General features: G+C 37.1%; 3 protein-coding genes across 11 annotated transcripts; 2 read left to right on the top strand and 1 right to left on the bottom strand.

The window, feature by feature from the left end:
• Nucleotides 1–60,093: 60,093 nt before the first annotated feature.
• LOC306876110 (heterogeneous nuclear ribonucleoprotein A1-like) lies at nucleotides 60,094–66,092 on the top strand. Of its 9 annotated transcripts, none has more exons than XM_079427046.1 (11): nucleotides 60,094–60,153; nucleotides 61,185–61,307; nucleotides 62,111–62,257; nucleotides 62,760–62,970; nucleotides 63,384–63,473; nucleotides 63,636–63,713; nucleotides 63,818–63,868; nucleotides 64,179–64,310; nucleotides 65,239–65,307; nucleotides 65,389–65,459; nucleotides 65,544–66,092. In XM_079427046.1, exons 1-10 carry the CDS (start codon nucleotides 60,148–60,150, stop codon nucleotides 65,439–65,441), a joined length of 960 nt encoding a protein of 319 aa, XP_079283172.1. In that variant the 5' UTR covers nucleotides 60,094–60,147; the 3' UTR covers nucleotides 65,442–65,459; nucleotides 65,544–66,092. The 9 variants fall into 9 exon arrangements, with proteins under 9 accessions (XP_079283172.1, XP_079283170.1, XP_079283169.1 ...); XM_079427044.1 differs by having other exon boundaries at nucleotides 65,161–65,307; XM_079427043.1 differs by having other exon boundaries at nucleotides 60,101–60,153; nucleotides 64,176–64,310; nucleotides 65,161–65,307.
• A 2,167-nt stretch (nucleotides 66,093–68,259) lies between these two features.
• On the bottom strand, nucleotides 68,260–88,587 carry LOC306876109 (nuclear factor erythroid 2-related factor 2-like). The gene is made up of 5 exons (XM_079427037.1): nucleotides 88,423–88,587; nucleotides 76,614–76,874; nucleotides 74,390–74,485; nucleotides 74,128–74,274; nucleotides 68,260–71,334 (listed from the first exon to the last, which is right to left on the bottom strand). Exons 1-5 carry the CDS (start codon nucleotides 88,462–88,464, stop codon nucleotides 70,111–70,113), a joined length of 1,770 nt encoding a protein of 589 aa, XP_079283163.1. The 5' UTR covers nucleotides 88,465–88,587; the 3' UTR covers nucleotides 68,260–70,110.
• Nucleotides 88,588–94,499: 5,912 nt separating this feature from the next.
• LOC306875797 (alkyldihydroxyacetonephosphate synthase, peroxisomal-like) lies at nucleotides 94,500–134,682 on the top strand. The gene is made up of 20 exons (XM_079426540.1): nucleotides 94,500–94,712; nucleotides 100,609–100,698; nucleotides 102,461–102,551; nucleotides 102,637–102,757; nucleotides 103,721–103,795; nucleotides 105,035–105,106; nucleotides 106,149–106,228; nucleotides 108,433–108,513; nucleotides 110,525–110,650; nucleotides 110,809–110,917; nucleotides 114,735–114,862; nucleotides 117,931–117,982; nucleotides 123,118–123,194; nucleotides 123,409–123,521; nucleotides 124,007–124,076; nucleotides 126,523–126,584; nucleotides 127,123–127,212; nucleotides 128,735–128,834; nucleotides 129,603–129,660; nucleotides 134,034–134,682. Exons 1-20 carry the CDS (start codon nucleotides 94,552–94,554, stop codon nucleotides 134,153–134,155), a joined length of 1,878 nt encoding a protein of 625 aa, XP_079282666.1. The 5' UTR covers nucleotides 94,500–94,551; the 3' UTR covers nucleotides 134,156–134,682.
• Nucleotides 134,683–144,179: the final 9,497 nt, after the last annotated feature.

The following is a 144,179-nucleotide window of genomic DNA, read 5'->3' as shown; positions in this document are numbered from 1 at the left end:
TGTGCATTTAGTAGTTGAGATAAATCAGGCAGGCTATTTATGAATCTGTTTTTGGTGGCTGGAACAATAGTTCTGCCCGGACGTTAACGCGGAGCCATATAATTAATATCAGTAATACGCAGCATGCACGATACAAGGAAATGATCAGTAACATCATCACTTTGAGGTACGATATCTATATCAGTAAGATAAATTCCATGCGATATAATTAAATCTAGCGTATGATTAAAACGATGAGTGGGCCCGGTGACATTTTGCTTGACTCCAAAAGAGTTTATTAGGTCAGTAAACGCAAGTCCTAACGCATCATTTATATTATCAACGTGAATGTTAAAATCTCCGACAATTAGCACTTTATCAACATTAACCAATAGATCTGAGAGGAAATCTGCAAATTCTTTTAGGAAATCTGTATATGGCCCTGGTGGTCTATACACAGTAGCCAGAGCAAGAGATAGGAGAGATTTCTTTTGCATATCTAACGGTGTAACATTAAGCAGAAGTATTTAAAATTAGTTAAACCTCCTGTATCCTGTTTTCTGAGTAACATTGAGAATATCACTATATATTGTTGCAACACCGCCGCCACGACTAGTCTGACGGGGCTCATGTTTATAACAGTAGCTTGGTGGAGTAGACTTTTTTAGACCAACCACACACATACATATGTACATACACATTTATAAATATATATATATATATATATATATATATATATATATATATATATATATATATATATATATATAATTTCATTTCCATTTAGTTTGTTGAAGTATTAAAATAACTCAAATTAAATAAAACTAAAAGTTAATAAAAACCTATAGAGACATAATAAATTCAGACATAATTTAACTAAAATTAAAATAGATAACAAATACAAATCAAACGACAGTACTTTATCAGTAATCCTAAAAAATAGCACTGCCAAACACACATGCTAAAAATCAACAACTTACTTACACTTAGTAAGAAATGGTTATAAAAAAAACTGAAATAGAAGTGAAACAAGTAGGAAAGAGGAGAAATAAAAAGCGATACTTATGGGCTAGTTGCATATCTCCGCCATCTTGGATTTCCGGTCTAGCCAGTGTGTGCATAGATACTTCCGGTTGTGCTAAACGCCAGTGCAGAGAACCGAAGAAATACAATTACTTTCTATATATGTTTACTGGATTTATAATAACAGTTCACATGCAAATAAGATCTACACTGCTATTATCACTATACTATAAATGTTAACTGCGCCAGTGCATTTGAAACTTACGGATATTTGCGTCCGGTGAATGAATAAAATATACTAAAGTTAATCCCTACTGTTCACAAAGCTAAAGTTGAACTCATGGTGTGTACACACAGTTACACGTTTTTCCCTCACCAATTATGTACAAATTACTTGTTTCTCGAAAATATTTGTATTACATTGATTTTTTTTTTTTTTTTTTATATATTTACCTTGTAAGACTCGGGCTGCCATTGATCTTCATAAATATCCATTTCTCAATTGTGCACATACAGCAGTTCACTTTGCATCAAACATTTTTTTTTATGAAAAAAGGGCTGTAAAAGGATGCAACTAATACATGAGTATGAATGAATGAATGAATTATGCATTTATATAGCGCTTTATTGTGTATTGCTGTACACCCAATTTAAAGATTTGTTTTATCTGATAATTAATGCAAAAGAGATTGTAAAAATACATGTGCTTTCACAAAACAGATAAATATTAATAAAACACACAGGTAATGCAAACACCGATCTATTAATTAATGCCAACCTACCATATTATGTTAAATTGTACAGTTAGAGTTATAAATTGTTATCAAAAAGTTAATATAAATACATGCAGATATCTCTGAGCGTCTGGATTGACATTTGCAAACCTTATGATCTTATAATTAGCAGTCAGAACAAAATCAACTCTCCGAAAATGTACAGTATTGCACGTTTGAATGATTTGTGTTTGAATGAAGAGATCCCTGTAGACTGATAAGTGCTGATGTTGAGCCTCATCAACAGAAGAAATAAGAAATCTCCGCGTTTTATCTTGATGAATTTCCACACAGAGGTAATGTAGCGAGGATGTTTTCTCTTGTCTTTGATATACCACTATCCGCTTTTTGATCTGAAAAACATTAATTATTTATATCTAGCCAAGTTTCGCATGAAGTTTCCCCTTACGGTAAATGTGAACGTCGCAAGACCGGAAGTAAGTATGCACACACTCGCGTCGCCGCCATCTTGTGCACCGAGCCCATATCATTTGCTGGTGTCCCTGCCTGGTGGAGTCGCGCGGTAGAGTGGAAGGTTTTTACACTCTTCGGTCTTCACGCGACGGCTGCCTCGACCGCTGCGCCGTCTAACAAAATACTAACGTTAAAGGATTAGTTCACTTTTAAAAAAACTTTTGCTGATAATTTACTCACCTCCATGTCATCCAAGATCCATGTCTTCAAAGGGCTTTAAACGATACCAGACGATGAATAGACCCTTTTTGAGTCGACGTCACGATTACGTCACAGCACAAGCTGGAGGCAAAACAGAGGGAGAACTGGAGGCGGCCCATTCAAACCAGCGCAGATTCAGCAACATAAGGAGCTTTAAATATAGTCTTGTTGTGATGTTGGGTGCCAGAATCGACATAGTACAGGCTCTGATTTGAAATTTTATCGCTTACCTGCTGCCACTGCCAGACAAAAACGGACGACTGTGATTAAAACGCGATAAAACCAGAGGACTGGAGAGAAACGACCGTCAAAATGCTCGCGTTTGCAACGCACACTTCTTGTCAGAAAAGGTTCGATAAAGTATTGTCTTTTGTTGTTATGAGTGCGTCTATAGATTTATGATGCATCTCACGATTATGTTGTGTATGAAATAATATGTGCATGTGTGTAAAACAACAAACTTATAAGCTTAATCATTTGTAATTGTATTGTTATGAGTAATTGTGGCTTGGAATAATAATGTTTCTGTAAAAATAGTTGCCTGCTGAAATTGAAAATACATCTTCATGACTAGATAGACACTGTGAGTCTGTCTTAACTACACAGGTTAGATGTGAGTCAGTCAACCGGAGGGAATCCTGTCAGATCGTCAATGCTTCGAGGAAAAGCGTGCGCGGGTCGGCCGATCTGGTTTCGTCCATTAAAGTTAACCTTTTCAAATAACAATCGCGGTCCTGGACAGTGCGTGACCTTACATATGTGGGTGAAATCGGATTTTCTCCAGTTATTGTTAAAGAACAAGCTAACAAACTTCATAGCTAGCGTTAGTGAAGCGGTCAGTGGAATCTTTCTGCCTCCAGCTAAGCTCCGCCCACAGAAAAACGTCACAATGTTTACTAACAGAAAAAGGGTCTATAAAGGTGTTATCTAGCGAAACGATCGGTCATTTCAAAAATAAATAAAAAAGTTTAAGTTTTATAAGCACAAATGCTCGCCTTGCTCTGTTCTGTGATGCGCGTTCGTGACGTCACGTAATACGCAATTACGTGGAAAAGGTCACGGTTGAGGTAGGCGGAAGTACCGAGTCAGTAGGCTTTTTAATATTAAAACACCCAGGATACGCACACGAAATGGGCATTTTAAACGATAAACTGACACAAAGACATTTGAATATGTGTATATGGTCCTCCTTCCGCACATTTGTAAACACTGACTCGGTACTTCCGCCTAAGTCAACCGTGACCTTTTCAACGTCATTGCGTATTACGTGACGTCATGAACGCGCATCACAGAACAGAGCAAGGCGAGCATTTGTGGTTATAAAACTTAAACGTTTTTATTTATTTTTGAAATGACCGATCGTTTCGCTAGACAAGACCCTTATTCATCGTCTGGTATCGTTTAAAGCCCTTTGAAGCTGCACTGAAACTGTCATTTGGACCTTGAACCGTTTGGGTCCCAATGAAGTCCATTATATGGAGAAATGTTTTCATCAAAAACCTTAATTTCATTTCGACTGAAGAAAGAAAGACATGGACATCTTGGATGACATGGGGGTGAGTAAATTATCAGCAAAAAAAAGTTTTTTTAAAAGTGAACTAATCCTTTAATTGAATTCAGCTGGACACACTTTCCTTATTTTTTCCCACAACAAATGGCCAAGTAAGCGCAGACACTGACAAGACACGCTATACAGGACGTGGCCAAGCGCGATATCAGCACGTCTCCACACAGTCACATCAAAATAAAACTTAAAATGGCCTGAAAACATGATCTGCGAGGTTTGTTTGTGTATTTGTTTAGTGAGCTTGGTGAAATTAAAGGTGAATCTTCATGTCTGTGACCAGTGTTTAACAAGCTTTGGAGAATGATATAAAGTTGAATGAATAAGTTGAATATCAGTTTCTAAATTAAATGTTTAAATTGTTACTGCCTTGAGTTATTATTTTGAAATTAATGTAAAAATGCTTAAAAACACTAACCTGATGTTATTTATAGTTGGTTTTCATAAATATAACATTAATTTCATAATTGCATATAGGTAAAAATACAAAATAGCATTGTATTTGGTTTCTTTTTTTATATTAAATAATGTAAGTAATGTTTATTTATTTAACCTGAATTATGTAACAATATTAATTGTAACTGAGACATGAATTAACATTTGATAAATAAACAACGAGGACAACATTTCAGAATACCAACTGCAAGCTAGTGCACTTGATCGGAGCAGTGTAGGCTACTTCAAATCTTAAAATATATATTTTTTTAAAGTTGCACTTGCTATAACATAATATCATTGAAATAAAGGTATATTTCAGTGTACTTAAATACATTTTCATGAATATGTATCCTAATGTCTGTTGGCATTGGCCAGCATGATTGAACGTGTTGAATCAACAATAGTCTGTGTCTATTACAACACTGTGTCTATTGGCACAGTGTGAATTTAGTATATTCTTTCTGAAATAATAGGTTCCCCTTTTTTAAAGTAGTCTAAAGTGTACTTTTTTCACAAGGGAATGCAATTCCAGAATGCACTGTTACATTTTTAGTCCAAAATTGTGAATGGAATCAAGAGAAATGTAGATAACTGTTTATTTAAGATGATACCATCTGAATGTGTAGTAATATATGATTCAAGCTAGAGAGAGATTCACAGGCCTCAGACGGCAAACATGACATCTTTATAAGTGAAGTAATTTAATTGCGACACCATAAATCACACTGTTGCTCTTTTTTGTTTTAGTCCTTAGTAATACTGCAATCCAATTAAACTAATTGCAAGTTCTGTGTTTTTATTTTATTCTGTAATTGGACATTAGAACCTTGGAACATATATCTTGGAGTGTAATTATTCATTTGAAACACCTCTTAATATGCTAATGTCTTAAATTAAACCGCTGTCGCCGTGGCAGTAACTGGAACAATAAAGAATATTGATTTAGAGAGATTCTTGTCCAATCTATATTATGTATCCTGGTGTGGGTATAGTGATCATTGAATAGGAAGGGGGGGGCAGTAGACCAAGGCCAAGAGAAGGAACCACAGCCTAAAAGTAGTGTGCCAGTATGGTACTGTGATGATATTGAATACCATATACATATGCCAAGGTTTGCTCATCAGTTTGACAAAATATGCTGCAAATACTCACAGCACAAACAAATACAGAAACGCGCACAAATACTCACAATGCAACCAAATACAGAAAAACAATGCAAATACTTACAACGCAAACCAATACAGAAACACACTACAAATACTCACAGTGCAACCCAATACAAAAATGCACTGCAAATACTCGCAATGCAACCAAATACAGAAACACACTGCAAATTCTCACAATGCAACCAAATACAAAAACATGCTGCAAAAACTCATAATACAACTAAATATAGAAACACGCTTAAATAACGTAACCAAATACAGAGACACATTGTACATGTTCAACACAACAAAATACAGAAGCACACTGCAAATACTTACAACAAATCAAATACACAGATGCGCTGCAAATACTCACAATGCAACAAAATACAGAAACACACTGCTAATACTTAGACCACAACCAAATACAGAAATTATTATTATTTTAATCTTTATTTTACTGGGAAAAGAAGCACATTGAGATTAAAAATCTCTTTTACAAGAGCGTCCTGGCCTAGATTGACAGTAACACAGCTCGCTTGGGTTTAACAGATAACATCTATCCATACACACACATATAAGTTAAATCAAATTTCAACTAAAAAAAGGATATCAATACATAAGTCAAAACATCTACAGCCCAATGTTTCCATTTCCTAATTTTTTTAAATCCCTTTAAACATGTCTACACTGTAAAAAAAAAAAGAAAAAGAAAAAAGAAAAGTTGAGCCAACTTAAACTTTTAAGGCAACCAGCTTCAGCAGACTTTTGAGTTTTCGCGACTTCTTGTTTTAAGTTTATACAAAAAAAGTTGAGAATCTCCTACAAAATAAGTTGAGGGAACTCAAAAATCTGCTGAAGCTGTGTAGCATTTGGACCAATCAGACACACATTTTGCATGTGATTTAACAAATCAATTAGATATTAGATTAACAAATGGTCACAGACCCCCCCACCCAATACACATACTGGGTGCTTACTGGGTGCTGGTATGTCTGTCAATGACTCTAGGCCCCTGGTTCAATGGCAACCCATCTGATAACACTTGTTTTATTGCTCAAAGGAATGCGGGAACTCACTTCTTTTCCCCTTAGGAAAGAGACATGGACTCTTCTCTAATTAATTCATAGAAAAACCTTTCTTTGAGTGAACACACATATCTTCAGGCCATTGTGTATATTATTACTGTTCTTGTATATGCTTTTGTGTATTGTATCCTGTTTTATGCATGATTATGATAGAACACTAATATTACCTCATGTATATCATGTTTGATCTCTATCAATTAATCTTCGGATGATCTAATTGAGAGTGTATATTATATGTCGATACCTATGCAACATAAAAGTGTTCTAAGAATCTTTAATAGTTTGTATATCAACGTCCAATACGATTCATATGCAAATTACCATGCATGGAGACAAAGAGTTGTAAACTTTCCCTCCAAAAGTTCAAGTCACCATAGGCCCTTTGACTCCCAGAGGTGTGACCTCTATAGCATATAAAGCTCTCAAGTAAGTGACGCCCTGGCAGTCTGCGGTTTTGTTAGATCCTAAGAGGATGTGAGCTAGAACTTTTTCTGGACCCTCTAAGTTTTTGTAACAGGCCTTGCGGCCTTGACTTTCCATTCAACAAAGGACCTCAGCATATCTCTTTCTTAGCTCTTTTCCACTCTCTACCTGGAAAGAACATTTCTACCTCAGAACATCTTTGGAATTCATCACTCTTCAACCCGGAAGAATGTGACCAGGAATCCAAAACCTTGAAACCATTAACACCTTCATCTGAGACTGCATTCCGGACACTCGTTACAACCAAATGCATTGCAAGTATTGTACATTTAACTAAACAAAACAGAGGTTATTAGTACAAGTTATAGACCCCGTTATAAACCCTTACTACATGCTCTAATGTATTAATACTTAAGGTGTTTTCTGTGGCCAAGAAAATATCCTTTCTTAGAGTTGAGATGAACTTGCACTGAATGTTCGCTGGACGGACAGATCAGTTGATAGCAATTTAATTTTGCTAGTTATTACTGTCAGCCGATAAAAATAACTGTAATTAATCATAATTAATTGTAATTATTTATTTACAATTCCCTTTTGAGCTATATAAATTGCTACAGCTGGTTGATTTCAAATGTTAAGTTATTCCAGGTAAAGGCAGCAGCTAATTTAAATGCCTTTTCCCCCAATTCAGTACAGACCACTGGAACAGACAATAAGAAAAAATCCTGGCACCGAAGGCTATAGCTACGAACAGTTTTTTTACAAATGTAAGTATGAAGATATGAGGGAAGTAAACCCTGGATAGATTTATAAATAAAAACATGCCAGTGTTTTAACCTACGGATGAACAAAGCAAACCATCCAACCCAAGCAAACAACACACAATGATGAGTGAGGGTTTTAAGATTTGTTATAAACCTCAGTGCACCATGATAAAGAGTGTTTAAAGCAGGGGTGCCAAAACTCGGTCCTGGAGGGCCTGTTTAGAGCCAGCTTCCCCCAACACACCTGCTGGGAAGTTTAGTAAGAGCTTGAATAGCTGATTCAGGTGTGTCTAATTGGGGTTGAAGCTAAACTTTGCAGGACACCGGCCCTCCAGGACCAAGTTTGTGCACCCCTGGTCTAAAGCATGTAAACTCTGAGAAGATGCATGCATATATATATATATATGATCCCCATAGTCCAGTACAGACATAAAAGTGCAGCAACAAGCTTCTTTTTTGCATCAAAGGAAGGCAGGATTTAATTCTAAATCCTGTTCAATCTTCTCACCAGTTGCTGAATATGAAGGCCAAAGGAGAGAGCGTCATCAATTAAAATTCTGAGATCCCTATACTGAGACACAAACTCAATCTCCAAACTTTGAGAAGTAGTAATAGAAAGAAGATTATAAGGGATTGATATTGATTTAGAAAATAACATAAATTTTGTTTTCTCAGCATTTAAAACTAGTTTTAGATTAAATAAGTTACGCTGAACAATATTAAAAGCAAACTGTAACTGAGAAAGAGCCAGATTGAGTGTGGATGCTGAACTATATATAAACTGTATCATCAGTGTAATAGTGAAAAATTGTATTATTAACATTTTGATTTATATTATTGTAATATATATATATATATATATATATATATATATACTGTATATATATAGTAGATAGGAGAGGTCCTAGGATTGACCCCTGTGGCACACCTTTTGTTACATTATGTGAACAAGAAATAAAACCATCTGCTTGTACACATTGAGTTCTGTTTGAAAGATTTCAAAGTTATTAAACCAACCAATAGCTTGATCAGATAATCCGATACTGACGAGGCATTGTATCAGCAAGGTATGATAAATAGTATCAAATGCTTTGGATAGATCAATGAATAAGGCTGCACAAATGTTTCTTGTTGTCAACAGGTTCAATACAGTCATTTAATACTTTTAAGGCTGCTGTAGTTGTGCGTTTTGTAAAACTAGATTGACATAGTTCAGACAGTATATTATCAATAGAAAGAAAGCCCTTCAATTGATTGTTGACAAATGTTTTGAGGACTTTGTCCAGGACAGACAGCTTGGAAATGGGCCGGTAATTATTTGGGTGTGTAGGATCGCCACCTTTAAACAGGGGAAGAACAAATGCTGAGTTCCGTATGTGGAATTTCATTTAAAACAAGAGAAAGGTTAAAAAATATGAGTCAGAGGTGGGGCATTAAAATCAGCTGCTAGCTTTAAAAAATAAGGGTTGAATTTGTCAGGACCGGCCGATTTTGAAACATCTATAGATTTAAGCCCTTTACAAACCGAAAAATTTAATGACTGACTAGTCACAAAATTCTCTGACTGAACAGCTGAAGAGTTTGCATAAGCAACATTAATTTAATCAAACAAAAAGCCAGAAGCTATAAAGTGTTCATAGAAACAATTAAGCATTTTTACTTTAACAATAATTACATAGGAACCCTATACATTTATTTTCAGTTAATGATTTAACAGTTTTCCAAAATTTTGATGAATTGTTTAAATTGTTTGATGTTTGTATAAGGAAACTATTATTACATAGGAAACCCTTGTTCTGATAAATGTATTATTTCACGTTTGGTTATAATGCTTGGTTTGGTTTTTGGAATTTCTGTGTTTCTAACTGTTGCGATGACACAGTGGTCACTGATGTCATTCGTAAATATGGACACAGTTGAATACTTGTGCAGAACTAAATAAACTAAATCAATTACAGATGATTTTTCTGGATATTTTAAATTTGGTCTAGTGGGACTATCAACCATCTGAAAAAGATTTAATGCATTACATTAATTTTTAAATTCATCAGATGGTGAATGCAACCAATTCCAATTTAATTCACCAAGAAATACTAATTCTTTAGCATCAATATCTGAAACAATCTGGAATAAAGAAGGAAGAGCACTACTATCAGCAGATGGTGTATTATTTTAAATTCTAATGAGCACTTTTAGTGATTGTTAAATTATCTCGAAGAGCCATAATACTGGACAAATGGACCGGGTCTACGGAAATTCGCTGCAAAACACACAAAACGCAACCAAATACAGCAATGCACTGTAAATTCTCAACAAAACAAAAAACAGAAACGCACTGCAAATAATCACAATGCTACCAATTACAAAAATGCACTACAAATAAGCATAATGCTGCCAATTACAGAAATGCACCGCAAATACTCACAACAAAACCAAATACAGAAATGCACTGTAAATACTAAACAAAACTAAATACAGAAACGCACTGCAAATACTCACAATGCAACCAAATACAGAAATGCACTGTAAATACTCAAGAAAACCAAATACAGAAATGCACTGTAAATACTCACAACACAACCAAATACAGAAATGCACTGTAAATACTCAAAAAAAAACAAATACAGCAATGTGCTGCAAATACTCACAATGCAACCAAATACAGAAATGTGCTGCAAATATTCCGTCTTTCGGATGAGATGTTAAGCCGAGGTCCTGACTCTCTGTGGTCATTAAAAATTCCATGGCACTTCTCGTAAAGAGTGACCGGTGTCCTGGTCAAATTCCCTCTACTGGCCCTTGTCTATCATGGCCTCCTAATAATCCCCATCCACTTGATTGACTCTATGACTCTCTCTCCTCTCCACCTGTAGCTGGTGTGTGGTGAGCGCACTGGCGCCGTTGTACTGTGGCTGCCATCGCATCATCCAAGTGGATGCTGCACACTGGTGGTGGTAGAGGAGAGACCCCCCCACATGATTGTAAAGTGCTTTGGGTGTACAGCAATACACAATAAAGCACTATATAAATGCATCATCATTCATTCATTCATTCATTCACAAAGCAACCAAATACATAAATGTGCCGCAAATACTCACAATGCAACCAAATACAGAAATGCGCTGCAAATACTCACAATGCAACCAAATATAGAAACGCACTGTAAATACTCAACAAAACATACAGAAATGCGCTGCAAATACTCACAATGCAACCAAATGCAGAAACACACAGCACACACTCTCTGTATTTAAATCTGTAAATCTAGATTAAAAACCAATCTCTTTAACCTGGCCTACACATAACACATTTCTATTATTCAAATCTGTTAAAGGATTGTTAGGTTGCATTAATTAGGTCAACCGGAACCGGGAACACTTCCCATAACACACAATGTACTTGTTACATCGTAAGAAGAATGACATCTATGCTAATATTAGTCTGTTTCTTTCTTATTCCGAGGTCACCATAGCCACCAGATCCAGTCTGTATCCAGATCAGATGGTCACTTCAGTCACCCGGATCCTGTCTATATCCAGCCCAGATGGTGGATCAGCACCTAGAGACGACCTCTACAGCCCTAAATGTCAGCAGAGATCAGGACAACTAGATGAGCCCCAGAGACAGATCCCCAGTGAAGATCTTGTCTCCTAGACGGCCATCGGGACAAGACCTCAGTAACCAGATGAGTCTCCAACAACAAACTGCTGGTTCGTCAGGACAGAGGAGAACTGGCCCCCTGACTGAGCCTGGTTTCTCCCAAGGTTTTTTCTCCATTCTGTCACCGATGGAGTTTTGGTTCCTTGTCGCTGTCACCTCTGGCTTGCTTAGTTGGGGATACTTATAATTTCCAGCGATATCATCGACTTAATTGCACAAATACTATTAGAACTGAACTGTGCTGGATGATGACATCTTTGAATTCAGTGATGAACTTTAACTGAAGATTAAGTGTTTACTATTGTCTTTTGCATTACCAACACACTATTTTCCTATTTGATACAGTAAAGCTGCTTTGACACAATCTGTATTATTAAAAGCGCTATACAAATAAAGGTGACTTGACTTGACTTGACTATTTGGTTGCATTGTGGGTATTTGCAGCACGTGTGTTGTCAAACTCATGATATTTTCTTAATTTGAAGGTGTTTTTCCTATTTATGTTTGTTTCTCTCAGTTGCAGCACATTGAGCTCTCTCGGCCACCGTAAAACTGCCTCTCAATGCATCCCAGAATATATCCAAACCCCATCCCTGCACCGATCATTATAACTCTCTCCTGGAACCGGGCTGGAGAGTTGCCATGGTAACATCTATCCAATTAAGTGAGGTCAGCAGCCATTGTCTGTCTTTCCAGAGAGAGAAAGAGAGAGAGAGAGATGAGGAGAGAGAGACAGGAGTGTAACAAATACAAAGCTAGGTGATTTCTTTGTGAATTTCCCACTGTGCAAATACTTGCATGTTTTTTATGTTTGCGAAGGCTGGGTTTTGTGAAAATCTTCCGTAAGCTACTCAACCTTACAAGTCCTGAACCTCACATTAGCATTGCTACAGAGACGCCAGACAGATTAGCTATTGATTAGGACAACAAAGTAAAAGAGAAAAGGAGAGAGAGAGAGAAAGGCTGGCGCCAAAGAGAATGAAATGTTCCAGCACTGCGACTTACTGCTGGGGATCTCAACAGCATACAATCCCCACAGGAGCCAATTTACACACACACACACGACACACACACAGTGTCTGCAACAGTCAATAATGGAAATTGGATGCCCCTCTACATCGCCATGGCGACACCCCCACCTCCTCATTAAAGCACCTTGAAAGTTTTAGGCCAATCCATGATCCTGATAGATTTCCAATGGAGTCGAGTTCCTCACGTAGCCAAGGTGAAATTTTAGACAGGTTACCCGTGTTTCAGAATTAATGTCACAACAGAATAAAACACAGGTCGGTTACTGCATTCAGAAATAATAAAGGATTACAAATGTCAAACACCTGAACCAGCTGATTTATATCTGATTGTTGGAGTGTTACTTCATTGGGAAAATTTTTATTAATATTTTAAATTAGTTGTTATGTGTCTATTTTGAAATACCTATTTTAATTATATTGAAAAAAAACAGTTTCAATATAAATGGAATTTTATTTCAGTTTACCATAAATTTGTGTCAGTTCATTCAGCAGTATACTTTAACTAGATTCCAAAGTAATTATAATTATGAAATTACATATAAAGATGTATTTAAGTCTAAATTAAATGGATCAAATAAATAAATAAATAAGTGTAGTTAATTGCATTTAAAATAAAATTAAACTATATAACATTTTCACTTATTTGCAAGCAACGTGCGATTATGCCTGGAAACATTACATTAAGTTCTCACTGAAGTATATTATTTCCATAATAAGTCCTGTGTTGGAAAGCATGCTAAAGTCTACTTTTTCACAAGGGAAGGAAATCCCAGAATGCACTGTATGGTGAAAGGAGTAAAGAGAAATGTGGATAACTGTTTAAGATGATACTGGTTGAATGTGTAGTTATGTGGGTTAATTAATTAGAAAATGAGAAATGCTGTCTTGCATGGCAACTAGCTGAAAAAAAAAAAAAAAAAAAACTATTGATATTTTATTTTATTGCAGTTAACCTTTATATATGATTTTCATTTTAGGTTTAGTTATAATTAACTGTAATAACTACGGCTGCAACTAAACTCTGCAGGATGACAAAATTGGGCACCTCTGCTTTAGTATTATAATGTACAGCACAAAACCCCACTTGTGAACCCCACCAAAGACGTTATGCACAAAGTTTCCCGGGTCCATTCAGACCTGTCAGGGTTAAGGACATATTCTCATTGTTCTCACTTTTTGTTCTGTCTGCAGTGAGAAAGAACCTCTGTTCCCATGGGGCATCACTGTCCCAAATACATAAGAATACACTCTTTCAGAATGATTTTAAAGACAAGAAATCAAGGTTGAGAATGGGAAAAAATGCTTCCAGAGCCAAGAATGCTGAAAAAGTGGGTGGTCACTCTTGCACTTTATTCCATTTGGTGCCGCTAGCGGCGCAGAAAAACCCTACACCTTTAATAACATAATGAAGAAAACTACAGAAATACTGATACAGGATACAGCACTGGCACACTCAGATGTGGGGCCGAAATCATCTGCGACAGGCAGTGTGAGAACTGATGCCATCAAATACAAGCATTACTGCTAAATTATGGCTCCATCATCAGTGGAGCAGTGACAGCTTCATAAACTTTGATTTAATCAGATGGGGGAAATTGAAGCATTATATGAGATAATGTACGGCTGAGTGGTGATATATCTGCAGAACTGGCCACCCACGACTCCTATCAGAATTCATTACGTCCTCTCACTGGACACCGCACCAGTATTTAACACCTAAACCTGAACTTCATCCAAGAAACCCTAAAAGAAGCAGAATAAAAAGAGAGTGATCAACAAGAAAAAATGAGAGAAAGACAAAGTGTGTGCGTGTGTGTGTGTGTGTGTGCATTAATTAATTCAGGCTGAGACCAGTCTGTGCAAATTGGAGCGTGATGGAGACACTGGCCCCTGTGCTGCAGGGGTCAATGTCATCCCTTTGTTTTTGTCTTCTAATGCAATCAATGAAGTTCTTCCACTATCTATTGAAAGTCAAAGTGGACGTATCTGCCGAGTGGCTGAGGGCTCTGTCAGATAGGAGAATCAAGCCCATATTTCTTACAGTCATGTTGTGCCCGCGCTCAGTCTCGTCTGTGTGCGCTCGCTCCTAATATACAAAAGGATCTATTGAAATATGCATGAGGGCCATGATGGCAGCTCTAAAAATACTCTCAGATGGGGAATACATCGACAGCCCTGTCATTGAGCTCTCCTTGAGATACAGCATCACACCCGATCCAGCGAGACTGATCTTTCTCCCTTACTTCCAGCACTCCCTCTGTCAGAAACACTCTGTCGTACATGAATACGCACAAGCACACACTACTCACACATGAACACACAGTGGCTCTGGTCCAAACGCTGCGGAACTGCCTCACTGTCTGCTGTCCATGTAGGCAGCGGTCTTCTAAGAAACCTTATAAAATCACTTGAAAGACACTTCATGGGCAGCAACTTACACAAACACCTAAGTAGGTAGAGTGAGACTTAAGTACATATTTATATAACATTTTATAAGCACTTTTATTGTCTTTGAAATATGATTAAAGTGTACTGTTGAATGTACTGACAAGAATTTATGGTAAACAAATATATTTCAATGTCAACTCAAACTCAACCTTTTGCAATGCAATTATGTCATGTTGTAATTATTGTATCTATGAAATAAGTGCATGTAAATACCACCAAAATGTTATAATTAGCAGTGAGAAAATTCATTGAGCCCCGACTTCAAAGAATCATGGAAGCTAATTGCTATTTAACACAATAATTTATCATTTACTTGGCATGCATCATGTTCTGTTGATGAAGGATTATAATAGTGCTTTCCAATAGTGCTTGTGACAGATTAATACAAGCAAATTACATTTCCTATCATTGTCTGTAGCTGTGCCAAAAATATGATAAAATACAATGCATCAATTACAGTATACACTTAATGCACCCCTTTTGCTTTTCATTTTATTTTATTAGTGCAATCTTCCTGTCTGTGTTGGGAAGTTAACAAGAGAGAAAGAATTATTAAATTGCCTTACTGTTATTCCAACCAATATCACATCGCAATTATGAATTTCCTAAATTGTAAGAAAGAACTCCCAAGGAGAAATTTCTCAGAAATTGTGGTAATCAAGGCATGGTGGTTTAGATTTTGGCCACAATTATGAATATTACAAGGAATCGTAATTGGAACAGCCTTCAGCAGCATCTCACTGCTGTTTGAGTCACTCACTCTCATAGATACACACTCCATTTCTCTGTCAGATGCACTCTGTTAAAGGCTAGCGGCGCTGCGAGCTCCCCTACAGTGCGGGGTGGGTTTCGGCTCCGGTAACACCTCTGTAATTGGGCTGATTTTTCCGGATCCGGTGTGAAATATGCCTGTGTGAGTTTAATAAGTTCCAGAGTGTGTGTCTGTATGCAGCTATTCCCCCGGTGCACCTGAGAGTTCACCAACATTTATCACCTCCATATCCAGCAACACTCAGCTTAAAGCAGACTAATGCCTTCCTGCTCCTGTGGCCCCTCAGCTGCCCGCACATCCAGGCCAACAAATAGGCCTCTAATAGTTATCTATGGAGCCCCAAATATGCCTCTAATAGTTATCTATGGACCCCCTCGCACCCAATGAAAAGTCACATTCATTTCGTTGCTCAATCCAGTTCAGGGTAAGTGGATCAATTGAGGCAGACTACAAATTCAGCAGGTTTACACAAACTATACCAGCTGTAAAGTTGAGCTTGAGTGATTATCCGGGATCTATTCGCTCTTGCTTTGCCTGACGTCACTCTGAACTCATTACAGCACACGTACTGGAAAATACAACCTTGGCACAAGACTATGCACACTAATGGCCCTCAGATTGATTTTTAATTAGTAAAACTTTTAGATCAGGGCCAATCGCATTGGCCTTTTCTTGCATAACTAATCTGCAGGAGAGTGGGTATTCGTAGGAAGTGAAGAGAGGCTAAAAGTTTAAGATTGAATTCATGCTCAAAAGACAACATGACAATTTTTTTTTACCTTCAGGCCGAATCTGGACTTGATCCAAAGAGGAAAGGAGAAAATTAATGTTCCTCTGGACCAGATAATATGTATTCATTTAAAGGACAGGAGATCCGAGAGATGCTTCAATATTGTTGTTACATGGTTTGTACATTAAAAGACCCTGGAAATGTCATATTGACTGGTAGTATCCTTCTTGACAAAATAAATCAAGTAAAGAGAGTTGCAAAGAACTTTGTGTTTTGTTGAGTTGTAAAGGCAGCAGTATTCACTCCATCTTCACTTCATCTCAAACTAGTTAGTTTCTCTATACAGGGGCATGTGTGATATTTGAGAGGTACAGTTTGTTTCTTGGGAGGCTCAGAGTCTCTTTGTGGGGATCAGGTTATCAATAAAGGAAGGAGACTTGGTAACACTCATTTATTACAGTAATGAAGTAACAAATCCAATTATTCTTACAAGACTCTCAGAGACGCTTCACACTACAAAGCTGGAGCAATATGCTGCTACTATGGGATACTCAGTAGTGTGCTACAATAAACTGCCCAATTTGCCAGATTTAGCTGAAAACATGATACATGATATATATGATAATTTGTTACAGCCAAATGTAGTAGTTTTTTCTCAAATTATATTTAGAGTTTGTTTCAAACCTTACATTTTTATTTAATATTAATCAAAATATTTTCTTCCAAGGAGAAACATTCATACAGAGTAAAAAAAAAAATTATTATAAAGACCATACCAATACCAATATGTAATCAATATACATATACACAAGCCAAATTGTTAATTAATTTAGGTCAGTATATTATAATGTGTGTGTGTGTGTGTGTGTGTGTGTGTGTGTGTGTGTGTGTGTGTGTGTGTGTGTGTGTGTGTGAGACAAATCAGGACATAAATTTGTATAATGTCACAGGTATGACATAGGTATTACAAGGTGAAGGTGACTTTTCAGGACATTGACCCATGTCCCCACTTTTCAAAATGCTTATAAATCATACAGAGTGAGGGTTTTTTGGGGAAAGTAGAAATGTCTCCTGTGAGGGCTAAGTTTAGGTGTAGGGGTTAGTGTGGGGCAATAGCACATACAGTTTGTACTGTATAAAAACCATTACGCCTATGAGATGTCCCCACTTTTCACAAAAACAAACGTGTGTGTGTGTCTGTGTGTATATATATACTTTTTAAACTTTATTTCACCATAAACAAAAGCTGCATTGGCTGTAATGTGAAAAGTTGAAAAGTAGAACTTTCACTTGTTTTGATAGTAAATGTTTAGTTTAGTTTGCTGACAATGAATATGTAACTTTAAAAAAACATGTTTCTTTTTATGTCTTTTTTCAAATTAACACTCTAAATCTGGTTGCTGGACAAAGTATTTGGATCACATACAAAATTAGCAGTGACCACGAGCAGCTACTGAAAGTTGATGCTATACTAACTTTAGTTTTTTAGCAGTGTGACAGCAGCTGGTTTCCAAATGGCCTTAACAAACTACTTTGTTCTAGCTCTGTACACTGACCAAACACTGCATAATAATGTCATGTTATTTGCTAACCTAATGTGAGCTGCGACAGTAATCAAATGCACTATAAACAACAGTCTATTCATTCTAGTGAATGATTAAATTATAAATCATTTTTATTAGATATTTACAGTTAGGTCTGTATATTTAAAATATATTGTCTTTAGTTCCTTTATGCTAGTAGTTTAGCTAACTATTCTTAGTACCACTAGAACTACTTTACCAAAAGACTTTAGCATTACTGTACAAGTATAGTTTGGCAAGCTATAGTCTAAAAGTGGCTTAACCAAGCATTTCTTATACTATCCATGCACCTTTCATCATTGTATCATTGTGTGAGGAGCTATTACATTTTGCTTATTGGATTTAAATATTTGGATTTAACATTTTGTGTATATCTTGCATTAAGACATTTAATGTAGACAAATATTTACCTTATATGCAAATTAGTGATGCCCCTGGGCAGCATCAACGCATGGCAAATGAGATGAGCCTGTGCAAATGGCAGACATTAACCAAATTCAGAATGGTTTACTTCCACTGACAGTGTGTGCTTTATTACCAGTACATACATGCAATTATGTGTAATTAGATCAATCGCTAATCTTAATCTGTTACATAATAATATATGTAGGCTACTCACTGACTACTTTTTGTAAAAGTAGGCCTAAAAACATTGAGAATATCTGAATGGGACCTGAGAACTTCTCTTTTCCTGTACAAATAAATAAAATTGAAAAAGAAACTATGCTAAATGTGTTTGCTCCTAATTTTACTAATGTGACCTTACATAATAAAACACAAGATGCATTTGTTACTTCTAATGCTACTATGTTTGCTTGTTCAGTGCCTTTTACTTGATTTAGATATTTAACAAGCGAATAAAGAATTCTTCAAAATAAATTTTCATGATTAGCATCTTATTACCTTTAAACCTTATTGATTTTTTTTTTGTATTTTAATATCTCAGTATTGAACACAAGTCTTAGATTTAATGTTTAGCCTATATTAAATATTGCCTCATATGCACTGTAAGAATACTTTTCAAAGTTGTAGATTGTTGCAGTACGTTGTACAAGAAAATACTATTTCAGTGTAGATTTCACATTTAATTCAAGGTCTTATTTGCAATTTCTTCGTAATTATTACTTCGAAATATACTATCAATATCTGAGTGAAAATTGTTTTAAAGTAAGTCCTAAATCAATTATTTTTCAGTGTACTCCAAACAATAATTCTTTTTAACCTCTGTGTTTGGTGAAGGATGTGGCAGAGTCACTGATAAATCATGTTTTCTTGTGTTTTCAGCACTGTCCAAGCTTTCCAGGTGCTTTGTGGAGGCAGGTGGAGAGTGGATGGGTGCTTTTCTTCGATACAATTTTAAATCATGAGATCCAACCTCCTAATAAAAAATGTGATTCTTTCAAATAAATGGTCAAAGAAATCTGCATTTATTGCTACATCCAAAGCAACAGTACATTCCTATACATCTGTACATGTAATATATTACATACGTAGGCTACACAAGGATTAGAACCATGTTTAACACTAAGGGCCAGTTTTACTGAACAGAGCAAATTAGCATGAGAGCGCAATCCCAAAACAGCGCCGATGGGCATGGAATTTTCTGCAGGTGATTTACTAGCAATGCGCAAATTAAAGAACACAGACGCAACATCTCATTTAGGCTACTTATCGACCAACCAATATTCCCAGCACAGCGCAAATTAGCATAGTTGCAAATAAACAATAAAAAATAAACAAGCCCAAGTACTTTGAAAAGAACCGGAGGTGAAAAAATGAAGGGCTGCAACAGTTTTGATAGACCAAACTGGCCCTAAATATTAAACAGCGGGAAAAGAGCAAATAGATGGTGCCTGAACCATAAACACTGTAAAAACGATTCAGTAAAAATGTACAGTAAAAACCTGGCAGCTATGGTTGCCCGGATTTTACCGTAAAAGTATATGGTAGCAAAATTTTAGGTTTTACGGATTTAAAAAAACATAATTTCATTAACTGATATAATGTTAATACCAATCTATTGAAGTACTGAAATCTGTTTTGTACCTTTGTAATACACAAATAACCACAAAAAGCAGGTGGAGAGGAAAATGTCACATGACGAACCAAAGCCCATCACAAGCAGCTTTTAAATATAGAAAGTGTCATGGTATAAAAAAACATGAAACATGAAATAATGCAAGAAATATAAATTTTTCACCATAGTAAGGGAACTTACCGTTAACTAATTAATAGGCTTTTGCTGTAGCATTTTTAGCCTTTTACTTTTAAAATCACAGACATTTTTTACAGTATAGAGACCAGAATGTATCAAAAATCCAGTTAGCAGAAGAATGAGGTATACGTCGTCATAAGAAATAGGACAAATATCAGTCATAAGATCTGGCAGCGCCCCTAGAGTCACACTCACACAACCTATTAGAATCATGTGTGCTTGTGATTCAAGAACAGAAAGAGTGTCTCAGATCCGCTGTAAAGAGAAAGAGGTCAGTTCAGAGCAGGACAGTACAAGGTCCCTCACCCGTGACTCTTGACAGAGCAGAAGAACAGAGCTCAGATTAATCCCATTGGGCGATAAGGTGCTGAGACCCTGTTTCAATGAGGTAATGATCAGGAGTAATAAATGTGCCCTCTGATTCCTCTTCAGTGTCTCCTCACAAAGGCCAGAGCAGTTTTAATTTAAAGGGAGTGGGAGGACGTAGGGACAGACAGAGCCGATAGAGATAGATTCTGAAGTGTCACAATGAATGTACTGGGAGAGAGCGGAGCTATTCTATCCATCACATCTGAATACATTCTATTAACTCCCACGAAACGTACAGTAGCAGGTTTCTCGTCTTTGCACAGGTCTTCATTGCCTCCCTCACTCGCTCCACTGCTCTCTTATTTCAATAAAAATGCAAATACGGACAGTCGGGAGAAGAAGAGAAACGATCAATGGCAAAGAAACATTTTATAGCCCCACTGTCAGACTAATGACCGCTGGGCAATTTTCTTCAGAAAAACAGTGAAAGACATTATCATATAATCTCCTGAGATTATGAATTTTTAAATCTAATGATGTCCATGAGGTGGAATTTACACTAAATGAGACATTTGGAGAGTTCATAAGCTTATAATATTTTGAGTTGAAAATAAAGTATCTTATACAGATTTTTTTTCTTCTAAATATTATAGGCTACAAAATTCTACCAAACAACCTTTTACAAGCATTGCTGTGATGGTTAAAGGTACAGTGATGGATTCAGATGGTAACGATTTTCTATTCATCTAAGAATCCTTAAAAAAAAAAAAAAAGATCTTTCCACAAAAAATACTAAGCAGTACAACTGTGCCAAGAATTAATGAGTATTAAAATAAAAAAGTAAATTGCATATATCATATATTGTTTAAATAAATCGATAACCAGAGCTGTGGTCCATACAAATTGTAGTCCATTACTTATTACAGATAACATGATGAAAACTGTAGTCAGTACGTAGGTTATAATTTTAGGTCATGTATTCTGAATACTTTTTAGATTACTTTTAGACTACTTTTTATCTAACTTGTTTTAAAACTACCATTTAACATAGTGTATGTTAATGTATCCTATTTTTTGATATCATCATCATAAAATGCATTAAACATTTCATTAAACCAGAGTTTCCCAAACTGGGGATGCAAGAACTGCACAGGGTTTGAGGGTTAATAAAAGACTAATAATAAACTGAGAGGTGCTTTTTTCACCAAAACACAGAAACATGGTTTGCAAATTTATATAAATGACATTTATATCTCAATTCTATATAGTGAATAAAGTCAAAGCAAAATGGTATAACACACAGCATGATTTTTAGAAATGAGAATTTAAAAGAAAAAAAAAAAGAATTAGGGAATCAATACATTATTAATGAATTACTGCCATTGTGTGAATAATATGCAGTTGTGTAATCCATAAAACGTTACTGTAATCTGATTATGAGCATTACAAAATGTAATATACTCTAATTATCTAGATTACATGTAATCAGTTACTACCCAGCACTAACAATAACAGATGATATTTTGCCTTTTATGCAATAGTAGATTCTAAGACATTGGATATCTCACGGTGTGGTGGATCTCTACGCAGTAAAATCCTTAATGTTGGAACACCTGGGCTGAGGTCATGTGACTCTGTTGCCAGGGCAATGAGAACAATGAAAGTTCACCCTTGGCCCATTTGTTATAATGCGTTGATTCTCATCCATAGTGCGGTCAGGGTCCCCTGAGTGTCGTTAGTGGGCTGTGAGCCATTGACCTCTGATGACTACTGGAAAACCTTAGTCTTAAGCAGAGTAATCAAGGTAGAGCCATTGATTGATTCTGTTCCCCAAGTGGGCATCTGGCCAAGCAACCACTGATTATTCAACTCATCAAATCTTTATTAGTACACAAAGCACAGTCACTTCGCCAATCTTTAATTATTCAGCACAGAGTGTTTATTCGTTTTTGTAACTATGACCATGTGGTGTGATCATTAAAACAGTGCAATTTGCTTAATGGTGAAGACAGAAGTATTTCCCAGCCACTCTGACAGTACAACAGAATTTCACCACCCATCTAGGTTCATCAACAATAATCCCATCAAGTTCATCCAAAAATCTTGGGGTAATCATTGATGACCAGCTGACCTTCATTGCAAAGACGACAATATCATGCAGCAACATGAGGAAGTTAAGGCCCTTCCTTACTGAGCATGCTGTAAAATTACTCTCCTTGTCATTACTAGCCCTGCTGAAAAAAAACAGTAGAAACCATCACAGAAATTCTTATGGTTTCCACTACAAATACCTTTACAAACATTACAAACCATCAACCATTAAAACCATTAAAAAATTGTTTGTGTGTTTTGGGATATACTCCATTAGGATTTAGTTGTTTTAACAATCTCTCCACAGAAGCTGACTAATTACAGTAGAGTCCAATAGGCACCATCACAGTTTCCATTAAAACCAATACAATTACCTATATAACCAGTAAAACCATTACAAATTCTGTGATGGTGTCTATTGTTTTTTTTTTGTTTGTTTTTTCAGCAGGCAGACTTAAAATGTGCAGTCAAACCTCTACAAATGATCCAGAGCGCAGCAGCACAGCTGGTCTTCAATGAGCCCAAGAGAGCACACATCACTATATCTCTCTGCATTGGCTATTGTCATTGGCTGATACTTCTACGGTCTCTTATGAGTCAACATTCCTTCCAGTGATGCTATGGTGAGTAAGCAACACTCATGGTACCATCACAGAGAGGCACAAAACCACTTTCCAGAACATTCTCATTCACTGTTCCTTGCTGGAGGAATGATCTTCCTAATTCTATTCAAACAGCCGAATCCCTGACAATATTCAAGAAACAATAAAATCATCTCTTCTGTGAGCACTTAACTACATCCTGCTGACTCTTCTGTTGCATTGGGCTGGTTTCAGACACATTTTCATTTCAATTTGATTGTATTCTATGTAGTTCATCTTATGCCATCACAAACATGAAAGTAACATTGACATTTTACCTAATTTTCTGAGCAAGTTTGGACTGTTTCTTTCACATTCACATGAATTGTATGGCTTTTATTGCAACCAAACCTAAACCCCCTCCTATAAGTAGTTAGGGGCAGAACCAGAGTTTGTTTAGTTTTCATCTGCTCTCCGGTCCGTTACTCTTTGAGCATCTTAAATTTGTCACCAACAGCTGTTCCACAAGTTTGCTGTATTATTTTATGCAAATTGTAAACCACACTGGAGTCCACATGAACCGTACTTCAAGGAGAGCTTTCCATTGGCATCCCCTCTTATCTTAATGGCAGTTTCTAGGCTGGCACAGGGTGTCCAGAATTATGTGGAGCTATCTATGCTCATGGGCACTCTAATCACCAGGTATCCCATGAGACTAATCACTCTGAAGTCACTGAAAATTGATATACTGATATGCTAACAATGCTGATTAGCTGGTGGACCAGATATCACTAGCATCTATCATGAGCTGTGATGTGAGCCTGGTTTCTCCCATGTTTTTTTTTCTCCATTCTGTCACAGAGGGACTTTTGGTTCCTTGCCACTGTCGCCTCTGGCTTGCTCAGTTGGGGACACTTAATTTCTAGCGATTATCGTCACTTTGATTTCACGGATACTATTTAAACTAAACTGAGCTAGACAATGACATCTCTGAATTCAATAATGAAATGCCTTTAACTGAAAATTGAGTGTTTAATCTTATTATTATACATTACCGACATTCTATCCTCCAATCTGATACTGTTAAGTGCTGTTAAGATCACTAAATCTGTTTTGATAAAAGCGCTATATAAATAAAGGTGACTTGACTTGACATGTGCAATGCAGCAGAAAAGTCTATTTAAAGCCTTTCAAAACCCAGAAACTAGAAAAACATTTACCTCAGGTCCTGCATCTGAAGGGGCACTGTCCTGCAGCGTTTAGCTCGAACCGCAATTAAACACACATGAACCAAGGTACTCAAGGTCCTCAGGATTAACTAGAAGCTTTCAGGCCAGAATGTTGGACAAGCTAGAGCTAAGCTATGCAGAACGTTGACCCTTCAGGGACAGCCTACTATAATATGACAAAATAATTGCGATTTATATGCTGATATATGTTGTTAATATACATGGCTATCAAAAGATGCTTTTTGCCTCCACTGTGGTGCAATTACATCATTTACAAGCAGGGGTTTACTGGGCCAAGCCAAACCTTGAGGTTAAAGGGGACATCAGATGCAAAATTCACTTTTACATGGTGTTTGAACATAAATGTTTGTTGGCAGTGAGTGTACACAACCACCCTATAATGATAAATTTATCCCCATAAAAAATAAGATCTTTCTCAGATCAAGCTGTTCACTAGGGCTGTGAATCTTTGGGTAGACAGCGAATTTATTCGATTCACGATTCATAGGTTTTTTAATTTTTGCAAATTCAGAACGATTCGATTCGAGATTATTCACAATTAAATTAAATTAGATTCAATTAACGATACGATTCTGCATTCTTTAACTGCATTCACAGGATTATTTAAAATGTAAATGCTTCCCCTAAATTATTTACATGCTTAGTCAGGGTGCAAATTACACAGCAACACTTTTGTCCATTGTTAGATGTTAGTTTAATGATGCTATGGCATGAAATGGCATATGTAGAAATGTATATAACTTGAAAACACGCCAGATGTCTGTTTGCTAATGAATGCAACTATCGTGCATCTGATTAACAGATAAACCTTACTCTCTTATTTCAAGGTTGTTGTTATTTTAACAGTTTCTTTCGTACATTCGGTTTAATGACATTGTTAAAGTCGTCATTCAATGGAACTGTGTGATACTTTAGACACATTGTTTTTGCTCCTTCCATGCATTAAATGCGCAGCCTTCGACTACTCAGGTAATGTCGACCGTATGACCGAGAGCCACTAAAAAATTAGAGAAAAGTAAAACTACTTTAAGCCCGGCTCACACTGTGCGATTTTGGCCACGATTTGTTCGACTGAGACAAATTTAGAAAATCCTAAAATCCTAAAAGATTTCTATAATCCTAGGTTAAAATCGGTTGTCTAGATCGCTGGTTTGACATGTTCATCGACAGCCGATTAATGGCCGTTGCGATCAATTTTTTCCTCCGATTAAATTCTGGCAGTGTCAGAAGATTTCAGACACTTTCCTGCAGTGTGACATCATCTACGACGACCGTCAAACCAAGAACCAATAGGAGCACTGAACTTGATGACGCAATTAGCGCGACAACTTCAAACCATTCATTATTTGTAAAAACAATATATGTACAAAGTAAAGTTTACTTAAAATTTATTTATTAAGGGGCAGGATGTTTAAACTCGAATAACAAAATTACCTCAAGTTCGCTCTGTAGAACTGGAAGTCCATAAAGTCCTCTTTTGCCCAGCCATGACTTGCTCCTCACACGTCGTCTTTTTCGTTTTGTTTTTTTTTAACATCAAGGCATGTAATTAATAAAACTAATGCTACACGTTGCTGTTGTTTGCTAGCTACCATTATAGCGAGAGAACGCGGGTCACGTATTGATGACGTAAAACTCCGGACAAGTCTTCTTGAGTACGTCCGTTTTTATCGCGTCTTGACTGTCGTACAGTCTGACATTAAGACAACTGAGATCCTACAGTCTGACATGGGGATCATGTTCGTACAGTGTGACAAGCAACAATCGCAAGACACTTTTAAAAATCGCACAGTGTGAGCCCGGCTTTACTTTAGCTTTACTGGCCATGAGTAGCCTACTAAGGAGAGCTCACACTCTTGCACACATTGGCTGCTCAAAAAATGTGTCAGTGAGAGGAGCGGAGCGCGAGCGCAATCCTGTGAGAGGAGGTAAATAGTGGAGCACGTGAAGGAGAGATGCGAGGGCACAAACAACACTGTTCAAGGTCCATTCATTTGTGCCTGTAGTAATTTAATGTGTATATATTTTGAAAGCATTGAATCGCTATAGAAATCGCAATTCATTCGATTCTTAGCATTTTAAAAAGATTACTTTCCGAAATCAATGATTCACGATTCAAAAATCCAGATTCTTGACGTAGCTTTGCCAAGGCCGCTCCCACAATTTTTGAGTGACACGGCCGTTTTAGTGCAGACCTGCCCAGAGTGAGCTGTAAACAATCTGCCATTGTTTCAACGTTGGAGCAGGTGGAGCAAGAATGTCTCCTAAGCGACTGAGGTGTTTTGTTGTAGGATGTAATAATGAATATAGCAGTCATCATTTACTACCTACATCTGAGCCGCTTGAAGACGCAGTGGATTACGTTGAAGGGAATGCGTCCCCCGATCTACCCTAAATGTGTCTATGCTCGTGCAAATCATTCGTGATTCAGCTTCACCTACAGACGAAGTGAGTATAAGTTTTTTATAAATCTTTGCACACCGCCTTGTCTAATTATGTGCTAGTTAGCAAGCTCTGCGATGAATGCGGCTAAAGTTTACAGTCTCAGAGAATGGCTCATCAACCCATGGAAGAGAGGAGCAGCGTGAGCAGAGCTCATTAGCATTTAAAGGGACATCCACCGAAACAGGTCAAGTTTTTGACCAGATAAAAAGGGTGTTGTTTTACACTACCTAATTTTAACCAAAGTATGTTACAGGCTTTTCACGAAGACCCTAAAGAATCATATCAACTTTGGGAAAATGGGCATCTGATGTCTCCTTTAACGCTTGGGGCAAACGTCTTTGACCCAAAAGACCTTCTGAACTTAGTTAAGTTCAGAAAATGCTTTCACACCAACCAAATGCGCCAATCTGTGATGAAAAGCAGACTGAAGTCCATATAAAATGCTCTTGTGTGAAAGTGGCCTGAAAACAACAAGTGAGTCGATCCAAACAGGTTCTTTCAAAGCCTTCACCGATTTATTTGCGAGACAGTATATATGATTACTCCACAGCGCAGCTGTCTGCATCTGTGCGTGAAATCAATCTGGCTGCTTGCCTTATTTGATGATGAAATAACCTCTTCCCCTTTACTTGATTGCATGTGGTTATTGGAAGTTGAAAATATAGCACAAGTAATTACAAACCTCATCCATAATACACTTAAACCGCATCGCTGCTAGCCGAGAGCTGAGTCTATCGTGGAGCTTCTCGGATCTCTGAGCGGTGATGATGAGTGATTGTGTGTTTTAACCCTGTGAATTTCTTAGGGAGCTGCGCTACGGCTGCTCTTATTGAAAGCATAACGGGTAGACGAGTAATTAAAGCCCTGCAAACAGCGGCGAGGATGAGCCCCACAGCACGAATGAGGCCACAGCATGAAAAATTGCCCCTCCACTATTTCAATTAATCAGTTGTATTTGGCGTAATGCTGTTTGACGTTGGCAGGGGAAACGTCCTCCGGGAGGGTCTGTCCTCCGACCGGCCATGCTCCTTTATTTTCTCATCGGATTGGACGCGCATGTGCGCAAATGCATGCCAATGACCATGTGTGTGTGTGTGATATTAAGCATATGTAAGCGGCAGAACCGACAATCTCTTTTGCTTTATCAAGGCTCTCTCGTTCAGCCGAGGTGGAGTTGATTATGAAGGCCACACAGCACAGCACCAGGACCTGATTAACCTTCTAGTGACTCTCCGGCGTTCGACGGTGGACACTAACACCCCCTCACCCCCTTTCCCGTCTCCCTGTGATAAATTAAACAATGGAGGAATCCAATGGCCCAGCAATTACCAAACACCTTGGACACACTCACATTTTTCAGCTCTGTCAAGGGCTTGTCTTGTGCAGTGGGTTTTCGCCTGATCTCTGGCGGCTCTTCGCTCTTCCTAACTTTGTTTTTTCTGATGTAGATTAGATCTGCCACCCCATTACAGATTCATTTTCCTAATTTTTCATGTCTGCACCGCGCCCCATCTGTGGCTGGCTGATAATTGTGAGGACCAGCCCTGGTGATTAGCATCAGCAGAATTAATTACAGCCGCCATTAAGGCTGCAGGTTGCACTCAGTGATCAAGAGAAATTAACTTCCTCCCAAGCCTCTAAATCATCTCACCTTTGGCCCCTTTGACAGAGGCACGCCCCCCTCTCACCTCCTAAACACAACACGAAACACACACAAACATACACACAGGACCTCACACTTGGCGCATCCGTGGCTAGCACGTCAGCTAAATGTTACACACGCGAGCACGCACGCAACCGGAGCTCATTAGAGGTGTCCTCGTGTGTATTAGCTCCAGTACGGTGCGTTCGGGGTGAGTCGAGCGAGGGTTTGAGTTTCGGCTCCTCTACAAGTTGGGAGCAGGGCCCTGTTGTCATGCACACAGAGGGCATGGGAGATGATGATGGCTGTATTGATGAGCTAGCCACACCAGCACTTAGAATATTAATGATGAAATACATATAGGTTGAGTGAAGTTATGAGGCATTTTGCATTTTGTGTGTGCAATTCTTGGATTTGTGTTTTGAAAAAAAGAGGCAAAGTTTTGAAAATGTAAGCAGTTGAAAAAACTGTAAACGTAATGCATTATAATACTTCCTAAAAAAGTAACTAATTATGTTTGGTTGCTTTTTATGGAAAGTAATGTGTTATGTTAAGTAATGTGTAAAATAAAAAAGTTCTATATTTTTGGCAAATGTAAAAAGCCCTTACAAAAGTCAAATGAATAAGCCTCATGCTGAAGGAAATGTAAATTCACGTCTGTACAGTAGAGGTGCAGTTCAAACTAATCTTTCACCTGTGCTGCTATTCTGGATTGCATGAAGAATAGGACACAGTCAAAGAAAGTTCACACTTCAGCAAAAAATAAATAAATAACATCTTGAATACATAAAGGATTTTTGTGTTAACATTAACATTTAATTATTGCAGGTTTGCGTCATATCGAGTTTGCATTTTATAGTTTTTATTAATTTCGAGGAATACTGAATCTGTTTTTTTGCAAGTGAGATGAGTCTAGAACTGCAGTAATATGATGTTCACACAGCGCACACAAAGCCTCTGCACTTACTCCTTATTTCTATCAACATGGCAACATGAGAGCTGTCGCAATTCATGAGAAAACAAAGTAACTGGCAATACTAATTTGAAAAAAAGATATTTCCTTTTAAATTAAAAAGTAATGCATTACTTTACTAGTTACTTGAAAAAAGATTTCAGAAAAAGATCTGATTACTTAACTCACATTACTTGTTACTTAACACGTTTCCATTAACACTGCATATTACTACTACTCTATGTACTAATGCACTTTACCCCTTAATGGTAAGGAAGGTACATGGGTGTTCCTTGGGTACTGCCCCAGTGACAAGCTGTTGTAGCCCTAAATGTACAATTTTGTATGTTTTTTGACAGTAGTTCGCCTGCTGGGAATAAGAAAAAGAAAAACCTTCTTAACCAGCCAAAGTTAATCCGTCAACAATTGAAAACACATCTTTTTCTCTACATTTTGGCCCTCCATCCACATTGAGACTGTTTTTGTCCTGCATAAAACTGAGCTTTTTGAAGATGCTCTCCCAAGAGCACATTATATATGTTATATGTGTTTGTACAATCTTTGTTACATTCCTGTAAAGATGAAAGACAGAAAATCGCAGCTGCTGTCCTGTGGCAAAACATGATGGCAGATGAGTTTTAGACCATACAATGAGTGCAACCTTGACACACCAGTAAGTGGTGAGATGTTTTGCTAATAAAATGATCGTGCCAAAAGAATATATACATACTACATAGAACATAATTTTTTAATAACTTAAGTATTCAACACTTAATTTAATTTTTATTTGTCTTTTAATCTATTAAAAAGCACATTTACAGTGGCATTCATTCAAAAATTGTATTAATGAAGCAACAGCATGAAAGACTGTTGCAGAATGTGTAAGTTACAGTGTGTGCATGAAAGAGTGATGTATTTGTAAGTGATGTTAATGGCGCGGCCCTTGGGTCCTGCTGAGAGCTCTATGGAGCCGGTGTGGAGTAAGATAAGCAAATTGCGGGCTGGATCACACTGACTTGTCAAGGTTAAGCAGAGAGACACAACAGCAGGCTGCAGCTCTGATTACTGAATTACACACACAGACTCCCTACCTCTCATTCTCTCGCTTTCTTCTCACACACACTGACAGAGAATTGTTCGGCAAAGCAATCCACAGGAGCCTAATCTTCACTGGTGGGTGTTATCATTAAAATGAATGTGATTTAGTTGTTCAGGATGTGACTGGGTGCTGAGCGCCTCTGAAATCTCTGCCAGTATATTGAGAAAGAAGTACAATAAAACACACATGTGTGATTAGTGTCAGCAAAGGACTTTATAAAGCTGCATCACACATACCCTTGATAACATTTCATAATACACACACAGACACACAGTAGAGAATTAAACCGGTGCCAGTATTACACTGTAAGAACAGGGTGGACGAAATAATAGAAATACATAAAACTAGGGCAGTCAACAGACTCAAATAATTTATAGAATTTGCTAAAATTGGCCTCCTAATACACAGTATGTAATATATAATAGTTTTCAATCTATGGTACATTTCGTTGTAATGTATTCACTTCGCCTTTATAATGAAAGAAAACGTCTCAGGTTACGTACGTAACCGTGGTTCCCTGAAGGGAACGAGACGCTGCGTTGACGACGCTACGGGAACGCCTTCAGCGTGATCGCGCTCTGAACTAGAGTGTAATCTGTCCAATGAAAGGGCGAGATGTCATAGGTGGGACTTTAGGGACATAACCCGCCCGAGGGTAGAGGAACACTTTGGCCAGACCGGGCGCAAAGTTGAGAAATGACGGGGCCACTGAAAGGGCCTGTAAATCCCCAACTCTCTTAAGAGAAGAAATCGCCAAGAGAAAGGTATTCTTTAAGGTGAGAAGGCGATCAGAGATCTCTTCAATGGGCTCAAATGGAGGCTTACAGAGAGCTTCTAAAACCACAGCCAGGTCCCAGGTAGGGACACGGGGTCGTACTGGAGGCCTCAGCCTCAGCGCACCGCGGAGGAAACGTGTAACCAGGGGGTGCTTACCCACTGTCTGTCCCCCGAGAGGGGCGTGGTAGGCCGAAAAAGCCGCCACGTAAACCTTCAAGGTGGAGTGGGTTACCCCTGCGGAGAAACGGGCCTGCAGGAACTCCAGCACTGTACCAATCGGGCAGTTAACTGGGTCAAAGTGGCGGTCTCCGCACCAGGAAGTGAAAAATTTCCACTTCAAGGCATGCAGTTTCCTCGTAGAGGGAGCTCTGGACTGGAGGATGGTCTCAGCAACCTCGGTTGAGAGACCAGAAGTTACGAGTTGCGCCCCCTCAGAGGCCACACCCACAGCTTCCACAACTCCGGGCGGAGGTGAAAGATAGTGCCCCCCGCCTGTGAGAGGAGATCTCTCCTGACGGGAATCTCCCACGGGGAGCCGTCGAAGAGAGAAATCGGGCCCGAGAACCATACTCGGCCCGGCCAGAACGGTGCTACTAGCAGTAGGCTGACCTCGTCCTGGCGCTCTCTCGCCAGAACTCCCGGGAGCAGAGCGATCGGGGGAAAAGCGTACAGACGAAGCCTCGGCCAAGCCTGTACCATAGCGTCCAGTCCCAGAGGAGCTGGAGGAACTAGAGAGAACCAGAGAGGACATTGCGCTGTATCCTGCGTCGCAAAAAGGTCCACCTGAGCCTGGCCAAACACTCTCCATATCTGCTTCACCACCTCGGGGTGAAGCATCCATTCCCCGGGCCTCGGCCCCTGCCTCGACAGGATGTCTGCTCCCACATTGAGATACCCAGGGATATAGATGGCTCTGAGCGAGCGAAATTTGCCCTGGGACCACACAAGGATCTGGTGCGCCAGCTTGTATAAGGGGCGCGAACGCAGACCTCCCTGGTGGTTGATGTAAGAGACCACCGCTGTGCTGTCGGTGCGCACCAACACATGGTGATCTCTCAGGTCTGGGAGAAAGTGCTTGAGTGCATGAAACACGGCTAACATTTCCAAACAGTTGATATGCCACGTTAGATGGCGACCGCTCCACAGACCGCGGGCAGGGTGGCCACTCATGACCGCTCCCCAACCGGTGAGGGATGCGTCTGTCGCTAGCATTACGCGGCAACAAGGAGCTCCCAACACCGGGCCCTGAGACAAGAACCAAGCGTGGCTCCACATGTCTAAGGCACGTAGGCATCGCCGCGTGACCTTGATCATGCGAAGCGGGTTTCCCCTCGGGGAGAACCCCTTAGTCTTGAGCCACCACTGTAGGGGTCTCATGTACAGCAGGCCAAAAGGTATCACGGTTGGACGCAGCTGCCATGAGCCCCAGCAGTCTCTGAAACTGCTTCACAGTGAGTGACTGGCCCTGTTTCACTCTCTTGACTGAGGTGAGGATCGACTCGATCCGAGCAGGAGATATACGTGCCTGCATCGTGGTCGAATCCCACACCACCCCAAGATAAGAGGTTCTCTGAACTGAAGAAAGCCCACTTTTCTTGGCGTTCAGCCTCAATCCCAGCGCTTTCATGTGCGCGAGAACGACATCTCGATGCCGAACCGCCAGTTGCTCCGATTGAGCTAGGATCAACCAATCGTCGATATAACTGAGTATGCGGATGCCCTGGAGTCGCAAAGGAGCCAGAGCAGCATCCACACACTTCGTGAAAGTGCGGGGTGAGAGTGCCAGGCCGAAAGGAAGGACCCGATATTGGTAAGCTTTGCCCCTAAAAGCAAACCTCAGGAACTTCCTGTGAGTGGGAAGGATGGAGACATGGAAGTATGCGTCTTTTAGATCTATCGTGACAAACCAGTCCTCGGACTTGATCTGAGACGCGACCTGTTTGAGTGTAAGCATCCTGAACTTCAGTCACCTGACTGAACGGTTCAACTGACGCAGATCTAAAATGGGACGGAGCCCTCCATCCTTCTTTGGAACAATGAAGTACCGGCTGTAGAACCCGGACTCTCTTTCGTGAGGAGGGACCACCTCGATGGCCTCCTTCCTCAAGAGAGTGTCTACTTCCTGTTCCATGATCAGAGTCTGCTCGGGGCCCACGCATGTGGGAACCACCCCGTTGAAAGGCGGCGGCGGCGGAGTGCCGAACTGAATACGACAGCCTTTCTCTACAGTACGCAGGACCCACTGAGATACATCTGGCAGTAGTAGTTTCCACGCTGCCAGATGGTCTACTAAGGGAACCAGTCTCTCGAGACTGGCCTCTGATGTACTCAGAGCTGCTGGCATGAGGAGCTCTCGAGACCCCCGCAGGGGAGGCGAGCTTCTCAGCTCTGCTACACTTCGGGGCAGAAGAAACTGAGAACACTGCTCGCCAGGGCTTCTTGGCCGAGGACCTCTTTGACTTAAGTATGGTCCGCAGATCCAGCTTAGCCTTAGCCGCCCCCCGACCCAGAGTGTTTGCCACCCCGACCCCGCCTCAGTGGGGCGCGGGTAGCCACGCTCTGTTTCTGTGCCTCCATGTACGAGGAGCTGGCACGCGACGAGGGCTGCTCCCGCCCAGCAGCCCTCCGAGCTAGAGACCGGCGAGGGAGAAACCGCTAAAACACCGCCGCTTGTTTACGGGCCTCCTGGTAGCTGTCGACAACAGAATTTACGGTGTCGCCGAACAGGCCAAAAAGTGCAAGCGGGGCGTCCATAAGGAGGACCCTGTCCTTATCTTGTAAGTTGGACAGAGTCAACCAAAAATGTCTCTCCGCCGCCACCAGTGCTGCCATAGACCTGCCGATGGTACGGGCTGTCTCTTTGGTGGCGCGGAGAGACAGATCAGCGGTTTTACGGAGCTCAGTAATATCTTCAGGCCTGAGCTCCTCTCCCTCATCTAGCTCTTTGAGCAGGTCAGCTTGGTACGCCTGTAGCACCGCAATAGTGTGCAGACACGCACCAGCCTGACCCGCAGCCGCGTACCCCTTGCCCACCAGCGCTGAAGTTGTACGCAGCAGCTTCGTAGGCAAGGACGGAGCCTTTAGAGACAACGCCGCTCGAGGGGACAGATAGCTCGCCAGCATCTGGTCCACTCGGGGCATCCCTCTATAGCCGTGCTCACTCAACCCCGCCACATTACCATAATTACCAGAGAGGTAATTGGTAATGAAGAGACGTGCCGAGGTAAGAGGTAAGAGGTAATGAAGAGACGTGCCAAGAGAGGATTATACCACGACCTCGACACCTCGGTGTGGAGATCGGGAAAAAACGGCAGGCTCCGAAGTGGAGGTGATGGCCTGACACGAAGAAATCTCTCGTCTAATTTACTTCTCTGCGGTTCAACCGAGATCTCGGCGGGCCAACTGATATTTAATTTGGCTGCCGCGCGAGTTATCACCTCTACTAGCTCCTCATACTGGGGCCACTGAGGGTGCCACTCGGAGAAAGAGGGACCAGCACCGCGGGGAATGCCAACGAAGGCTCCCTCACGAAAGAGAGCCTTCTGGGAGCGAAGTGCACGCAACGATAGAAGCTCGCAATGCGGGCAGTCGCTCCCTCGAGAGCCGACTCAGCGTGACTCGCTCCCAAGCAGACCACACACAGATCGTGAGTATCCCCCGCAGTAATGTAACACCTGCAAGGGGGAACACACGGTCTGAAATGCGATCTGCTGTCGCCCAAGTGCTTTACTTTCTGAGCACTTTTCGCCATAATAAAGTGGAGCTTATAATGTGTTCTTTTTGAGACACACAACACTAAATAAGACTCACAACAGGCAAGGACAATACACACAGACAGAGAGGTGATTGCTGAATGACAAAAAGCAAACGCCGGCTCCGCCGCACGTGCTTTTATGCTTCCCGGTCGGTGACGTCACCCGTCTATGACGTCTCGCCCTTTCATTGGACAGATTACACTCCAATTCAGGCGTTCGCCGCAGCTCGAGTTCCTGGAAGGGAACTAAACATGCCCACAACAGTCTGATGCCTTTCCCATTATTGGTGTTTCATACATACAATAATTTTCATAGTTTAGCTCTGAATATAAATTCAAACTGCAAATGGCTTTACTTTTGGCAAAAGCCCCATCGGTCATCCCCATTTGATTTATAAATTTGCTGATAAGAACAATTTTTCCATTGTTTACTTTTAGGTAGATTCATGTATTATGTATAATAATATAATTAAATTAATTGTTTACTATATACAGTTCATTTTGTCTGTTGTCTTTCTTGCTATTATAAATAGAGAAGTAAATAAATAAAAACCCTAACAAAGAGTATGCTATTCTTTGTCTTTGAAACAGGTGTTGTGTTTGTCAAATCTGTTCAGAAATGCCTGGCCATTTGAATATAGTAAACTGATTGTCATGTTCAAGAAACCAGTTTGAGATGATTTGAGCTTTGTGACATGCTGCGTTATCCTGCTGGAAGTAGCCATCACAAGATAGGTACACTGTGGTCATAAAGGAATGGACATGTCAGCAACGATACTCAGGTAGCCTGTGGTGTTTAAATGATGTCCAATTGGTCCTAAGAGGCCCAAAGTGTGCAGAATAAATACCCTCATTACACCACCAGCAGCAGCCTGAACCATTGATACCAGGCAGGATAGATCCATGCTTTCGATGTTTGCTCCAAATTCTGAATGTTGCAGCAGAAACTGAGACTCATGAGAGCAGGCAACCTTTTTCCAATCTTCTATTGTCCAGTTTTTGCGAGCTTGTGCCTCAGTTTCCTGTTCTTAGCTGGCATGAGTGGCACCCGGTGTGCTCTTCTACTGCTGTAGCTAATCTATTTCAAAGTTTGATGTGTCATGCATTCAGATATGCTCTTCTGCATACCTTGATTATAATGAGTGGTTATTTGAGTTACTGTTGCCTTTCTATCAGCTCAAACCAGTCTGGTCATTCTCCTCTGACCATCTTCAAGGCATTTTAGCCCACAGAACTGCAGCTCACTGGATACTTTTCTCTATTTTGGAGCATTTTCTGTAAATCCTTGAGATGGTTGTGAGTGAAAAGCCCAGTAGATCAGCAGTTTCTGAAATACTCAGTCCAGCCCAACTGGCACTAACAACCAAGTCACTTAAACCAATTTTCTTTCCCATTCTGATGCTTTGAACAGCAGATTGTCTTGAATATGTTTATGTGCCTAAATGCTTTGAGTTGCTGCCATGTGATTGGTTGATTAGTTATGTACATTAACAAGCCATTGAAGAGTTGTATCTAATAAAGTGGTCAGAGTGTATAGATTCATATGTGCCATGTTGCACTGTTTATTTTTCACCTTTACAGCTTAAATCCCATCAAGACACTGTGAATCAGTTTGACTGAATTATTAAAAAAGAACCATTTCAAAATAATAATCTACTCATGGATTGGGCATTACTATCACAGAAGCAATAGTCACGTTTACATTTATCCATTTAGCATATACTTTCATCCAAAGTGACTTAAAGAGATAAAAAAGAAGAACAAAAGCAATTCAAGGAGCCAACAATATTCATAATATAAAATGCCAGGTTTATTAGATAGCTAGATTAGTATCAAGCTAGAAACTACGCTTTTATTTATTCAGCAGATAGTAAGGGGGCATAATTGTCATGAGGCAATTATGTATGCACCTCATTCTGTAAAGCAGACTCATATTCCCTAGCCGTTCTGACCATGCGAGGCAATCATCAAACCTAACGACTCTCATGAGACGGCTGCCAATAGGGTATGGATTCCCAACCAACTGAAACAGTTACCAACCCATTATTGGTGATTGTATTTTTCCAATCAATTCTGTAAAAAAGCAACTACATATATTTCAGTTTATGGGACCTTTCACTAAGAAATATGAATTACTTGAAAATTCATAAAAATCAGGTTAGACCAACGGAATCCCCCAATGTTGTCCCATCTAGTCAAACATTTAGTATCAAACTGACTAATATTGTTGAAATGTTAAGGGTTTGTGAGTTCCCAGTATACACTGCAGGCTGAATATACTGTAATAGGATTATTATATTGCTGTTTGCTGACTTTGTTGTTCTTGTTGTTGTTGTTTTGTCATTATTGTTCATTATTTGTGTTGTGATGTTAAGAGGTCATCTTTTACAGTTGTTAATTGTCATTCTTCTTCATGCTTGTGTGATGAGGTCTATGGTCTCCATAAACTACATCCCAAAAATCTTTGCTTTGTAAGGTGATTGTTCATAGTTTTCTTCACATATCCTATAGAACTATCTATATAACTATATAAACTACCAAAATTATGCATACATTTATTGTGTTAACTGAAAATTTGCTAAACAAGAAATCTGTAGTTGCCTTGATGAATTTATTGGCTGAATGAGAAATTTTGCATTAAGTAAGCAAACTCAATCAAATTGACAAAGTTATTTAAGGATAAAACACCTTCAAACTATTGACTAAAAATACAGATCCTTTATTTGCATATATGGTTCCATTAAAAACCTTTAGTACCCATTAAACTTCTCCAAGGTTCTTTAAAATGATAAAGGGGTTCTTTAGATCTTTCAAATGTTCTCCACACCAATTAAAAATGGTCTTTTAAGCATGAAAGGTTCTTTGAGGAACCTAAAATGGCTCTTCTATGGCATCCTCTATTTTTAAGAGTGTTTGTCTATCAATTACTTAATTTCTTCTGTTCAGGCCGTTGAGGTCAGACATCCAGGTAAAAAACATGAACACACTGGAGAGCTGCTTTTTAGTAGAATTGAAGTTATGATTCTAATTGAAAGCAACACTGACGCTGTTTTTCTTGTTTAATAATGTATAGCTAATTGCTTTAAAGAAATGTGTTGTATAAAGTGCTATATATATTGCAGAGCTTCTGCAAACATATTCACTTGCAACAGCATAAAATAAGATGTTACGAGTATTATTCTTTCAAGCAGACACAACGCAAATTAAAGGTTTCTGTGCAAGTGAGGGAAAAAAATGCAAAGAATACTACATGCGCATGCATCCTTCCTTCCTCTGCTTTTGTCTCTCTCTGCCCTCTCCCAACCTCCCTCACTCTCCCTCTCTGTCACTCTCCCTAGTGTTATCAGTCTCTTCTCCAGCAGCACAGTGCTGATTTAAAAGGTTAACAGACTAGTCAGCAATTACACTGCACTGTGCAGTAAAACACAATTACATTACAGCTGAGGACAAATGCCAGGCACGCCGTTCAGAAGAAAGAGAGAGAGAGAGAGAGAAGATGCAGACAGTCTACAGTGCCACTAAACCACAATATTTCTTTGTGTTTCTGCCGAGACTCAACAGTTTGCATCTATACATTGTGTATCTACAATCTAAAATGATTTGTTTTGTCAGAGATCCAGCTTTCTAAAATCTGAAGAATCTGAAGAACATCTTAAACCAACCTAAGGTATTAGCTAGTCATCTAGTCTGGCCAACACTTCGATTCGAAAAGAAAAGAAAAGAAAAGAAAAGAAAAGAAAAGAAAAGAAAAGAAAAGAAATACTCTTGCTAAAAGTGCAGGGAAGCTGGTTTGGCTGGTCTGTTTAAAATGGTTTGATATGGTCTGGAGCATTTGTTAAACCAGCAGGCCTACCGCCTAACCAAGAAAACCACATTAAGCTGGTTTAAGTGGTATTTTAAGCAGGATGGGGGTACAACAAAATGTGTCGCAAGTGTGTTCGGATTGGGTTGCAGATTCAATATTTCATTATATTGTTTGTTGATGCTTGAAGTCCAATAAAAAAATCTAGATCCTGAAGCAAAACCAGTTGAGAACCACTAATCTAAAGCTCGTCACGCACACAGCACTCACCTCTAACCACTAACACTCAACAAATCACAACTCAGACAAGCAGCTTCAGAGCTTCAGAGTCCTGCGTGCATGTTCAGCGTTGAGTTCAAGCGTTAGTGATTTACCAGACCAGTGGGCACCAGGATGGAACAAGCACGGCACGGCGGTCTGGAGTGTGTCTGCTGAAGGTCTGTGTGGTTTCAAAGATCGTTCATGAAAGAGGAGAGAGGCTGTTCATTAGGGAATCTTTCCTGTGTGAGAGCTGCGGTCTCAGCGGCTGATTTATGATTCGCCGCAGATCTGCTCATGCTACGCTAACAATGCTCATTAAAAAGAGGATGTCATCACTCTGCGACACTGCGGGAGTCATACGTGTCACATGCATCCTCAATACAGCGAACTGCTGACCAATACCGTCCACAACATCCTGTAAATCTGTCATCACGGCCGCGGAAACACACTCACTCACACACACACACACACAGAGAGAGACTATTGGAGTGTAGTGATAGAGGATCAGAGGTTAATGTGGAGCTGTTTGCTGGTGTTTAGTTTAGTATTAGAGGATTTTATGTGTTCACAGTTATTTGTAAGTGTGTCTGAATTATTGTTTTTGGTACTTTAACTGTGTGTGTGGCAAGGATGTAATGAAATTGTCAAGATTTAGAGGACCAAATGCAAACCTTAATGGGATAATATAGAAATGGAAATTCTGTCATCATTTACTGCCTTCATCTCTTTCCAAACCTATAGGACTTTCTTTTAACTCATGGGCAAAAACTATAAAAATATTCGTCATATCTTCTTTTCTGTTCCACATAAGAAAAAAAGTTTGGAACAGCAGTACACTTCAGCATACATCTTTAAAAAGAGTACTAATCATGGAAATTACTTCAAAATAATACTCAAGTACTTAAGTGTCAAGTCAATGTTAATTACAAAATTAATTGTATTTTACAGATTTTTGACACACTTATAGGACTTAACATCTTTTTATGTAATTTCATTATTACTTCTCTTGTTTCTGAAATATGGTTAAAGTGTTTATAGTAAAAAAAAAGTAATGTAACTGTAATTTCAAATAACACATTTCAATTAAAATTCGAATTAAGTACTTTACATGCACTTTAATATGTTAGCAAATCAAAAATAAGTGTACTTCTTTAAATCATGACAAAAGATTATTAAATGATAATGATTTAACTTTTAATTTTACATTATGACAAAATGCACTTTTTAAAATTGTACTTAAGTGTGTTAAGAAACCTAGTCATGACAGTGATCTCTTGAACTTAAGTGGCATTTTAGTTCATTAATGTTATTTATTATATAGCTACTTTTAAGACCTGATACACTACAAGTATACAGTCAGTACAACTTAGTGCACTTTTTCACAAGAAAAAGAAGTAAACCCCATTTTAACAGACCGCTGTTCGAAATATTGTCTATAGTGGTTATGGCTCTGATGTGTGGGTTTGATTTTGGGGACAAAATTGCAACATTTTCTTATAGCAATAATGTTAAAAGAAAACAAGTAGTGTTAGAGTTTGGGTTAGTCTGTGGTCATTAAAATGAGTGTTATTTGGAAAGACTAAGTGTATGCCCTCATTTAGACAGCTAAGTGATCGTGTGTGAGTGTTTGGTTTCTCGCTTATTCATGGTTGGAGGTTTGGGCTCTGGGCTCTTAGCAGACCTGCTGCTGTACACTCAACAGATAAGCAGCACAGGACAAGATAAGAGAGCACTGCCCACTCATACACACACACAGGAGAACGAGACCCGACAGACAGGCTAAACCCTTTCTGCCCCTTCAAGAACTGGGCTGTGTTTCCCAAAAGTAATCCTAAGTAGATCATCGAACCATTGCCACCAATGATCTCTACGATCAACTTAGCTCACGATGCTTTTGTGGAACGCCGCACTGGTCTAATCCTCCGAACAGGTTCATCATCTGGTGGAAATCAGCTCAACAAACCAAGGCTAAACCCACATATTTCAGATTGGAGGAAACGTAGTGTAATAATCGTTCATAGAAAAACATTTTCTGCAAGTAAATTTTCTTTTAAGTTTACAGACATTTTCTTTAACATTAAAACACAAAGCAAGACATAATTCAAAATACGGTTAAAACCACAATCAATAGGCTTTACCCGGCTTTATGTTCAGATAAAAACCAGACTTTATTTTTTCGATGAAACAATATTTGACAAGGTCTTCTTACCAAGTTATAAAGGTGAAAAGTGACACATAGCTGCTGCAATTATGTTGCAATCTGTAACAAAAAAGAGAAATAACCACATGGTCATGTGTCAGATTAACCACTTTTATGGCACTGTTAAGAGGTTCTGGTTACTGTAGCTACATGTTCATACAATGTATGGAAACAAAAGTCATTCAGAGTGATTAAATGAAGGTGAGTAAATGATGACAATTTAATTTTTGGATGAACTATTCAAAACTGCTTCCACCAGAACTCCTGAATTGTACACCATAGCGAGAATATTACACTGCAAACCACAGACTAACTGAAGCTATAAATTATAATGTTCTACACAACAAGGTCTAAACAAAAGTAAAACAGAATAAATAACCAAGGACACCCTTTTTTGCATACCAATGACAAGCTTTGGCTTTATAGTCATTGTTTTTTGTCTAAACCTGTACTTCTTCTTCTTCTTTCTCTGTAGTTGCTTAGGAATCCAGAAAAAAAGAAACAGAAAGAAAGAGATAAGTTGAGCAAGCCCCAGCCACATGTGTTGTGTGCTGGATGAGAATTTGGGGGGAAATCAATTCAGATGCTAATGAGAGCGTCTCTAATTTATTAGCTGCTGAGGAATGCGTGTTACATTAATTTAAACTGTAAACAATTATTTCACCTGAAGATTTATGAGTATGTGGGGCAGCGGCGATGCACACACAAAGCAGCTTTTCATAACGCCTTCAAAGCGTGTTACTTTTAGATAAGATTAGCTTCCCATTTTCAATAAGCCTCAAAGGTTTTTGAGCGTAATATTGGAGTCCATCTATTACTGTCAGACACTCGGACTCTACGAGTCTGTTCAAACCGATGTGTATTTCCTCGTGTCTACTATTGCAGGCGAACCTCTGAGGTACAATCAGACTTTCATGAATGAAAAATTGATTCTTAATTTCATGTGCAATGGTAAAGTTCTTAAATGAGATGCATTCTCTTCGTACCATAAGCTCTGGCCACCCGTGTTTTGTGGAGCCGGTGTGAACACGCTGCCCTCCACCGATTACCACAGGAACTGCATGTCCACAAAACACATTTGAGCACGCCATTTTGATCGGTATCACCTTTCAGGGATGTCTAATGAAGGATTATAATCACGGCTTGATCATTTTCATATGATCGCACTGAATTGTCATAGAGTGACATGATCTAAATCTCTCTATTCGGCCAGCAAAGAATGAAGATGATTAGAATTTTACATAAGTTCATATTTCTCCAAGTAGGTTTACGGTAGAAAGTCAATTTCTGGATGGGCACATAGAAAAATCTTATATTTCAGTTTGGAATTAATAAATTAATAAAAAAAAAAGGGCATTGTCAAAAAAATGGAGTTTCAGTAGTAAACACAGATTTGAGAATAATGTGTTTTAAAATTTGGTAGCTTATATCAAATCTGCATTCAAAATGTAGCTCTATTATAGACTATTTAAGGGTTTGGTTACACTTTATTTTAAGGTGTCCTTGTTACAGTGTAATTATATATTTAAGTAGGCCTACTGAGTAATAGGCCTATTAATTAACTACGTGTACTTACATTAGGGTTAGAATTAAGGTTTGGCTTAGGGTTACTTACATGCAATTATGCATGTAATTTATTATTATAATGTACAGTACATGTAACATGTAACAAGGGCACCTTAAAATAAAGTGTTACCTAGGGTTTTTCTGTGAAATTTAAACGTTAAAGCGATTATAGAACAAAAAAATTGTAATTTGAAATAACCCAATACAAGATTTTCAACTGTTTAAAACCAAGCATTTGTGTAATTGGACTTTTGACTCGAAACTCTGTATGACTACTGTATGATATAAATAATCTTACATATGGATTAATATTGTGTTTTATTTGTGTTATGATTTGCTTCATAGCCATGGTTAGATTATCTGAATGCGATGCAGATGACTAATGACATTTGTTTAGGTGAAACATGATGACTCAGTAAGTGTCAGTGGGACGGTGTTAAACGGCTGTTCGCTGTTAGCTTGTGTAATGTGTAGATTTTAGGAATCTGAGAGGAGGCAGGTGTTTGTGCTTTATAAAGAAGCTTTGCTGAAGAGGCTGTTTGCTCCGCATGACACGGTGGGTCCAGAGAACCATTTCCTAAACCAAGCAGTCTCCTTCCCTTTACTGCCCTCATCAGTCCTGCTCGAGCACGGGGCTGCAGCCTCCCCTGCCGACGCTAAAAGATGAATGTCTGTTATTGTTTGTGTGATGACAGAGTGTTTCAATCAGGTCCTGTGCAGGGCTAGAGCGCTGAGTCAGTTCCTCTTCCATCGATCCATCACATGGCCTGCAGCCGGCAGGTGTAGTTGCTTTCTCCCTGGGGACGGAGGAAACACCTGCCCTGCCCAGATCTCCTCGCCATGATGATCGCTAGAGCGCTGTACTCCTGTTCAACAGCACAGCGGCCGCAAACTGTCAGGACAGCACTTTCCTGCTTGTTTGTTGTGCTTGTACAGGTATTAAGGGAGTGAGGCGGGATCAGGTAATTTCAGACTGAGCAGCCCGGCCCTCGCCTTCTGCAAGGAAGTGTATCCATTTAGTGGTATATTTACATTTTACCAAATTTAAAATGGTTTAAAAGTGAGTATAAACCAATTAATACCAAAGAACTCATAAAATTGATTGTTAATACGTACTGGATTATCTACAGGGTTGGGCAGTAACTAGTTACTAATAGTGGCAATTTTTCTATTTCAATAAAGGCATGAGACAAAAAGTCTTTTGAAGATTTATTTTCTTGCAAGAAAAGTCAACAGTCATAGATTGGCTGCAGAGTGTGACAAAGCCTCAACCCCTACTGATTTAAAATCCAACAATCCAATAATTCCTAGATATATTTTCATACATAAATGGTTACATAAATAGCTGTGTAACAGTAGCTGCCTATTATGTGTACATAATTACAAACTGTAAGTACAGGCTGTTCCATAACTTAGTTACATGGTAAGTACTTTTTGTTTCATGTAAGTGCAACGGCTACTGCTAAGTACTTAACTAGGTACTAATTACTCTGTATTATGGACACCTTAAAATAAAGTGTGACCGAAACGTTTTTAGAGAATGAAACATTTTCTTATGAACTTTGATAAAATACATCATGGAATATAATCGTATATCAATATTACAGAGAAATTATGGCTACAATTAGCTTCAAGCGAAGCATGACAATTCATGAGATTAATACAACACTTTTACTTAGACGTCACTATAAATCACTAGTGTTTGCAATAAGTTCTGACTGCGATCCAATGTGGATTTTGGTCAAATGATGAGGCAGAAACATATTGTTAGTAACATTTTAGAGGAATTTGGTCAAATATGTGATCTATTTTAATTATTTAGAGAAACAGCCACTTTAAAATGCTATGAAGAAAGTCGAACAATATCTAAAAAAGGCAAATAAATTAAAAAGACTAATGAAAAGAGAAGAAACCAGTCTTGAACCAAAATTGAGTCTAACTGAATTTATATTAGATAATCTGTTAAAGGAATAGATTTATCCTATAGATTTATACTACAACTGGTATGTTGTAGCTATTGGTTCTAAATGTGTAGGCGGTTGTTTCTTCATAACAAATCCTATATTGATTCATTTAAAAAAGTCTTTATTGGCCTGGTAATGATTAATAGGCTAGTCTTATTGGAACAAATGCTACAGTTAAAAACTAGGCTGCATGGCCTTCAGATATTCCAAAAGATGGCATAGATTAAATCATTAAGAGTCTGATGAACTTTTAAGGAGTAAGAAATAAACAATATCAATATAAGACAATGTTAAGTTAGATTGACTTCCCATGGCATGTTCAATTAGAACATTCTGTCAAACTATAGCCTAAAAGTGCTTAAATGATATAAACTACACACACACACACATATATATATATATATATATATATATATATATCCTATGTAAACAAGTTGTTAACAATTATGTTACTTTATTGCAGTTATGTTATCAACCAACTTTGTATTGATGATAGCACAAAGGACCATTTCACAAAAATAAATATATAAGCAAACAAACAAATAAATAAACCTTATGAGTGAGCATGACCCGAGACTCCATAAAAACAGTCCACACTTTAACCCCCCAATGTTCAATCCAAAACTACGTCCCTGAATACATTACATTTTTTGAGTAACTAGCCCAACACTGATTATTAGTGGGTGCTTTTTTGAAGCACTCACTATTGTTATTCGGCATACTTATTTTTATTATTATTATTTTCTTCTTTATTCCGCCGTTATTTTGACGCGCTACTCCTCCCGCAGCTTTTGTCACAGAGCAACGAATGAGGCGTCAAATCGTGCGGATTAATCGGGAATGGTGTGCTATGACTTTTATAAGCGATCGGGGGTACGGTATTTGCCCCAGGGGCAAAAAAGCGGCCCAAAAATCGCATTGACTTAACATTGCGACAAACTTTGACGAATCATAGCTCAGAGCGAGGATTTCGCAGAAACTTGTGATTTGCCACATTTGAAGAGGCTGGGAGGATCTGTAAGAACATACCTCACAATGGGGTAAAAGTTTGACCCCTGGGGCAGAAGAGGCCCCCAAAGTTGCCCCATTGACTTACTATGGAGCAGGACGGCCCATCAAATGCATGCGTTTTACCTACTATGGTAAATTGCATAGGGATTTTGTATTGAACATAGCTCTGGATCACAGTGTCATAGAGACAAGGAGGCGGGCTCATTTTACTCAGACGACCAATCAATCTCTCAGGATCATTGTGAAGCTATAAAGCCACGCCCTAGCAACCATTTAGAGAACCTTAGCAACAAGTTCCATAGACATTCATTGAAAGAGATCAAAGGGATATCTCCGGACTGAATTGTCATAGAAACATGAGGGTGGTCTCATTTGACTCGGGGCAGCAAACAGCCAATCATGAATCACTTCAACACTTCCTAGCCCCTCCCTAGCAACAATTGTCGAACAACTTAGCAACCAAAATCCAAAGAGGGATATCTTCCATTCTGAATGTCACAGAGGCATGGGAGTTGGTTTATATCATTCATAGTGACAAGAAGCCTTTGCAGTTTCATCATTGGCAGCCCATAGCAACCAAACAGAGTACCTTAGCAACCAAAATCCAAAGAGAGATATCTTCCATTCTGAATGTCACAGAGGCATGGGAGTTGGTTTATATCATTCATAGTGACAAGAAGCCTTTGGAGTTTCATGATTGGCAGCTGCCAAGCCACTCCCTAGCAACCAAACAGAGTACCCTAGCAACCGAGTGGCGAGTTTTGCCACGCCAAGCACCCACTCACATTTTCTTCAGGAAATGTACATTCTAGTTTAATACTGTAATTATGTTGTCTTCCCATGAAAATTATCTAATTTTTCTGAAGGATGGTGTTATAGAGTGCTGTTGTATTTTTGTAGGCCAAAATCTGGAAACAAATGAGCATTTTACCATTTCCAGTTCCACTGTCTTGAAGTAAATAGGTTTTTTGGTTAAATGCCTGAAATAAGATCTGTTGTTAGCTCAAGTGCAATATATTTTAACGTTTTATTCTACAACATAAAATACATCAGTAATACCCCCTTGTGATTTTTTTTAAAGCTTTCACTTGTCTTGAAAAAGGCGTCTGCTAAACAAGTGGCTAAATGGGACTACAGAGGTTGTCGAGGACATTAAACATCTTCACACTGATCAGATAAACTCATCTACTCACTAATCGCTTTCACAGCCTCGTTGGGTTTATAATCGCATTTGCAAAGCTTTTAACTCAAACTTTCAGGCAAAATGTTTTAAAAAAAGACTGAAATAGTTGGTGGAAGTTTAATGGTGGTGACTATGGTGTAGTTTGTTTATAGTAGAATTGGGACACTTGAAATTAGGACTCGGACTGCATTTATGAATTATTCAATTAACTCAGGTGGACTTGTATTCAAACTTGACACAGACTCAGACATTTTGGACTCAGAGTTTTTTAGACTACAGACGAATGCAAGTCGTGTAACATGAAAGATAAAAAGTAAGTAAAAACAATATTAGGGTAAAAAGACATTAATATACGTCTCCCACTCAAACTGAATTGGCTAAGGACTCAACTCATATTTGAAGAGGTGGACTTGAACCCAACACTAGTTTATTATAAAATAGTATTCTTACAATACTACTAGTGCACTGATATTTGTATACTCACTACATAAAGTATACTTAAAAATATACTTGAACTTTACTTAAGTATACTTAATAAAATAAACTTGAAGTATACAACTTTTTGGTAAGGGTAGGCTTCAAAGTTCATGAAAGTTATGTAAATTTGTAAAGATTATCATGCATAAAAATTATAAACTCTTTTTGGTCACAAAGTTTATTTTATGCAATAATCCAAAAGCCAGTTGAAGAATCCTGTCAACTTTTTGTAAAGGAAACCAGGGTGATGCTAATGGTTTTGCTTACAAAAATACATAAAAGCTGCATCACACATTTAAGGAACTGGCTTTAGTTAAAGGAATTGCACAAAATACTAACAGGATAGAAAGATATACTGAGTAAACAGGGAAAAAAAATAAAATTGAGAAGTGAGGTTGTATGGAAACACGTATATGGAGATTAAGGGTCATGTTTTATGTAAATTACTAACTGCAAGTTAGTGGTCTCCGATTTACATGAATTCAAATTTATTAATATTAGAATAGAGTTAGGAACAAACAATGTGTGTAGTTATTGAAATCCAATTAGAGAGGTGAAGAAAAAACACCTGTAATATTTCGTAGTTTTCATTCTAGAAGCTAGTGTGCCGGAGACATGGCAAAAATTAAAAAAAACATTCAAACCAAAGTAATAAAATTACTTAAAATCCCCCATATTTGCTTAAATTTGATAAAGACAACAACCTAATATGATTTAAAGATTGAGTGTTTAATATTTTATCCAATATATTAACGCATACAATGGGGACATAAAAATTGTTTTGCATAAAAGGAATGACCCATAACGCCCTGGAGATTAACACACACAACCCTGCTCGCTTATCACAGTCAGAGATGATTTTACTTGACAATGACTTCCTAAATGAATAGCCAAGCAAAGTAATTACATCTGAGAGCAGGGATGCAGGAAGCGCGATAGAAGGGTGCGTGTGCGGACTGGGGGCGAGGAAACGCGATTGAGGCTCCCTGCAGTCGACAGAGCTTTATTACAGCGCAGTATTGATGTCCCCTTCACAAACATCAATAGTTCCGCTCCATCTCCACACGCCGCTATCTTCAGCGACAAACTGTGTGGTCTGCCTTTAAAAAGGACGGCCCTCTAGCTATGACTGAATTATAATTTTTAGACATTTCTGTTTGTGCAACATTTTCTTTTACAGCTATTAATCACGTCTTCGTCAGTCTGCGAGAGGCCTGTAGCATTTATTAGTCCCAGAGCTTTGTTGTGCGTCTCTGTGTTCACGGCCTGTGGAGCGAGCTCATTATCTGCCACAGTCACTGAGAAGGCTTCAAGGCATCAATACACTCCAACACCACAATAGAGTATATAAAAATCAACTTGTTTTATATTCAGAATTATGTCAGTCCCCTTGACAGTGAATCTAAGGCTATACTGTTTCACAATGAAAGCTCTGGAAGTTTATTTATTTAAAATATAAATAATAATATCAATTAGATTCACAATAATCTATTAAATGAAATCATTTTAAGTCATCCTGCGGCTCCTTTGGATGTTTGTTGAGTCTCCTCCTCTTAAGACCCTGCGGCCTCATATGAGGACATTATATTTTAGTTAATTTCTCTGAGACCTCACATCTCACAGTTTTAAGTCTGGATGTCCTGTCCAGAGCACATTCAGGGCTTTTCAGAGATAGCAAATAATTGGAGGTTTCACCATGACCACTCCCTCTCCTTGGTCTTGGTGACACTCTTATGGAAATATGATAATATTTTGTAATTATCATTTAAATCTGTCTAATTTTTAAATTGTGTGTCATAAATCAATGTCTCAGGAAAATGTTATGGGGTTTCAAATCAAAATATGACTTTCTGTTACGAAACAGGACGTTGATTTCATACATGTCCTCATATGAGGACACCGGGACTAAAAGCATGTTTATTACGCATTTTAGGATAACAAATGAATAGGGAAAGAAATGATATTTCAATATTCTATGAAATAATATAGAATGAAAATTACTCCCATATCCCATTTTTTCATTGCATGTTGCCCCAAAAACACATTAATATGCAAATTAGATTTAGTTTATAGATTGTAAATAATGAGAAACCCCATTTATGGCCATTTTATACACATTTTGCAGAAAAAAATGGTATATCGAATCATTCTGTCATAACATACTAGAGAATCATCTTCATACAAAGTTTGTTAAAAAATGTAATTAAAATCTTGAAAACTAAAAATGTATTGGTGATTTAAAAAATCTATTGTTTTTGCCTATGCATGTTCATTCATGTATTTTTTTTTTTTTTAAGAATTTGAGTCCTGATGTCCTGATGTCAACCGAGGACATAGCATAACTTATGAATGAAATATCATTTTTGGGTTTTTTTTTTTGTTTTTTTGGGGTTTTACATTATTTTTAATGCTCTATACATTGTAAAGACATGGAAAAAACTTTTTTCTCGGGTATTAAGAGGTTAAGACGCCTCATTTTGGCCAAATTCTAAAGCAGCATTGCATAGATCCTTCATGGAAAAGGCGATCCAGAAATGTAATGCAAAGGGGCATGTGAATTTTTCATCCATGATGGTGTACAAAGTTTAGAAAAATGTACACTAAATCCAGTTATTTTTCATAAACTGTAGTGTCCATACAAAGCCAATAAAAAAGAGAGTTTGCGCATAATTTGTGCGTGCTATCTATTTTTATACTCAATGGTGTAACAACATGTTTGCTTAGCAACATGCTAACTCTGTTGGAATCAACTGTAAGCCAAGTTTCTTTTGTCTCCTTTCAGTTATGAAGAGTCCTTAAAAGGCAGCTGCCTATGCAGGCAGTAGACAGAAAGGTTTTGGAACTGAACTAGCAAGTAAGCAGTCTAGTATTTAGTCAATGGTCCGTTCGTATATGCTAAACACTATCCACACTGCAATAAACACCGACAGCTGAAGAATTCATGTGGAGCTCATCGTTGTGGGCTTTTGGCCTTGGAGAAGCACCATGCAGAGCTGTTTACGAGATTCTGGGACCAAGAACGTGTTTCTGCTGTTTGAATTTCCCTAGACTCTCCAAGATATTCAGATGTGTGATTTAATACCCACTGTTTAGCCAGATGGCACTGGACATATTTCAATATATAATTCACATTTTATTTGTATCAATAGAAAATGTAGGCAAATATAAATTTGATAGCTGCCAAGCAGTTACTGTTTTCAACAGATTACATGACAGGTTTCTCTTGCTGTGCTATGTTTTCATTTCATGACATAGCAAAAATAAACAAACATCGATTGATATTATTTTTTTATAGCCTATTTGAGGAAATATAGGAAAGTCTGGCTAGTTATCACTCAAGTTGTCACAATCTATTTTTGTGATTGATTGAATTTGTAATCTAAACTCCAATGTATTCATATTTTGTAATAGATGTTGGGTAAGTGAACACAATAAAACCACAATGGCATTTCCAGAAAAGAGTCTACTATGATGAAGGAACACACACACATGCATACCTGTACAGCTGGGTATATTTGCAAACTGTAGTCCATTACTGATTTGGTAATGTATTCTTTCGATTTTTTGAGACAAACGTCATAAAATGCGTTAAACATTATATTAGTGAGTTGATAGTGAGTGAATAGTAAATAGTGAGTTGATAAAAAGCGAATAATTAAATTATGAAAATGACAAATAAAAATCATTTAAACATTTGAACACTAAAAATCGAACTATTTTATTTGTTTACCTGCATGTCAGAGTGACCATTAAACTGTAAACATGTGAATGTGATGTTAAATTATTTACAATATTAACTTCCTCAGAGATTTTTCAAGTAAATATTTTATTTTAAGGGGTTTGGCTGACAAAAACGTTTATGAAAAAACATTAAGAAACATGAAAATAACAATGACATCCCTTACGAAAAATACGTTTATTCAAGTGTGCTATTAGTATAGTTCTTTTAAACTAAAAATAGGCCTACTTTTAGTTTACTTTTTATGTACTTCTCAGAAATATACTTAAAATGACATTTAAGTATACTTGATTTATAGGCCTACTTAGAAAAATTTTAAATATATTTGAGCTATACTTGTGCTCCTAAAATCCGTGTTTTCATTGTTATATGGTAGTACACATCTTCTGTACAGAATTTCCAAAAAACACAAGTGAAGAAGAAACCTAAACAACAGATACTTCCACATGTAATCTAACATCTGACATAAAACAGCATCAAAACTGTGTATAGTTATGGAATAAAATGTCACCAATGAAGAGGTCATAATGACTGTCAAGCTTTGGGGTGTTGATCGACTTCATCTACGTTTTGATTATCATTCAGAATCCAATTCATAGTCTGTTTTCAGCTTTTTGTTCAAAATGTTGTTTATTTTTTTATTTATGAAACGTACCCACATTCAAGTGTTTAAAAAAAGAATGCATGAAGCTAGAATAAAATGTTTTTGTTTACAAGCAGATACCCTGTTCTTTCTTTAGATGTTTTGTACATTCAGATATTCATAAAACAAATTATATACAAATTTATACCTAAATAGGGACATTGAAATATAGTACACTTACAAGTATACTACTAGCACACTGATATAAAGTATACACACAAAGGATCTAAAGTATACTTAAAAATATACTTGAACTTTACTTAAGTATACTTAATAAGATAAACCTGAAGTATATACATTTTTGTTAAGGGATTACACACCCTAATTATTCCAGGTTTTAAATATTTTGAAAAAAAAAATGTATATATATATATATATATATATATATATATATATATGAGCATTTTGAAATGTAATATCGCTACTCTAATTACAAGCAGCCTACTTAATTTTGGAATCTGATTACGTAATCCAGATTACATGTAACCAGTTAGCACTATAATTTAGGCTACTGTAGGGGCGCAAATTAAATTTGATTAAATTATAACTGGTCCCCTCCATATCCCAATATAGACTATTTATTTTAAAAAGCATAGCAATATATATTGTAAGAATGCAAATATAAATGTGTGCCAGGCATGGAAAAAGCGCAATGCAAAGCCTCCGAGATCCGTCTGAATAACAGCCCGATTCTATTTTTGTTGGGTGTGATTTACGCCCAGTTTCCTCCATGCGCTGTCTGAGGAAACAGATGCGCGGGATTGTGCTTTCCTCAATTCCTGGGAGAGGGATTCTGGCCCAAACCGACTCAAGCTCTCGTGAGAGAGGGTGGTAAACGCTACTTATATTGACTCTTTGGTTCCCTGTCTGCAACTTCCTTCTGGTTTCCACTTGCGTATGTCCGCGTGGGCCGGGCCTTTATGTCGCTCGGGCTTCCCCCGTTCAGCGCGGATCCTCGCGGTCATTTCCCAGGGCAAGGTCAACGCTCAGCCCCAGCTCTGATCGCTGTAAGGCCCCGTGACTTGAGCTCCGCCGCTGGACACGGCGGCCCTTTGATCAGGGGGATGGAGGTCTGCCGGCACAAGCGCCATTATGATCTGCTCTGAACGCTTATCAGTCACTGTGCTAATGAGCTGTGCGGAGACATCTTGAGATATGGTCCAGCTGCAAAAACCTGGAATTTAAAACATTGTTGAAAGACGGCAGATTTGGGGTCGTTTACGGTGTCCCCACTGCACAGTTTATTCAACACTGAAATTAATTCATTTACATTTTTTAATCATACTAAAGAATAAAAAAAATCCAATTTAAATGCTTAAATTCTTGAATAACGCGGACAACGATTATATTATTATTATTATTAGGCCTATTATTAGCCTAATTAAATATTTTGTTGGCCAAACCAACGCCGGCAGTGTTATTATTATTATTATTGAAAATATTATCTTCATTTTTCTTGAATGTGTACAGAAATATCTAAGCACATTTTAACTAACTACAATTAAGAAATAATAAAGAAAAAACTACGCAACCGTTGGTAAGCAACAGTTTTTTTTTTTGTCAGTCATCCACGCTGCACCGTTCAGTTTTATTAAAGACTATGATTTTTTAAATCATATTTAAAAAGAGTAAAGTTGGAATTGATTATCTGAAAAGGAAAGTGAATGAATACACGTCGTCGATAAATAAAAAAAAGAAAAGAAAATAGATTTACTGGCAGCTGATGCATTGTTGTGTCATAAACAAATGGTCAATGATTCTTCTTGATGTGTGGAGCTTTTCGTGGATAAGAGCGCCATCTACGGGATGTTGTAAAAATGCAACACTGAGGGTGCACAAAAATTCGATGTTAGAAATCACTGTGGCTGTTAACAAATATCCATATGCAATGATCCTAGACTCTTTTTTGCCGAAATCATTTGCTTTGTGATAAATGCATGCTTCCTTTAGCAATGATTTATTTTGAAAAATGTGAAAAATCATTTTCTATTGTAACACAAGCCATCAGACATTATCAAAAAAGCGTTTAGTTACCTAACCATATAGCCAACAGAGATGCTTTTTAAAAAATATATAGTAGGGGTTCATTTAATTATTTAATTTCTTGGGTATAAACATTTATGCAGCTTTTATCCTCGGACAGCACTATAATAATGGCTGCTGACTGTGCACAGGTCTTCAGAACTGCTTCCTGACAGCAATGAAGGGAAAGCATACGTTTGTGTAATGGAGGAATATAACATAATAACATACTTTTTTTAATTACATTGTTTGCACATAATGTTCAAGAGCAAATGCATATTTCTATGTGTAGAATTTCTGACTGCTGGGTTGCATGCACTGAGTACTGTAGGCTAATCCTGAATTACTTGAGCTCGAGCTACAGCTCCACCTACTGTTCATAATGAGTATAAGTTTAGTGAACTGAATGTGTAAACGGAGAAATGTGACCTTTCCTCTACCTTTTTGCACAATAAGACTATATCATCAGTGCATGGCTGCACACATTGGCTAATATTTTAAAATGTAAAATATTTTAAAATGTAATTTATTCTACATTTATGCTACAAATATGGGTGAACTGTAATTACATGCTGATGGTTTCAGGTGTTTTGCTGAAAAACAAGTTTTTATTTTATTATTTTATAGTAGTGCTTTTCATGCAAGGATATACTGGAGAATAAAAAAGAATAACTAGATTTGCTGAAAATCAGTATTTCTTTACACAGAGCACATCATTTTCTCTAAAAGTGGTTGCGATGTTACCAAAAAAAAAAAAAAAGATGTTCACTAGTGTGTTATGAAAATATCAACAGCGTTCAGTCCAGCAGCAGACCGTTGCTGACAGACGCATCCTCATCCAGGGAGATTTATTTTGAAGACTTGCTGACCGCAGCTGCTGTCACACAGAGCCAGTCTTAAATAATTCATTTATTTTTAAGAGGTTATAAAACTTTGGTTAATTATTGCCTTAAGTGCTGTCCTAAAACCCAGAGAAGATCACGCACTCTGTCTGTCTGAGCAGTGAGTGACGTCATGGGATGTCAGGTCAAACCTGTGATCATTCATTTTTGGGCTGCCTCTTGGTTTATATATTTAGCATTTTTGAAATTCTTTTTTTGCTAATTTAAATGACCGCCTAAATTCAGATTTTAAAAATACGAAACCTGCAGGATTGTGATTATTTCAGCATAAATGTTATGAAAAGCAAATAATTTACACTGAACCGCTGCAACTGTAAAATGACTTGTTAAAGCCCCTCAATCGGTTTTACAGGGGTCCTCATTCAGACAATTATTTCACGAGTTAGAAAACATTCAGTCAACTCAGGGCCTTTGGGACCTGAAGCATGTGATGAGGTTATGAAGCAATCAGCCTTATGATTGTGTGTGGGAGCCCTGGTTTATTGAGAAGATGTGTGTGCGTGCACGTGTGGGATTTGATACATCCATTGTCAGGCGCCTGTCGACTCTAAACTTTAACAGAAAGGTGTATGATCAACAGCTGAGCGGCGGATCTGACAAAGTGTCTCAGCAAGACGACATGCTCAAGACATCAATCATACTACATCTGTACAGCTCAGATACTGAACAACACACACCTGCCCTATAAATGTGCCCAATGACCAGCCCACAGACCAGCGCTGCATTGTGTGTGGGGAGATCTCAAAGACCCAATGGATCAATGTCACAACATACTCAGGAGTAAATGGAGAGGCGCATCCCTCCTGACAATAACTGCAGAAATATAACAATAATAAAGACTCAGAAAGTCACATAAAATCAAAATAAAAGTCCATTTTGGCAGTACATGTTTACTTTCTGGAGATGCAAAGCTCTTGGTGTTCCATTAGAGGCTCTTCACATCAATGTATTAAGTTCTTTAAAGAAAAAAAACTCTTAAAAGGTTCATCTGTTCAAATGTTACACCTTTGTAAATTATGTACTCCTAAAAGGAGCATTCTCAAAGGTAAATTACTAATTAAAGTATTAGTACCTAACAGTAGTCTATTAGTATCTTTTTAAAAGGTACTGCCCTATAGACAGCTTTTATACTTGTATTTCTGAGAGTGTGGCATCAGACCACAAAACTGTTTTCATTCTAATTGGAACTTTTATTTTTTAATCACCTGATAGGTAAGATTCATGCAAGCATGTCATAAATGCTACATGACAACCTGGGAAACAACAATGTGTTTCTCTGGGAACACTATAACGCACAAAGAATATGTGTAATTTGAGTAAACAATAGACAAAACCAGCAATACAAAACCACAAAGGACAAGAATGCTTTTGAAGACTGAATATCATAATTATGGTAATTCGACCTGATCTCAGGAAAACATAACTATTTTGCAAGGTTGGGAAATCATACAAAAGAGTTAGCGTGAAGGTTAACCCCTAAATATAACAAGCAGATAAGACTTTATTTTAAATTAGATGTTCCAGCAGCATGGAAAAGACAGATCAGTTATTCATACACATTTGTCACAAATTCACCAAAACACAACATTTTTCAGAATTGCCATGAGACTGTCTTGATAATTCCAACAAAAAAAATAATTTCCAATTAAAAAAAATTTAAATTGCATGTAGACCTTAATCAGGTTAGAAGCAAAGCAGTGCAGGAAAGACTTGCAGTCTTTGTAATGGCATGTACTAGGCCATATAATATTCACAATTCACAACTTTCAAAACTGTCTTATGGAGTTTTTGTCCACTGAACTTTTTTTTTTTTTCAGAAAGATATTTTGTCAGCCGAAATAATCAGTACAATCCATTGAACACACTGTATAATTCTGTCCCTTATAGTCTTGTTTTCATTCCTGTTAAAAATTAAATTGGCATCCACTGACTAAGGTGCCACGATAATATTTCAAACAATAGTGTGCTACACTGCTGTCACATGATCTCATCATGCTGTATGTTTAACTCAAGGACAACAACTTTTATTTTGACTTTTTCATCCAATTTTGTGTATATATTTTCTCTAAATTCAGTTAAGAGTTAAAAATACTGGTTGATGAAGTGTTACTTCCAAAATGGAAAGTCAAGTTGCATTATGGGATACCTTGCAAATGTGGTGTGGCATATGGGTTACATATGCCTATATATACAGTGTCCATAATATGGGCTACATTTTTTATACTATGGAATACAAAAATGTAAAAATGATAAGAGTAGACCTAGTGATTCCATTCCAAACATAACAAAATGGCTGCTGCCTTTTGATAATGTGTGTGTGTATGTGTGTGCGTGTGTGTGTGTGTACAGGTTTATATATCCTGGTGGGGACTTAAACCTGAATACACACAGACTCATGGGGACTCGTGTCACGGTGGGGACCTATATTGAGGTCCCCATGGGTACAAAAGCTTATAAATCATGCAGAATTAGTTTTTTTGAGAAAGTAAAAATGCAGAATGTTTCCTGTAAAGGGTAGGTTTAGGTGTAGGGTTGTTGTAGGGTGATAGAAAATACGGTTTGTACAGTATAAAAACCATTATGGAGAGTCCCTACAAGGATAGCTGACCAGGCGTGTGTGTGTGTGTGTGTGTGTGTGTGTGTGTGTGTGTGTGTGTGTGTGTGTGTTAAAGTACAAACCTTTGAGAGAGAAGTCTGTCTTTTAACAGCTGGATGCAGCTTTTTAAAAAGGTGTTATTCAACCCTTGAGGACTGGAGACCTAACTGTGCATCATCTGAGCTCAGACACATTGCAGTTCTCTAGGCTTGAATGACACAGTTTTACAGCATTGAATGTGCTGTTTACAATCAGAATAAATCACATTATCACACACAAACATTAGATACAACGATCCAAGAGGCTCATTAAAGGTCACGGCGTTCAGCAGAACATAATGTCACCCTGTCCAAGAGCTTTTAGCTGTTTAATTAAGAAACAAATGAGCTGGAACTAACATGCATTTACCAGTTCAGCATTAGCGTCACTGTTGTGAAGAGAGATAAAGAGAGAGAAACCCTTCGTTTCGTCTCCTCTTTTAACTATAACCAAATATGAAATGCTTTTCTAATAAATCTGAAGCAGACATCTGCCAATAAATAAAAGTGCTCTAATATTGGAAGTGAGAGTGGCTGTTTTATTATGGTACTATTTCATCTGTCACATTGAGGTAATGATGATACACATTATAACCATCTCATAAAACTCCTATAAATCAACATAGGCCCTGCATTCACGCTTCTGCCAGATAGCTTTTTACCAAGGCCATTTACGTCGATTTATTCAACTATTAAAAGTAGGATGCTGCTTACATGTTCATTTTATTAATGACTTCTGTCATATTCATAGGTCTCCTACTCCAGGCTGCATTTTCAACAAATACGCCTGTGTGTTTTGGTTTTGAAGTGCATTAATGGCCAGCAGGTGACGCAGCGTAGCCTACTCTATTTCCATGGCCTTTTCATAATATCTCATGCGTAAAACCAGTCAGACTGCATCGTTTTCCATCTTCTGAGAGCACAGATCAGCTTTATGAATAAGTCTCCACACGACAGGCGCAAACTGGTTCTTTGATTGTGGATGATACGTCAGGCAAACATGATAATGGTTAATTGCATATGAATACGCCCTCACTTTCTCATTCTTAATTATAGCATCAAGTTATGTAGCATTTCCTGATATCAAATTAATTGGCATTTGTATTAAAGAAAGACATCTGGCAAACCTTCCAGAAGATGAAGTTTGTTAGTTTTAAAATGATAAAACAATAAATATAGCTATTGTTCAAAATGAAGATGAGAAATACTGTGACACTCTGTGTTTGTTAAACATTTTGGATCATTTTCAGTTAAAGTGACAAACTGCATCTAACTCTGAGGGAAACCCTTAAAATAAAATCACCTTAAGACCAGTGTGAAATAATGAGTGGCCTATATATGGTCTATATAGGCCTATAGTTAATTCTTTGGGGGGGTTTCACTGTATTTACAGTCATTTCTAATGGCTATGAATCACAGTGTTGATACACAAACAGACACTGCACACTGTCTTATTTAAGTTGCATCACCTCAATTATAGTGCAAATACATGATCATCAACAAGATAAGGCAAACTGCTTTCAAACATAAGTCAAGGTAAATGGTTCAGTACGCTGTCAGAGATGTTTAATAAGTGTATGTTATACTACCAACTCAGATTCTTACATGATAGCCTACTGAGGCATTTTTACTGGCAGGAAGTTCACATGGGTACAACATGCTCATGTTCCAAGCAGTGCTCCAAAAATGTTCACCATCCAGCCTTTCCAGAAAAAGATGACAAGGATCACATACAAACTATAACCTACCAAAAAAAAGTTTTAATTTTCCAGTGGACCTGAAGGTCCCCATTGGATGGATGAGTGAGTTAGTGAATGATAAATAAATTAATGTTTAGATACACATTCCTACTAGTTCAGATTTAGGCTATTTCATTTTGCCAGTTTATTGAAAGTTTATTTCAGTTTCAAGCAATGAACACATTTATTTAAAAAAAATGCAAAAGAATACACACACACACAACTTATCTGTCACACAAGTACTGTGTGGATGAGCAGGTTCTACTTAAAAGCTCTGAATTGATTTTCTAGGCCTATTTCAGGTCTGTAGAACCACCATCCATCAGCCTGAGCCTGAGCCTGAGCCAGACACAGAGACAAGCACAGTTGATCCAAATGCAAGTGGCTGATATTTGAAAAAAAAAAAAAATAATAATAATAATTATATATATATATATATATATATATATATATATATATATATATATATATATATATGGGTAGTTGACAAATAAAAATTGGACTGTGTCCTATGGTGTGACAGCAAAAATGTAGAAAAAAAAAAATAACATGAGAAAAATGTATCTTCATTCTTAGAGTTACAAATACTATGAGACAGGTTTACATTTTTCCATCACACCATAGGACACATTGATACGTCAACTACCCACATACACATACACACACACACACATATATATATATATATTGTATTTCAAGTGAACTATATCCAGAAGTGTCCTGCAGCGCCTCCAGTGGCTGGAGTGTGACATCACAGGTGCTGCAGCAGACCGAGGGGCGCAAAAACTGCAGCATGGAGGTACTGCTTATCAATATTCCTGATATAATACGGAGTTTGCGAAACAGTTTATGTTAACAGTATCCCCAGTAATAGATATCTTATGTCAGTGTATTACACTATCTTTCTGTTAAGAGTGCTGCATTCTGCTGTCATGTTAAACTGAGTGTCTGTGACCGAGTAACGTTACAGAGCAGATACTGAATGCATGTTCAGGCGGATATATTAATACCTTCAAATGAAACACGAGTCTCCAGGTCTTACATTTAACGTAAATTGTGTGCCAAGAATGAACGCGTCGCAGTTTCTGAACGAGCTGCTGTGTTTTGGTTAACGTAAGTTAGATATGGAGCTGTTCACTAGCGATAAGAAAATATTGAGCCTGTTTTTTGTAAACATGTCAGTATAAAATACAAATACGGGGATTTCATGTTTTACTTTTAATATTAACACTAATATGGAGGAAACACTAAATAAATCTAAAATGGCGCATGGAATATTCTAGACGCTCATCAGCCGCCGGGTTGTCTCCAGTCGTCTCCTCATGAATCTAGTGTATTTATGAGTGGTAGTCGTTGGAAATTCCTGGACAGATACCCACTCTATTCCTTTAGATGTAGTTCGATATTAGAAACCTACGACCACCGGCTAAAATACCGATCTTTCTACGGCATTGGTTTAGACCATGAATATTAACAAAGGCTATGCTGACGTTGCGCCATAGTTTTCCTGAAACATCCAATCACGTACCCTAATTAATATTCATAAGCCGAAGCTTACGGAGGCCGGGTGTCATCCATCAATCCCACAGAGCAGCATTCATAGGCAGCTGGAGAAACACCCACACAGAGAAACCAAACCAGCTCTGCGGTTTGAAAGCTGTAATCAATGAGAGTGTCATTATCAGCTTTATACAATTCATTTAATAGCTTTAGAGTATTATGTAACACTGAAGGCATGCCCTACGGGGCCAGTTTTATCAGTCTAATGACGCATATTTCTAAAGAGGCCAAAGTTCAAGTCTGATTATTAATTGTGTTTTATGTGAACAGGGTCGTGACAGTAAGGAGCCGGAGCAGCTCAGGAAGCTGTTTATTGGTGGACTCAGTTTTGAGACCACAGAGGACAGTCTGCGAGCTCACTTTGAGGAATGGGGCAAACTCACTGACTGTGTGGTGAGAGACCATCAGTTCACATTCAGGGTTTGATTGATAGTTAATTGTAATCGTTTTGCAATGTGTCTGCATCAGGAACAGACAGCTAGAAGCCATCTTTAATATTAATAATAATTGTCAATAAAATTCCAAAGTACCAGGGTATTCTGTGAAGCAACTTGGAGTGCCATAAAAATACCATGGAGTATGTAATTTAGCTTTAGCCTACATCATTTGCTCACCAATGTATCCTCTGCAGTGAATGGGTGAGAGTCCAAACAGTCCATTTATTAACATCTTGTGAAGCGAAAAGCTGCGTGTTTTTAAGAAACAAATCTATCATTAAGACGTTTTTAACTTCAAACCATCGCTTTATCGCGTTTAAGTTAAAAACACCTTAATGATGGATGTGTTTCTTACAAGCACACAGCTTTTCACGTCACAAGACGTTAATTGATGTACTGTAGTGGTGTGGATTATTGTGATGATTTTATCAGCTGTTTGGATTCTCATTCTGACGGCACCCATTCACTGCAGAGGATCCATTGGTGAGCAAGTAATGTAATGCTACATTTCTCCAAATCTGTTCACATATCTACATCTTGGATGGCCTGAGGCTGAGGGAATTTTCATAAAAAAAAATATTTTTGGGGTGAACTATTCCTTTAAATAAGTAAAACCTTAGAACATCTGTAAGTCAGCCAATCAGGATCAATTAGCCAAACAGTCCTGTTCCGTAAGAGCTGTTAATGCATATAGATATAATAATAAAAGCAATAAAAACACTGTTGATGATAATACTATCAATGATTATCTTTCCTCAGGTAATGAGAGATCCAGCTAACAAGCGCTCACGAGGTTTCGGCTTTGTGACGTATTCCTGTGTGGCGGAGGTTGATGCTGCTATGGCAGCGCGGCCACACAAAGTGGATGGTCGAGTCGTTGAGCCCAAACGGGCCGTTTCCCGAGAGGTGCAGTAACATACATTTAAACCAGAAAGCGCCACATGGGTAGTTGACATATACTGTATATACTAGTGGCTGAAGTTTCCTGGACTGTAACGTGTTTTACCGAAAACTTTTTGTAATAGCATTTTTGTAATTTTTTTATAATTATTATATGTGCAGTTTTTATGCATATATTAATTGTGAAAATAATTGTACTAATTATATATATATATATTTTATTTCTACAGTGGAATTAGAAAATAAAAAAAGGTCATGGCAAATTTTTATTCTTGCAATTATGAGTTTATATCTCACAATTTTGAGTTAAAATAAATGTGCAAGAAACTCACAATTCTGAGAAAGTTTATGTTGTGCAATGTTAACTCACAAGTCAGAATTGTGAGTCAAAAAAAGATAAGAAAATATTTGATTCAATGGCTTCCATACAAACCTTCTCTTAATTTACTCTAAAATTAAGATACATTTAATAAAGATGAAATTCAATGAATTTTCTTTGATTATGCAGGACTCTAATAAACCTGGAGCCCATCTGACAGTGAAAAAGATCTTTGTGGGTGGAATCAAGGAGGACACAGAGGAGTATCATATCAGAGAGTACTTTGAGCGCTTTGGGAAGATTGAGACTATCGATATAATGGAGGAGCGTTCAACTGGGAAAAAGAGAGGATTCTGCTTCGTCACCTTTGATGATCATGATACTGTGGATAAAATTGTTGGTGAGCTTAGATGGAAACCATTTACTTTTAGCTGCTAGCCAGACACTGACTGACCACAGCAGAATCAGTTTTTATGGGTAAATGACATGACTTCATCTAGATGATTCTTTTATAGTTATTATGAATGCAGCTTTTATCAACTTGTTCAATAAAAAATATTAAAATGCTTGCAAGATACTGTTTAAGTTATTGCAAAAAAATATTCAAATTGAATCCCAATGAAAAAGTAAAATAAACAAGTTACCTTATAAATTGATAATTTTCACATAAAATCGTGATCCTGATATTTAAAAGTTCATGGACATGGTATGTGCCATCTACCCCGATTATGATAGAACAGCAAGAACTACTAGTTTATACAGGTTTTATTCAGCAGCTGAGGAAACACATTTCTGTTTTTCCTTTTTCATCAGCACAAAAATATCACACAATTAACTCCCATAACTGTGAAGTAAGAAAAGCACTACCAAAGCAGGAGATGCAAGCTGTTTCTAATCAGAGATGTAAGTAACATGTTTCATATCTAACTGCCTTTCTGATTCTCAATTTTATATTTAGGTTAATTATGTTACTGTAATATTCAATTTGTCGTAGGTAATAATATATAACATGTAGTTTTGGATAATCATGTGCTTTATTGTTGTCAGATCGTGGTGGAGGTGGAGGTGGAGGCGGAGGTGGAGGTGGAGGCAATTTCATGGGCAGAGGAGGAGGAAACTTTGGAGGTGGCGACTTTGGCCGAGGTAAGATGATATGTGATCCTGTATATCTGATCCTGTGTGTGTTGATTACATCTACAGTTTGTACAGCAGCACCTCAGGTGTGAATAATGCTGTATCTTTCACAGGAGGGTATGGAGGAGGCCGGGGTGGCTGTGGAGATGGATACAATGGATTTGGTGGGGACAATATAATAATACTAACATGAGCAATCAATAAATCCACACTCCCTTGTAAAATTTGCTGTTAATTTGTGCCAGATTTGCAACAGTGTTGAACAGAAGGGCTTTTTTGCCAGAACAGTATATTTTTGAAATGGCTGCTTTGTTTGTAGTCACTGATGAAATAGAGAGTCACTGTATGGATAAGCATAAGAACGTTTTCAAAGCCAAAATGTATTTTTCCTGTTACGAAGTCAATCATTTCATGAAGCTCATACTGAAATTATTAGCACTGAAGTGCATGTATATGATGTGTCTCTGGAAGTAGGTGGTAACTATGGTGGGGGTCCTGGCTTTGGAGGTGGTCGAGGAGGATATGGTGGAGGTCCTGGATACGGTAACCAAGGTGGAGGAGGCTTTGGAGGATATGACAACTACAATGATGGAGGAAATTTTGGAGGTACAATTACCAAATACTTGACAGGTGGTTGGTTTCAGTGATGTCATTGTTTCAGAGGCGGAGCAAGTTTTTATTAAAGATGATGAAAGCAAACTTTATTTGTAGCAACATGGGCCAGTGAATCATTAAATTGAATCTTTAATTTATGTTGATTCAATTGAGAAAAAAAAAAAAAAAGTTTTGGAGTTTGGAGTACAATTTTTATTTTATTTTTACTTTTTTGAAAGAACTGTCTTATACTTACCAAGGGGGCAATTAATGAATCATAAAATAACTGTATTCTAATTGAATATATTTTAAGATTTAATTTATTTCTGTGATGCAAAGCTGAATTTTCAGCATCATTACTGCAGTCTTAGTGTCACATGATGCTTCAGAAATCATTCTAATATAATGATTTGATGATTTGCCAATTATTATCAATTTTTAAAACAGTTCAGTTGCTTAATATTTTTGTGGAATCCATGACACATTTATTTTCTGGATTTTTTTTATGAATAGAAAGTTCAAAAGAACAGCATTTATTTTGAAATAGAAATCTTAACCATGTAAAAGTCTAAAATTTTGATTTCTTTAAAAATAGAATATTTATATAATATAACAAAAAGTGGTCTGCTATTAAAGGATTAGTTCACCCAAAAATGAAAATTAGTCCATATTTTACTCACCCTCAAAGTAACCTAGATGTATATGACTTTCTTCTGAGCAAGGACAATTTTTAATATAATTCCGATTGGATTAGTCTGAAAGAAGAAAGTCATATACACCTAGGATGCTTTGAGGGTGAGTAATGCATGGGCAAATTTTGGCGAAACTAACCCTTTAACCCAAATTTGTACTTGCATCGCAGGTAACTTTGGTGGTGGTTGTGGTGGTGGTGGAGGCGGCGGCGGAGGAGGAAATTATAACGATTTTGGGAATTACGCAGGACAACAGTCCAACTATGGCCCCATGAAGGGAAACAACTTTGGAGGAAGAAACTCAGGACCTTACGGAGGTACAGAAAATCCAGTACACTGCATCAAAAGTGAAACCACTGTGTGTGAGCCTGATCGTGTGTTATGATTGTGATATTTAGGTGGATACGGCTCTGGTGGCGGCGGCGGGGGCTATGGGTCCAGGCGATATTAACAAATCTGTTTGTCTGTGGTAAGTTCAGCACCGCCTCAAGAGACTCCATAGACGTCTAACACGGGATGACTTGTGATGTTTTACCCTGTGTCTGTTCAACAGGCCTCAGATCCAGAGTTAGATGAGAGGAGTGGGAAGGAAAGGAAAGATTACTGAGAGAGTGTGCGCGAGGGGCCAAGATCTGCCAGTTATAGGTCTTACTAACGTTAGTGTAGTCAGACGCTCCACAACTCGTTTGTGCTAGTGGATGTACATTCCTTCACCCGCTTGACTTTTCTGTGCTCTTCACCTATCCTCAACACCTTGTTAGCATTTTTGAGAGTGCTACCAAACACTGTAGTCAGAACAGTCCTAAATATTATTTGTTGTGAGTGTACAATATGTTGTGGCCTTAAGTATATTATTTGGAGAAAACAGGACTTGTGTTTATCTTTTTGATTTGAAGACAGTGATGTCACGTGTATTTTTATATATTGTGAGTATGCAGTACATGTGTTGTTCATGAAGCTCTGAATGGTAAACAGAGTAGATTTTGTCAGATCTGAGGGCATGTAACATGTTAAACCTGTAAAGACAGAAGTCTAGATTGTTGCACTATTTTTGACAAATGAAAAAAGAAACCAGCTGAAATAAAGTTGTGTAGTAACATGCCTAACGAAGTTTAGTGCGTCATTGAGTCTGAAGTGGCGACTGCCGCTGTCATGAGCGCGTGTTGTTGTGAATGAGAGTAGAAAGGCCTCCAGGCCCAGACAGACGAACAGTTATGGACTCTCAGACTGGCAAGTCGATCCCAGCCTCGACTGGACCAGGCAGCCAGTGTGTCTCCAGAAAGCTAGCATCTGTTTCGGTGAGACTAGCTGTACCCGAAGGAAGGAAGGCTAGCGGAAAGCCCATGAGTATGAGGGTTTGAGACAGACAGAAGAAGAAGAAGAAAGAGTCATAGGAGCAGGTAAGAATAACTCTTCTGCTTAATTTACAGATGGGAAAAGCAGCGCCTGATCTACAGTAAGTGGCTGAAAGTCTTTTATGACACGTTTTCAGCGATGGTTCTGGATGGGTAAGATTAATGTGTGCAAAATATATGTGGATTTGATAAAGATATCCTCCTGCAGAGATTCAGAAACTGCATTCAACTTGATTATTACACATTGTGTTTCACTAATTTATTGTGAATCACTGTATTACACATAATTTCACTAAAGCTGACTTTTCCAGGTCTTATTTCACCTTTGGAAAAAAAAGATAAATGCTTATAATTATATACATTATTTTAAATATATTTGTATAAACTATTTATATTTAATAATAATTTATTTATTTATTTGTGGTGCAACTGAATTTTGATGATAATTAGGCACAATTCCCCCAATTCTCATTAGCATATTTAAAAAAAGTCTAATTCTCATTATTGTAATGTGGGGAAAGAATTATATTTGAAATTAGTCAATTATTTAGACATCATATTGTGCTGCCTTTATGGTGATTGTAATTGCATTACAATTTTAAATATTAAAAAGTTTAAATTAAAAATATATTTTTTTTTTAATTGAAATTGTATGTTACAGTTTTGAGGCATGGCCACATTAGCAAAACTTAAATTATGGTCACAATTACCTTTTTTTTTGCCAAATTTTACCTGGCAAAATCCAGTAATTTCAATAGAAATTCACTCGATCTGGAATTTGGCATCAGGGCGAAAGATCTTCCCATGCAGATTTCGCAACGGGTTCAGGTTGGTCAAGTGGAATTGTGCCCAAACGGAATTCTGCTTGGTTTGAACGTGATTAATGTGTGAGCTGTGCTTCATACATCTCTAGACTAATGACAATAGACGAAAGACCTTTTTGCCTGTGAAATTTTGCTACTATGAATACACCTCTAGGCAAAATTTCACAAGCAATGAAAGTTCATTGTCAATACTGTTGCAGTGAATGAAACGGCACTTTCCAATCCAAGCAGCTTTATATTGGCCCACGCAGAGAATTTGCGTGTCAAAAGTATAACAAAATCAAATCCACTCGGGGAACACGTCAAACAAGTGAAATTCCCAATCATGCAGATTCCTGTTGACGTGACTGAATTTTGTCGTACAAAGGTAAATGTGTCAGAAGTACTGATAATCTGTTGAATCATCATTTAGAATAATGTGAATTACAAAACTAAGTAAAAAGTCTGGGCATATTATGGTAATACATATTTAGATCTAAGAACTAATTTAAAGAATTTAGTGCCAGATTTACTAACAGCTTGCGCCAGTGCAAACCGTCTTTTGGCATTAAAATAGTACTGTCAGGATTTAGGCCTTAGCGCTGAAAAGGCATATAGTTATTTTTGCGCTTGACCTTATTGAATATGTATTTATAAGATTTTCCCTTTCAGACGCAAAATTTATGGGAGGAGAGTATTCAAATTGGTATTTTCACCATTATTTAATGCCCCCAAAATGCATGTTTTAATCTATTTTTTGCCTGTGTCGTAAGTAGATCATCCGCACCTGATGAGCATCAGCTCTGCTTATTTGCGACTACACTAATTGCACTGCACTTGGTGTATTTAGTTGATCAATATGTAAATGAGATGGTGTGTCTGTGTTCTTTAATTTGCGCATTGTCAATAAATCACCATCAGAAATTTGCCCTGTTTAGTAAATCTGGCCCTAAATCTTGAGGAAATTTGGAAATGCTAAGATTGGCTGGCAGCACACATTAGATTTGTTGTTTTAGTGCGTTTCATTCACGAGTGTACATATTTGCTGAATCTTCACTCATACCTCAGATAATATTTTTTTGTCTGATATCAATCACTTGAAAGCAACTTTAATCAACTGTGAACATTTTATTTTGTCATTATTAAATGCACTGATTCTGGATGTTCATAACATGACAGGTTCTAACTTGTAGTATACATTTATTTTTTTGTGGGAGGATGTTCATTCAGGGTAAATCCATGTATATTTACACATATTTTATAGTCATAAAACATCTGTCAGAATGAATAATGAGCATTGCCAAATGTTGATTTTGTTTAATAAAAACATTTGAAACCCCACAAGAATGTTTCATTTACTGGGTTTGTGTTGTTTCTGTGTGAGTGCAAGGGCCTTTTCTTCTCACGCAATGCTTATCTTACTCCAAAACCTTTCATGGGGACTTTGTTCCCTTGACACTGAATCAAGGTCTCGAGCATTGGTAAATGTTTAAGATAATGTTGTCCTAAGTCACATGCTTTCACTCTGACGACTTAAAACTGAAGATGTTAATTAAACATTTAGTCTACAACTCTTAACATTTACTGTAACATTGCTCATTTATATTACTGGGCTCTAGGTTGAGTCTGTTGACAGCAGAGAATTCATGGCAGTTTAATGCTGACATAAGACTGAACAAAAGAAGCACTCAGTGAGCCATTTTCTCCTGCTTTTTATCATACATTAAGCTTCATATAGTGAAAAGATCCTACATTGTGACGTGTAAATGCAGGTCTGTGAACAGGTTGGCCCTGTTGGTGTAGAGTGACTTGCTGACAATGGAGAGCTACTGTAGTGTGCAAAGGAGAGGGTTTGGTGTGTTCGAAGGTGGTGTGTGTGGGTGAAAGTGGCTGGCAGTGCAAACAACTCTCTTTACTGGTGTACTTTGTCCAGCGGGGCTTTAATAAAGGCATGTCTAACACTGGGCCGCAGCCAAACAATTCAGCTCTGTTGCATAACACCAGGAGACTGGGGCTGGTCACTTGAGGAAGATTCAGTTGAAAATTGTTTGCAAAAGGCCTTTCACCCTCAAAGGCAAAACGTCATTATTTTTGCTCATTGTCTTCATTTTGAGCAGTATAATTACTGTTGTGAAACATAGGCCACTTCCACTGTAGTGATTGTTTCCCATAGTTGATTTTGATGCTACTTCCTTATTCTTGTCAATATCCTCTTCCTTTTTGCTGACCCACTCCATCAACAAACCAACTCCCATTCAAGACTGAATTAGACGTTGCTGGTTTAAATATTTATTTATTATATAAAGTCAAGAGATAAAATAGCAATAGAATAGTAAATTAAGATATAAAAACTGACATAAGAGCAGACTTAAAATGATCACAACCATTTTTAGCATACTAAAATGTGATGTACTTTTATATATATACACAGTACATTTGTTCCTATCTCAATAGCAAATAAAGTATAAATGTATTTACAAACCATATAGGTAAAAGAATCTCAGAGAAAATATAAAGGAGTACAAAATTATATTAGAATATTAGGAAAGTAGAATACACAAAACGTATATAATAGTTCTGCCATTTCAACAGTTGATGTATAAGCAAAAATACGCTCCTATTCAGTTGTTTCCTTTGCGTAAAACATACACCGTGTCCTAACCAGTCGCGATGGATTTAGCGATATTCTCAAGAATACATGCAACTAAACTGTGCCAAATAGGAACATATTTGATGATGCTTAATGTACAATAACTTGCAGCCAGATTTTGGACCAATGAGATTTCATTGTGGGCGGGGCTTCCCACCACTTTATTCTGTGGCTGGTCAGGACAAACACTGACGTGGGAAGAGCCTTTGTCGCTTTATTGTGTCATGCCTGGTTAGGACACAGTGTTAGCAAGAGAAAAGCAGTCCCAAAAAACAGAAGCATGTGAGGAAGGACAGAGTAGAAGGAACCAAGCTAGTTGTTCTTTACGAGAGTCTTTTTAAGGCGAGGAACGAGGAAAACGGTGCCGTCCGCAGTGTGCTGAAGGGAGTATTCGCTGGGCGAGAAGGGCTTGCCATGCTCGTCTCGAAGCATACTGAAGACCTCTTGGTACAAGGTACTCAACTGCTGCTTCATCTCTCTCAGACTGGAGCCACGCTTGCTCTTCTCCTTCATCAAACGCTCTTTCTCCTCTTTAAGCGAGTCCAGCTCGTACTCCAGGCCCACAATGTTCTCCATCTTCCTCTTGCGGCAGTTCTGTGCTGCAACCTTGTTCTTGCCTCGACGGCGGATGTCTCTGACGAGGGCGAGTTGGGACTCGCTGAGCTGATGTTTGGACATCATCTCGTTGAAGTCATCCACAGGCAGATTGATGATCTGGTTCACAGTAAATGGGATCTGCAAGGCTTTTGCTCTCTGTTCGTCACGGGAGAGCCGCGCCTCAGAGCGTTTCTTCTGCTTGTCTTTGGTAAAGGGAGGTTTAGACTGGCCGCTGGCCTCCACTGGCTCTATCTTTGGGTTCTTCTCTTTCATCTCCTGTTGGTCTGCCGGAGGTTTCTCCGAGAGAGATCCCTGCGCTCCGTCGTTAAAATAAACCAGCGGGAATATCTCGGTATAATCTGACTCCATGCCTTCTGGACTATCGTCCATCTCTTCAGAGTCGGAGTCGCTAAAACCGAAGGATCCATCTCCGTTCAAGGACTTCCCCGGAGAGCTCATGTGAGGACTGGAATCCAGCGACAAGCCGGAATCAGAATCTGGGAATTCGGTCATAGGCTCCGGTTTTCCTGAGCTGAAGCTTCCAGGTGAGAAACTGTGCAGATCCATGGGGTTCACAGGAGGATCGCTGGAGATCTCTGCCAACTGGTTGACCATATTTCCTCCATCAGATGCGAGAGGACCGCTGTTCACTTTAACCTCCATATCAGGATAAAACAGCTCATTGAATTCTTCAGGTCTAAACTCGGCTCCCACATCCGGGACGTTCAGACTCATCTGGCTGAGGTTGGGCGACGCCATAGTGTTGAAGGATCCATTGTATGTGTTGATGTATTCGGGAGGACACACCTCTGTCTGCACCGACGAGAGATGGTCCATCCCTGGCAGGTATTGGCTGTAGTTTGGGTCCTGTGCTTCTGCGGAGGGTTTCATAAATCCATCCATATCCAACGACTCCTGCATCTGCATGTTGAGGCACTGCTAAAAATACAAAAGAACAGCATGTGAACATTGTAATCCAAAGTGAAGATACACACTGTATGAAACAAACAACACGAGTCTACTATTAAAGGAGAAGTTCACTTCCAGAATACATATTGCCTGATAATTTACTCATGCCCATGTCATTCAAGATGTTCATGTCTGCCTTTCTTCAGTCACAAAGAAATTAAGTTTTTTGAGGAAAACATTCCAGGATTTTTCTCCATTTATTGGGCTTCGGTTGGGGATCAACGGGTTGAAGGTCCAAATTGCAGTTTCAGTGTAGCTTCAAAGGGCTCTAAATGATCCCAGCCAAGGATTAAGGGTCTTAACTAGCAAAACAATCGGTCATTTTCTAAAAAAAGTAAATATTTATATATTTTTTAACCACAAATGCTCGTCTTGCACTAGCTCTGTGATGCGCGTCTGCAAATTCATTCATTACGTAATCACTTTGTAAAGGTCACACGTGGTTAGTTCTTTATCTACTTCGGTTAAAAAGGTGGGGTAGGGCAAAAAAAAAATCCCATTTCATTTTCTCCTCCAACTTCAAAATCGTCCCACATCGTTGTTTTACCTTTTTTTGTAAAGAGAATTTGATTTAGTCTTTGTTCGTTCGATTTGTAAACACTGGGTCGGTACTTATGCCTATGTCACACATGACCTTTCCAACATAATTACGTAATGCGTGAAGTCGTGGTCGCAGAGCTAGTGCAAGAGCATTTGTGGTTAAAAAATTTATATAATTTTTTTTAAATATTTTTTTAAAATGTGCGATTTTCGCTAGATAAGACACATTCCTCAGCTGAGATTGTTTAGAGCCCTTTGAATTTGGATCCTCAACCCATTGGCCACCACTGAAGTCCACTATATGGAGGAAAATCCTGGAATGTTTTCCTCAAAAACCTCAAATTTCTTTTCGACTGAAGAAAGAAATACATGAACATCTTGGATGACATGAGGCTGATTAAATTATCAGGAAATTTTCATTCTGGAAGTGAACTTCTCCTTTAAGACTCTTTCACATGGCAGATTGGCAAAGTTACAGCTGTTTGAACTTCGAGTGTTTCCACGCTTGACCTGCTAAGTAACATAGCAGCTTGATGCTTCTCTCCACAGAGTTCAATGCACTGGGGAATGCTGACGTGAGTCATATGACAGGACCTTAACTTTAAACCTTTTTGTTTAGTTATGAACCAGCTTCTATGCGTACTGAGGTAAAAATGGTTAAATTCAAACAAAAACAAATGAAGTATACATCCCGAGTTGCTCGTCAACCACAGCATGATCTCAGAGCAGGAGAACAAGGTTGCGCAGCAACAAGGTTGTTTGTGACTTTCTAAACCACAGGTGGTATAAATCAGAGTACACACAGAAGCACCTCACAACCTTTCTCTCCAAAAACCATTTTAAAGCAGTTCACATCAAAATTAAATAATTCTGTTATCATTTACTAGCCATCATGTTATTCCAAATCCACAAGGGATGTTAATGAAAGAGATTTCTGTCGCTCCACTGAAAGTCCACACAACCCAAACTTTGATACTTCAAAAAGTCCATAAAATGTACTAAGAGTTTGAGCACAGTTGCAGTATTTGATGTGCTCTACATATGTGCAATGATGAATGTTTATATGTGAATAAATTAAATCTGTTCATCAGCAGGCATGTCTCCTCAGACTTAGATTAAGCCAATTCATATGGATTACTTTTACAATTTCTTTATGAACATTTTGAAGCATCAAAGTTATAGTGGAATGGATTTTCAATGGAGAGACAGAAATCTCTGTTTCATTAAAATTATCTTTATTTTTCAAAGATGAGTAAACAGTGACAATTTTAATTTTGGGGTGTATTATCCTAAAAAATGGTGCCATGTTGAAGTGATTATAAGGTGTTGAAAAGTGTTTGTAGCGCTAGCGGCATCTTATCTGGCCACTAGCCAAGCATTAAATGCAAGTATAAATGTGACCCTGGAGCACAATACCAGTCTTAAGTCGCTGGGGTATATTGTAGCAATAGCCAAAAATACATTGTATGGGTCAAAATTATAGATTTTTCTTTCATGCCAAAAATCATTAGGATATTAAGTAAAGATCATGTTCCATGAAGATATTTTGTAAATTTATTACCGTAAATATATAAAAACTTAATTTTTGATTAGTAATATGCATTGTTAAGAACTTTATTTGGACAACTATAAAGGCGATTTTCTCAATATTGTTTTTTTTTTTGCACCCTGAGATTCCAGATTTTCAAATAGTTGTATCTTGGCCAAATATTGTCCTATCCTAACAAACCATACATCAATGGAGAGCTTATTTATTCAGCTTTCATGTGATATATAAATCCTAATTTCAAAATAATTTACTTATACGACTGGTTTTGTGGTCCAGGGGCTCAAATTGGCTTGGGTGTGTAAATAAGCCTGTTCTTGTGCGTCTTCTAACAACAAGTGGAAGTTTTGCCATCAGAAGTTTGTCTAGGATGAATAAATGTTTTTTTTGTTTGTTTGTTTTTTTTCAGAAGAGAAAATATTAGAAACAATTTAGTTTTATATAATTTGTAATATTAAATGTTTTTAAATATGCGAGATAAAACATTTTATAGTTTACATATAAAATAAAATATGATATATATTTAATATATTTTTTACATCTAATAATATTTTGTTGCTAAATAACTGTTTAATGGCCAGCAATATATATTTATGGCATTTCCAGAAGTGGCAATAAGTTCATTTTACACTGCACTGATTATAGCGTGCTAATGATGTCTAGTTGAGGGTTCATACTTGCAACTCTGGGAGTGAAAGCAACTCCATCCAGGCCTGATCCAGAGAGCCTGGCAGCAAAGGATTCTGGGTAAAGGCTGGGATGTCTGGGGGCATCATAAGATCTGTGGAAGGAGGAACGGAGGCATCCAGGCAAGGCGGCGCCGACTGCACAGACAACAGAGAAGAGAGAGACAATTAGACTGAAGTGCAGTGACATGTATACAGTAGGTGTTATGTTGCCGTGAGGTGATTATATGGGTGACATATAGCCCATAATTACCTCAGCTGGCTCATCTAGTGGAAAAGTCTCCGCCAGGAGCTGCATGCACTCATCGAATGACATGGCATCACCGTCCTGTTCTGCGAAAACCCCATTCTGCACGTACACAGTCAAATGTCACGTACACAGTCAAAAGAAGGAAACATACATGTAAATGCAGATTCTATGACTGGACTGACGACAAAGTTTTCAAAGCAGCCTTTGACTTACAATTATGAACAAAGGATGTCTATGATTTCATGTACTGATTTGAACAGGATTGGGAACTGTGAAAGTGTTTGTGTAGGTGTGAGTGTGTTCTGCATTTTAATTTCCTGCAAACTGAATTACATGTGCTCTGAATGATATTATGAATTAAATTAAATTAATAGTTTTATTATTGCTATTTAACTAATTTTGCTTATTAACAAAATTAACTTGAGTCTCCAACCATGCTCAAACTTGCCAAAGTCTGCTGGCAAAATGATTTTAATGTGATCTCAAACATTTCTCATCATTCTCTTTCTTCTAGGATCCAGTGGTGTAAGCTAAGCCATCATTTTAGAGATGTAAACTCTTCCTCGGCTGGAATCTTTAATTGAATTCGGAACATAATATATGCTTTAAAAGCAATCATTTTGTGAGTTGCTATTCAAAAATGTACCAACTATCTAATAATCAAATCTACTTTATCTACGAAAAAACTATTTGACTTATGCATCTTCTAACAACTTTTACCACAATGGAAAATTTGCCATCAGAGGTTTTACCTAGGATGCCTTAGTTTAATTTTATTTTTACCATAGTTTCACCAGATGTAAACAAATTAAATGAAAATAAATTCAATTAATAGTTGTATAATGCTATTTTAACTAATTTTATTTAATAATGGAATTAAGTTATACAATTTTGGAAGAGATCTCAATAATGTCTCAAACTATGCTCAAGTCTGCCATCAAAAGTCATAGATTTGAATGTGACCTCAAATATTTTTCATCATATTCTTCTAGGATCAAATGGAAAATTTGTCATCTATAGTTTGCCGCCCACCCCTTTAGTTTCATTAAAGCTATTGAACTACTTTTTATTTATTAATGCAAATAATTTATAACATTTTAGATGAGATCTCAGCAATGTCTTAAACTATACACTCAGATTTGCCAAGAAACCAAAGTCTGCTATCAAAAGTCATTGATTTCATTGAGATCTTAAACATTTCTCATCATTCATCATCAAACTTCTACTCTGTCAACAATTGTGCCACATATTAATTTCTCTTAAGTGCTTTCTTAGAAACATATGAGACAAAATTGATGCTTGACTTCTGAAAGCGCACAAGTAATCAAATTTTCCTCCAGGCTGGGTTACCTGAAATTTTTTTTATTTAATTTGCTCAATCATTTTCCCAAAATTAAGCATGTTCACTTCATACAGGACTGAAATCAAATAGTACATCTGCAAAACAAATTCACATAACCTCCTCAGGGAAAACGAGGTCTTTAGTGTCCTATCAATTTAGTGTCGAGTTTATTTGCTTTCGTAGAACTGCATTTGTGATGAAGCCTGAGCTCCTGAGTTCCAGTAATTATGCCATAGTAGCGGTTCCCAAGCAACTGAGCAGCTGCACCCTGTAATATGAGGGGAGGGTGAGGCCTGTTGTGCACCTACTGTACGTGTGTGTGTGTGTGTGTGTGTGTGTGTGTACCTGGTATTTATCATGTTATGGGGACCAAATGTCCACACAAGGATAGTAATACCAGTAAGTTTTTAGGTCCCCATAATGTAATAAGCTTATAAATCATTCAGAATGAAGTTTTTTGAAAATCTAAAAATGCAGAAATGCAGTTTCCTGTAAGGAGTAGGTTTAGGTGTAGGGCGATAGAAAATACAATTTGTACAGTATAAAAACCATTACGCCTATGGAATGTTCCATAAAACATGGAAACCCAACATTCTGTAAGGGGTAAGTTTAGGGTTAGGGGATAAAAAATATTGTTTGGTCAGTATAAAAGTAATAGAAGTCTATGGAAAGTCCCCACAATTCACAGAAACAAACTCTCCATTCTCAGTGTGTGTGTGTGTGTGTGTGTGTGTGTGTGTGTGTGTGTGTGTGTGTGTGTGTGTGGGTGGGTGGGTGGGTGGGTTGGTGTGTCTCTGTGTGTGTGAGACAGATCTTAGATCCGCTCTCCTGTTGCCCTGGCATCTATATGCACACTCACACTCTTCCTGCGACCGCACGGTGTACCTGTGTGATTTGGGCACTGGTCGCGTTGTCCTGCGTCAGCGGGGCTCTCCGCGGCACAAACTCTCCGGTCTCCTCATCCAGCTGGAGTTGAGAGAGTAGCGCTTTCTCCTGCTCCAGCTGCCGCTGTTGCCGCTTCTCCTCTTCCTTCTCACGCAGCAGACGCAACTCCACCTCCTTCTGTCTGTAGCTGAAATCGAACACCTCCCTCCCCGCTCCCAGATCCACGTCCTGCCTCCATAGGATATCTATCAGATCCATATCCTGGAGAAACACAGCAGAGATGAAGATGAGAGGAGGAGCTGGCCACACCCTGCCTGTCGAGGAGGGATTACGAGCCTGTTCCCCCTCAGATAAGCACCCAGTGCATCGTCAGCAATGAATAATACATGCCGCTTCTCCTTTTTCACTCCATCTTTGGGAACCACCAGATCTCCCACATCATCCACCCACGCAAACGCACGCTGTTAGTGTTACTATAAATGCTAGTGGCAGATTTAAAGGTCAGTTCAACTCAAAAAGCACAGCGGCTGGAAAAAATGAATGCTGCAAACGTCGTATTTCTGCGAGTGAAGCATCCATAGGTTGTTTGTAGGAAGTTAACGTGTCCTGTGACATGATTGATATCTAAAACTATATTTAACAGAATGTGTTTAATTACTTTAGCAATATTATGCATGGTCATGTTATTTGATAGATTGCAACAGATTGCATTTAAACTTAATTAGTGAAGGCAAAAGGATTTTTCTAGCTTCTGCTGACGTGGAAGTTTGCTCTTAAAATTCATTTCTGTACATTTAAAGTCATGTAGTATGGATGCATTAATTTAATAATTGTATTTAATTCATAATATTTGTAAACATTTTAATTAAATGTAATAATTTATTATATATATTTTAAACGTTTTATTAATGTTATTATTTTTAATTAATTTTATGAATACAATTTTTTTTTCTTTTTAAAATGAAATTCAAGCAGCACTTATTTTCCTGTTTATCTTGCTTAAGTTTCTCATTCTCCTGAGAAAAAGACTTAAGTAATCTTAAATGTGCATTTGACAGTTTTAAAAGAGATTTGCTCATATTATTTGACAGACTACATGGATATTTACTTTTGGAAAAATGTATTTGTCTCTCTGCAGGACCATTTAAATAAAACTACTGATGCGAAAGGGATCTCTGTAGTTTTTGTTGAAGAGGAGGTTTGCTCTGAAAATTTATTTCTGTAAAATTAAATTTAAGTGCTCTGATTAATTTATTTAATTACATTTTTAAAGGTTTTATTAATATTATGAGTTTCTATTTATTGTATTAATTTTATTAATTCTATTTTTTTTTTTAGATATTTTTTTTCCATCCTAATCACCCAGCCAACCTCCTGAAAAGTTTAGTTTCAGATTAGATGCTATTATTTGACAGGCTACATGAGATAACTATTTGATCAAATGATTTTGTCACTCTGCAGGACCATTTACACTAATGAATGCAAATGTGTCGGTGACCAGTTAGAGCACCTAAAAAAATTTCGAAACTCTTGTTGATTAAAAAAGACAATCGTGGTTGTCGTGTTATACAGTATATGAAATCAAATACCAATTTTATTATGTTAAACTATTTATATAGCTCTCTTCTGGTTACCACACTTCTTTGTAACTGCACAGCACACAATGGAATTTTATGTTTTGTGGTAAAATACGGCATGTTTTCACCACTTTCTAGAGAAGTGTCCTGCAGAGATCTGGAGGAGTACACAGTGGCTCTGACCAATCAGCAGCCCAGAATGAAACGCCACCCGCCATGTTGCTTTAACTACAGAGATCAGGGTGTTTGTCAAATACAAAGGCGGAGAACAAGATATATTTTTTGCGTCCTTGTCACAGGCATGTTGACGTCACATGGTAGACCAACAGAAATAATAAGAAGCAGATTTATATGTGCACATCCAAGAAGATGCATTAGGCTGAACTTTTTCTTTGCTAATGCTTCTATTATGTGCATTGGTGGACAGTAACAAAGTTTTTTTTTTTTTTTTTGAAGATACATGGGTACATTTTTCAAGTTTCTGTGTCATTTTATTACAGTTTTATCACTATTTATTGTCACTTTTCTTTCATTCCAAAGCATAATATCATGTTTTTTTTTTAGAATCAGACTCAGAATGAGCTTTATTGGCCAGGAATGTTTACACATACAAGGAATTTGTTGTAGTGACAGAAGCTCCACAGTGCAACAGAAAGACAGCAACAGGACACAGATAATAAAAGAATAATATACAAATATCCAAATAGGCAATGTACAAAGCAGCAAAAACACAATATATAATATAGACAACTATGTATGTACAGGTCAAGTATGTGCAAATTAGAAATGAGAAAATAAAAATAAAATAAGGGAGTATGGTGAATGGATAATGTATTACAGTTGTGTGTTCCACATTTATTGTTGAGTGTTCATGAGATGGATTGCCTTAGGGAAGAAACTGTTCTTGTGTCTGGTCGTTCTGGTGCTCAGAGCTCTGTAGCGTCGACCAGACGGTAACAGTTCAAAGAGGGAGTGTGCTGGATGTGAGGGGTCCAGAGTGATTTTACCAGCCCTTTTGCTCATAAGTACAGCTCTTGGAGAGTGGGGAGGGTTGTACCAATGATTCGCTCAGCAGTCCAGACTACCCTCCGTAGTCTTCTGAGGTCAGATTTGGTAGCTGATCTGAACCAGACAGTTATTGAGGTGCAGAGGATGGATTCGATTATGGCGGAGTAGAACTGTTTCAGTAAGTCCTGTGGCAGGTTGAACTTCCTCAGCTGGCGAACAACCTCTGCTGGGCCTTCCTGACAATGGAGTCTATGTGAATATCCCACTTCAGGTCCTGAGAGATGGTGGTGCCCAGGAATCTGAATGACTCCACTGCAGTCACAGTGCTGTTCATGATGGTGAGTGGGGGGAGAGCAGGGGGGTTTCTCCTGAAGTCCACAATCATCTCCACAGTTTTGAGCGTGTTAAGCTCCAGGTTGTTAAGACTGCACCAGACAGCCACCTCCTTAACCTCCTGTCTGTAAGCAGACTTGTCACCATCCTGAATGAGATCAGTGTGGTGTCGTCTGCAAACTTCAGGAGCTTGACAGAGGGGTCTTTAGATGTGCAGTCATTGGTGTACAGGGAGAAGAGCAGTGGGGAGAGTACGCAGCCCTGAGGAGCTCCAGTGCTGATGGTGCGGGTGCTGGATGTGAATTTACCAAGCTTTACTAACTGTTGTCTGCCTGTCAGGAAGCTGTTGATCCACTGACAGACGGAGGTGGGGACGGAGAGCTGGGTTAGTTTATTCTGAAGGGTTTCCGTGATGATGGTGTTAAATGCGGAGCTGAAGTCCACAAACAGGATCCTCACATACGTCCCTGGTCTGCTTTCCATGCTTTCCTGCTTTCCATGCTTTCCTGTAGCTCAAATAGTAGAGCATGGCGCTAGCAACGCCAAGGTCATGGGTTCGATTACCAGGGAAAGCAAGAGGTGATAAAATGTAAAAACTGTAACTTGAATGCAATGTAAGTCGCTTTGGATAAAAGCGTCTGCTAAATGCATAAATGTAAATGTAATGTAATGTAAATGTCTGTCCAGATGCTTCAGGATGAAGTGCAGTCCCATGTTGACTGCATCATCCACAGACCTGTTTGCTCTGTAGGCAAACTGCAGGGGGTCCAGTAAGGGACCAGTGATGTCCTTCAGATAAGCCAAAACCAGTCTTTCAAATGATTTCATGGCCACAGATGTTAGAGCCACAGGTCTGTAGTCATTAAGTCCAGTAATTTTGGGTTTCTTTGGGATGGGGATGATGGTGGAGCGTTTGAAGCATGAGGGGACTTCACACAGCTCCAGTGATCTGTTGAAGATCTGTGTGAAGATGGGGGCCAGCTGGTCAGGACAGATTTTCAGACAGGCTGGTGTCAAACCATCTGGGCCATGTGCTTTCCTTCTTTTGTTCTTCCTGAAGACCTGGCACACGTCATTTTCACTGATCTGAATTGTAGGTGTGGGGGAGAGGAGGGTTGCTGGAGGGGTGTGGAGAGGTGTTCAGGGCGGGTGTGGGGTGATTTTTCAAAACGACAATAAAACTTGTTCAAGTTGTCTGCCAGTTGTTGATTCTTCAGAGTGCTGGGGGATGGTGACTTGTAACTGGTGATATCCTTCATTCCTTTCCACACTGAAGCAGGATCACTGGAAGATAATTTTTTCCTTAGCTTGTCAGAATAATTCCTCTTTGCCACTCTGATCTCCTTTTCCAGTTTGTATTTGGCCTGTTTGTACAAGACTTTATCCCCCTTTCTGTGAGCATCTTCTTTGGCCTGACGGAGCTGTCTGAGTTTTGCAGTGAACCATGGTTTGTCATTGTTGTAGATTAGATGAGTCCTGTTAGGAATGCACATATCCTCACGGAAACTGATATAAGATGTTACAGTCTCTGTGAGATCGTCCAGATCGGTGGCAGCGGCTTCAAAAACAGTCCAATCAGTGAGAGAGAAACAGGCTTGTAAATCCCGCTCTGTTTCATTAGTCCATCTTTTAACAGATCTTAATACAGGTTTTGCAGACTTAAGTTTCTGCCTGTAGGTCGGAATAAGATGAACCAAACAGTGATCAGAGAGTCCTAAAGCTGCTCATAGAACGGCTTGCAGTTAATGAAGAGCGTTTCTAGATCTGAACAGCTCATCTTCTTTACATCTGTACACCACCTCTCATTGATGTAAAAGCACGTCCCGCCACCTCGCGATTTCCCCGTTGATTCTGCGTCCCGATCTGATCTGATCAGCTGGAAATTAGGCAGATGTAGTACGCTGTCCGGTATGTCGCCATTTAGCCAGGTTTCCGTGAAACACAGGGCAGCAGAGTTAGAAAAATCTTTGTCCGGGAGAGCAGGAGGAGTTTATCCGTTTTGTTGGGTAGAGAGTGGAGATTCGCCAGATGGATGCTAGGCAACGCCGTTTGAAATCCACGCTGACGAAGCTTCTCAAACGCGCCGGCTTTCTTCCCCCGCCTGCGCCTCCTGTAGCGTTTGACCAGAGCTACGGCTCCGCCAACTACAATGTCCAGCAAAACGTCCGAAAAATCAAAATCTGGTAAAAGATTTTGTGGTGTGTTCTGCCGAATGTTCAGCAGGTCATCCCTGGTAAAACTGATGGTATTTGAAAAACAAAAAAACAGGAAAAAAAACAAAATACAGTACAAACACTGGAGAGCAATGCACATCAGCGGCGCCATCTTGGTTTACTCCACAACATTTCAAAATATATTGTTCCTCATTATTTGGAACTGAAGTTAAACTTAAAAGGATAGCTTAGTATATCTAAGTTTAATGTTTTCATAGTTGTATGACAATACTTTTTTTCTTATTTGCAGATGAAAACACTTAATGTCATGCACTAATCTTCCTCCATGACTAGCTAGAGTAATAAACAAGCTTCATCGAGAAGAAGTTTTACTTTTAATACTTCAGGACATTACATATCAAGTGCAGGTACTTTCATTCAAGTAAAATGGACAAGGAGCACATATATTTCTATACTATTATTAAGAAATTTCATTTTAATTGGTCAAAAAGGGTCATTTTTTCAGCTAATGACTAAGAGTGCTAAACTCATTCAGGGATGAATCCAAGTGTTTTGAAACAGCCAGATAAACTAATGTGCCCAAAACACCTGGAAAACATCTGGAAACAAAGCACAGTTCTGACCCCGGTTTCATAAACAGCGTCAGAATCAGTTACTCAGATATTTGTGATAGATGATATATTTGGCCAGACAGATTAATAGCCTGACATTTGGCCATTTGCAGATTACTGCTGTCATCCGTAACAGCTCCGAAATCTTATAAATAAAGGTAATTGTGACTTTTTATCTCACAATTATGATATAAGCTCGCAATTCTGACAACATATCGGTCTTTTTTTCTACTCAGAATTGGACATTATAACTCGCACTTGTGAGTTTATATCTCACAATTCTGTGAAAAAAGTCAGATCTGTGAGATAAAAAGTCACAATTACTTTTTTAAATTTTTTATTCAGTGGTGGAAACGAGCTTCTATAACCTTCAGTATACAAATAAGAATATTTTTTTTTAATGCTGGTTTTAACATTGACCATTTTGTCCAGCCATTGAAAGCCCATGCATCCAAATCTAGCACACAATAAAAAGTACAAAGGTCATCGTAAAATATGAATCAAGCTGTTTAAGTATTCTAAATATACATGATTGCTTGATGTATATTTAAGTTAATAAAATGTTAAATTAAGATGTTTATTCACATAATCACTGATAAATGCACATATATAGAGAACATCAAATATGGTAAATGGAAGCTCAACCATGCTTGCTTAAGTGTGAGAACAAACCTGGAAAAAGTTTGTGTGACACAAAGAACAAACCTCATTGGTTCCTGCATATCAAACAAATGCATTTGAGTTTCCGTTGACCATTTTTGATGTGCATTTCTATGTGTTTTTATGAATAAATAAAATGTGAATAAAAGCCTAAATTAAAGCTGTGTATAAAGAGTAAACTGTTTGATTTATATGAACTATTTTTCCAGTGTACAAATGTGAACTTTTTGAAGAGTCAGTTTTGGACACATGGACATTCAATGGAGGCACATAATATCATTCTCGGCCAATCAAGCGCTATAACCTGCAAAATCGTACACTACTCCCAGTTCAAATGTTACACACCAGCAGATGAGGCATTTATAAATGCTGGTAATTAAAATTCTTCCCAGGCTGAGTGACAAATATATATTTATGAAACCTTGGCCTCTGTCTTTTCTTGATTGATAGTTGCAGGAACTAAGTAAGGAGATATGCCTTACTTAGTCTTTAACCTCCTCTAGTATTTATTTACACAAACCGTCTGCAGCACTGCATTTATCTGTTTATGAGGTCAGAAAAACCATGTCGGGCATGTGACTCAAGATCTGTAGAAAATCAGCTTCCTATAGTTTCAGATCACAAGGCCCAGGGGACAAAACAGAGAAGAAGTGTGTACTGACAACAGAGGAACTGCACACTTTAAAAGGAAGTTATTCTATTTTGCAATTCTTAATCAGCCGTCAACATTGACATCAGAGTTAGGTAGATGCTACACTTTAACTAAATATTTTTGACAAAAGGACTGTTTCTCATTATTATTATCATTCTTAGTAGTAGTAGTATCATCATCATTATTAATTATTATTAATCAGTTGTTTTTTCTTTAGTATTTATTATTATTAATTATTTGTTTTCTTCTTTAGTTATTATTATTATTATTATTGCCAGCACATAAATTCTTAGTAAATTTAATTTATTTAAACATTTATTTAAATTACAAATTTATTTAAAAATGTTTTAAAAACAGTAAAAAGTTCTTTAGTATTTTATTATTATTATTATATAATTTTGTCAGCACATAAATTCTTATTATTCTTACATTTGTTTTTATTTAAACATTTTTTATTTAAACATATATTTTATTTATTTAATTAAAATATTTTATAACAATATAATGATACAAATGTTTATTTTTCACTAAAGGACTGTTTCTGAATGATAATTATTATTATTACTATTATTAGTCAAATGTTTTCTTCTTCAGTATTTATTATTATTATTATTATTATTATATAATTTAGCCAGCACATAAATTCTTATGATTTTTACAATTAGTTTTATTTAAACACATATAAATTACAAATGTATTTTAAAAATGTTTCATAACAATATGATACAAATGTTTATTTTTGACTAAAGGACTGTTTCTGAATTTTTCATTTATTTAACTTTTTATTATTATTATTATTATTATATTATTATAATAATAATACTAATAATAATATATTATTATTATTATTATATTATTATTATTATCATCATCATTAATGAAAATCATTATAATTATTATTAGTCAATTGTTTTCATCTTTAGTATTATTTTTATTTGTTATTATTGTTATTGTTGATATTATTATTATTAATAATAATAACACCATTAATAATAATACATTTACATTGTCATTTAGCAGAGGCTTTTATCCAAAGCAACTTACAAATGAGAAGCAATCAAAATCAACAAAAGAGCAGTGATATGCAAGTGTTCTAGCAAGTCTCAGTTAGCTTAACGCAGAACACATAGCAAGGTTTTATTATAATTTTACCAGTGCATACATTCTTAGTCAATTTAATTTTTATAAACATATAAATTATAGATGTATTTAAAAGATGTTTTATAACAATATAATGATATAACTGATTTCACAAACAAGGTCTAGAGAATAATCGAGTGCATGAGATCCTGGCGTCACAGAGGCCTCCAGACAGCAACATGGAGCGACATGCCCGTCTCGCTCGGAGTCACACACATCCTCTCCAGCTCCAGATAACAGACTGGGCGGAGCCACAGAGATGATGAAACATCTAAACAACTGCTAAATGGGGCCCTCTCACGAGAAGACGGACCGGACCCTCTAGCATGAGCAGAAGCACTCTCTTCCTCCTCAGAGCAGAATGAACGATGAATGTGTGTTTCTGACTGTTTAGATCAGATGTTTTGTTTGAGTGGAAATGTTTCTTTAAAGAGCCTCTTACTGTCAAAATCTATTCTGTTGTTTATGAGTGTATTACAAAAGCATATGTTGTCAATTCAATGATACATAGCTAAAAACAAAACAGGTCTATTATATTATATTATTATTTTCTGTTTTATTATAATTCTTTCTTCTGTGAAACATTAAACAAGGTGTTTGGCAGTTAGTTTGAGCTTTTGTTAACCATGCAAAGGGATAAAATAAAATAAAATTGGAAGTTGTACACTATACAGGTATTTTAAGTCTTTTGAAGCCATATTATCCTCTTTTCTTGTAAAATTATATTTGTGTTATTATTGTAAATAAATGATCATGTATTTATACATATTATAAATAAAACTAAAACCTAAAAAAAAAAAAAAAAAAAAAAAGATATGTCATTACTTGAAATAAAACATTTCTCATTTTTAAATATTAAATTACAAACTCCCACTATATAGACATTTGAAAATGCATATAAAAATGACAAAAAAAAACACAACAAAATGACTAAATTTAACTAAAATTAAAATATAAAAATTTAATCTATTTCAAAATATTAACAAAAACTATCATAGAATATGAATGATACTAAATTATCACTGTGCACAAGTTTTAGTGTTTCACAGGAAAAAAATCTGAATGACATAAGGGTGAGTAAATGAGGGGGGGGGAAATAATCACCATTTGTTAGTGAACTATTCCTTTAAAGCGAACGGAAGAATATCTGGTAAACATGATATTTTTGTGAGTGTTTTTGATCTGATGTAAGCAGGCATGTGCTCTGCCTGCTGATGATGTAAGTTTGCATATCGCTCATCATGTATTAAACATCTGCGTAGTGAAAATATCAGTGAATGTGAGGCTAATCAGAGCAGGAAGAGTAATGCACATATGTTTATGTGTCCATTAGCCAATAGATGGGAATGTATTTAGAAGTGAAAAGTATATCCAGGACACACTTAACTACATAATTAATGCTCAAAGTGTTGCTATCATTATCCAGGTTACAGGAAACGAGAAACAAGAGATGTATATTAAAACTGCAAAGTTTCCTGATAAAGAAGAGATTATTTTTCACGCCTGTCTCACTTCCTGTTCCTCTAGACTGCGGGAATGTGGAATATACCATTGGAGGAACAAGAGAACTCCTTGTTCTCTAATTTTTTTTTTTTGCTGCACGGTTGAGGCAGGTGATACTGCACGTAATCAGCATCAAAACCTTCGTATTATTACACTCTCAGTGTTTCCAAACAGGTGAACTGACTGAAACGTCTAAAAATGGACACTAACAACAACTAAACTAATAATAAACTAGTTCTTTTGTCAGATGAGAGGCTATACTTTATATTAAAACAGGGTCGTCATGCTGCCCTGGGGCGAGAGGGGCTCAATTTAAATGGCCCTGATTTAAATGTCAAATGACTGAGGCCTATACTGTTTATATAGAAAGATTGAGTGTGTGTAACTTTATTAATTATGAAACAAAGAAGAAGAAAATATTATTACAAGCATCTAAGCATTTGTTACTCATAAAAAGATTTAAATCTAGTTCCCTTCAACATATTTAAATGGGTACTTTGGGCATCAGCGCACACATTTAAGTTTTAGGAGCACTTAATTTGTATTAACACTGACGAACTTAATTACGTTATATACTGCTAAACAGATCATTAAGTAGCATTAAGCGTGTGGTACAATGATTAATTTGGTGTCACGTTACTTTAAAGCTTTACTTGCGTCTTTTATAACATAACATAACATTAATCTAGCATGGAAGCTGTGAGTCTTAAATGCATCAAATATCTGTATCCCCCAATAAAATGGGGATTTTGGCCTGTCATATCTGTATTTACAACTGTATTTTACTATTAACAAGTGATCATACAATGTCATAATTCTGACATGATCTATAAATAGTAGGCTATATATAAAATATAGTGAAATTAATATTTATTTTAATGCAATTTATAGGTCATATGTTAATAAACAACAAGGCCTTAGTAAGTGACAGCTTAATTTAGGCTGTTGTTACCCATTCTGATGCGTGTATGTGTCTTTATTATTATTATTATTATTTATTTTACGTTTTGTTTTGTATTTTCAATGCAGGCTTGCAAAAACTCCAAGAGATTAAAAAAACAAGAGGAAATAAAATAGCTTAAAAACTTTAGTTTGACCTAACCATCAATATTTTCTGAAGGTCAAGTGCTTCCATCACTGACTTTTTTTTATTTTGTAAGAATTTTAGGTTTTGTCCCCTATTCAGTTCCCCATTCAAATAATGAAAAATGCCATAAAACCTTGATTCATATACTTTCATGCATTCACTTCTAAATGTGAATGCACCACTGATCTCTTCTGTTATATTTCTCGATGACTTAATGCTGAAAGTTTTTAATGTATTTTACCTAAACCCCAGGTCCTTATTTCAGTTAGATACACAGAATTACTTTAGTTGTGATAGAGACTAATCACATAAAGCCGAGGATCGCTTCTTTACGTCAGAATACGAGCCTAAAGTAAACAGCACATTCCAGATTGGAGCCGCCTGCTATTGTGCAAGGCGCCGGTGAGTGCGCATGCGCAGACGCGTCTGCTGCGGGAAACACGCGAAAACATCAAAGCTCAGCGACACACGCATCTCATGACAGAAGTTTAACCGTGAGCCTGCTTCGCGTCGCGGTACTAGCCATTACGCACTGTGATCATTTATATTGACATTTATTTTGATATGTCGTCCTTCCTTTCGTTCTTAGGACGGCCCAAGTTCAATGACTACGCAGAATTTTGAGTCAAAAGGAGAGTCGCGAGAAAATGGGATAACGTGAGGAAACGCCTCCTTTAACACGGACTATATATTAATTATACATATTAAAATATATAATGTCTGGGCGATTTCGCCACTACAACGACGTCATAAATTATAATAAAATATTCTCGATAATTATCATCTTGAAACTTTAAAATCAGGAATAATACGCAAGGCTATTAAAAAGTCACTTGGAAGTGAGTGGTGTGTATAAGGCAGTGATCTGGTCACGCACATATATATATCATAAGCAATAAATACATCTGATTGAATAGGCTACATATGTCCCACATTACCGGTTCAAAGGGCAAAATGATGTAACATCATAGTACAATTAAGAAAACTGTGATTTTTTTATTTATTTTAGTATCATTTTAATATTATTACAACATATTATTTACACATTATTAAATATTATTTACCTGTTGGCTTGGATGCATTTTAGGCAATTCAATGTCCATCATGCTGAGAGATAATCTCTCCTTTTCCGTCGTAACTCCTAATGTGATTTCTTTGTTTGTAATCCTTAACAGCGAAATAAAACAAGGCTTAAAATAAATACGTCCGATTCTCGTTGCTACACGATGTACTTCAGAAGGAAGTGCTGTCTGTGGAGTTAAGAAAATTTACGGAAAGCCCCAGTCATTTGGTAGCCCCGCCCACGCTCGTGCTGACCAATAGAAGCGCTTGCTTAGCTGTTGCGTTATACGCCCCTTTTACCTTCCCACTCAAACCCTCCTGAATATGAACCGAGCTGAAACTTTTTCCTTTATTTTAACAATACATTTATATAGATCTATACTTTATTTATTTCTATCTGAAATAATAATAATAAAAAAAAACAAAAAGCAAGGAAGCGGTTTGGTGAATAGCATATACTTTATTACTTTAACATAAATATTCTAACTAAATATTCAGAGTTTTGAAGGGTTCAAAAATATTTTTGCTATTTTTTTAAATAATAAACGACTTCTGTTTATTATTCTTAGCAAGAACATCACATGAGGTGCTGATCTAGATAAGTGGTTTTCAAACTTGTTCCTGGGGACCCACAGCTCTGCACATTTTGCATGTGTCCCTAATTATACACCTGATTCAGATCATCAGCTCATTAGGAAAGAGCTCCATGAACTCAAATGAGTGTCAGATAAGGGAGACATGCAAAATGTGCAGAGCAGTGGGTCCCGAGGAACAAGACTGAAAATCACTGATCTAGATGGAGCAGATTGCTGCACCTACTTTGGGCTCAAAACGATAGGCCTGTTTCTGTGTCAGGTGACTTTTCGTAGCCCTTAATAAACCTGTACAACTGTACAAAAACGTACTAACCTACAACCTACTAACTCCCGTGACCTGCATGTCTGTCTGTCAGATAGCGACCCCTGCTGTTCGGCATAATGCTTTTCCAATTGTATATGTGCTGTTTTTTTTTCTTTCTCACAATCTAATTAATCTTCAACCTTTTAAACCACAATTTAACCACTCTAACCAATTTAAGAGTTTATAATTACAAAACCTTAAACCATACGAACATTAAAATGTTGCTTGGGTTAAACAAATGGATTACCGTGTCGTCCTATGTGAATGATCTGTCTGGAATGATGCATGGAATGTTTAAATGTTGAAATGGTCACTTGACAAAAACTATAATTACTATTGTTAAAAGATCAACCCACACCGTGACACTTGGCTAAATCATGCTGTCATCTGAGTGCAAAGTGTATTCTGTGTTGCCTATTGCAATAGGTGTTTCATCAGCGATGGGCATTTTTGGCCCTGTGGACTTTTATAAACTCTCATAAAGCACACTTTCACTAGTTTGTGTGATTTGTGAATAAACAATGTCCAACAGTGTGCATCACATGAGGAATCAAGTCGTGAACATTGCCATTGTGTAATAAAACAATGTATTGTGTTTTATTGTGGTGCAAATTGTATATTGCAAATAAATTGTGATGAAATTATATTTTAAACATTTTGGAAGAAAACGGTAGCCTATCCTTAAGGCCACTTGCATAGCATTTATGTATCCTAAATAGATAAATAATCTTCACAGTTTTTATTTATTATTATTATTATTATTATTTATTTTTTTATATTTTGAATAATTTATTAAAATTGCAGCTTGATTGGAAATGATGCACACAAACTAGAAAAGACTCTGTACACAAATTATATTTACCTTGATTTTCCGTTATGTCCCACACTTCATTTGAAACTTTTTGGAACTAAATTGTTCAAATTACAGTAGTTCAATGATAATCAATAGAAATAATTTTCACTCAAAAAATATTGAAATGTTTTAATTTATTCAATTTTCTCATAGTTTTAAACATTTAATGTGAACGTCATATAAAATCTATATATATATAAATCTGTTTTAATAAAAATCAACCCTTATCTATCTATCTATCTATCTATCTATCTATCTATCTATCTATCTATCTATCTATCTATCTATCTATCTATCTATCTATCTATCTATCTATCTATCTATCTTGTCTGTCTGTCGCGCTCTGATCCATATCTCGTAAACATCACTGTATCTCCAGAACTGCTGTAACAGATTGGTTTCTTCTGTAGCTCGGCGCCTGAAAGCAGCTCACTGAAGTTGTCTCTCCTGAAGCGCGTGCGTGATTGCGCGCGCACGATTGGCAGCTCCACGTCGACATTCTTCCAGCTGCTGCGCGGACGCGCACGCGGGCGTGCAAGCTCTTCATCAACAGTTTGCACGAGCTTCATCTGCTCAACCAACGAGTGAAATCCTCAGGGGCTTTGACAAAGACGAACACAGGGTTTAGACAGAGCGCTTCTTCTCCCAGTGCGTTTATTCAGTGCCGACTGTCTCGTGAGTTGCAGCAGCAGGTATGTTCTTTTACATTTCCCCCCCCCTCTGGAAGTGTGCTTTGCACTCACAGACTGCGCGCGTATGCTCAGAAAACACTGTCAGCCCGTCACTCATTGATATATTCACCCACTGAAGCCTTAAAGTAACTTTGGCAAGATTGGAAAGTTTAATTATAAGTTTACTAATATGGTTACTTAAATGTCTGCGTGAATTTACATGCAAATGCATGACATATGGCATTCCCAGTTTCCCCTTTCTTCAGATTGTGACTCTTTAGTTCATTGTGACATTTCATAAGTGTGTTAAGTTGAGATCTATTCCAGGATGACAAACTGCTGTGATGGTTTTAATACAGTAATACACTGCTCCAAATTTGGACCCTTTTCGACACGTCAGCTGTTCTACGTATCGGCTGCCCCAATTACAGCTATGCAAACAAACAGACAGACAGAGTGCAATAGTAAAGTCAATATATGAATCTTCTTTTCTTCTCCATGTGTCAGTTTACCTTTCTTTCATTGTCTTTATTTATTTAGTTTTTGTTTGTTGCGTGCAATTAACTTGCATGGAAACTTATACAAGCAGGCATCTGTTTCTGCATATGTATTATAGGCCACCATATGTGTTCATCGTGGAGGCTGGTTAGGTGATTATATGCATGTGTGAATGAGAATGAGTCCAAGTTTCCAACTCTATGCATCTTATAATCTAACTTCTTCTAATAGCCATTATGGAGCTACAGGAGTTCTGGCCTGCCTCCTTTCACTTCAGCTCTGAAATACTTTAATCAGTCTCGCCTGTCAACCATCTTTCATTTTATATATATATATATATATATATATATATTAAACTGACCTAAAATATCAAGTTGAATGTCATCCATCTTCTCTCTTCAGCTCAACACAAAATAAGATATTTTGAAGAATGTTGGTAACCAAACAGTTGGCGGTAGCCATTGACTTCCATATTATAGAAAAAAAAAATACTATGGAACTCAATGGCTATACCAGCAATTATTTGGTTACCAACATTCTTCAAAATATCTTCTTTTGTACTGAGCAGAAGAAATAAACTCATACAGGTTTGGAACAACATGAGAGTGAGTAAATGATGCCCAAATTTTTTGGGTGAACTATTTTTTTTATTATTTTGATAAGTTCAAGAAATGGAAAATCATATGTTACCGAGTCTTTTACCGAGAAATGTAACACGTCTGTTTCTTTTAGAGGGTCCTGCTGAAAAGTTTCACAGAGAAGAAGGAAAATTAGCAAGCAGCACTGTGGCTTTCCAAGTAAAGTTCTGTGATACACTCCGACTATAATCGTTTGCAGTCAGTGCATTACAGAACTTTGTTTTGGGAGTTTAAAGCTCAAGCCTGGAGGAAACAATCATTCCATCTGGATGAAGCTGTAACAGCCCCTTCAAAAACAGCAGTAAACTCCACATCCTGTGTCCCTCAACAACATGCACAAATAAATCACATAATTATCATCATCTCCTGCCTTTACATGATTATTCCTTTAGCTTTAACTGCTAAAGAACATCGGAAACAGGAGCGAACATCCTTTGAGTTTGGGGATCACAGACACACCGATGTATTTATATGATCCTTTTTCAGAATGTGTTCTCCAAGCGCTCAATTAGCATAGCAGAGGCTATACCACAATTGCTAAATGTCTAAAATTAACCGTTGCAGAGTAACAGTTCCAATTAGGCATTCCATTCCGTAACCTCAGCAAACACAAAAATGTGGCATTTTCCATTGTTGTAAAAATGATGCATCTCATATTTACGAGGGAAAGCACTTTAAATGGAGAGCATACATGTTTGTGATGACATCATCAGACCCACAGGAGGCAGACAAGCACATGTCTGAGTTACTCTCACGGTCACATGACACAGGTAATGGCACTATAAGGCCTGATATGCCTCATCCATACAATGTTTTTTTTTTTTTTTTAAGAGGACAGAGAAGAAATTTTATTGGCCCTTACAGAACAGATTTTCAGTCATAAATGTGTGTCTGAAACACTGCATTCTGAAATACTAGTATGCAACATGCAAAGTATGCATCTGTGAAATAAAAGTGAGGAGATTTGTTGAAGTGCATTTAAAGTACATCTGTGACTGATTAGTCAAGCACATAAAGATTGAAACGGCACAGATCCCATTTAACCCATGAGGGTGCTCAGCATAAGTTCAGAATAATCATTTACACACACATTGACGGACTGCTGACATATGTCTCATTAAGTATGGTTTCTTAATGTGATGCTATCATATACATTTCTGATAAGAGTTACTACACCTGAAGAACCCCTTTATGTTGAAGTGATTTATGGTTCTTCACACCTGCAATTTTAAAGCAGGGTTCTTTATGGAAGACAAAAAATGTGGCAAAAGTAGTTTGCTGTTGTTACAAGCTAAATACAACTGCTGTTTAGAATGTATTCTGACTAATTTTTGATTACTTTTAGATTATTTTTGACCTAACTCGTTTATCACATAATTTTTGTGTACTATATTGATAAAAAAAAAACAAAAAAAAACATTAAAGCTTTTCAAAGACATATAACACATGGTTAAATGTCTCACTGACTCATAAATGATTAAATTATGAATAATTGTATGAACAATACCATCAAAATTCATAAAAACTACTATTATGTGTGCGTACACACACACACACATAATTTTTGGAGTATTGTAGAATTTTACAATTATTATTTTAGTTATTCAAAATATGAACACAAACTATGAAAATGATAGAAATACAGTAAAATTTATGTATTTTGATGTATTAATTATGAATAATTCCCACTGTGTGAATAATGTCATCAAAATGCATTTAACACATATATTTTAAAATGTAACATAATCTTAATTACAACTATAATATTTGTATGTATTTACAGATTAGGCCACTTAATCAGTTACCAGCCTGAAAGCCTATATAGTTTGTCAGTTCATATTTTTGACTATTTAATTATTTTAATATTATTGTAGAATTTTAGAATTATTATGCTATATTAGAATGATTACAATTTAAATATAATATGTCTAATTACAACTATAATGTTTGGAATCAGATTACGTATTTACAGATTACTAATCAGTTACAAGCTCTATAGTTTGTCAATTCATATTTTTGACGATTTCAGTATTTTATTATTATTATTGTAGAATCTGAGAATTATTATTTTACAATGGTTACAATTCAAAACGTAATGTAATGTAATTCCAACTTTAATATTTGGAATCAGATTTTGTATTTAATCAGTTACCAGCCCTATATAGTTTATTTCATATTTTTGACGGTTTCATTATTTTATTATTATTGTAGAATTTTTGAATTCTTATTTTAGAATGATCAAATATGTATTTAAAAACACCAAAATGCTATCATATTAGCTATATATATATATATATATATATATATATATATATTATTTTCCAGGTTTTTTTTAGAGACAAGATCTATACTGATAGTAGATAGTGACAGACAGCCTACTGAAAAAGTGTTATCTACTAACTAAAAATAAACAGCATGATTTAGAAATTATTTTAGGGGAAATCCTCTGTATTCCAGTCAGTAATAGCGTACCGGAGCGGAGCGCGCGGGGAGGGACGCGGAGCGCGGTGCATGACGGGACTCGGGTGTAATCTCCATCAGCCGCCCGCTGACAGCAAACACGGAAGCAGCATGGCGTCAAACAGCAGCAGCGCACAGCAGAGACTCAGGATCATAGCCGGGCATTTGCAGAAACGGCCAGAAGATGAAAACGCGAGCGTCGCTGCGCAGGAGTGCAAAGCCGAGGCGCCCCGGTCCGAGCCGAGCAGCGCGACACCGGTACCGAGGAGGAGGTATGTGCGGGTCAGCCTGTGTGCTGAGAGATCCGGCTCTTCACACAACACTGTGTTGATTTTAAACAGCAGTCGCGTTAAGGAGTAAAGCAGCAGCGGGCGATGCATTGTATCAGTATGTGCGCTCTAGAGCTGGATCTAAACAAAGTGTCCATTCATCCCGGAGGTGGGTGCGGTGGCGCGCGATATCTGCACACTGATGGACACATTCAGATCTACTTGTTTTCTCTTTACATAGAGTATTGTGCTTATTTGCACCAGTGCAGCGACCAAACCAGTGCTGAAGAAGGCGCTTGACTGCTGCTGGTTCCTCCAGTGCACATTATAAACTCGCGTCAGCCCTTAAAGCTATAGGTCACCCAAAAATAATGTCTGTCGTCATGCACTCAGCCTCAAGTTAACGAGATTGAAGAACCAGGGCAATTTTTCAGTTAATAACTTAAATTTGAGTCTGTTCCTCACACAAGGCTGTCAGAAGAATGGAAATATGTCGCAGAAGTCATGTGGAGCGAGACATATGGGGCTTTGATTGTTTCACATATGTTCCATCTATAGAAAATGGTTTTGTTTAAAAAGCTTCAGCTTTAATAAAGGTGACAGTCTTTAAACTTGGGTCCTCAGAAAGTCTCCAGAGGCTCTTTTGGAGAGTATATATAGAGCTTGGTGACCTTTCTAACTCTTAACTGATTTCCAACTCTTGAATAATCGGCTAATAATTATTGAAGGCGTTGCCTGACAGTCTGAGTTTAGGGGCCTTCTCTCTATAAAGATTGAAAGCCCCATTGATTCGGTTTTTAGATGTGCTTTCACTGGAAGTGATGGTGCTTCTGTAATGTAAAGGGCGTTGGTTATTTCTGTCTGTATATAGAGTCAACAGCATTGCATCACTGGGATGTTTAATATACACTTATGGTCGATAATCTCCATGCTACTTGGTTTTTTGACGGCTGGTATAACTTTACTTTTATAATTTAGTGGATAGATTATTGGTCATGCAGTCTGTTATGAATGTTAGTTAATATGAGGTGATCTCCCCACAAGTTGTATTTTGTATGTCAAAAGTTAGTATGGCAGAGCTGTGCTCTGATTGGATGAGGGCTGAGGTGGCCTGACTTTGTATTTGCTAAGAGTGAAAATGTACTTCCTTCATGTGGGATGACGGCACTGTGCTGCCATCTAGTGCTGGACATTGAACAACCTTTAACCTACTGAGACCCAGCAGAAAGATTTTGGTATTTAGATTTTTCAAATGATTAACTTTTTTTTTTTTTGTCATATCCTGTTTTCTCTGAATTAACTTCTCAGTATGAACCCACACTTGCGGTCTTTGCATTTGACCACTTGCATGATGTATTTCCTGTTTTTGGCCCAAGTGGGTATGAATACCACAAAGGCCTGTCCAAATAACCACACTTGCTGTCTTGGCCACTTGAAGAGCGCATGCGCGCAACAGGAAGTAGGTGTGCAAGACTGTCTTAGGTCTTAAATATACCAAAGTGCAGTGCCTCATTATCTCATTATCAGTTATCTCATATATAACACTCCGGAAGGTGGTATTCAAGGCTGAGTGTTTCCTATCATGCATCACGTTCTGCAAATAAATTGAGACTTTTTGAGACATTTCAGAACAATAGGCATCACTTTTTTTTTTTCCGATAGTAGTGCATATCCAGTGTGGTTCATTGATAAGATACAGCTGGAATTTCTGTATGTGTTAAATGTTTATCAAAGAGAAATGGTAGATGTAAAGGTTGTTATACTGCCAATAGTCATTGGCAACATTTGCTTTTCTGCATTACCTTATCATGCCAGGCATTATACTGAAAGGGTATAAAATATTTCCTCTTGGTAGTGTGTGTAAGATTAACAAAACTGCTCAAAAATGTCACACTCTTCAAGAACCTGTTGGGTCCATTTTTGGAAAGTGGCTTATTTTGTTAGCTGGGTAAGTTTGGGAGTTGTCTTGGACTTACGGATGTGTAAACACATTGTCAAAACATAAAGTAAATTGTGGCCACATAAGCAATATTTTGCAAAAATGTTTCCAATTGCCATGTAGATGCATAGTGGCAAAGAAAGCCACTTTCAAACCAAGCAATGTTTCTGCTAAAGTAGTGAAGTTGCAAAGCTAACTTGAACATGAGCAAAATCTGTATTGGGGACATTTTTGGCCTTGCGTGAGACTCCTGTGTTGGGGAAAGTTACTAATGCATTAAAGTGTTATGTTACGCAATAAAAATGTACTTAATTGGATTACCTGGTTACTTTTTATGGCATGTAATGCATTACATTACTTTTGCATTACTCTTTGTCACCTAAGCTGGGCTTACTTATTTATTGCTCATTACTTTGTAAATAAATATTTGTATTTAATAATCATTTATTTTATGTAATATTTTATTACGTTGTAAAGAAACTTTTTGCGAAGTTTGGTAGTGTGAAGGATATTTGTTTTTCAATTACATAAATCCCAAGAGTTATATTTTTGACAACTGTAAAGGCCCTTTCACACAAAAAGGGAAAAGAATAAGCCTCGGGCTGAAGGAAGTGCCTCTGCACCTCAATCCCAATTCCTCTCAACACGGGGACAGGAGAGGTGTCAGTTAATGGGAAAACAATGTAACTTTAACTTATTTAAAAAAGTAACAGATTTTCTTGTAAATTTGAAAAGTAATGAGCTACTTTACTAGTTACTTGAAAAAAGTGATCTGATTATGTAACTTGCATTATACTTGTAATGCGTTACCCCCAACACTGTTCATGAACGTGTGGATTCCTGGTGAAATCTCTTGATTTTTGCCTCAAAAATTTGCTGAGAAATTGAAGTTGGGTCCCACTTTATATTAGGTGGCCTTAACTACTATGTACTTACAATTAAATTAATCATTTGGTACAATGCACTTATTGTGTACATATGTTTTTACATTGTACTTATATTTTTAAAAATACCTTTATGTAAGTACAACTGTAATTAATTTCTGTAATTTCATTTATAATTACACTGTTGACCCATCACTTACACCTTAACCCACCCTTAAACGTACCCATACCACCAAATCTGTCTCTAACCTTAACCATATCCCACCTCAGCAGCAGCAAAAGTGTTTTGCAATACAATATGAACACAATAAATACATTGTACTTATTTTTTATGCAAGTACATAGTAGTTAAGGCCACCTAATATAAAGTGTGACCTGAAGTTGTTTAAAATGCTTTGAGGTTAGGCCTAAACTGTGCACCTTTATACAAGTTAAATAGTTCTCCAAAAAATAAATAAATAATAATTTACTGATCCTCAATTAGTTTTTTTTTTAAATTACAGTGTAAGTCAGTGCTACCATCAACAAACATTCTTCAACATATCAATATCAGAATAGCAGTTTTTTGTTCAGCAGAAGAAAGAAACTCATGATATAGGTGAGTAGAAGACTGAAATTGATGGTAGGAATAGTCTGCCTTGTCTTTTAGTTTACAATGCTTAAAAAAATCCATAAAGTATTTTCCTGTGCGACTTATGCTGGATATAGCATAATATAGCATAAACGCTGCTCTTTGCTGTTGAGAAGTCCTCATGTACTGCTGTGTGTCCTGTGCGTTTGATGAGGCTTTTAGGGTTTGACTGTGTCTGTTTCTCAGAAGATCAGCAGCAGACCTGCATTCCGGTCTCTGATCACCTGCTCGTGTGTTTCTGCAAACTGACAGTGTGTGTTTTGAGTCGAGTCCCACAGCAGGCGCAGTGCTCCAGAGATCACAGCTGCACTGAACGTACACCTGGCGTGATCAACGTGCTTTAGTTGGCTTGATAAGCAAATCATTGATCAGCAATCATCACACTTATTGTTACTCACGTGTAGAGGTTTGAGAAACGAGAAGAGAAGTGTGCTGTTATTTTTCTGAGTGATAGGCCATGCCTAAAGACCACAAACCAGTTGCCAGAAACCCCTCAAGTTAAGACAATATTCTCACAACCAGTGGTAGGTTCCTTACAAATTGTAATCCATTACTGATTCCAAATTACTGTACATGCCGACAATTGTAGTTAGTAATGTAATCCATTACATTACATATTTTAGATAATATAATCAGATTACATTTGAAATATCTCGTTTCTCACATTGTTTTAAATAGGATACCAATTTTGTTCCAAAATAAAATACAAAGAGTAAGAAAATATATTCCTCTCATTGTTATCAACAATATGAAGTGCATTAAACATGTTACGTTTTTCCCAAACTGGGTTTATGGTTTCATTATTGTGTAAAATTAATCACTTACTGAAAAAATTAAATATTGTATTTATTTATCTGCATGTCATGTGACCATAACCAACATCAGAGAACCATGAACATGCAAATGTGGCAATTCATTATTAAAATATTAATTTTAAAATCTCAGGGGTAAATATATTATGTGAAAGAGGATCAGATAACAAAAAGGTTAGTGACTTTGTGCATTTTTCATGTGTTTGAAAGACAAACACCTTCTAAAGACATAGAAATACATGGTTAAATAATATACTGAGTGATAATTCAAATGTGACCCTGGATCACAAAAGCAGTCTTAAGTCGCTGGGGTATATTTGTAGCAATAGCCAAAAATACATTGTATGGGTCAAAATTATCCATTTTTCTTTTATGCCAAAAATCATTAGGATATTAAATAAAGATCATGTTCCATGAAGATATTTAGTAAATTTCTTACCATAAATGTATCAACCTCATTTTTGATTAGTAATATGCATTGCTATGAACTTCATTTGGACAAATTTAAGACTGGTTTTGTGGTCCAGGGTCACAAATAAGAATGAATGTTCATCAATAGTTGATGCAAAGCTGAAACACTTCTTAAACATGAAATTATTTTTGGTAAATCCAGTGGTCAATGTGACTAATGACTGATCTCTGTGTGAATGTCCACAGAAACTTTCTGAGTGTATAAATGCGGTAGGCTATTTTAGAAAGGTACATTTAAAAGATGAAAAAGAGGAATTTGGGAGAATCAATAAATTTTTAATAAATGATTGCTGTTGTGTAAATATGTAATCATCATAGGCTTATCCTTATATATATATATATATATATATATATATATATATATATATATATATATATATATATATATATATATATATATATATATATATATATATATATATATATAATATAAAATTCAGAACAGCTTTGTTCACTACTTCATGGTGGTGTATTGCATGAGCAAATCTGCTCAAAAATGTGAATCTTCTTTTTTTTTTTTTTTTTTTTTGATCTGGTGACCTTTTGGTTCCAAAGATATTGTTTTTGGCAGCGTGTATAATATAATCAGCTTGATCTCATGAGAAAATATATAAAAATAAATAGAAATATGTATACAAAATAAATATCTCGTATGAATTCGTACAATGTGATTCATATCGAATTTTTTTGTTTTTTTTAAAGCATGAAGGTCCCCTAACTACAACCTTTAAACATAATACATTTAAACTGAAGAAACTTAATAGCAGGTTTTTGTATTGTGAGGTTCCGTGCACTTTCATGCAGTGCCTCAAATAGATCATCATTGCAGGTCATTTGCTGTAACTGCCGTTGACTCTTTCAAATCCTCTCTTATCTTAAGTTCTTTCCATCTTGTCTTAGCAGAAGTGAATGGTGTGACCTTCAGGACTTCCATAGTAACTCTGTCATTCAGTCATGAGTGCCTGTTATATAGACTTTTTAATATAAGGACTGGAGCGGTTTATATCTGCAGGTCACTATAATGGCCACTAAAATTGAATATTATATTTGTAGACATAAAGATGAAGGTTGTATATCATTGAATTTTCTTTGCTATTGACTATCATAAAACGGCATGTAAACTCATGCTCTCTCTTTCTCTTTCTCTCTCTCTCTTTTTCAGACAGGAGATCATGAAGTGGAATGGCTGGGGTTACAGTGACTCGAGGTTCCTCTTCAATAAAAAGGGTCAAGCAGAGTTCACAGGGAAACGGTGAGTATGAGGCACCAAACAAACACCAGTTAGACTCAGAACAGACTTCTAATTAGACTCCGATATTTTTACTGCACTGATTCGAGGGAAAATCTGTGGATTTCAACATAATATACAGTAAATGTTATAATCAATCAGAGCTGACAGCACTACAATCTTAAAGTGATAGTTCACCAAAAAAAAATTGATTCTCTCTTTTTTTTGTTTTTTTTTTTACCCACCCTAATGTCTGTATGACTTACTTTCTTCTGTAGAATAATACAAGGAAAAACATATGTCTCATTGTTTTTGTTTTTTTTGGTCCGTACAGTGAAAGTTGTTGTTTTGGACCCTATTTTTGATCAAATAAATACAGGCTTGATGAGCATAAGAGACATTAAAAAAAAAAAAACTTACTGATCCCAAACTTTTGAATGACAGTGTAAACCTGCACATTCATCTAGTTACTGTGGTCTTATCCTGATGGCCATCTAGGAGACAAGGTCTTCACTGGGGATCTGTCTCTGGGGCTCATCTAGTTGTCCTGGTCTCTGCTGACATTCAGGGCTGTAGAGGTCATCTCTAGGTCCTGATCCACCATCTGGGCTAGATACGGACTTGGGTATTTTTTGTTTTATTGTTTTGCCTTGTTTTTTGTTAGTCATGTTTTATTAAATTTTTTTTTTTATTAGTATTTTTTTAGCTTGTTTTTTTGTCTTGTCTTTAGTTTTAGTTTTTATTTTGTCTTTTTGGTCATTTCGGAATTTTTTTTTTTTTTCAAAAATGCCATTCTCCTTTCAACTTTTTATTTATTTTGAACAAATTGCACCCTGTATTTTAAATAATTCTGCAGTTCGGTTGAAACATACAGTAATCTAGCTATGCAAGGTCATTTTTGGGCATTGCAGTGTTTTGAAAAAAATCATTGTGCTTTCTAAACAGTTGCATAAAATACATTAGCATAAACAGCCTCTCACACAGAGCGTGGCACTCATAACACTGGCCCGGATGGAGAAGTTTATGTTCCTTAACTACAGTCTCAAGGACCTATAGACACACGCAGTCACACAATGTGTCCTTTTATGTACAATCATACAGACACAGCGGCGCTGCTTAATCTAACACGTCCAGATAATATGCTGTTGCTGCTGTATTTATTCATAACACATACAAGGCATGCCATGTCATAGTATATGTCTGTGTGTAAATAGAAATATATATTAAGATTTGGTAGGAACTGTTGAGGACTGGAGGTGCACATGATGTAGTAATTCATGGTTCAGTGTGGTGTGCTCATGCCATCTAGTGTCTGGAATCTGTACTGCTGCATCTCAACATCAGGGTCCAGTTGCATAAACTTAGCCACCATGTTAAGACTGTCTTAACAACTAGTTTGACCAACTTGCAGTTGCCAAGGGGTATTCAGTCTTACTTCTCCAATACAAATAACTGAATTAAAAAAGTTATGACCATAGCTGAGGAAAAATAAAAAATTAGATGACTAACTTTTAAGACTAGTCTAAACTGTTTATGCAACCACCCCAACCCAGGTCTCATCTGACAGTATTAGGTCAGAGAGTGAGAGTTTTTCAATAGAAAGATTTAATCGATTAAATGAGTTATTAATTGTACACAATTGAGTTGAATTAAGAACAAACAAAAAAAAACTACGTTTACATGAATCTTTACATGGAAATGCAAATTTAGTTTGCTGTGTTGTGGGTTGTGATGAAACTGTAATGAAACTGCTTGATTGGATCTGTGTGTGTTTCGGTGGTTTCAGGTATCGGTTGAGTGGGCTGATTTTGCCAAGTCTGAAGGACTGGTTTGAGGGCACATTTGGCGCCAATTTACAGCACAAATCTCCTGCTACAGTAAGTCAAGTGTGGTATATCAGACCTGCTGTATATCAGACTCGTGTGTGTGTGTGTGTAATCTGGGTTGTGTGTCTTCCTCCAGCCCAGTCTGAATTTAAGTGCAGTTGCTCCTCCTAACCTGAATGAGCCCTTCATTGAGGATCTGAAAGCAGCGGGTCTGGCCGTGTCACATAACCCAGAGGACCGGGTTTTCCGAGCTCATGGTACAGAACCGCCATCTTTATGTTTGGCAGAAAGTTTTCAAATTTGTTTTGGTTTCATTTTGCTATGTTTTACTACTCATTTCATTTCTGGGAAATTTGTTTCATACAGAAATGCAACGTTATTGTACTAATGTTGAATATGACAATGCAAACATTTGAATGGTCCTATTATTATTATTATTATTTTTTTAAATTACAGCTGTTACTTCTAAACAAGTTAAAAAAATTAATATTTTTTAAATTTAATTTTGATTTGACTCTTTAGTTTATATATGAAAATTAGTCATTTAATTTATTATTCCTCATACACTACCATTCAAAAGTTTGGGCTCAGTAAGATTTTTTTTTATATTTTTGAAAGAAGTCTCCTATGTTCACCAAGGCTACATTTATCAAAAAGTAAACTACAAATATACAATAAAATTGCAATTTAAAATAACTTTTCTATTTTAATATATTTTAAAATATCATTTAAAATCTGTGATGGAATTTTCAACATAATCACTTTGCTGCTCAAGAAACATTTGTTTTATTATTATTATCATTGTTGAAAATGCTTCATATTTTTGTGGAAACCATGATTTTTTAAAATAGGATTCTTTGATAAAAGGTTACATTTTTTTAATTTGATACAGAAATCTTTTTTAATGTTATAAATGTCTGTGCTGTCACTTTTGATCAATTTAATGAATCCTTGTTGAATAGAAAAAGTATTAATTTCTTAAATCATACTAACGGAAAACCTTTAAATGGTGATATGTTTATTAAGAGATACAGTATTACTCGAAATCTTATTGGGTACCTCAAGTAAATAAAATGGACCATATGTGTTCATATTACAAAAAAGATTGGAAACTACCTTTTTCCCATTTATTTGGGTGCTATTTATTGTCTAGTACTTTACTAGTATGAACAAGCTGGATTTGGATGTCTTTCTGAAAGCTTTTTTCTTGTCCTCCTCAGGTCACTGCCTGCATGAGATCTTTGCCCTTCGTGAGGGGAGGATAGGACGGGTGCCCGACATGGTGGTTTGGCCAGGTGAGTGACTGCAAAGGGTTAAGCATCAGTGGCTGAGTGCTAATTCATATTCATGAGAAACTGCTTTAATTAGAGGGAAAGGGGGCGTCTGCCATCCAGTGATACTCTAGCTGCCAGAGCAGCTGCTTTCTGATTGGTGGAGTCCTGACAGCACCATTTCACAGTCTCTGATTGATGGCTGAGCTTTGATTAGAAGAGTACCCAAGCAGCCAGCAAATCATCTGCCTCTCCGTTATACGCCTCCGAACAGAATATTCTCTCATGGAGAATTCATCCTTACCTCAACGGTTCTCCAATCATACAGGATTCACCCTCAGTAGATTATCCTGTAACCATCACAGTCTCCTTCAGAAAACCTTCTGCGCCCCTCACACACGAGAAATGCTTGTTTTTTATGATCTCAAAGAAATGTGAATTTGATATTGATCTGAAATTGCTTTTATTCACTGTCCAATCACATCCCAGTGAATAAAATCACACTCCAGTTTACATTATTTCCAACTGAATGCTCTCTTTCACTAAGAAATGTGACGGTTTGTAAACAATAAGGTATTGATCTTAGATTCACTGTCACTGTGTTATTGTGTGGGATGTTTAGTGGGCAGTCGGATGTGCTCCAGTGGGTCAGTGCTAGATATTGATCCACTTATCTGGCGTAAAAGGGATTGAGGTGTTTTTTTTTTCCCCCTTACAGAACAAAAATATTCTGCAGTTGTACAGAACTGTTCAAAAGTTTGGAACAGTTAACACATTATAATGTTCCAAAAGATTTCTAAACGCTGTTCTTTTGAACTTTCTACTCGCTAAAGAATCTTGAAAAGAGCATCATGATTTCTGCAAAAATATGAAGCAGCACAACTGTTTTTCGACACTGATAATAAGAAATGTTTGAGATGCAATCAGCATATCAGAATGATTTCTGGAGGATCATGTGACACTGAAGACTGGAGTAATGATGGTGAAAATTCAGCTTTGATCACAGGAATAAATTGCAGTTTAAAATACATTAAAATCGAAAACCGTTATTTTAAATTACAATAATATTTCACAATATTACTGTTTTTACTTATTTTATTTTTTAAATAAAAATAAACGCAGTCTTGGTGAGCATAAGAGACCTTACAAAAACAAAAGTCTTGAACAGTATTCTAAACATCAGAGATGTTTTGTTAGTAGTCATATGAAAGTGGTTTAAATAAGTTGAGTGGATTATAATGGTCATTTCATATTTTTTTTCAGGCTGTCACAATGATGTGGAGAAGATTGTGGAACTGGCCTGCAAACACAATGTCTGCTTGATACCATATGGAGGCAAGTACCTGCATAAATAAAACGCATCTAATGCCGATGATTGGAGTTGTCATTTTAAATATTGTTTATATATAAAACAAGATAAAAAACTACCACTTTAGCTTTTTCATGTCATTTAACCGTTATATCTTTAGTTTGTGCTTAGTTTATGCTTCTTTGCACTTTCCTGCTGTTTTATTCACTTTCCCCAAATTCTGAGCACACTCCAAATAAAAATAACACAAATTAAATGAGAAAAATAACATTGTTTTCTGTAGATTAAATTTACACAAAAAATGAAGGTGCACAACTGTTTTCAGAATTGATGATAATCTATTTCTTGAGCAGCAATTCAGCATATTAGAATGATTTCTGAAGGATCATGTGACACTGAAGACTGGAGGAATGATGCTGAAAATGCAGCTTTACCATCACAAAAATTCAATTTTAAGATATATTCAGATAGAAAAAGTTATTTTAAATTTGAACCATGTCTACTGTATTTTTGAGCGAACACATGCAGTCTTGGAGAAAAATTACCTATCAAACTTTGAACATTATACTGCATATGTGTTTTCCCCCATATTTTATTTATCTGTATGTTTGTATAATATATCTATTGCTTTGGCAACATTGTGATGTTACACAGTCATGCCAATAAAGCTCATTTGAATTGAATTAAATTGAATTGTATTTTATCTAGTGCTGTCAAATGATTAATCGCATCCAAAATAAAAGTTTTTGTTTACATAATATATGTGTGTGTACTGTGTATATTTATTAAATATATATAAATACGCACACATATATTATCTATTATCTAAAACGTTTATTTTGGATGCGATTAATCACGACTAATCATTCGACAGCACTAATTTTTAATGAAGTATTCAGAACATGAACCTAAATACCTAAAAAAATATATTTTTTATTATTACATTGTTAACAGAGCTGTTTTCAGATCCTGTAAGTTTGGATATGTGTGATTTTTTACAATATTAACCCCGCCCCTCTCTCGCTCTCTCTCTTTCTCTGTCTCTTTCTCTGTCTCTCTATTGATCAGGTGGGACGAGTGTGTCCAGTGCTCTAGAGTGCCCTCGTGAGGAGACTCGCTCCATTGTCTCTTTGGACACATCTCAGATGGTGAGTGTTTATATGCATGCAGGTGTGACATACTGACACTCATTTAGCACCCGTGTGTGTGTGTGTGTGTGTGTGTCTATGTGCATATATTAAATATCCACGCCTACAGAGCTTTCTGCATACTGTACCTGTCTGTGCTTCTCTCCTTTACCCTCTCCTGCACTTTCTCTCTCATTTTCCCCTCTCCACATACTTCATCTGCTGCTCTGACCTTGTCTGGCATGTTATAGAGGTCGCGGGGTCATTCACATGAAAGGCAGCGAGTCATAAGAACGGTTGTTTTATGAGCGCAGTGGCGTGATTGATAGCTGAGGGGCGGAGCCACCTGTGGAGACAGGGCGGTTTCCTGAAGTGCATTTAACCCCTGTGGAAACAAGGGGACAAAACCTGGCTGATACTCAGAAAGCCTGAAACACACACCAGCTAAAGCCTGATTATATGTGTGTTTCTGTTGCGAAATTTACAAAATGTGCTGATTTTACTCGTCAGCCGAACAGGAAAGTCAGAGTTATTACAGATCAGACGAGACTGAAAGCAGCGGTTTGTGTTGCTGTGGTTCTCACTCACACACACACACACACACACACACACACACACACACGGTGACCTCTCTCTGTGCTGACTCGCTAAGCTCAGATATGTGGGCTGAGTTTAGCGGCGGTGAATCAGTTTGACATGTGGCTTGAGGGAGACCTGCGAACACACTCACAATGTCAACACTTGCACTTTAATCAAAATCTCTCTCATTCTAGTCTACTCCAATCATTATAATCAGCCTTTTATACCTACTGTATTGTAGTATCTATTGCAGTGCATCTCAAATTTTACTGTGTGTTTTTGCCCACATGCTCGTACACAGTTTTTTTTTTTTTTTAATTTTGTCTATTTGTTCTGTCTTGTTAGAAAATAACATTTTACAAAATCAGGGTTTAAACTGTATTTATATAGTTAGAGATAATTCTCCCAAAAATTCAGATTCTGTATGCACATCCACATACAGTGTTTTTTTTTTTTTTTTTGTAGTCCAATATTCATCTTAAGGATGTCTTTTATTATGAGGTTGATTTAGCGTCATGTTAAATCAGATTTACTTCTTAGGGGATTTTCATGTTAGGTATGTTCTCGTGATGATATATTAAACGGGGCTCTCGGAACGTCTTTCTAAAAGTTGATGTATTCTTCTTGACTCTTCATGTGGTTTTGATTTCTGACTTGCATTTGTTTAAAAATGCAACACTCATGTCATGAATTGATATTTAATTAATTGATGTATTTTAGCTGACAAAAACGTACTACTGTTCAAAATTGTAAAGTCTGTAAGACTTTGTTTTAAAATAAATTAATACTTTTATTTAGCAGTGATGCATTAAATTGATCATGAGTGGCTGTAAAGGCATTTATAATGTTGCATAACATTTTTATTTAAAAAACAAAAATCTGTTCTTTTGAGCTTTATATTAAAGACTTTTCAACATTGATAATAATAAGCAATTATTCTTGAGCAGTAAATCAGCAAATTAGAATGATTTCTGAAGGATCATGTGACACTGAAGTCTGAAGTAATGATGGTGAAAATTCAGCTTTACATTAACAGGAATAAAATACATTTTAAAATATTTTCTAATAGTAAACAGTTATTTCACAATATTACTCCAGTGAATAGTATACAACCCTGTTACCAATTTTGGCATAGGGTTTTTGACTATTCAATTTCGATGTTTGTTTGATTTTTGATCTTAGAAAATAATAATCAAAAGTTGAATTATATTTGGAAGCATTCTAGTAACAGGGTTGCAAAAAAATGCAGACATGAAAAAATGTATTGAAAATTAAAGGGGTTATACTATAAACTATAACGGTTATACTATATAATATTATACTATATAACCGTTATAGGAATAATTCACCCAAAAATGAAAATGGTCATTTACTCACCCTCACATTGCTCCAAACCTGTGTGACTTAATTTCTTCTTCTGAACACAAAGAAGATATTTTGAGTGAAAGTCAGTGGTAAACAGACTTTCTTTAAAATATCTGATTTGAATTATTGGGTGAATTGTCCCATTAAGAGTTCCCTGCTCTGTTATATGTTTTATTGCTCCCATGTTTGTCGAAAAAGCACTCCTCTTGAATTATAAATGTTAAAACTAGAGGATTCCCTGAGTGATCTGTCATATTCAGTTATTTGTCCCTTTTGTTTAGAACCGGATATTGTGGATTGATGAGAAGAATCTAACAGCTCATGTGGAGGCTGGAATCATCGGACAGGATCTGGAGAGACAGGTCAGTCATCTACACACTGGGTTTACAACCACACTACAATAACCAATACATTTCTGAGCAAAGAGCTCTCTTTATATTCGGTTTTATATATATATGTATATGTGCTGTCAAACGACTAATCGCATCCAAAATAAAAGTTTTTGTTTACATAATATATGTGTGTGTGTGCTGTTTGTTTTATGTATATATAAATACACACGCATGCATATATATAGAAAAATGTTCTATGCATATATTTGTATATAATATAAATATATATATATGTAAATGCATGGAAATATTTTCAAAATATATACTGTGTGTGTGTGTGTGTGTGTGTGTATACACAGTACACACACACATTATGTAAACACAAACTTTTATTTTGGATGCGATTAATCGTTTGACAGCATATAAATAAATAAATATGTATATATATTTATTGTGTGTGTGTGTGTGTGTGTGTGTATGCGTGCACATGCGTGCCAGCATTAATTTTAATGCTGAAGGGTAAAAACAGGCCATTTGCTTGTGCCTTACTGTCTGTTCACCAAAACATACAGACCAGATGGTCCCATCAAACTAATGTCGAAAAATGGCAATGGCCGCTGGTCTGGTATTTGTGTGTGTGCGTGTGTGAGATGAATTCCAATCAGTCCTTCACTATGTGTGTGTGTGTTGGAGGGATGCAGGACAGATGGTGGAACATTAAAGTGTGTTTGTGTTTCTTGGGGGTTTGCTTAATAAAATCACCTGGAGCGTGTTTTATCTGAGACTGATCAATAAGACCATCGGCTCTCTCACAGGTATACGGCTGTCACGCTCACACACTCCATATCATGAGTCTGACCGCAGGAAACAGATCTAAAACGTTCCATAAGGCTTCAACACCACTGTGTTTATCCAGAAACACATTTCCTTTGAGGATGGTGTGTTTTATTGACAGTAGTGTGATTAGAATGTTTATTATAAAACCGATATCGTCCAGCTCCTGGATTCTGATTGGTCAGGACAATTTGTGATATTGTAACAACTATGATGTTCAACATCTGTTCACCAGCTGCTCTGTGTAATATATACAAGGGTGTTTTTTTTTTATATATCAATTTTGTTGCCTAAAGCAAGATTCAGATTTAATTTATGGTGAAATTTGTTTTTGTGTTTCAAAAAGAATGTGAGACAACTGGTTTTTGCCAGTATTAGCGCCAAGGATTTCTGTCACCACTGTGTTTACAGATATGACTACCGTTCAGAAGTTTGGGATTGGTATAATAAAAAAAAAATAAAAAAAAGTTTTTTTTTTAAAGTAAAGACAGATTTGTGAAAAATTATGTCTTTACTGTCCCTTTTGAATAATTTACTATGTCATTGCTGAATAAAAGTATTAACATCTTTCAGAAAATAAATAATAAAATCTTACTGCCCCCAAACTTATGAAGCACCAACTAGGGATACCCTAGTAAAAAATAATCTATTTAATACACTTATTTCATACTAAGGTATAGTTCAAATCTATTAATATATCTACTGACATGTTGCTCGAGACTTACTGAAAAAATGATAATTAATCTTTCTTTGGAGTATTACTTGTGCACAATGGACATTTCCGAATGTTAAGCCTAAAATGTGTTTTTATGTCACTATTGATGGGGAATAATATCAGAAGTTGCTCCAAGCCTGTATGAGTTTTTTTCTACTGTTGAGCACAAAATAATAATTTTGAAGAATGCTAGTCACCCAAAAGTTCCATAGATAATTTTTTTTCCATGCTATGGACGTCAATGGCTACCGACAGCTGTTTGGTTACCCACGTTCTTCAAAATATCATCTTCTGTGCTCAACAGAAGACAGAAACTCATACAGGTTTGGAACAATATCAAGGTGAATAAATGATGACTGAATTTGTTTTTTGTCAGAGGCTGTATTATTTTGACAAAAACGTACTTAATGAGTTTGATTAATGAAAAATATTATGTACAGAAAACAATGCATCCCTTGTTGAGGTTGTTTGGTGTGTTTTATGTGATTATAGTTGAATGAGCGTGGTTTCTGTACGGGCCACGAGCCGGACTCCATGGAGTTCAGTTCTCTGGGCGGCTGGGTGGCCACACGGGCGTCAGGCATGAAGAAGAACATCTATGGCAATATTGAGGACCTGGTATGTTTCCCTGTTTCTCAACACACAAACACACACAGGTCTGGGACAGAGTTCACATTCATGCTCACACACTTCAGATGTTTCATCCGCATCAGTCCTGCAGTGTAGATGTATTGCTGGAGGTCATTCAGGGTACCTGTGATCTCATGTGTTCCCAGGTGGTGCATATAAAGATGGTGACCCCTAGAGGAGTGATTGAGAAGAGCTGTCTGGGGCCCCGCATGTCCACCGGCCCCGACATACATCACTTCATACTGGGCTCAGAGGGTACGGACTCATGATGTTTTGTGTGAGGAATGTTTCTGAAAAGATCAGTTTCTCGGTGAATCTTCAGAAACGTGTCAAGAACATGTTTGGCATCTGGCTTGTATTTCCCCTCAAAAAAAATAAAACAACTAATAGTGATAAAAGAAAACAAGATCTATTTTTAAGACCATGAAAGTTTTTAATTTCTTGACAGTTAAGAACATTTCGAACAAATTCTTAATGTTGAATAGCCTTCTTTTTATCATGTATAATTTCTTCGTTTTGAGGTGAAATTACAGCCTGTTTTTGTTAGCGATTGCACTTTGAGCGATCTCAAATTCAGTTCAAATCCTTTCTGATCCCTAAATAATCAAATAAATAATGAAAAAAATCTTAAAAAAAAAAAAATAAATAGTTAAAAATGCTAACTGACAACATAATAAGGGTGTTTATATTGTAGTGAGAGTTCTTATCAATCACTTTTATTAAAAACAGTCCTCTTAATCAGAGAGATTTGTAAAGCAAAAATGTTGTTTGTCTTTATCAAAGGTCATTTTGCCCTGTTTGGGCTTCTCCAAGCTGCAGTCATATCAGCATGAAGTCTTGTCCATTCTGCCATTTTTTTTTCAAAGTAATAACCACACGCTTAGATGGGAAGAGACCAACATGTAAAGTGACCAAGCACAGTTAAAGAGAGATCAATTTAAAACAAATTATACAATGCACAATTAAGCAAACTGAACAGTTCTAGTAGCTTACCTGATATTAAAGGAATAGTTCAACCAATATTTAATTTTTTTTATTTACTGACCTATAGGCCATCCAATAGATATACATTTATTTGATCTTCAGAACAGATTTGGAGAAATGTAGCATTGCATCTCTTGCTCACCAGTGGATCCTCTGCAGTGAATGGGTGCCGTCAGAATGAGAGTCCAAACAGCTGATAAAAACATCACAATAATCCACACCACTCCATTCCATCAATTAACATCCATCATTAAGGTGTTTTAACTTTAAACCATCACTTCTGACCAAAATATGACTCTATAATCCATAATAACGCTTTCTCCAGTAAAAAAAAAGTCTTACCCCATGTGATGTTTTTATCAGCTGTTTGGACTTTCGTTCTGACGGCACCCATTCACTGCAGAGGATCCACTGGTGAGCAAGTGATGTAATGCTACATTTCAAGCAAACTCATCTACATCTTGGATATTCTGAGGGTGAGTAAATTTTCAGCAAATGCACATTTTTGGGTGAACTATTCCTTTAAGTTCTTCACGTCTTGGAAAACTTTGGTAAGTCCATAGTTCTTCCTCACAGAAGTCATGTAGCAGTCATGCCATCTGACTGAAACTTGTGATTTTGAAAAGTACTTTCCAGTTTTGTGTGCAGTCAGATGATCAGGGACTAGAGTGTGAAACTGAGACTGTTTGGGCTTTCCTGTGAGCCAGTAGAGGGCAGTGAAACATGTTCAGCTTTCAATGCCAATGCTTCTCGCACTCTGCTCAGAGAGGGCGACAAGTCAGAACTATGTGCTTGATATCTTATGTATCATGATGCTGTTTAAACGTATCAACTTTATCCAAAGAAAAGGATATTGTTTATTATTGTTAATTTCTCTCTAAATATTCATTAAGCCGTTCATGAAGCCCTGAACTGATGAAAATGGGTCATAATTGTTGTGTTTGGTAAAGCGGTCTGTGAAGCTTTTTATGGCTCATGAATTCTTTGTGGGAGGATGAATATTTCTCAGGATTAATCTGCATTAATTAAACATTTATGATTCCATTAGGAAGGACATCTGGCTTATTTAATGGCTTTGTAATGTCAGGGGCATTTAGACACTTAAGAGAGACCCCTTTTTCCCCTCTGAGACGTTAAAGTTCAGATGACAGAGTTATTGTTGTTGTTTTTACGGGGGTCAGGAGATCTTTAGATGTAAGGATTCCCGTCTGAGAGATGTGTGTGTGTGTGTGTTTGATGGCAAACTGGGTTATTGGCATGTTTAAAGGAATATTCAGGGTTAAATACACACAACCTAAGTGATGTCTGTTATCATTGTAAAAATATCCTGTTAAATTACAGTTAAAAAAAAAAGCCACCTGTGGTTGCCAGAAATTAATCATAAAAAAGTTACTGTGACAATGTTTGAGATATTACGGGATGGCATAAACTTTTTTTAGAATTGTAAATTTTATTGAGTGATATAGTGTTAATATACCAAGTTACTACCAACAACCAAAATCTCCTTTGTAGCCTAAAATGTTCTGATAACCACCATAATAATATAGGTGAAAGCCACATGATGAATTGAAGTTCATCTGAAGTTTCCTGTTCATAAAACATTTCCACTATTATTGAATAGAAAATAAAGTCACTGGGACACACACAAACACAAAACACCATTATGGTAACACTCATTACTTTAAAATATGCAACAAACATTTACTCATACATTGAATTTGTTACACAAAACACCCTAAAGGACACTCCTGATAAAAATAAGAAAAAATGAACTGTTTGAATGAAATGTAATCAGATGTGCTGTGTCATGCAGGGACTTCTGGGAATGTATCATTACTGTTTTTGATGTGGTAATTCACATAGTTGTCATAATCAGTAGTTATAATGATATAGTAATTCAGTTTTTACTTTCAAAAGCCATTAATACAGTATTTTACAGTAAAGTTACATATTATGTGATGTTAAACAATTTACTTTTAACTTCTGTTTTCTACCATAAATGAAATGGCAAATCATAGTTTTTAATACCAAAGACATACATTTGACAGTACTTTGTAGTAAAATGTACATAATTTATTTACTTTTACTGTTTGCGCCATAATTTATATAAGTCCGTTTTACTTCCAAAAACATAGATTTGACAGTATCTATGATTTGATTGTATTTCACAGTAAAATTACATATACTGTGATGTTAACTTTTTACTTTTACTGTTTTTCACTGTAAATGATACATTAATTCATTATTTTTACTAATAAAAACCATAAATATGGCGGTATTTTACAGTAAAATTCTATATAATGTATTTTTACCTTTTATGATAAGGACTGTTAAACAAATTAACAGGTTTTTACTGAAGCATTTTATAGTCTTTTTCTTTAAAAGAAAATTAGTTGTGCCAGTTCTTCCAGTCTTTTTACATTTTAATGAAGACGATGAGTGAAGGATGAGGATGAGTGGTGTGTTGTTGCTGAGGTTTGTTCTGCTCATAAAGCCTCGTCCAGCAGGTCTCACTGATGGGTAGCATAAACTCTCCACAGGACTTTATCTCCAATGTTGCACACTCACACATGCACGCTCGCTCTGGGCTGTCAGTAATGAGTCTAGAAGCCCAGTCTCGGAGCAACAGACGCAGGGTTTTCCTCAGGGGTCAGAGGTCATGCTGGTTTGAGACAGGAAGCCTGCTGCGCCGGGCCCTTGGTGGCTCTGCTCTCCCCTCAGTGTGACGTTTGATACTGACCTGCTTTATGTCACAGAACACAGTCTGTAAATCTCTCTGCTTCCTTTTGGAGCGGAAGAAACTTGAGCGTTCAGGTGAAAATGAACACGCAGATCTCCTGCAGAGAGCCAGGGGCTCCATTCATATGTGTGTGTGTTGCATAGACATTTAACTCTCTGGTATCCTTTGCTTGATTTTAAAGACTATTCAAATCATGCATCTTTCAGATCACACACATTTTTAGCCTTTGTGTGCGAGACCGTAATAGTGAATCAGATCAAACCTTAAAACCAGTCACTGCTGTGATATTCTTTGTGACCACATGGTTCCCATATGTTTAAACTGATTAATATATGTCTTGCTCCTTAGGAACTCTGGGGGTGGTGACTGAAGTTACACTGAAGATCCGACCCATTCCTGAGTATCAGAAGTACGGCTCTGTTGTCTTCCCAAACTTCCAGCAGGGTGTGGCGTGCCTGAGAGAGGTGGCCAGACAGGTCAGTACAGGACTAAATGGGACTCAAAAAACAAATCCAGCAGTGCTCAGGCTAACTTAATTTTCTAGAGATGTTTGATTCATAGACAATCTGAGTGATGCTGATTGCAAAATGATGTTATAATGTTACTGATACACATAACCAGAACATTACCATTCAAAAATTTGGGATTGGTAAGATTTTTTTTTAAATGTTTTTGGAAAGAAGCTTGTGTTCGCCAAGGCTACAGTAATATTGTGAAATATTACAGTTTAAAATGTTTTCTATTTGAATACATTTTAAAATGTAGTTTATTCCTGTGATTTCAAAGCTGAATTTTCAGCATCATTACTATTAAACCATGATAAACACAAATTAAACAAGGTTTTGCTACACTAACCATAGTTTAACCATGGTATTTGTAGTAAACTGTGGTTATACAAAATGGCAATCCAGCCCACCAAAAAATAAAACACAAACGTTTAGTACACTTTTACTATAATAAAACTATGGTTAATTTTCATAAGGCATGTCACATGATTATTCAATAATCATCCTAATATGCTGACTTGCTGCTCAAGAATTTTTTTTTATTATTATCAATGTTTCTTTCTGCTTAATATTTTTGTCAAAAAATTTCAAAAGTTCAAAAGAACAGCATGTATTTGAATATTTTATAAATGTCTTGACAGTTGCCGTCATAGGGTTTTACCACATTGCTAGCATGTTGTTAGCATGTTTATAACAGATTTTACCATGTCCACAGCATGTTTTAGCATGACACTAGCATGTTAGCACATCACCTTAATGTTTTAGCATCGGTTTAGCTTGTTTTGTCCATTGCTGACATTTTGCAAACATGTGTATAGCATATTTCTAGCACAAATTAGCACATCACTAGAATGTTTCTTGCATGTTTCAGCATGAGGATAACATGCTTTAGCTTGATTACAGCACATTTAGTATGATAGCATGGTTAAATATATTTAAAGGACATTTTGTCATGTTAGCATGTTGGATGTTTCATGTGATAGTAGGGGTGTGCGATATGATGATTTTTGGCCGATAAAAATGTCTCCACGGTCTGCTTTTGAAGAAATATCATAGTATCGTGCTGCATCGCACATTCTATCAGTTACAGTTCTGGCGCCTTCGTCTCAGTATACAGTACAACGACACATACATTCACATCTAATTTTAACACGGGTATAGAGTTACTCTCACAGGACACTGCATTCGCAGTCACAAAAGTACATTCTTTGCATATTTGTTTAAAGCCTTGCTGCTTAAATGTTTAATTCAAGTGCTGTTCTGACGTGCGCTTTTTCTCAGTGTGTTCACCCGAAGCGTGCGCACTAAAAGCCTGTCAAACAGCACAAAAAAGTTATCTTTTGTGCTAATACTGTCAAAACACACGCACTTTACATACAGACTTAGTTGGTTATGTCTTAAATTAAAGTAAACAGTTGAGAGAAGAACAGATGCACGCAGCTCTTAAAGGGACAGGAGACTAAACATGCAGCCGACTTTCATTAAAGGGATAGTTCACCCCAAATCTGTATTAATTTCTTTCTTGTGCTGAACACAAAAGAAGATCTTTTGAAGAATGTGGGAAACCAAACAGTTGCTGGTCTACATTGACTTTGATAGTAGGAAAAAAATCCTATGGAAGTCACTATGGACCAGTAACTGTTTGGTTAAGCATTTATGTTCAGCAGAAGAAATAAACTCATTCAGGTTTAAAACAACTTTTGAATAAATGATGGTATGAAAATAAAACACTATGATGACAGAATTTTTATTTTTGGGTGAACTATTCCTTTAATGTTAATAAAACAACAGAACTGCAGAGAAAAATCACTCACTACCCTTGACTGAAGAACTTTAATACAGTTGCTTTAGGAATCAGTCTATATAGTGTTTTATTTTCATATTTGTTCATTCACTTTCTTGAATGCTCCTGCTAAATACACGTTGTACCTGAAAATAAAACACGGTTTGTTTTATTTGTATATTATGTGTATTTGTAATGTGTATTGATATTATTTTTAATAACAAAGAAAAAAAAATTACAGATTTTTATTTTCGCCCACTTTGGCCTAAATATCTGCTATTCTTTTTTTGTATTTTGTTACCTTGAAAGGCTTTGTCTTTATAATAGGGAAATTCGCTTGCAAAAACTTGCAAAATGGTAAAACCAACATGACAAAGAATAGAATCGTGAGCTTTCTAAAAAAATCTATATATGATGTTGTGATATGCTATTTTTTTCCATATCGCTCACTGTTTTAATAAATTGCTAGCAAATAGAAATCTTTCGTAACATTACAAATATCTTTACACTTTTGTTCAATTTCATTTGTCCTTGCTGAATAAAAGTATTAACTTCTTTAAAAAAACAATCTTACTGACTTTTGAACACTACTGTATATATTTAGCATTAAGTATGCCAAAAGTCTAAATTAAGCTCATAAAATTATTTCATATAGCTATGATATAGCTTTACTAATATCTGATAAAGTATATTGTGTATCTGTACATCTTTCATGCCTTGTAACATGCCGAATTCACTGCTGTGTGTAGAGAACACTTGTGGCATGTCTGTTAGAGAGCAGCATTGATTTGAAGGCTAGGATCTGTGTGTTGAGTAAGGCAGCGGCTCTCATTACAGTGTGTGTACCTGCAGCTCTGCTCAGACTCTGGCTAATGGCCTTAGATCGCAGCCTCTCATTAGTCTGTGGACCTGCTGCTGGTGTAGCTGTTATTGATGAGCGAGTGCAGTGCTAGCGTTCTGTACAGCACTGCTGCTTCTTAGTCCATTAAACAAACTGTGATCCAAAGTTAAAATAAAATTATTGATTATGCTCCTCTCTCTGCGTTTCACTTTGCCCATGGCTGCCTTTAAAAAATAAGGTTTTGTTTTAATTGGAATATCATTTCGATGTAGTGTAGGTGTTTCCTAAAAATACTTTCTGAGCAATAATAATATTGTAGACTTGTTTAAAACTATGGGTGAGGGTCATCATTATGCATCTCCATATATTAATTTGTTTCTGTCTGAAGTTTCATTTTCTTTATTTTTGTTTCAGAGATGTGCGCCAGCATCTATTCGGCTAATGGACAACGAGCAATTTCAGTTTGGTGAGTTTTGTTTTCCCTTAATATTACTTTTAATATGTGAAACATAAAAGATATTTTGAAGAGTCTTTACACAACTCTTTTACAATGACAGTTCATAATGACGACAGCTGCCTTCAGAAAGGAACAAAAAGCAATAAAAACGGCAGTAGTCCATGTGACTTGTGAAATCATGTGATAGCTTATGTGATTTATTAAATTCAACATAAAAACCATTGTGAATAATGATTTCCTGGTCAGTTGTGTGACCAGATGTTTGACTTGGTGAAACTCTGTCAGTCAGTCTTGATTTGTGAACCAAGTGAACAAGAACATTGTCAAAAGAGCCACGTCTTTTCTGACTTGTTAATATAAATTTTTACTTAAAGGTGACTAGGCATATGACTGTATCAAATTTTCATGTTGCGATTAATTGCTAATGCTTTTATCAGGGGATCACAATATTGAAATTTATTTGCAAAAAAGTGTTGTCATAAAGTATAATAGGTTTAATAACTATTTTCTTATAATAAGAATGACTGGAAAAAAAAGTAAAACATTTTGCACAGATTAAAGTACAAAAGAATTATAAAGACCAGTAGGTAACACTTACAATAAGATCTCATCAGTTAACCTTAATGTACTAACATTTAAAGGGATAGTTCACCAAAAATTAAAATTCTGTCATTAATTACTCACCTTCATGTCATTCCAAACCCATAAGACCTTTGTTCATCTTCGGAACACACATTAAGATATTTTTGATGAAATCCAAGAGCTCTCTGTCCCTCCAATAGACAGCAACGCAACTGTAATGTTCCCAGGTCCAGAAACGTAGCAAGGACATCGGTAAAATAGTCGTGACATCAGTGGTTCAGCTGTAATTTTACGAAGCTATAAGAATACTTTTTGTGCGCAAAGAAAACAACGACTTTATTCAACATTTTGTCTCCTTCGCTTCACCCTATAGTGCCATTTTATGCAAAATATGTACGCGGATACGTTGTTTACATTCAGATCAAAGTGTAAACAACGTATCCGCGTACATTGCATAAAATGGCGCTATAGGGTGAAAATCTTCTGTGGGACATATAAGATGTTTTGAAAAATATTTGTAACCGAACAGTTTCGGGCCTCATTGACTTTTGGTCCATACAGTGGAAATCAATGGGACCCATAACCTCTTGGTTATTAATAGTTATTAAGATAGTTGTTAAGTTTAGGTATTTGGTAGGGATGTCAAATTTACTCATGCTGAATATGTGCTTTATAAGTACTAATAAACAGCCAATACGATAATAATAGGCATGCTAAAAAGCAGCTAGTTAATAGTGAGAATTGGTCCCTATACTAAAGTGTTAGCTAAAATTTTCTTTAGTAATATGTAGAGTGCATTTTCTATAATTTAAGGCAAAACGGCGATGCAAAGCATACAGTGTGGGAGTGCAGGGTGTGTTGTCATGGTACAGTGCTGTCTCAGAAGGGCTGGCGAGGAGGGCGCTTCTGTAGTACTCAAGGTTCACACATTACTGCTCGACCAACGTATTTTGCGTCTCGCTAAAATGTGCCCCCAGGTACGTTTATGCTATGAGACCAGGTAGGAACAGACAGTGGTAGATATGAGAATGATGGTATTTATATTTTAATAAAATATTTGAATTAGAAAATAACATTATTACAGAAATCATATAATATGCTTAATATCAATAATAATAATATTTACATTATTGTTATTATTATTATTATTATTATTATGAAAGCAAAATGTTTTTGTGGAAACAGTGATGCTTTTCTTTCATATATTTGGTTCACTTCTGTAAAATTATTGTGTAAGAACTATTGTGTAATAAGTGTTATTATACTTTTTTTTGTTTATTGAACATTTATACAGCAACCTTAATGTTATTGTTTACGTTTCAGGTTTGCAATAAGTAACTACTCTGCCACAAACCTGATTTCAAAATCAATATATCATTTTTAAATTATGTGCGCAACGCCTAATTAATATTCATGAGCTAAGCCCTCTCTGTTTTGTGACATCACAAACACTGTTTCCACTGTTTAGTTAGACTATTTATTATTTATTTTGTGATGTACAGTCATTGACAGGTACATAATTTCCAACAACACTGTATATCCATAACCGAATATTACCTGAGTGTTATGAGCTAGTTATGTAATATGGGAAAGCAAGAAGTAGAGAAACACAGAGAGCCTGTGTTTCCAAAGTCATCAGTTATAATCCATTTCTGGCTTTAGAGACAGTCATCTGTTGTCATATTCTACTCCACTGAGATGAATTGGAAGATTTAGCATTTGAGAGCTTTGTTTTGGTTTTTATTACTTGTTGTTGTTGTTTTGTGTATTCATTACATCAAGTGGTTTAATTTGGTCTGGTGTAATTTATCTCTGGAGAACCCCTACTCGCGCCGCCTCGTATAAAGTGAAATTGATCATTATTTTACCAGCTGAGCAGCGAGCGAATGCACAAACTCACACAATTCAGGAACAATGAAAAATGGCCCTGGCAGCAATTAAGCTCACAGTGCAGCGAGGTTTATAACGTTACATGCGGAGATGTGGGGGAATTTGTGAGGGGCTGCCAGATATATCTGGAAAAGTTCCCCCGTCTCCAGGGATCTCATTAAGTCCTGTTCGGCTCTGTGTTTTCATCGGCGGTGCACTTCTAAGAGGCAGAGAGATGTATTGACTCTTTAATGAAGACTCCAGTCTCTGTAATCTTAATGGTTTTTGTAGCATGCACATTCTTTAAGCCCAGAAGTGTGGCTGTATTTTTATATCTGTGTTATAATCGCAATCAGAAGAAAGGGGAGATAATGAGTGTTGTTATAATGAGCGTTGTAGTTGCATTGGCTGTGTTATCTCAGAATGGTGTTGTAAGGGTTTGGATCCTCACAAACTAAAGGTCGCTGTGGCTGATTGTGACTGAAATGACCGAAAAAATCTGTTCTGTGTAAACACTACTGTACGGCAAAGTGTATGACCAAAAAAGTATGTCTCAGAATTAAGTAATTTTACATCATGGTAAAGTACCCTAGTTCATTTATTGAATATATTCAGTGCAGTAAAAACATTTTATTGTGAATTATTGAGGATATTGTGAAATATTAAATCTCGAAATTGAGATTTATACATCATCTGAAAGCTGAATAAATAAACTTTCCATTGATGTATGGTTTGATAGGATAGGATAATATTTGGCTGAGATACAATCCGAGGGTGCAAAAAAATCTAAATTAAAAAAAAGTTTTAATTTAGATTAAAAAGTTGTCCAAATGAAGTTCTTAGCTATGCATATTACTAATATAAAAAAAAAACTAAGTTTTGATATATTTACAGTAGGAAATTTACAAAATATCTTCATGGAATATAATCTTTACTTAATATCCTAATGATTTTTGGCATAAAAGAAAAATCGATCATTTTGACCCATACAATGTATTTTTGCCTGTTGCTATAAATATACCCCAGCGACTTAAGACTGCTTTTGTGCTCCAGGGTCACACATAATTTAAAATATAATTTATTCCTGTGATGTAAAGCTGAATTTTCATCATCATCACTTCAGTCTTCAGTGTCACATGATCCATCAGAAATCATTTTAATATGCTGATTTGCTGCTCAAGAAACATTTCTTATCAGTGATGAAAAACTGTTGTTCAACATAGTTATTTTATTTTATTTTTTTAAACCTTTTTTTAGGGTTAGAAATGGATGACTAGAAAGTTCAAAAGAACAGTATTTTTTTGGTACCATTATAAGAGTCTGCATTATAAACTGCATATACTGTCACTTTTGATTGATTTAATGCATCCTTGCCGAATAAAAGTATTGATTTGTTAAAAAAAAATAAAATAAAAAAAAATTAATAAATAAAAATTAAATAAATATAAATTTGAATAAAAAAAAAAACAATTAAAAATGACCCCAGATTCATTTAATGGTAGTGTATATTGATAAAATTCAAGAAAAAAAAAAAAGAGAAAAAAAAAACATTAAATAGTGGTAATGGCTGTTTTGGGGTAATTTAGTGAATTACTATTAATACATAATGGAATTAAAGGAACTACAACTCATATTAATGTTGTTTATTATTTTTATTGTATTTATTTTTTTAACTTGCAAAAATGCAAAAGCAAAATATTGGATGCAAAAGATAATAAATGCAAAAACTACCAAAAAAAGGAATAAAAAAGTTCAAACTCATTTTACGAAATGAGTAAAAATATTATATTTATTATACTAAAAATGTACAAATAGTTTAATTCTGATTAAGTGAGGCATGTTTGAAGCTGTTGCTAAATAGTTTGTGTGCACTGTAAACATACCTCAGATGAGTTTTTATTAATGCACCAAGTTGTGACGCTATAAAGCATCCACAAACTAAAACTAAATTCATTGACATAACAGATGCCTTACTTAATAACAAGTTTTTAATTTTCATGACTTATTTGGGACACGTTCTGCTCAGTTTTGACACATTTTTCTAAGTTTCTTAGTCATTCTTTTGTGTAAATTCTGATAGCCATGCAAATATACTATATAAGTGATGTACTGTAGCAAAACCAGATGACCGATTTCTACCATTGCATGGTATATATCCTATTAGCGCCCAGCACTGAGAGACCGTATAGCACACAGGACATGTTAACCAGAGACAGGGGGAGTGTGAGTGGACAACACAAACCAGAATTCAACCAGCACGTTTGATATATTTGTCACACCGATTCATGTCAGCTTTCAGTTGATTTTAATGAATCTGCGATTTAGTGTTAGTTCTGAGGTAATTCTGACTGTGTGTGTGAGATTTAGAAGCGTTTCATATCAGAGCAGCTGCTATCAGGATGATTTATGACAAACCCCCTGTGAAACATGCTCACTGCGTTCCCTCTCGCTCTCTCTCCCTCTCTGTCTCCAGTCATTACTGTGCTATTGTTCACACCGCTAATAAATCTGACACAATGGCCTCTGGGAAATCCAAGGGGCAAAACTGAGGGATGGTTGGTGATGTTAGAACAGTACGAGAGTCATTCGTTTCTCCTTTTTTAAACAGAGGAAAGCTTCCCACTGCACACAAAAATGCTAAATGATTGCATGCTTGATACTGAGGTTTATTGATGTTTTTATTCCTGTGACAGGTCATGCACTCAAGCCGCAAGTGTCCTCCATATTCACATCATTCCTGGACGGGTTGAAAAAATTCTACATCACAAAGGTGAGAAAGAACTCTAAATGTGTGTCAAGACAACATTTAGGAACTCTTACACTGCTCTCTAGAATGCTCCATTCTGATTGGTCAGTCACAGTATTCTGCATTTAAAGCAGGGTGCATTTGCAAGATTTTATTTTATGCACTGATTCATCAGTCACCCACATAGCCTTGAAATGAAACATCCTTCTAAACAAACATTATGCAATACCGCTCTCAGTTTAAAGGATTCGACCCGCACTACCTGTGTGTCGCGACGCTGTTATTTGAAGGGGATCGTGGGAAGGTTTTGCAGCACGAGAAACAGGTTTACGACATCGCAGCCAAATTCGGGTAAGAAAGCACTCATTTTTGTGTGTTCTTCTGATCAGTGCTGTTTCTATGGAACCCGAGTTACTGTTTCACCAGTAAGGGTCATGACCCCTGACCTTAACTGAGCTCTCTGATTGTATACAGAAGCACAAGCGTTTGTCTCTGTCTTTTCATCCTCCCTCATTCATCACAACTCTTTCAGTGGCAGTGATGGGTGTGTGAGGAGAAGAGTGAACGGATTGAATGATTTCTGTGTTAAAGCTTGTGTTGATTTTGAGAATATTTAATTAGAGGCTGATTGTGATGGATAGAAGGGGAATCCCACAGCTGACCTTTATTGATCCACTGCTTCTGTGTGTGTGCATGCAGGAAATGTTCACCAGACCACAAACAACTCATGATTTCTCTTTTGCAGCACTGACCGTGCTGATAATGTATATTTTCTCCTTCACTTCCCAGTGACCTGTACTCTGTTGTGTGATTGTATATATGTGTGTGTGTTTTAGGGGTCTGGCAGCAGGAGAGGATAACGGTCAGAGGGGCTACATGCTGACATTTGTCATCGCGTATCTGCGGGTGTGTTATGAAGCTCCTCACACTGATTTACTCTGCTTAAATACACCAGACTTCAAAAGACTCAAAGATGCACCTTCATAAAACAGATTTTTTTATGTCTAACCCTAAATGTGTGTGTTTTTATGGAATGGTTTCAGTAAGGTTTTACTGAAATTAAGAAATTACCCTTTATTTAGCAAGAACACATTAATATTAATCAAAAGTGACAGTAATGACATTTATAATGTTACAAATGATTTCTGTTTAAATAAATGCTGCTCTTCCGAACTTTATATTAATCCAAAACAAAAAAAAAACCTGAAAAAAAAAGTAAAGCATTGATAACTTTGATTATAATCAGAAATGTTTTTTTGAGCAGCAAATCAGCATATTAGACTGATTTCTGAAGGATCATGTGACGCTGAAGACTGCAGTAATGGTGCTGAAAATTCAGTTTTGAAATCATGAGAATAAATTACGTTTTACAATATATATTTAAATAGAAAACCGCTGTTTTAAACTGTAATAGTAATTAACAATATTACTGTTTTTATTGTATTTTTGATCAAATAAATGCAACCTTGGTGAACATTAAAATGCATAAAAAATAAATAAAAACATTTTAGAAAATCTTACTGACCTTAAACTTTTGAACAGAAATATATATATATGTACAGTGCCCTCCAAAAGTATTGGAACAGTAAAGACAAAATTGCTCTGTTGGCTGTGGAGTCAAGACATTTACAAATATGATTAAAAGATGAATATGAGACAAAGCTACAGAATGTCACCATTTTATTATTGGGTGATTCAACACATGTTTTACCAGATAAGAAGTTCAGCACTTTTAGAGTTTCATCCTCCTATCTGATGAGAGCATAAGTATTGGAACAGTTGCCTCACAGGTCTTTCTAAGTGATCAGCTGTGTCCTGTTGCATTAATTCTTCAGACATTAAAAGCAGGGAATGTGTCGTATCAGTTATGTCCATTACCTCTGTATTCTGAATCTTGCATTCGATGATGACACACAAACAAGGATGAAGATGAGGGAGCTGACTTTGAGAGAAAAGCAAGCAATTTGGATGTTAAAAGAAAAGAGGAAGTCAATTAGAGCTACAGAAAAAACAAAGGGCATGGATAAATCAAGAGTTTGGAAATCACCAGCAACAACTCGGTAGAGAAAACAACAGTAGTTGATGACAGACAAATCATAAAAGCTGTGAAAATGAATCTTAAAAGACGTGTCTGTAAAATCACCAACAACTTCCAGAAAGCTGGGGTGATGCTCTGACAATCTACTGTCCTCAGGAGACTTTGACACAGAATTACAGATGCTACACAGCAAGATGCAAACCTCTGACCAGCACCAAAAATAGAAAGGCAAGATTAGAGTTTGCAAAAAAGCACAAAGGTGAGCCAGAAGAGTTTTAAAAGTGTGTTTATGGACCAATGAGACAAAGATGAACCTTTATCTAAGTGATGGGAAAGCAAAAATGTGGAGGGAAAAAAAAGGGAACTGCAATGATCCCAAGCATACAGCCTCATCTGTAAAGCATGGTGGAGGTGGTGTCATGGCATGGGCATGCATGGCTGTCTCTGGAACAGGCCCTCTCATCTTTACTGATGACTTAATGTATGATGACAGTAGCAGAATGAATTTGGAAGGGTACAAAACCATCTTGCCTACCAATATTCAAGAAAATGCCACCCGATTCATTGGGAAGTGCTTCATATTGCATCAGGACAATGACCCAAAACACCCTGCCAGTTCAGTCAAGGAATTTATAAGGCCAAAGAAATGGAAAGTCTTAGATTGCCCAAGTCAATCTCCAGATTTAAATCCGATTGAACATGAATTTCACCAGCTGGAGAGGAGAGTGAAGGCAGAAACTCCCCAAAACAAGCTACAATTGGAATTGGCTGCATTAAAGGCTGGGAAAAGTATTTCAAAGGATGAGACCAAGAGTCTGGTGATGTCTATGGGTCACAGACTCACTGCTGTGATTGTGTGCAAGGGATCTGCAACTAAATAATAGCTTTTAATCTTTTATATCTGCCTTATGTTCAACTGTCCCAATACTTATGATCACATCAGTGAGTGGGATGAACTCTAGAAGTGCTGTTCTTTTTATTTGGTAAAACATGTTGAAACGGCTAATAATAAAATGTGACATTCTGTAGTTTTGTCTCATATTCATCTTTTAATCATAATTGCAAATGTCATGACTCCACAGCCAACAGAGCAATTTTGTCTTTACTGTTCCAATACTTATGGAGGGCACTGTATATATATTAGAAATAGAAGATGGTGTGTTGATATGTGTTGTGTATTTGTACTTATATATACACTCGAACTGAATTAAATTTTAACATTATTTATTCTCAATGTGAACAATTAATAAACTAAAATCCCCGAATAAGGAGTTAAGTTCTGTCCATTAATGTAGCATCTCTGTTCGTGTGCAGGATTTGGGAATGGACTACTATGTGATCGGAGAGTCGTTTGAGACGTCTGTGCCTTGGGACAGGTAAATGCTCAGACAGTGCGATGCTTTGCCATCACTTTTGCACTGTGCACTTTCTGTTTGTTGTCCACTGCCGCCCACACTCTCTTGGATGCTTTGTTGTCTCTGTCTGAATGGTTTAGTGGAGGAGGGAAGCTTTCAAGAACACAGTCAAAAAAAAAACCCCACAAAGACACAAACTTTCAGACTTCATGTGAACCTGTACAGATTGTGAACTTAAAGCAGTCAAGTGTGCAACATACATGTGAAGTCTTTGCAACTTAAAGCATCCCAAGACTCATCTCTTGAAGTTGGTTGAGTGAATGTTTAGAGTGAGAAGAAACAAGCCAAAAATCTCAAATATCCGAGTGTATATATATATATATATATATTTTTTTTTAATTAGCTATTTAATAGTCTTAATAGCTTTAGTAATTTCACTCTTTTTAACATTTTTCGAATAATAGTAATTGTAAGGAGTGAATAGGTAGGTTAATTTTTGGCCACTTTTGTCTGGTCTTCACACATCATTCAGTATTTATCGCTATTGTCTCTCTTTCAGGGTTTTGGACTTGTGCAGGAATGTGAAGGAGAGGATTGTAAGAGAGTGTAAGGAGAGAGGAGTACAGTTCCCTCCGCTCTCCACATGCAGGTACACAGACAGACAGACTCACACACACGTCTATCTCTTTGACCTTTGATTTGCTGTCCATAAGTAAGCACCTAGCAATCATCTGGAATATTAACATAGTATTATGCTTAATAAATTACCCTCAAGACCTTAGCGATGTTGGTGGCAACTTTGGGGAATTGTAAAAATCTAGTTTGACGCAAATTGATATATTGATTAATGAACTCTGTGTTCATTCTGACCTCACCTTTACTGTCACACACACAGAAAGAGAGGGAGATTTGGGCTGAAGTGCATTTTTCAGTCATTCATTTCCTGTCTTTCTCTATCCAGCTGTGTGTGACATGATTGATGTGGCCATTTAACCTCTGCAAAACCAGATAAAACAAACTCACGGCCCTTAAACTTTCACTGTCTCAAAGTCAAGGGTCACAAAGCCAGGCCCTGGATAGAAAGCATGTTAATGTCCCTCCCTTTCTTTTTGAGTCTATCTGGGGGCAAAAAAGATCCCACAGAAGCCGTAAATCTGATTTAGCAGGAAGAACTTTTAAGATAACTAATTGAAAGCATTGAACTCTACTGATCCTATCCCAGATCAGTGGTCAGAAGTGTATATACTAACATAAAAATAGAAAACTAAGAGAAATTTAGCAAAATTAGATTTCTAGTTTGATTTCAATTAGGGCTGCATGATAAATCGAATGCAATTATCATGTGCATCTCGTCAGTAAAGCCAGTTCTGTGATCAGTAGTAAATCTCCATCACATGCTTTCAGATGGAGCGGCATTTAATACACAGAGCTGTAGATCACTGACAAGCTACGCAATATCACGTTCATAATCAAGACGTTTCATCTGCGTTTATGAACGCGATATTGCATAGCTTGTCAGTGATCTATGGCTCTGTGTATTAAATGCCGTTCCATCTGAAAGCATGTGATGGAGATTTACTACTGATCACAGAACTGTTTTTTTCTGACGAGATGCGCATGATAATCACATACGATTTATCGTGCAGCCCTAATTGTAATTTTCAGCTGAACCTAGACTTTTTGACTTCCTTGGTCAAATAAAGAGCTCACAGTGGCGGATACATGCACTTTAGATATGCCATCTATAATTTATAGTAAACTGGTATCATGATTGTAAAAATGAACTGTACAATTTATTTCACATCCTTTTTGTGTACTATTGATGGAGAATGACTCTAAATCTTTCCAGAAAGTATCTAATTGATATAATAATGTTACTAACTACATTTTGTCCAGCGTCTTTAATTCTAGGAAACACAACAACTTGAAATCGCTGCATAGATTTTGTGTACTGTTCATAATTACATGAAAGTCCACTCAGTATTTTTTTTTATAAAAAGTTAAAATAAAAATCAGTATCAAAATATTGTTGCATGATGCTACATCCATACCGCTAGGTGTCAATATAGGAAAAAGTTGCTGAGTGCATCTTTAAGTAGGAATTTCCCAGAAGAACTTGAAAGCATTGTAACTTGACTTTTTTTTTTAAATCTTTGTTTTCCTCTTTCTAGAGTTACACAGACGTATGATGCAGGTGCTTGTGTGTATTTCTATTTTGCCTTTAATTACCGGGGTCTGAGTGATCCAGTTCACGTCTATGAACAAGTGGAGGTACGTCCAGTAAGAAAGAGAACATTAGCCATCACTCTTTAAACTATCACAGAATTCCTCAATAATTACCTGTGAATGTATTTCTCGATTTTAAAGAATGTGCTGTTTCAACTGTAGGTTTAGTGGACTGCTGTTAAATTCAAAACAAAGAAATGGTTCTGTTTTTGGCTTAAAATAAGTAGATATTAGGGTTGGGTATTGTTTGAATTTTATCAATTCCGATTCTGCTTATCGATTTCGATTCTTATCGATTCCCAGTTTCGATTCCAGTGTGGTTAAAAAAATGGTCAAACATTTAGATATCAAACATATTTATTCTGTGTCTCTTTTTGCGAAACATTTAATTGTTGCTGAATACCATGAACAAAAATCAGCCGGCCACATAAAAACTGGACATGTTTGTGTGGAAAACAGAGCTGCACGATTCTGGATAAACTGAGACTTTTTTTTTCTTTAAATGGACGTTGTAGTTCTCTCACAATTCTGAAGGAAAAACATTAGACAACTAAACAAAATCTCATGGAATTTATGAATGGAATGATTCGATGACTCACTCGAGATTTATCTATTTCATTACTGGATGAATCAGTGTTTTTGAATGAATCTGTTGAATGAATGATTCAAAGACAAATACATTTTTAACAGACCCTTTTCGCCACCTAACAAAAAGATGCACACACAGGAATTGATAAGTGAAATTGGAATTGCTTTTCGATTCCCAACCCTAGTAAATATTGATAATTTGTTTCTTTTTTTGCTTTTATGTAGCATGCAGCCCGTGAGGAGATTCTTGCCAATGGAGGAAGTCTGTCTCACCACCATGGAGGTGAATTTCACCACACGTCATCTGAAATAAATGAATATATTCCTACCGGACACAACATATACAGTACTCTGTGTCTAGACTCGACAGTTCAGCTTTTTTAGAGAATTGCAGAGTTTGGGTCAGTGGTTTGTCCTGTCCACAGACACACACACACACACACACACTCATACTGTAGCCTACATGAAGTTCCAAAAATGTTTCAAAAATTATTTGTGTGAGAAATTTAAGATTATTACCTACCAATCTTCTCCTCCAGTGAGCCGTCACATACTGAAATGAAAAGAAACAATGAGTTAAACTTATGAACTGGATCAGTCAGATTTGTGGAATAATTATTCAGATCTATTCACTGGAAAGATCAGATTCCAAATTGATCACTTATATTCCACAGAAGAAAGAAAAATATTCATTTATAAATGACGTGCAGGTGATTTATTTATTTATTTATTTTTTTTTTTTTTTTGAGTGAGCTGTACCTTTAAAATGAGAGGAAATGGTAAGCTGATATTTATAAACTTTCCTGACTGCAATCTAAAAGAAAGAAAGAAAGAAAGCCATGCTGATGGTGTGTGTGTGTGTGTGTGTGTGTGGTGGGGGAGTGCTTTGTAATTGTGATTAATAGCGGTACTGCGGTGCTATCTGCCTGCCGACAGGCCCTTTTGTCTACACACAATCACAGCATGACAAATGAAGTGTGTGCGTGTATCTGGAAAAACAGATGTAGTCTGGGCTTGCGAGGTGGGAGGGCGCAGGAGAGAAAGGCACAGTTTACTAACCTGTGTTTACCGTGGGTCAGAGCTGTGAATGCAACCAAGCACGTTTGCCAGACCTCCACTCACTTTAAACGCAAGCGCACAGTTTCTTTGTTACACGTTGGCCATGTGTACACACATCTAAGCAAACTAAACTAATAAAAAGATGCCCTTTGCACTTTAAAAGGACGTCATTAAACAGATAAACAGTTCAAATAGATTTGCTGCTCTGTTAAAGATAAAGGGTTAAAGAGAGGCCATGCAAACAGCCTTTAGGGAGAGCAAGATGGAGAACGGAAAGGAATTACCAGAAGTAATGATTTCTGATTCGTTAATGAGTCTTTTTTTTCTTTTTAATGATTTGGTCAAACCAATTGGTTTGTCATCTGACTGTATTACTTTGGGAGGTGGCTGAAATTGATACTTAACATTATGGATTAGTTAGAAAACCTATCCCTAGCAAACAGAACTAACTAAACATTTATTTCACTACAAAAATTAAAGTATTCTGAGAACATTTTAAAAGTAATAACTCAAATGAATCAGTGAATCATTTATAAAGCAGTTCATTTAATTGAACTGTCCAAACAAATGGTGCAACCCTAGAAAACTATTGGCTTCTTAGAATATTTTAATAATAATAATAATAATATGAATTCGTTACATTTTTATATAGTGCTTTTCTAGGCACTCAAAGCGCTTTGCATTGTAAGGGGAGATCTCTTCATCTACCACCAGTGTGCAGCAACCACCTGGATGATGCGGTGGCAGCCATAGAGCGCCAGAACGCAATTTTATAAGTAATGACTCAAATGAATCACTGAATCATTAAGCTTTAAGCAGTTCAATGAAATGAACTTTCCTTACAAACCTAGCAATCTTATCAAACTGAACTTGCTAAACATTTATTTCACTACAAAAAGTAGGGCTTCCTATAATACTTTGGAAGTAATAATCAAATGAATCAGTATATTGTTTGTTTTTTATGTGTGAGTCAGTGACTCGTTTGTGTGTTCATTGAAATTAACCAACAAAACAAACCTTGCAAACTAAAAAAGAAAAAAAAATCGCTACCAAAAAGAAGGGCTTTTGAGAACATTTTGAAAATGACTCAAATCAGTGAATCATTTGTGTAAGTGGTTTATTGAATCGAACTGTCCAAACAAACCTAGCAACCTTAACAAAGAGAACTAACTAAACATTTATTTCACTACAAAAAGTAGGGCTTCCTATATTATGAAAGACATCTCAAAAGATCAAAAAATTATTCAAATCAGTGAATCATTTGCAAGTTGTAAAATGAACTGTCCAAATGAACTGATTCACTAAAATGAATCACCTCTGCCGCCCAACATCCCTAGTAGTATATGTTTTTAGACGAATGTGACCGCTACAAAGTATGATGTTTTATTTTTTTGGTGCCGTGACCCGGATCAGATGAATTCTTGTTGGGCTTTGCAGCAGGAGTTTTGTTTTTCGGTTTTGTTTTTTTGGCACCAAGCAGACATGCCTAAAGCTTTCTTCTGAGCTGATGGCAGAGTCTCAGAGCACAGCGTGTGTAAACGCATGCCTGAGGACAGCGTAGAAGTACGAACAGCATGCGCGTGTTTGTGCATGTGAAGATAGGGGTTATAGGCCAAACGAGTGCATCAGCCTCAAACACACTCAGACCGCTTCCGCTTCATTCAGACGTTATTGGACACACACCTATGCTTTTGTCTCTGGCTTGAGTTTTTTGCATGTCTCAGCTGTGAGAAAGTGGTTATGAGAGATGAATAGTGACAGGATAGTGATGGAAAGAGAGCGCGGGAATATGGGCTGATGGCGAGATGATAGATGTGTAAATTATCTCCGTGATGGAGGCAATGATGCAGTCATGCCTCCTTCTGTTTCTGTCTGTCGCCCAGCAGAGACACAAATACACCACTGGGGGTTTGAGGAGGGGCCGATGTGCGCCCCTCCTGATTGGCTTGCTGTACGTTCGTTGGGCCGGCGTCTGTTCTTTCGTGTGAGGTGACTGGCTCTGTCGCCGCAAGACCTATTTGCATATGTATGAGAGAGTCCTGGGTTGGGGTGTCGCCAATAGTGAGCTGCCCTTGCCCTAAACCCGCCCCCTTCTCAAACAGTAACGTATTATGACGAAATGCCGTCTGCTCGCTTATCAATCATATTAAGCGTGTGACACAGAGAGAGAGGAGACAGGGACATCAAGGTTCCCTAAACTGCTGCTCTCACAAACAATATGCTGTGTGGTATTATATTAACCGAACACTCATAAAGGACATGTCATTGTTTTAATGATCTGGGAAAGAAATCATAACAATATTATATTATATGATTACATTATCTTTTTTGGACATTGGTTTCATTTTTAATATCTAATAAATGTGTATATATATATATATATATATATATATATATATATTTTTTTTTTAATTACAAAAACATCACGCGCGCACACACACACACACACACACACACACACACACACACACACACACACATATATATATATATATAAAATTATTATTGTTGTTTTTTTTTGTTTTTATAGAAACATACAATAAAGGTGTGAATCATATCTAGGGAATGTCTTTTTTATGTATTGGTATTGGCTGGTATTGAATTATTGATCGTGCTCATTTCCCCTATTTTTGCATTTAGAGTACATTTTCCTTCATCTAACACACAAAGTTCATATTTTAAAACAACAACAATAATTATATAATAATGATGTAACGACACCAGCAATATTAATAATGGCTTAATTATAGTGATTTGATGTGATAAAATCACTTAGTGATATAGTGAACCAAATTTTATTATATACCATGTTGTGTTATATTAGTAATTATGACTTGATGACAATTTAATGATGATTTAATAATAATGATTTAATAGTCTTTAAAAACAATTTAATAACACTGTTCAATGTAATCTTTAGCAAATCTTGGAATTAATATTCATTTTCAAACCAAAATATAGTATCGTGATGCCTAAATTCACTTGAAGCATTTAAAACCGTCTAAGTTTTGAGTATTTATTTATTTATTACAGCCATTTATTGGTCATAACATGAAATGAATCATCGGCTTATAGGTTTTAATATTGGTAATCAATAGAGTGGGCTTTTCTGACTTTAGCCATGGAGCAACACCCTAGCGATGCTAAAAACATTTCGATTAGCTCAACACAGAATAGCAACACCCTGGCATACCCACACTTCATTTTATTCGTTCATTTTATGATTGAGTGTCATATCGGTTTTTGATGTGTGCTTATAAGTAGTTTTGGTACATTGTTTGGTGTTAATTTATGTGCTAATGATTATTTTTAGTTTATTGATAATTTAGTTGACGTTGATGTATGTTGGGTGGTATTTAGTCTGAAAACGAGAGAAGCAGACAGACAGACAGAGGAAGAGTTTCTCTCTCTCCGCTGGGAGCACAGGCAGCATAATGAGTTTGATAGTCTGCTGCTCTCCATAAATCACATCATGCAAAACATCTCAGCATTTCAGCAGTGCCACCCACCCCACAACATCCATCATCCAGCGCTTACAGCCGCTCGCACAGGTCTGCTCAATTCCTCTCTCTCTCTCTCTCTCTCTCTCTCTCACAGTGGGAAAACTGCGGAAGGAATGGATGAAAGAGAGCGTGTCCAGCGTGGGGCTCGGCATGCTCAAGTCGGTGAAGGAGTATGTGGACCCTGAGAACATTTTTGGCAACAGAAACCTGTTGTAATTCACTAACACACTCTGTGTTCATGCGTTTTCTATTATCTTCTAGTCATAGTTGATTTAAACTTCATATTCCTGTGTTTCTTGGTGTGGGCACACAGTAATTCGATAAACCGTTCTTCTGTTTCTCATTAACACCATTCTTTTGCGTTATTGTCACCTTTGACCTTTGACCTCATCTGTAGTGAGGTGGCAGGACTCAAGTGTCCATAACATCCTGCCTCCTCGTGATCACGTGACTTCAGTTCTCGCCGGTCTTCCCATTGCTCTTCTGATTGCACAGGTTTTTGATACTGTAACGTCTGGATACTTCTATGTCTGGCACTACTGTTGTGTTTCGTACATTAGCAGTGACTAAATTATGCTTTATAATGCAGTGTGCCTTCTGTCTCTCTGTCTGTCTGTCTTACACTCCTCGTTCTGAGTGGCTAAATGTTTACTGTCTCTTTTATCCTCTCTTGCTTACTGTACTTTTGACTTTTCTATTCATCTGTCAAACTAGGTGTAATATAATTTTTTTTCAATCTTATGAAAAAAAAAATATCCTATTTGTATTTCACTCCAGAATCTAAAGTGAAAGCAAATACAAAAACAATAGCCGATTTTTTTTTTTTTTTTTTTTTTTTTTTTTTGTGGTCCATTTAAGGTTGTTTTTTTCCCCCCAGGTTTAAAAAGAAATATGCACAATTTCCCATTAGATCTCACTATGGTAATATTAAAAAAATTTATTTAATTACAAATAATTATTTGTTTTGCAAAAATGAAAATGGGAGAATATTAATTTCAATATTAATTTTATTGATACAATGTTTCATGTTTTATATATATATATATATATATGTATATGTATATGTATGTGTATATATATATATATATATATATGTATATGTATGTATATGTATGTAAAACACATACAAAAATACATTAATACATGTATTAATCTTGATTGATGTTAATTATTTATAAATGCGAATCATAAATGCAGTAATTAAAAAAAAATAATAATAATTTACTAGTTTATGTGACCTTATTGTAAAAGCGTTACATTTTTCTCTCTCTTATGGAGATGAAATATGACCTGGACATTTTTGTGAGATTCACCCTATTAAGACGTGCAGTTTGTGTATTGAACAAGATCTGTTGAAATAACTGTGGGGTTTAACAGAGACGTTGTGTCTTCAAGCACGGTTGGCTGATAGAGGTTTTGGACTGTGTTGATCATCTGAATGATCTGCATCAAATCTCTCCTTGTGTTTCTACCAAAGACTGTCAGCATCTCTCCCTCCGCCGACTGCTTCAGCCACACACACATCTGTACATCTTGTATATAAGCATGATTACATGGTTTGGAGAGTACGTTCACTGAAGATCCATCACAATAAATTGTATTTTTTTAACACAATGTATGCAAAAAGCCAGAGATGATCTGAACTGGGATCTAAAACATTATATGTGACTGTTACATAATTTTGATTTGTATGCATTCAAGCAGAATTCCTCCTCCATTCATCTGTTGTTGATTCGCATCTCTGAGAGTCCTTTATACTCTGTTCTTCTCGAACCTTGTGTGTAGGAGATGCTTGCTTTCAAAGAAATAGTTCACTTAAAACAGAAAATTCTCATTATTTACTCACCCTCATGTTGTTTCAAACCGAATGACTTTCTTCCGTAGAACACAAAAGGAGATGTTTGGAAGAATGTTCATGCTGCTCTTTTCCAGATATCGGAAACGGTATGGAAAAGGATGAAACGTAGTCCACACAATTAAAGTGTCATATTCCAAGGCTTCTGAAGTCTTTATGGGCTGCATTTGAAATCGTTATTTACTAAAATCCCTTAAATCTTCGCATTTCTGTACATTAAATCTTGCTTCATTATGATCAGTTGTGAGACACATGACCACTGCCATTGATATCAAACATGGTGCACATTAATGCATTATTTGAATATGTGCAAATACGTTTTGAGAGATACTGCTGATACTTCATGGTGCTTTTTTATTCACTTTCAATATGCTGAGAAAAATCTGCATGAACATTCTGTGCAATGTTTGTTATGCAGAACAGCATGACTTTGAGTTCGGACCTAATGATGACAGTTTTCTTTTTAAGTGAACTATTGCTGTAGGCTACTAAGCTGTGCAGATCTTAAACCCTGCTGCTGTTTAGAGAAAGAGACACAACCGTAACTCATTAACAGTAACAGTGTGGATCCCGTTTAACAGGGCTTAGACTTCACACTTTACTACAGTGACACTTTTGTAAAATATTGAAGCCTAAACCAATAATCCGATAGCCTTGCAGGGTCTTTATTTTCAGACGTCCTGCCCACTGCTGAGAGACGCCTCTCCTTGAGCCTGTCAAACGGGGCTGTGATGTTCAGCAGAGCTTTTCACTGCTTTCCCAACTGACACTATACCATTTACAAAGTGTCAGAGGAGCTTTATATGTGTTATGAATCCATCTGAACTCTTTTGTGTTGCTGAAACGCAAAATGAAGGATCAGACGAGGTTTTGTTGCACCTCGGAATGATTCCTGAATGGTTTCATCATCAAAGGTCTCACAAAAAAAACAACAGCCGTATTAACAGATTTCAATCTGAATATTATGAAAGCTCCCTTGTCTTTCCCCAGATTTCCAGGTTATGTGTTTAATATCGGAGTAAATTTTGTCAAAGTTGTTTGTGCAATAAATTAACAGAACATGTCGGAACATTTTAGATCTTATGTCCTCTGTCATTATTACTAATGTCATATTAAGTCTGTCCAATCAGAGTAAAGCACACTGCCTTTTCCTGATGCTCCATAGTTTGGCAAAATATGTTGTATACAGCCAAACTGCACTGCCTAGAAAATTCTGTCCCAAGACAGTTCACTCAACCTGATCTTTCATTTCCAGGGAGATTAATGTATCAGGCTTTAAACATATTTTTCTTGACTCATTATTTGCTGTCAAACAGTTGATATGGTTCTGCACAAAATTATTAAAAATGCTAAATTGTTATTTCTGAGATGACAAAAGTGTATTTATTTAATGTTTTGCATACTGCTTTTTAAATTATTGCTGGTATTATTGCTGGTATAAGGTGCAAAGAAATCTTATACTGTGAATATAGTGGAATATTGATAAAAATTTGATTGAACTAATAATATTAATATTCCACCAATTATTCTTCCTGTCTGGTGAACGAATGATAATATATAGATAGATATTATGAATCATAATTGTTACTATATTGTGTATTGACAATCAGCATTCAGAATCTGTGCATACTTGGACAACAACTGCATTTCATATAAAGTCGCATTACTATTAGAGTAGTAGGGAGTTTCAAAATGACTTAAAACTGTTTAAAATAAAAGTTCAAGTAAAACTCAAGATATTTCTAGCTCCAACAACTGTTCCAGGATTCCACTGGCCCTGGAAAATGTGGATGTATGAGGTAGCCTAATTTTAAAAGTGTGATTTGTACCTGGAAATGTCATGTAAATTAAGAAATTCTTAAAAGGCAATGGGCATTTTATAATGAATACACACACACACACACATACACACATACATATATATATATATATATATATATATATATATATATAAGTCAACATTTGAAGTGGATCAAAACCTTTTATCAAAGTTGTTGTAAAATGTAAAACCAAAATGTGTTCTTGTCTTAGGACAACTTTGACAAACTTTTTTGATCCACGTCAAATGTTCACTACTATCTCTCTCTCTCTCTCTCTCTCTCTCTCTCTCTCTCTCTATATATATATATATATATATACAGTGGGTACGGAAAGTATTCACACCCCCTTAAATTTTTCACTCTTTGTTATATTACAGCCATTTTCTAAAATCATTTAAGTTCATTTTTTTTCCTCAATGTACACACAGCACCCCATATTGACAGAAAAACAGAATTGTTGACATTTTTGCAGATTTATTAAAAAAGAAAAACTGAAATATCATATGGTCCTAAGTATTCAGACCCTTTGCTGTGACACTCATATATTTAACTCAGGTGCTGTCCATTTCTTCTGATCATCCTTGAGATGGTTCTACACCTTCATTTGAGTCCAGTTGTGTTTGATTATACTGAATGGACTTGATTAGGAAAGCCACACACCTGTCTATATAAGACCTTACAGCTCACAGTGCATGTCAGAGCAAATGAGAATCATGAGGTCAAAGGAACTGCCTGAAGTGCTCAGAGATAGAATTGTGGCAAGGCACAGATCTGGCCAAGGTTACAAAAAAATTTCTGCTGCACTTAAGGTTCCTAAGAGCACAGAGGCCTCCATAATCCTTAAATGGATGACGTTTGGGAAGACCAGAACCCTTCCTAGAGCTGGCCGTCCGGCCAAACTGAGCTATCGGGGGAGAAGAGCCTTGGTGAGAGAGGTAAAGAAGAACCCAAAGATCACTGTGGCTGAGCTCCAGAGATGCAGTCGGGAGATGGGAGAAAGTTGTAGAAAGTCAACCATCACTGTAGCCCTCCACCAGTCATGGCAGAGTGGCCCGACGGAAGCCTCCCCTCAGTGCAAGACACATGAAAGCCCGCATGGAGTTTGCTAAAAAAACACCTGAAGGACTCCAAGATGGTGACAAATAAGATTCTCTGGTCTGATGAGACCAAGATGGAACTTTTTGGCCTTAATTCTAAGCGGTATGTGTGGAGAAAACCAGGCACTGCTCATCACCTGTCCAATACAGTCCCAACAGTGAAGCATGGTGGTGGCAGCATCATGCTGTGGGTGTGTTTTTCAGCTGCAGGGACAGGACAACTGGTTGCAATCGAGGGAAAGATGAATGCGGCCAAGTACAGGGATATCCTGGACGAAAACCTTCTCCAGAGTGCTCAGGACCTCAGACTGGGCCGAAGGTTTACCTTCCAACAAGACAATGACCCTAAGCACACAGCTAAAATAACGAAGGAGTGGCTTCACAACAACTCCGTGACTGTTCTTGAATGGCACAGCCAGAGTCCTGACTTAAACCCAATTGAGCATCTCTGGAGAGACCTAAAAATGGCTGTCCACCAACGTTTACCATCCAACCTGACAGAACTGGAGAGGATCTGCAAGGAGGAATGGCAGAGGATCCCCAAATCCAGGTGTGAAAAACTTGTTGCATCTTTCCCAAAAAGACTCATGGCTGTATTAGATCAAAAGGGTGCTTCTACTAAATACTGAGCAAAGGGTCTGAAAACTTAGGACCATGTGATATTTCAGTTTTTCTTTTTTAATAAATCTGCAAAAATGTCAACAATTCTGTGTTTTTCTGTCAATATGGGGTGCTGTGTGTACATTGAGGGGAAAAAAAATGAACTTAAAGCTGTAGTCTACGATGTTGAAAATCAGTCGAGAAAGCCAGAATTTTTAAAAAACTCATCCCGCCCCTCCACACGCACACCCCTCCCCTCTGTGCTACCTGATCCCTCCCACCGGGAAACGACCTGAACAACGTCACTCAGTCAAGCACCATAAAAGTATAAATAAATGCTTACCTGCTCAACAAAAAGTCAGCCATGTCAGCGTCGGTTTTAAGTCCAAGGTTTCTCTGAAGCTTCCTCCAACGGGCAATGGTGGACCCTATATTGATTCGGCTTTGAGTCCGGCGTTCTTCACATTTTTTGTTAATCTCTGCTCTTTCGTCAATTGACTTTCTCTTTCTTCCAACCTTGACTGTTGGGGCGAGCAGGGGCCGCTTGCTGCTGTCTGTTTGTTGGTTTTTCTCCATTGCTGAGTTGATGCTGCCTACTTTCGCGCAAAATTTCATGTCGCAGGAGGGGGCGGGGTGGGGTGTGGTGGGTGGAGACGCGAGTGGTGCAGGGGATTGGATGAGAGCAGTTAACCAATGTAAGCTGTCCGGCCGGACAGCTTACATTGGTCAATTTCTCTGCGGGTGTACACCCAATAGAGTGAATGGATTTTTTTCATTCTTTTTTCTCTTCATATTATTAGCATTGTACTGTAGAACCATAAACAGCATCTAAACGAGGTTATTAATAATGAACAATCTTTGAAATCGTAGACCATAACTTTAAATGACTTTAGCAAATGGCTGCAATATAACACAGAGTGAAAATTTTATGGGGGTCTGAATACTTTCCGTACCCACTGTGTGTGTGTGTGTGTGTGTATATATATATATATATATATATATATATATATATATATATATATATATATATATATATACAGTGTTGGGGAAGCTACTCTGAAACTGTAGTTTGACAAGCTACAAGCTACTCGTAAGTTAAAGTAGTTAAACTACAGTCAAGCTACCCTTTTGGAAAAGTAGTTAGCTACACTACAAGTTACTATCAAAAAGTAGCTAGCTACATTGAAACTACTTTTGATTTTTTTGAACAACGTATATTATAAATAACTGAATAAGTGTCTGAGGAATGTTTTAAGTAAAATATTTAGTGTTTAAAACAATGCAATACAATTATGATTTCAAAGAGTATTGTTTTATTACACACAACACTCAAATATCTCAGACTGTTACAAAAAGTGTAACCTTTACTTGTCGTTTCTTTGAGAGACATGAACTTGGACAAATAAGGCCATGGGTAATTAACGTTAGTTGTTTCTCCATCCTCCAAATCTGCCGTCACGTCTTGCTCCTTCATGGATAATATGGGTGTGTCAACCCACTTCTGTACGTCAGTGATCCGTTAGCCGCAAGATGCGTGATTAAACAACAGGTGGCGGTAATGGCAAAAAATGAGTTTGTAATCTAACAAGAAGAATATCCTTGCATCGCGCTGATTCGCGCAGGCTCGACAAAACGCAATGTAGCTTTTGCTCTCGCTACACCGCTACTTGCTGCAAAAAGTAGTTAGCTACTGGAAAAGCTACACTGTTTAAAAAGCAACTGAGCTACTGCCAAGCTACTGAAAAATGTAGTTAAGTTAGTAGCGTCGCTACTTGTAGTTAACTACTCCCCAACACTGTATGTATATATATATATATATACACACACACACACACACACATATACAACTGGCAAATAAAACCAGAAAGATGTGGAAGAAAATGGAAAACTACCATTCGAATGGATCAAAGACTCTGTGCCTCTCCAGTCTTCCTCCAGATCTTGATTTCCAAATGAAATACAAAATTTACTTTTATCTGAAAAGAGGACTTTGCACCACTGAGCAACAGTCCAGTTCTTTTTCTCCTTAGCCCAGGTAAGATGCTTCTGACATTGATTCTGTTTCAGAAGTGGCTTGGTAGCCCTTTTCCTGAAGACGTCTGAGCGTGGTGACTCTTGATGCACTGAATCCAGCTTCAGTCCACTTCTTGTGATGCTCTCCGAAGTGTTTGAATCAGCATTGCTTGACAGTATTCCCAAGCTTGCGGTTATCCCTGTTGTTTGTGCACCTTTTCCTACCCAATTTCTTCCTTGCAGTCAACTTTGCATTTAACATGCTTTGATAAAAGTTCCGTTGTAGTTTTTATATCTACCACAACAAATTGTTACACTTAAAATTTGTAATATTAAAATATGGATTTTTTTTATCAATGAGCCAAGAACACACCACCCTCGCATCCACTCCGTAAATGATCACAGTTGATGGAAAACAAGGAATTTTTTCGGGAAGAGACGACTGCAGTCTGGCGCTGAGAAGCGAGAAAGAGAAAAAGCTCAAGATGAATCACTTGCAGGTATGTACACAAACTTGTTAAACTTGATCATTTTAGTTATCAAAGCGCAATTGTTAATGATGGATTTAAGGATGCATCCATACTTTTAGATTTCTGGAGTAAAAATTATATTTTTTATTTTGAAGTAAAAGATAAAATCCGACCTTTGGAGTAAGATGACCCCAAGTGGAATTGTGTTTTGTTAGTTTTACATTTAAATGTAATACTTATTGTAATTAATGGGTTTATCATTTATTATTTCATATTTCCTTGAATTAGGTGTACATTTCAGACATCTTCACTTTTCATTAAAACCTATAGGCTAACTGAGTGAAATCATTACATTTGCATTTATAATGTTGCTATTATTGTCAGCATCTTTCCTCCTCTAGTTTGTCTCCGTGCCTCTAGAGGTCCCCTGTGTTCTATTTTGCCTTATTTCTTCTTCGTGTGGCCTTGTTAGCGTTATCCAGCTCACCTGTGTCTTGTTTTCCCCCAGTGTATTTAAATTGTGTATCTTTCCCTTAGTTCCCCACTTGGTTTTTGAGTCTTCGCCCTGTGTTTCCTGCATGGTCTCTCTAAGCCTCTCTTGCTACCCCAAGTAAGGTATCAGACAAGATCTACCACTGAGCCACAAGATTTAATGAAAAAATCTTTGCAAGTATAACTCAACAAAAGTTCTTCTCGGATTGAGGAATTACAACATCAAAAACGATGGAAAACCAAAAGAGAAAATAAAAACTCCACGAGAAAACAAAGTCAGATAACAAATACAATCAAAGACAGGAACTCAGGATACCTTACTTGGGGTAGCAAGAGAGGCACTCCCAGGGGTCGGATCTTCTCCTTGTCTTCCCCCGCGCGCACAGCAATGGATACCTACATTAAGGAATCCGTAGCAGCTGGCATAATCCTCACCTCTACGTCCCCGGCTGGGGCAGGCTTCTTCTTTGTGGGGAAGAAAACCGGGGGTCTTAGGCCATGTATCGATTACCGGGGCCTCAACAAGATCACGGTTCGGAATCGATATCCCCTTCCTCTCATGGCCACTGCTTTCGAGCTACTACAAGGGGCTTCCATTTTTACTAAACTGGATCTACGCAATGCTTACCATCTGGTGCGGATCCGACAGTGGGACGAATGGAAGACGGCCTTCAACACCCCCATGGTCCACTATGAGTATCTGGTGATGCCGTTCGGGCTCACCAATGCCCCTGCTGTGTTCCAAACACTGATAAATGACATTCTTCGGGACATGCTTAATCAGTTCGTCTTTGTATATCTTGACGACGTTCTCATTTTCTCGGGGTCATTGAAAGGAGCACGAGGGACACGTCAGCAGGGTCCTTCAGAGACTCCTTGACAATCATCTCTACGTGAAGCCCGAGAAATGTGAGTTTCATGTCACCCGGGCTCAGTTTCTCGGGTTCATCATCACTCCTGGCCACGTGGAGATGGACCCTAAGAAGGTTGAAGCTGTCCTCAACTGGCCTATTCCCACCACAGTTAAGGAGGTTCAACGTTTCATCGGCTTTGAGAACTTCTATAGGAGGTTCATTACTAACTTCAGCTCTGTGGTGGCCCCCTTGACAGCACTGACCAAGGGGGGAGGAATCAAGATTCACTGGGGTCCAGCGGCAGCGAGGGCCTTCGAGGAGCTCAAGCGGGGTGAGGATGGGAAAAGTACACCCTTGCGCCTTCATGTCTCGTCGCCTGTCGGGCGCCATTGGCTTGAAGGGACTCAGCACTATTTCCAGGTTCTCACGAACCACAAGAACCTGTAATATCTCCAGCAGGCTAAGCGGCTGAACCCTCGGCAAGATTCCAGTTTCTCCTGTCTTACAGACCCGGCACCAAAAATTTCAAGCCGGATGCCCTGTCCCGAGCCTACTCTCCCGAGACACAGGAAAAGCCTTTGGCATCGGTCATCCCGAGGTCTAGGATTGTCGCGCCCCTTCAGTGGGAACTGGAAAGGGTGGTACGAGAGGCTCAAGCCCAAGAGCCAGACTCAGGAGGTGGTCCAGCGGGACGCCTATACGTTCCTCGATCAGCCCATCCCCGGGTCTTGCAGTGGGGTCATGAGTCTCCCTTGACGTACCACCTGGTAATTACCCGCACTGTTGACTTCCTCCAGTGGCGGTTTTGGTGGCCGTCCATCAAGGAGGACGTTAAGGTCTATGTGGAGGCATGCTCCGTGTGCAGCCAGGGAAAGACTACACGTCGGCGACCTCAGGGACTGTTCCATCCCTTACCCGTTCCCCGTAGGCCATGGTCGCACCTTTCTCTTGACTTTGTCACGGGAGTCCCACCATCCCAAGGCAACACTGTCATCCTGGTGGTTGTGGACCGGCTCTCTAAGGCCGCACGGTTCATTCC

The sequence above is a fragment of the Barbus barbus genome, assembly GCF_936440315.1.
Source record: "Barbus barbus genome assembly, chromosome: 10".
Taxonomy (NCBI): domain Eukaryota; kingdom Metazoa; phylum Chordata; class Actinopteri; order Cypriniformes; family Cyprinidae; genus Barbus; species Barbus barbus.
This window is presented reverse-complemented; position numbering and strand designations above follow the sequence as displayed.

Excerpts from the sequence above, each read along its gene's own strand:
- LOC306876110 (XM_079427038.1), top strand. Across the intron at positions 63,869-64,178 it reads AGATGGATACAATGGATTTG|GTGGTAACTATGGTGGGGGT; the intron begins GTGGGGACAATA and ends CTCTGGAAGTAG. Across the intron at positions 65,308-65,388 it reads AAACTCAGGACCTTACGGAG|GTGGATACGGCTCTGGTGGC; the intron begins GTACAGAAAATC and ends TGTGATATTTAG.
- LOC306876109 (XM_079427037.1), bottom strand. The coding sequence starts at position 88,464 with ATGATGGACATTGAATTGCCTAAAATGCATCCAAGCCAACAG. Across the intron at positions 74,486-76,613 it reads CCAGTGCCCAAATCACACAG|AATGGGGTTTTCGCAGAACA; the intron begins GTACACCGTGCG and ends GTGTACGTGCAG. Across the intron at positions 71,335-74,127 it reads TTTCACTCCCAGAGTTGCAA|CAGTGCCTCAACATGCAGAT; the intron begins GTATGAACCCTC and ends TTGTATTTTTAG.
- LOC306875797 (XM_079426540.1), top strand. The coding sequence starts at position 94,552 with ATGGCGTCAAACAGCAGCAGCGCACAGCAGAGACTCAGGATCATAGCC. Across the intron at positions 105,107-106,148 it reads CTGCTTGATACCATATGGAG|GTGGGACGAGTGTGTCCAGT; the intron begins GCAAGTACCTGC and ends TCTATTGATCAG. Across the intron at positions 114,863-117,930 it reads TGAGAGAGGTGGCCAGACAG|AGATGTGCGCCAGCATCTAT; the intron begins GTCAGTACAGGA and ends TTTTTGTTTCAG.